The sequence below is a fragment of the Hevea brasiliensis genome, chromosome 13, assembly GCF_030052815.1.
Source record: "Hevea brasiliensis isolate MT/VB/25A 57/8 chromosome 13, ASM3005281v1, whole genome shotgun sequence".
In the NCBI taxonomy this organism is placed as follows: domain Eukaryota; kingdom Viridiplantae; phylum Streptophyta; class Magnoliopsida; order Malpighiales; family Euphorbiaceae; genus Hevea; species Hevea brasiliensis.
The window spans coordinates 71,013,537-71,157,715 of NC_079505.1; the positions used below are offsets into that span (position 1 = coordinate 71,013,537).

The window sequence follows — 144,179 nt, forward strand, 5'->3', positions numbered from 1 at the left end:
AGCCTAAAGGTATTGTGCTTACCTCCTTAGCTGTTGAGTTAGGCTGCCACCTTTTGGGTCCAAGAAAATAAGATGATGATGCAGCACATCCTGCAGCTAGAAGCCTATAACGCCATCAACAAGAGGTGAATATTGAATTAATTTGCATATCAGTATCTTCAGCAAAAATCCTCCAAGACAAGGGCAAGGGCTGTATAACTGATTTGTTTGTTTGAGAAAGATTTAAAACAGTGGGCAAAGAGCGAAATAAAAATCCCCAAATCAGTGGGAAAGGACTGTACGCGAATAGAACCACAAAATTAACCCCTAAACTAAAAATCCCCAAATTCAAATAAAATAAAATTGAAAAACAGACCCGTGTCTGTTAATTCATAATTAATTCAATAGAAAATTTAAATCTCTAGAATGGCTTGAGAAAGAGAAAATTGGACAGAGATAGAAAGTTACTGAAACTATGGTTTTGTTCAAGAGATTGTTTGATATGTGAACGTGCTAAAGGAGATGGAGGCAGCATCAAGAGTGTAACTTGATGGAATGGGTTCTAGAAAAGATTTTATGTCGCATACGACTTTGATTTATGGCTATGTCGAGATAGCTTTGGCTGGCAAATGGCAAAATCTTTGAGCAGATTGTTGACACTTGACAAGGATCTTGTCTAGTGGAACTTGATAATGCATGTCTATGTCAAGGCAAAAAGGTCCAAAACAATGGGTAGTGGGAATGAAACTTTGAGGTTTTTTAAGCGATTGGAAGAACAAGGAATTCAGGCCAAAAACATAAACTAAACATTGAGCACTTTGGCGGTCTAATTTATCATAAGAATCAAACAGATGAAAAGGATTGAAAGCTGGTCCTTTTCTTTCTACAAGTACGAGGGATAAAATTATCTTTCATGCGCACAAAGCATGGAATTGTACCCTCCAAGGAAGAACCCTGGGAATTAAAGATAAAAGGTCAAAAATTATGATGGAATCTGAAAAAATGTTTGAAAGAGAAATCCAGATCCTTGTATAGAAATATGAAATATAGTTGGCTTTGAAAACCCCATGATTGTCGAACAAGGCACAACTAAACATCAAAGGTTTCTAGAAAGGATTTCAGTTCAAGGCTCCCTTATTCAGGTTTTTAGCATATTGGGTTTAATTCCAATGCCAGATGAAGGGGCTTTTTGAGACTACCTGTTCAGACCCTGCCAATGAATCTGCAGTCAAACAGAGAAATTACAGAGACAAAGGTCATGGCTAAAAACAGCTAGAAAGAATAGCCGTGCATTTGATTTGCCTATTAGGGTAGTGCTGCATGTATACTCAAAAACAGAAACTAAATTTGCGGGCTTTCACATGAATACACTGGAATGCAAAGATTGATTCGCTAATTCGAGCGATGAAGTATTTATAATTTGAGTATGTCTATAAATTTACATTTCAGGATTTGGGATGCCAACAAAAAAGGTTGGAATTCCATACAATTGCCACTTGAAGAACACCCCTCCCACAGGCAGAAGCAAACACGACAACATCACTCGAAAAAAGAACAAAGAAATATCCTCTCTGAACAAACACCAGCCAAGATCTGATACAGGGGAAACATTTGCAAGCTCATTTTTCGTATTTCCTTCGTCTCCAGACCAATTTTAGCATGGAGCACGACCCAACTGTAATCACAAGGGCTAGCATTCGACCACCGACAAGTCCAGCAAGAACAATTAGAAAGAGGACCAGATAACCTGAACTGCCTCCTCTTTCAGTATCCACCCTTTCCTCGACTACAATCATTTCTGGCTTAGTCTGCAATGCCTGACTAGAAATAGAACTTGTGTGCTCAAATTCTTCTTTTCCACCAGTCCTAAATCTTTCTTTTTCTTTTTCTTCTTCCATCAATTGCAGTAGTGTTAGTTTGCCTTTGCAACTTAAATCTTGTCGATCAAGATCGGATTGCTCTCCTGTGTCTTCACCCCTGCATAATTTATCCTCTCTCCAGCTGCAACTAGACACTTCACTGCTGAAATCTGCTTCCTTCTTTCCCTTTTTCCCTTTCTTTACAGAAAGCAATTTCTTAGGCACCAATTTCTTGATGAATTTTCTTCTGATTTTACAACTCTGGCTACGCTCTTTTCCACAAATCAAAGCTCCCCTTTCATCGTTCTTTGCCTCCAGAGCTTCATCCACGTTATCCCAGCTCTTATCATAATTCAATAAATCATAAATTGTTGGATTTTCTATTCTCCCATTTGCTTCATCTCGTCCAACCATATTAGGCGTTGGCTCCACTACATGAATTTCCTTGACGGGAGGGTTTGGTTCAAGGTTCTCAGCCAAATCACAATAATCAGACGCACTACCATCTTTCTCTGCATTGATCGATGCTTTCTTGGAAACCCATAAATCCTTCTTAAGTCGAAATAAAGAAACAACCCTTCGATTTAAGAGTAGCAAGACCAATAAGCATGTTTTCAACAAACACAAAAGATGTTTCCCATAATATTCAAGAAAGATGAGAAGAGAAGTGGACATTGTTATCCCAATAGCAAGTCTTGTCGTGCTCAAAGCCAAGATCACCACAACAAACATCTTCAAAACTAAAAATAAGAAGCGTTTATCTTTTCCATTCGAGCCAAGATTAGCATCGTCAACATCACCACACTCCTTAACACCCTGATTATAATCAAGATTTCGATCTTCACCCACCAAAACTTCACATCTATTGACATTTTTACCCTGACCCTCCAAATTCTCCGGGCTTTGACGCTTTTTATTGATATTAACAGGCTCCACCGACAACTCTCTAGTGTTCGCCAAGGGTATGGTATCGGAGATGACAAGCTCCTCAACCTCGCGCGGCTGATTATGCTGCTGCTGACGTTGCTGTTGCTGTTGCTGCTGCTGCTTTTTCTTCTTCTTGATGGGTTTCTTGAATCGGTCACGGTTCTTGACGAAAAGATCAACAAGCGAAGTAGGGAAGCCAGTTTCCACAACAAGGGAATTGGGTTTGGGTGGCTGGAGATCCGCAACAATACGAGAAATTCTTGAAACTTTGGCCTTCTTCCATGGCAAAGGCATGATTGGTTATTGATTGAACAAAAAAACAAAAAGGGTATATGACAAAGAATCAGAGATGGGTAAATTTTCTTGGAAGTTAAGTGGAAGAGAAAGGAGAGATGAAGGTTGATAGATAGGTGATGCTGTTTGAAAGAGAAGAACCCTAGGAGAAGAGGGACATAATGAAAGGGAGAAAGAAAAGGAAAAGGGAGAGAAATTTACAGGCAATTGTGGGAGACGGAGAGCGCAAGAAATTTGAAGAAATAACGGTGAAGCGCGTGCGTGAGCTGTTGGGGTTGGTTGAAGCCCCTGAAACAGAGGGAAATTAGTAATGGAGAAATTGCGGCAACTTTTATTTTTGTTTTGGGTAAATTTCCATCAAATTTTTGTAATTCGTCAAAATTAAATATTTAATATTTATTATTAAAATTTCCATTAAAATGTCATGTATTTTACACCATTATTTTTATTAAATTATTTTATAATTTTAATTATTTATATTATTTAATATTAGGTTAAAATAAATTAATTAATATTTTTATATAAAATTAATAGATCGAGAAGAATTTAATTTTACAAAACACATAAATATTTTGATTTAAAATAATATGAATTAAATATTTAATTTTAATAAAATATAAAAATTTAATAATAATTTATTTTTTTTAAGGGATGGATATTTATGGGTAAATGTGTTTTGACTGTTTGTTTTTCTGTTTTTTTTAACCCTAATGGAGGTTCTAGAATATGAATTCAAGGTAAAATTTACAGTTGGAGAGTAGAAATTGACCTGAAAATTGGTTATCTTTTTAATTAACTTGCAATTTTTAACCTCTGAATTTTACATTCATAGTCCCCAAGTATGATTTTCTTTTTATTATTTATGATTAAAAATATTTTCAAATTAATTTATTTGTATTAATAATAAATTTTCTTTTTAAATGATCTTAAAAGCATTTTTTTGCATTAATTTAATATATTTAAAATTTTAAAATAATCTCAATAAAAATTTAGGTTAATTTTAAATATGACCAATATTGCCTAATAATGTAACTAATTTGCAACCTAATTTTCAGGTGAGTATTTTATAATCTCCTTTCAGGTTTATTTAGTATTATTATTTAAATTATTGTTGAGAAAAATATTTTTTAAAATATTTTAATTAGAGAATATTATAAAATAATTTAAAATTAAAATTAATAAATTAAAATTATTTTTTAACTCATTAAATTTGATAATTACCATATATTAAATTATTTTTGTTTAATTGACATTCTGTGACCATAAAAGTATAAAAATTGAATTTTTTGAATTTTTTAGAAAAAGGAAAATGACATTTCCATAATTCCACGGAATGTGTGAGTGAGCGAAGCGAGTTAAGAGAGGGACCCAACCCAAGTGAGTTTAAAAAAAGTGAAAGAAAATAGTGGTTTTAGTGGGGCCTTTTCGTAAATAATTGAAAGACAAAGGAGGTAATGTGCAGAATAAGTTATTGAAATGAGAACCACGTGGTACTCATGATGCTTCTCGCTTTCTTCTTGGTCTCCTACTCTTTTTGTTTGCTTTGAAGAAAGCGTGCTTTTCAACTTTTTTTTCACAATTTTGATTGGTTTTATCCTTTTATTTGGAAATTAAATTATTAATAGTTAATTTTTTATTAAATAAATAAAATTATATTTACCTTTTCTAAAAAATATAAATTTATTAATAATATGAAAACTTTAAATGTTACAAATACCTATGAGAAGGATAATACTCTATTCTCGTAGATCAGACATAGAATATATAAATCTTTGAATTAATCATTTAGTTGATTTGGATAATAAAATAATATTTTTAAATTTTTTTATATTTAAATTATTTTTTTAGTAAATTAATGTATATGACATATATAAATAAATTTAAGTGATTATATATAAATGGAGGAATTGATCGTATTATCAAATTTCAGTAATAAAAAATTACATTTACAAATTAAAATTTAAAATTTTTAACTAAATAATTCTAATAATTGTATTTTTATTTATAATTATTAAAAACTAAACCCTCACAATAGAAGGGATAGATATAAAAAAATATTAATAAATTTAAGATCTATCAAAAAGAATAAGTTTAATAATAAATTTTTAATATCTATTCAAAAATACATAAACTTGAGAGTTATAAAAAGAAAACATGCATAAATAAAAATATAAAAATAAAAAAAGAAATAAAAATATAAAAATAAAAAAAGAAATAGAAAGAATATATTTAAAGAGGATAATGAAAATATAATGGATTAGATAATAATTAACAAACTAAGTTGAAAGCAAACATTTCTCATTCATCATAAAAATATATTATAAAGGTTAATAATAATAAGCAAATACAGATATTTAAATTTGAAATTTTTTTATTTTTTATTTTAAAAGTGAACAAAATTAATTAAATTACTCTGATTGACTTATGTTTATAAAGTAAATAAAATTAAAAAAATATATATCTTATTAAATTTATATGGAGATCAATTTTAAAATGTCTAATTATGAAGGGGCCCATGATAGAGTTTCAACTCTTAGTTAATCAAAGTTGTCAAAATTTAACTAAATTTTAGTGGTTTGCAAAGTAGAAGAGTTATTTTTTTTTATTAATTTTTGAAATCAAGTTAACTTTTAGAAAGGATTAAAAAAGAATATAAACTTATAATGATGAATCCTTGGTGGTAATAATAATAATATCTAAGCCTAGTAAGCCATTTGATTTGACTATATGTTGAATAAAGATGCCCTACTAGGTTTAAATATCTTCATCACCATTCTCCCAAGTATTGTTCTACTAATACTTGAGTTATAAATTCACCTTTGTTTCTCATATTAACTCTACTCATACATCATCGGATCTTCCTTCCTTTTTTTTTATAATTTTTTGTATTTCATATTATATTTTTTAATATTCAAATTTATATATTTTTGAAAAGAATTTATACTTATATTAAAATATATTCTTATTGATAAATATTAAATTTTTATTTACTCTTTTATGTAGATGTGGATTTGTTATTTTCTCTCTTATATTAAAAAATTTATACTTATATTAAAAAAAAAAAAAACTGTTCTCAAACATCATAGTTGAAAATGGAATATTGATTTTCTATTCAAATACAATTATGAATTATGGATTTTCTTTTGAGTCTTGAAGACTGAAAAAATTTCCCATGCGGCAATCATTATATTGGCAGGACGAGTGCAAAGTGCCAGGAGAGAGTCAGTGCTCCACTTAAAAAAAAAAAAAAGAGGAGTGCGTCCACTGATTTTAGGTTATATTTACATCAGCGTAATGTTATATAATTTAATTAATTATATAATATGATTAAAATTATAATATAATAAATCATTATTATATTTTTATATTTCATTATAAAATATAATTATGGTGATAAGATGTGTTAGTACTAATGATTAGGTGATGGAAAGGTGACAGTAATTAAATAGTAATAATAATGATCAAGTGATGATAATTATAGTAGTAATAGTGATAGTGACAGTAGTATTAATAATTAGATGATAATATTGATAATAAATAAATAATAAATAATTATGATTATATTTATTTTTGTGTGTAACAATATTATATTATTTTAAATATAATTAATTATATTATATAATTATTATTTTATTATATTAAATTTTTTTATGTGATCAAATAACGTAATTAAAAATTTAATATAATTATAATTTAATTACATTTTTTATTATATCATATCAAATATGATTTTAATTTTTATGAATTAAAGCCTGTTTAATAGTATTGTTGAAACTTTTAATGAGAAAATTATATTTTAAAATACATTAGTTAAAGAGTATTAAAAAATAATTTAAAATTAAATTTAATAAATTTTAATAATAAAAATATTAAAATAATAAAATAATATTCTTTTTTAAATAATTTATTTTAATAACATTTAAAATGATACTTCTATTAAAAAAATTAATTTTACCTTTTCGGTCTCACTTATAAATATTATGAATCTAGAAAAAAAATTATTAAATTAAATTTATTAATTAAAATTAATTATATTTATATCGAAACAATTTAAGATTTTTAATTTATTTACATCAACAATATCCTCTTCAATAGAAGAGCTCCCCACTTGAATCTAATTAATTATTGTTCTTGATAATTAACCATTATTGAAGAAATATCACTTTCAATTCAACTAATAATTTAATACTTGGGTGTCTGTAATAATAACAACGAATTTAGTATAAATAATTTTGTAAATTAGATTTATTTTAACTCTTATCACACATGCACGCACGTTAAATTTTAATTTCAATTGAATAATTAAATATTTATCTTTTAATCAACAAAAATAAATATCTTTTAATCTAGTTTCTCATTATAATTTTATTAATCAAAATTTTTTAAAATTAAATTTTAATGCCGATTAATTATATAAAATTACAATAAATATAATAAAATTAGCTAAAACAGTTTAAATTAATTGTAATTTCACAAAAAAAATGATTACTTTTTTTTTTAATCATTAGTCCTTCTTTAAATGTTTATTCTATTGACCAACTGTGAATTACATCTGTTTTTAGTAGAAGAGATAAGATGCTTCAGCTTTAGTCAAATTTCTTAACATTTTTTTAAAGAGCAAAAAAATGGCTAATGAATGACCATTGGATCTTTTGTGTTGGACCCTTCATTGGTGCAGCCTTCTATCACCAATTCATCTTGAAGGCATGAGCTATGAAGGCTCTTGGGTCATTCAAGAGCAGCCCTACTTTTTAAGGGAAGTCATATTTCTTAAAAATGAACTAACAATGAAGTAAAAGTATGTGCTGGTTGGTTTCATTATTAGCTGGTGTGGTCATTGTTGTGGGGTGAAAATGTGATAGAGAGTTGAAAGGATTATGGAATTTGTAGATCTAAAAGTCTCTTTAAGAAAGGGAGGCTTTTGGTCATCTCTTTTTTATTTTTTTTTTCTTTTTAAATTCATCTAGACTCTATGGAATTTGAAGACTATTTTTGCCTTTAACATGCTCAAATTGAGTAAAATTATTGTAGCGCATAAATAAAATGGATGAATTAATGAAATAATAGAAAGTGATAAATGTAGAATAGATTCGAGCGATGTAAGAAATAAAATAGTCTAACTCTCACATGCATCTCCTCACACCCCAAGTTAGGGTATAATAAAAATTAAAATTTTAGGTTAAAACCTTACACTCTATTAATTCATCTCTTTCCAAACAAAGTTTTAGCAATGTTATGGTGTTTTCTTAGTTGGTTCTTAAAAAAAAAAAAAAGTGTTTGTCATTAACTTTCCATTTAACCTACCAAGTCAAGCATCATTATCGCAAACTACACTACTTTCATAAAGACTTAGACTCCTTTATTTTACAAAAAAAAATTTGCATTTTCTAGAATTTTAATCACTCAAAAAATAAGTTGATAGAAAATATTTTTCTCATTAAAAGAAAAAGTAAGCTATTTTTAATAAGAATAACAATGAGGCGGGTCGTCCCTACCCCATAGGGGTTATAGGTCAAGGCAAGGACTTCCTCGCTAGGCTCTTGATATGAGGAAAGGAGACCGCTGACAATTCGCATGGGAGGCTAGGATGGTGGGAAAACCATTGAGGATTCCAAAAATGAGAGAATTAGAGAGATCTTCTCAACAATGATGGCAAGAGAAATGGAAAGAAAAGAGATGAAAATAAATATGGATATGAATTTGTGTTTTATTAGTATGGGTCTGTGTAGCATGGATAGAGAGAAGATGAAGCATAAAAGAAAGCCCAAAGGAGCCTCTAAACGAAGTAGCATATATATATATATATATATATATATATATATATATATATATATATATATAATATTTTCTTGTAGATCACAATAATTTTCAATCATTATTGTTTTAGCCTAGTGGATGATAGGAATGTATTCAATCTTAATTACCATGGACACCTATAAAGCTTTATGTTTTAGCCCACACAAATTAAAGTGGTACCAGCCTCTTTAGTAGATTTGGAAGTAAATCATAAAGACTGTACTTCAATTTAGTGGTACATGATGAGATATTTCAATTTAAATTTGTAATATAAAATTTTTTAATATTTAATTTAAATAATATAAAATTTTTGTGACTTTCAATAGTTAATTTTTAAATTATATATATTGATGTGATATTTATTAAATTAAAAAAATTCATTATTGAAAGTTTTAGGTAAATAGGTTTTAGATTACTAAAGTATTGATCTGCACAATTTAGATTAATGAAATTATAGAAAGAGAAAAAAGAAATTAGAATTATAATATATTATTTTTAATTAATTAAAATTTCTTTAGTAAGTGTGAGATTAACAGAGAAAAAATAAATTAAAAACTAGTTATTGAAAATCACAAAAAATTTTATATTACTTAAATTAAATATAAAGAAATTTAGTGTTATAAATTTAATTTTATATATTTTACTGTTATATATCTTTAAATTAAGATACTGTCTGTATAATTTACTCATATAGATTTAGGATAAAGACAGACATAGTAGAAGGTTAGGCAAACCTAGATGGAGTCGGGGGAAGGAGAACGTGAAGAAGTTTTAGGCAATATTCATTGTAGTAGACATTCCCTTGTAAAGTGCAATTAAAGAAAGGCCCATCTTACTTAGATGTGGTGACAAAGGTGTCTCAAGGCCTTCTTGTGAACTCAATGGATATCCCAAAATTTGTTCATACATTGAACTCATCACTTTATCACTTTCCTATCGCCAAATTAATCAAATCCACCAGTATTTAAAGAAATTCACCAACTGATGGAGTTCATGCATTTTATATAATTTCTTTTTTTTATATTATTATAGATATTTTAACTCTAATTAAAATTAAATTAAAAAATATTTTGAATTTAAATTTTAATAAGAATTAAATTAAACAAAAAAAAAAAGAGTTTGGATATTCATGAAGCACATCCATAATTGGAAAGGGCTGGTGGTGTTGCAGATGCTGTGATAGAGATTGTTGCAGGTGCACTATATGGAGGGAGGATGTTGATGGTAAAGGTGATGGTGGTGTGGTAGGTGGCTAAAGACTTTTAAGTCTATCTAATTATAATGTTAAAGAAAGTTGCAAATTTGTCTCTTTTCTAAAAATTTTTTACTTTTTAAGTGTTTTCTAAGTAAAAGAGCTAAATTACCATATAAGAATATTTATAATAAAATATATTTTTAATTTTAAATTATTATTATTATAATAAAATTATTTTATGTATTACTAATAATCACAATTTAAATTAGCATTGGAATTATAAAATTATTGTCATTATGAAGCTGTATTTTTTTTTATTTGATAAAGATTGTACTAAAATTAGTAATATAATATTTTAAATGTTTAAATCTGTCTAATATATTAAGTTTAACTTAAAATTTTATATTAGATTACTAAATTTGAATAAACACTATAATCAATTCCTTAAGAATCAAAAATTAAACTATTATATAAAGATAATAAAACTCATTATAAGAGAGGTAAAATAAATAAAAAAGATAGAAATTTTAAAATATTTTATTTTACTAAAAAAATAAAAAAAGAGGTTTATTTTCGAGAGAATAGCGGGTGACAATTCCTAACCATTTTTACTTAAATGGAAGGAGAAGGCAAAAGAAAAAACTTTCTTAAGGCATATTTGGTATTATTTTAATTTTGATGGTTTATTTTGTACAACTGAACTCTTAATTTTCTAGTTTCAGATATCTCTATTTTTGTAGAGAGAGATACTCTCTTTCTTTGGAGTTTTTTTTTTTTTTTTCGAAAGCTCCAGGCCTTTTATGTTGTTGCCTTGTCGATCACATTTACTCTTTTATCTCTACCCAATTAGTGGGTTTCCCTCTTCATAGCTAGGTTGGATTGTACATAATTTATAATATAGTTTGGGTTTCCCTCTTCAGGAATGCTCTGTTATCCTATATGTTTTTCCTATTGTGTTATGTGTTCTTTTTGTAGGTGCTACCAAGAAACCATCTTAGTTGGCTTGATCTTAGTTTGCATGGTCGAGGATGAAGTCACGGTTTCCTTATGTTTGGGTGTGAGCATTTGAATCATAAGGAGATCAAGCTTCATTAGGTGGTTTAGAGTATGAGAGAAGTGTTAGCAATCCGTTCTATACCATTATCTCTCCCTCCGTCTAAAAGAGAATGAAATGCCAAAAGGGTTCTCTCTTTTCCTTTTCGTTTTTTACTTCCTTGTGTTTTGTGATTCTTAGAGACATGGTGGTGTGCTGACTCTATTTGGGTTGAAGCCTACGGATTCATTATTATCGTGTAGGTTTATTGTACTAGGTCCTCTTCTCTTAGATGATGTGCCATGCAATGGCATTTTTCTGTACTTCATGTTATTTCCTCTCTTTATTGGTGGTGGATGTTTGGTGCAATAGGGGTTTTAAGGGTGTGCCTTGGATTGTAGCGACAATGCTGCATTTGCTTATTCAACGAGCGAATTTGGATCCACAACTCACCTCTGTTAGGTTTTCACTCTTGGGGTTTTGGCTCTTAGTGCCTATTTGGTATTGCGTTTGAAAGGTCAAAAATGTTTTTTTTGAATAAAAGTATCATTTTAGATGCTGTTAAAAAAAATACAGTTTAGAAAAAACTGTTTTGTTATTTTAGTATTTTCATGACTAAAACTTTTTGAATTTAATTTTTAATTATTTTTTAATACTCTCTAACTAATATATTTAAAAAAGTAATTTTCTCAATGGCAATTCCAATAATAATGTCAAACATACCCTTAGTTATTGGGTTAGGATGAATGAATTTGGTTGAGATGATATTTAGTTTAAGGCTTGATTGTAACATTTTGTTTTGGGTGGAATACCTTTTTATAATGGGCTTTAAACCTTTTTTTATCAATAAAATTTTATTGTCTTCAATAAAAAAAAGTTTTTACAATAAGAAAGTGGTTTTTATTGTCTTCAATAAAAAAAAGTTTTTACAATAAGAAAGTGGTTTTCTTTCCTTTATCAATTTATTTTTTTAAAAAAATATTTTTTAAAATTAAATAGAAAAATAATTAATACAAATAACATGTTAAGTATTTATTGATTTTATCAGGGTTGAAGATAAAAAAAAAAAAAACATTTTTTGTGGGCCCTTCAGCTTTAATTTGTTGCGTATTTATTTTACTGAATGGGCATAAATTGCAATTCTCATTTGCAGATTAAAAAAAAAAAACATAACATTTTAATGCGCGCTGAGAGAAATTTACACCTTAAATCAATTATATTTATTATATGGAGTTTGTTTTAATGATAATTTTATTTTTTTATAAACTAAAATTTATTATATTAATAATCAGCATTAAATGAATTGATAAAATTTAATTTAATGGTAAAAAAATAAAATATAAACAAAATAATCATAAAAATTGATTTGAATTATATTTCTCATATGCACAATTGAGGGTGCAAATACAATTGTGGGTTAAGAAGAGTGGATAAAAATATAAATAATTGATTTTGTTTTGTCTAGTGGGTGGCACCAAATGCACCAAATACAATTATGGGATCTTAACGTCTCTGGCACACCCACAATCTAATACACACGTAAGAAAAGAACATGTCTGCTTTTAATACGCTCAAATTGAGTAAAATATTATCGCAAACTAAACTACTTTCTTAAAGACTTAAACTCTTTTATTTTGAAAAAAGTTATATATATATATATAAAATATTATTATTAAAAAAAATAAAAGTCTTTATACTTAAACTTTATTTTGAATAATATATATATATATATATATATATATATATATATATATATATATATTCTTTAGAATTGGAGGCACTTGAAAAATGAGTTAACAGTAAATATTTTTCTAATTAAAAAGAAAACTAAGCCATTTTTAATAAAAATGGCAATGGGACAGGTCATTCCTGTCCCACAGGGGTTTGGAGTCAAGGCAAGGACTTCCTCGCTGGGCTTGTGATATGAGGAAGGGAGACCGCTGACAATTTGCATGGGAGGCTAGGATGGTGGAAAAACTTTGAGGATTCCAAAAATAAGAGAATCAGAGAGATCTTCTCAGCAATGATGGCAAGAGAGGAAGGAAATGAGAGAGATGGAGAGAAAAGAGATGAATAAGGACATGGATATGAATTTGTGTTTTATGAGTATGGGTCTATCTAGTGTGGATAAAGAGAAGATGAAGCATAAAAGAAAGCCCTGAAAGTCAAAAGAGCCTATAAACGGTGTAGCATGCACACACACACACACATATATATATATCATTATTGTTTTAGCCTAGTGGATGATGGGAACGCATTCAATCTTAATTACCATGGTCACCTATAAAGCGTTATGTTTTAGCCCACACAAATTAAAGTGGTACATGCCTCTTTAGTAGATTTAGAAGAAAATCATAAAGAAGGTACTTCAATTTAGTGGTACGTAATAAGGTATTTCAACTTAAATTTGTAATACACAACTTTTTAATATTTAATTTAAATAACATAAAATTTATTTGTGATTTTCAATAGCTGATTTTTAGATTATATATATATTGATGTGACATTTATTAAATTTTAAAAAAAATTATTATTGATAATTTATGGTAAATAGATTTCAAGTTACTAAAGTGTTGAACTGTACAATTTAGATTATCGGGATTATGGGTAGAGAGAGAGAAAAGAATTTATATTAGACTACTAAATTTGAATAAACACTGTACTCAATTCTTTAAGAATCAAAAATTAAAAAAATAATGAAAAATTATTATACAAAGATAATAAAACTCATTATAAGAGAGGTAAAATAAATAAAAAAGATAAAAAATTAAAAATATTTTATTTTACTAAAAAAAAAAAGAGGTTTATTTTCGAGAGAATAGTGGGTGACAATTCCTAACCATTTTTAACAATTCCTAACCATTTTTACTTAAATGGAAGAAGAAGACAAAAGGAAAAACTTTCTGAAGGCATGTTTGGTATTATTGTATTTTTGGTGGTTTATATTGTACAATTAAACTCTTCATTTTCTAATAACATATCTTTCTATTTTTGTAGAGAGAGAAACTCTCTTTTTCTTCATTTTTTTCCCTAAAACTTTAGACTTTTTATGCTGTCACCTTGTCGGTCACATCTATTCCTTTATCCCTATCCGATTAGTGGGTTTCCCTCTTCACAACTATATTGAATCGTACATAATTTATAATATAATTTGGTTGAGCAGTCGACACTACACGTGTGAGGGACTCTTTAGGAATGCTCTGTTATCTTATATGTTTTCCCTATTGTATGATGTGTTCTTTTTGCAGGTGCTATTGAGAAACGATCTCAGTTGGCTTTATCTTGGTTTGCATGGTTGAGGATGAAGTCACGATTTCCTGATGTTTGGGTGTGAGCATTTGAATCATAAGAAGATCAAGCTTCATTAGGCGGTTTAGAGAATGAGAGAAGTGTTGGCAATCCCTTCTAGACCATTGTCTCTTTCTCTATATAAAAGAGAATGAGATGCCAAAAGGGCTCTTTCTTTTCCTTTTCTTTTTCTACTTCATTGTGTTTTGCGATTCTTAGAGACATGGTGGTGTGCTGGCTTTGTTTGGGTTGGAGCCTGCCGATTTATTATTATCGTGTAGGTTTGTTGCACTAGGTCCTCTTCTCTCAGATAATGTGCCATGCAATGGCATATTTACTGGAGGTGAATGTTTTGTGCCTTGGATTTTAGTGACAATGCTACATTTGCTTCTTTAATGAGCGAATTTGGATCCGCAACTCATTTCTACTAGGTTTTCTCTCTTGGGTTCTTGACTATTAGTGTCTATTTGGCATTGTGTTTGGAGGGCCAAAAATACTTTTCTAAATAAAAGCACCATTTTAAATGGTATTAAAAAAATAGTTTGAAAAAAAATCATTTTAATATTTTTATGATTAAAATTTATCAAATTTAATTTTTAATTATTTTTTAATACTATCTAATTAATATATTTAAAAGAATAATTTTTTTAATAGTAATTTCAACAATAATATCAAACAGACCTTTAGTTATTAGGCTAGGATGAATGAATTTGGCTGAGATGATATTGAGTTTCTTTGAGTTTAGGTTAGGGCTTCATTGTAACATTTTGTTTTGGGTGGAATAACTTTTTATAATGGGCTTTAAACCTTTTTTTTATCAATAAAATTTTATTATCTTCAATAAAAAGAGTTTTTACAATAAGAAAGTGGTTTTCTTTCCTTTATCAATTTATTTAAAAAAAAAATAAAATTAAATAGAAAAATAATTGATACAAATAACGTGTCAAGTACTTGTTGATTTTACCAGGGTTGAAGATTAAAAAAGCCATTTACGCATTTTTTGTGGGCCCTTCAGCTTTAATTTGTTGCGCATTTGTTTCACTGAATGGGTATAAAATGCAATTCTCATCACCTTAAATCAATTATATTTATTTTATGGAGTTTTTTATGATAATTTTATTTTTTATAAACTAAAATTTATTATATTAATAATCAGCATTAAATGAATTGATAAAATTTAATTTAATGGTAAAAAAAATAAAATATAAACAAAATAATCATAAAAATTGATTTGAATTATATTTCTCATGTGCACAATTGAGGGTGCAAATACAATTATGGGTTAAGAAGAGTGGATAAAAATATAAATAATTGATTTTGTTTTTTGTGGTTGGTGGCATCAAATGCACCCAATATGATGTATCAATTGAGAGCAGAGCACCAACTCATCATGCAAATTGCAAACCCTAAAAATAACTCAATTCCTTGCAATCACAAAATCCCCATCCACAAAACAATAAAAAATTGTTGGGACTAACTTTAGACAATTTTGGTCCAGTGAAAGCCTCAAGCCTTTTTTACAACTCACTCCATCAAAATTTTTTAATTTTACAGTTCGATACCCCAAAAAATCCCACCTTTTTATATACCACTCATTCCCCCTTCTTCCGTATTTTCTACTCCAACCCCATCAATTTCTCCTTTTCCGCACTTTCCCTCTGTTTCCCAAGAAAAACTAGAGAAAACCCAATTCAAGAACAAGAAGAAAACTCGATTTCCAGGTAGAAATGAGAGAAATCCTCCACATCCAAGGTGGCCAATGCGGTAACCAGATCGGAGCTAAGTTCTGGGAGGTGATTTGCGACGAGCATGGCATTGACAACATTGGAAAGTACAGCGGCGACTCTGAACTTCAGCTTGAGCGTATCAATGTTTATTATAACGAGGCCAGTGGTGGCAGATACGTGCCTCGTGCCGTTCTCATGGATCTGGAGCCTGGTACCATGGATTCCGTTAGATCTGGTCCTTTTGGGCAGATCTTCAGGCCTGATAACTTCGTTTTTGGACAGTCTGGGGCAGGGAATAACTGGGCTAAAGGACATTACACTGAAGGGGCTGAATTGATCGATTCTGTGCTTGATGTTGTCAGGAAAGAGGCTGAGAATTGTGATTGCTTACAGGGTAATGAGAGACTTTACTATTTCGTTTTATTTGTTTGGTTGGATCCTAATGTTTTCGTGTGGGTTAAATTTGTTTGGTTTTGTTATTGATTTGATCTATTGCTGGGGGTTTAAGGTCTTTTCTTATATGGTTCTCGTTGTTTTCTGAAAATGTTCAAGGGTTTGATTAGATTCCTTTATATTCAGGATTAGATTTCTTGTTTATATGGGGATGGAAATTGCTGTTTGTTTTGATCTTATCCTGCATTGTGTGACTAATTAATGTAGGATTTGTTCATTCACATATATAAGGTGAAGCTAAATGCTGTTTCTTCTTTGTGTATAATTCCTTTTCCCTCCAGATTGGTTCGAGTTTTAGCTGTGCTCCTTCTTTACATCTCTGTCATTTTCTAATGGCTTTTTTGGTAGTTTCAGATAGAATCCAATTTCCAATGTTATTTGTTAGTCTGTGATGTATGCTTATGAATTCAAGGCCTTTGGGGCTGAATCAGTTTGTTTTGAGCTGAATTATTTTAGTTTGTCTTTTTATGTAAAGAATTTGTGTTTTTTATATTCATTTTGATAATATTACAAATTGTTTTTAAATTTTGGTTCATTATGGCCCCTGCATTCACTCTTTTTGTATCTTCCACAAACTTTGTTCATGGCATTACAACTTGAGACACCGTGAGATCCAGATATTTGTGGATTCTACAAGGAAATCTACATATTTACTTATGCCAGGTTTACTAATAATCTTTTTTGACTTGAAACTTGTGTCTTTGTATTTTCATTGGCGATAGTATGAAGTAAAATATATTCTGATACTTTTTTGATATCTAGAATAATTTGCTGAGGCTGAAACCATAATATAACGTTTGCTGTTAAAATTAGGGTTTCTGTCTTTTCTTGATCCTGGTTTTTCCCTTGGTATTTGGTTGCACATCTCTGAGTTCATTATTTTTGGTCATTTAATTAGACTATCGTATTTTACTTGGTGCTTCCAAAGGAGGCTTCACCTCAAGCAATCTTGTAGAGTATAATTTCAGTTTCTACCTCTGAAATTCTATGTTTATTGGTGCTATAATTTTAGTTTTCTTATCCGCTTCAGTTATTATTATGATATTTTTTTAAACAGGATTTCAAGTTTGTCATTCATTGGGTGGAGGCACTGGTTCTGGCATGGGAACTCTTCTTATTTCCAAGATCAGGGAGGAGTATCCTGATCGGATGATGTTGACATTTTCGGTCTTTCCTTCTCCTAAGGTATCTGACACAGTTGTTGAGCCATACAATGCAACTCTTTCTGTTCATCAGCTTGTGGAGAATGCTGATGAATGTATGGTCTTGGACAATGAGGCTTTGTATGACATCTGCTTCCGTACTCTGAAGCTTGCTACTCCAACTTGTAAGTTGACACAAAATGCATACTTCACATTGGAATATCTCTCCAGTTAATTGTAAATTTGCTTGATCTTGGAGGATTTAAGATAATTCAAAGAAAAATGAAAACATGTTCCTCCCTTGAAGGTTGTAAATGAAAATTGATAAAAAAATAAAATAAAATAAAATGATCTACCTACATGGTTGATATCTTGCATGCAAAGATTGATTAGATGTTGGTCCTCACTTTGGTAGGTCATTAGTCTTTCTCATTGTTGGTTAGTGGTTATGTTCCTTGTTATACTCATTCCTTATTGATGGTACTCACATGCACATGCATGCGTATGGTTGCAAATGCGCACACTCACAATTTTACACATCTAGATAAATGGCCAATTTGCTTCATGCCCCTAGAATAAAGATGACAATTACATGTATTGTGAAGTGTACTCTTCAATAAATATGTATTGATCTTTTTAATGAATATATAATCTCTCTCTCTCTCTCTCTCTCTCTCTCTCTCTCTTCTTGATTTAGATTACACATATTTCAAAACATTTACGTGGATATTCACATTATATCAATATGACAACTTACGTGTACACGTGCCCATGCATATACATATGATGTGGAATGTTTGTTGACGGACATTATCTGACCATCATCTTGTATGCTTTTTTGTTTTGTCATGTCCCAGTTGGTGATCTTAACCACCTGATATCTGCTACAATGAGTGGTGTTACTTGCTGCCTTCGTTTCCCTGGACAGCTTAACTCTGATCTTCGGAAGCTTGCAGTTAATCTTATCCCATTTCCTCGCCTTCATTTCTTCATGGTTGGGTTTGCTCCCTTGACTTCAAGAGGATCACAGCAGTACCGGGCTCTGACCGTGCCTGAACTAACCCAGCAGATGTGGGATGCTAAGAACATGATGTGTGCTGCTGACCCACGTCATGGTCGCTATCTAACTGCTTCAGCTATGTTTCGTGGTAAAATGAGCACTAAAGAGGTTGATGAGCAAATGATAAACGTCCAGAACAAGAACTCTTCATACTTTGTTGAGTGGATACCCCACAATGTTAAATCCAGTGTATGTGACATCCCACCTAAGGGTCTCAAGATGGCATCAACTTTTATAGGAAATTCAACTTCAATCCAAGAGATGTTCAGGCGTGTCAGCGAGCAATTCACAGCCATGTTCAGGCGCAAGGCTTTCTTGCACTGGTATACTGGTGAGGGTATGGATGAAATGGAATTTACGGAGGCTGAGAGTAACATGAATGATCTGGTGGCTGAGTACCAGCAGTATCAAGATGCAACGGCTGATGAGGAGGAGTATGAGGAGGAAGAAGAGGAGATTCATAGTTGAGGTGGGTTGAATGTATATATGTTTTTTTTTTTTTCAGTTAGTCTGAAGTTATGTGTGATTGTGCTTCTTTTGTTAAGTGGTCAAAATCAAATTGACTTGATGTGTATGATTATGGGTCCTTGTAGCCGCAATGGATTTTTCCTTTTTTAGTCTGCTTTTGTTTTAAATTTTAATGAAGTTTGTTTTTGTAACTAGTAGATGGTGTTATGAATTGACTGGTGAGACAGGCTATTGACATATTGTGGCGTTAACAATTCTCTTGATAGTAGCTGCCTAGAAAAACAATACTCTTTTATTATTATTATTTTTTAATTACCATTACCACGAGGAATGGAATAATGAGCAAAAGAGCAAAGAGATTTAGCTTGGATTCCTTTCAGTTTAGTACTACCCTCACCAAAAACTGTAAACAAATAAAGTTCCTTCCTGGTAGTTTCCTCCTCCCCGACTCTGGGATGGCAAACTTTACTTCTCAATGAAGGGATTTATTTCTATTTTTAAAAAATCACTTAAATAATTTTAGAAAATGTAAATTTAGATTTAATTCACACAATAAAATTTTTATTTTTTTATAATGATTAATTTTACCGTACAATCATACGACTAGGCATATTATATAGTAGTAAATATTGGGTAATGAACGAACCATATGTGTCTAAGATGAGAGTTGCGGAGATGAGAATGTTAAGGTGGATAAGTGGTCATATTAGACTAGATAAAGTTCGTAATGAGAGTATTACAATAAAGGTAGGAATGGTTCTAATTGAGCATAAGTTGAGAGAATAGAGATTGAGGTGGTTTGGTCATGTGAAACGTAGATATACGGAGACTCCAGCTAGACAAGAAGAACGCATTGGGTTAGACGATAGAAAGAAAAGAAGGAATAGACCTAAATTGAATTCGAGGAGAGTAGTACAACATGACCTAGAAACATTATACATTTAGGATTTAATCCAAAATCGTTTAGAGTGAAGAAAAAGAATCCATATAGCCGACCCCAATAAATTTTTTGGATAAAAGTTTAGTTAAGTAGAGTTAAGTTATAATGATTAATTAATTAATTTTATTAAAATAAAAAAATTAAATAATAATATTTTTTAAAAATATAAAGATTAATTAATTAATTTTATCAAAATAAATGGGCTACTTAATAATTTGATTGAAATTAAAATTTTTGAATTAATACAAAAATTAATAGATGGTTAAAGTGTACTTTTTAAAATAAAAAATTGAAATTAATTTTATTAAAATATAGGTGTTAAATAATAATTTAGCATTTTAATAATTTGTGAAAGTCAAAACAATCTCAGAATATAATATTTTGAAGCTAAATAATAGTATTTTTTAAAATATAAAAATTAATTAATTAATTTTATTAAAATAAAAAAAATTAAATAATAATTTAATTGACATTAAAATTTATTAATTTTAATTGACATTAAAATTTATTAATTAATAAAAATTAATGAAAAGATTGCAACATATTTTATAAAATTATAAAATAATTAATTTTATTAAAATATAAACATTATAAGCCTGTCGTTTGATCATCAGTTCAGTTATATCAATGGCTGCAAATACAGTTGATGCAGTAGCCTTCGAATACGTGTAAAATTCGCAGTGGCAAACAATAAATTGTGCGGTACCTATGTTTTTTCTGTTTGGGATTCACATAAAACTGAAATTGAACTAAAATACCAGTATTTTAATTTTTTAATATTTTAATTTTAATTCAATGTGGCTTTCAATACTTTAGTTTCAACTGCTCAGTACCATTTTAATTCGATTTTTTATTCTTAAAATAATTATATACAATTATTTTATAAAAAATTATATTTAAATTATCATTTAAATTTTATAATTAATTATTAATATACTTTATATATCATATATATTATTTAATTATATTTTAATTATATAATCTTTAATTGTAAATTATATATATAATTAAAAATTAAAAATATTATATAATATAGCAGTAATAAGTATTTCCTATAATATATACCATTTAGTTATTTTTTAATTGTTTGAAAGTATTTTTTTACCCCTAAATTTTTACTTGAAAATTCATTTAATATCCCACTTCTAATCATACCTCATTTTAACACCTAAACTTTATGTAAGTGTAATTATTTAACTTCGCATAAATTTCAAGAGGTAAAGATGTTTCCAACTTTTTTTAATTAATTATATAATTTATTTTAATAGCTGTGACGACATTATCGGTGGATATTTGAATGGACATGTAAGTGATAAGCAAGGCTATGAGAATGTTCATGGAGGTTTTGATTTTGACAGCTGAAATGAGGAGGGAAAAAACATCCTGGATTTTGCTATAGCATACGACCTAATACTAGTAAATACCTACTTTATAAAAAGAGAGTCACATTTAGTGACTTTCAAAAGTGGGCAACATAGAAGCCAAATCGACTTTCTCTTAACCAGGAAGACAAATAGAGCTCTATGCAAAGATTGTAAGGTCATTCCGAGAGAGGCTTTAACAAGCCAACATCGGTTAGTGGTCTTCGATGTCAAGTTTAAGAATAATTCAAGTAAGGTTAGAAGAAATAGTATAGCTCGAACAAAGTGGTGGGAGTTGAAAGGAGTAAAGCAAGTGAAGTTTAAAAATGAGCTTCTCAAGTCCGAAACATAGAAGCTGGATGTAAAGGCCAATGGTATATGGATACAGATGGCATCAAAGATTAGAGAAGTAGTTAGAAAAGTACTTGGAGAGTCTAGAGGACATGGACCACTCTCAAAAGAGAGATGGTTGTGGAATGAGGAAGTACAAAAGACAGTGAAGAGAAAGAGGGAATGGTATAAGAAATTATCTAAGTGTGATAATAATGAGGCATATGAACAGTACAAGATAGTAAAGGAAGAGGCAAAAAAGGCAGTCAGTCAAGCAAGTACGCAGGCCTTTGAAAAGTTATATGAGAAACTTGGAACTAAAGAAGGGGAGAAAGATATTTATAGATTAGCAAGGAGGAGAGAAAAGAAATGTCAAGATCTCAATCAAGTTAGGTGCATTAAGGATAAAGAAGGAAAATGTTGGTGAAAGATGAGGACATTGAAGAAAGATGGAGAAATTATTTTGATGATCTTTTTAATAATAGTCAAAATGGTAATAGCATGAATATAGACTACAGAGCAATAGAAAAGAATGTGAATTATACTAGAAGGATTAGATCTTTAGAAGTAAAAAAAGCACTTAAGAGAATGAAAGTAGGTAATGACTGTGAACCCGATGGAATACCAATTGAAGTGTGAGAGTGTTTGGGAGATATGGGAGTGGCATGATTAACTAAATTGTTTAATAAAATTTTAAACTCAAAGAAAATGCATGATGAATGGAGGAGGAGTATTAATGCCTATTTTTAAAAATAAGGGAGACATACAGAGTTGTTCAAACTATAGGGGAATTAATTTCATGAGCCATACTATAAAGCTATGGGAGAGAGTTGTGGAATATTGATTACGTCATGACACTTCTATCTCTCCCAATCAATTTGGCTTCATACCCGGTCGTTCAACTATGGAAGCAATATTTCTCATTAGAAGCTTGATGGAGAAATATAGAGATGTGAAGAAAGATCTACACGTGGTTTTTATCAATTTGGAGAAGGCTTATGATAGTGTTCCAAGAGATGTCTTATGGAGAGTGTTAGAACAAAAGAGGGTATCTATTAGGTACATACAAGTATTGAAAGATATATATGAAGGAGCAACTACTATTGTGCGCACAGTAGGAGGGGACACAAGAGATTTTCCTATCTCAGTTGGATTACACCAAGGTTCAGCTGTAAGCCCTTACCTTTTTACATTAGTTTTAGATGAATTGACGAAACATATACAAGAGAGTATCCCTTAGTGCATGATGTTGATATAGTTTTGATAAATGAGACGCGAGAAGGAGTAAATAGAAAGCTAGAGCTTTTGAGAAGTACTCTAGAGTCAAAGGGCTTTAAGTTAAGTAGAACGAAAATAGAATACATGCATTGCAAGTTTAGTGAAGGCCGAACTGGTGATAGGAAAGGAGTTAGTTTGGATGGAGTGGTATTGTCCCAAAGTAATCACTTCAAATATCTCGGCTCAGTCCTTCAAGTAGATGGGGGATGTAAAGAAGATGTTAGTTAAAGGATTAAAGCCGGATGGTTGAAGTGGAGACGTGTCACGGGAGTTTTATGTGATCGCAAGATTTCCAGTAAGTTGAAAGAAAAATTTTACCGTACAACCATACGACTGGCCATGTTATATGGTAGTGAGTGTTAGGCACTAGAGGAGTCGTATGTATCTAAGATAAGTGTAACACCTCTATATTCATTGGTTCTGTACAGTCTACTGTTCCACCAATTGATGTCTGTCCGGACAGTTGGGATGTTCATAACCATAATTAAGTCACCTAGAAAAGCCATAAATAAAAATAAATAGCAATTACATGAAGGTAAAAAGAAAAGAAAAGAAAAGAAAAAGAAAAGAATTATGACATCATCAAGGTGAGGTAAGCATGACATAATAAAACAAATAAATCAAATCATTTTATTGGATACGCATAAAAGGAAATTTTAATTTAGTGAATTATGACATCATGCAAGCATCATAAAAAAAAAGCAAATAAATAAATAAATAAAATACTACCCAATTAAAATTTGACAAAAACACTTAAGGGAGATACAAGAAATTAATTAGAATTTGTGTCTTCTTTTTCATTTCTTCCTAAACATGGCTGAACCACTCCCATCATTCTCTCCCTCCATTTTCATTCACACAAGCTCTTGAAACCTTGTTTTCCCTTCATATTCCCCATAGTTCTTTGAGAGAAAATTTTAAACTACACCTTGGTAGGAAGATTAGAAGCAAGAGGAAGGAGAGAACTTGAAGAAATTAAAGTTGTGGAATTGGTCAATTGAGGTAATTCTCTCTCTTCTTATTTAAATTGGTTTATGCTTATGAAAATTGTGGTATGCAAGGGAAAAATACTTGGAAAAGTGAAAAATCTTGCATGAACCATGTTGTAGGACATTCGGTCAACTTAATGGAATTACGGTTTGATGAGTTAAATTGAATTAAAATTGTTTTATGGTGGTGTATGAGGTGGAAGACTTGATTATTGAAGTGAATTTGGTGTGAATTGTGCTAATAGAGAAATTAGGGTTTATGGCAATTAAAAATTTGGGAGAAAAATTAGGGATTTTGGGAATTGATGCAATTTGACCTAATTGAGACTTAAAATGGTCAATTGGTGTGAAATAGAGTGTGTTTGAATGGCTAGAATTGGAATGGAATGGTGAATGTGTAAGGGGTCAATGCTGGCAGCTTGACCCTTGCCCATTCAAATGAGTATAACTGGAAATTGGTTGCTCCAATTGGTGTGAAGTTAATTGGAGATGAAAATTAAGACTTAACGCTACAATTTTCATGTAGAAACTCTGCTCTAAAGCTGAACACAAGTTGGTCTAAAAATTGATTCAATCCGGATTAGGTACTCTGTCCATGTATAAAATTGACTATATGAACAGTACTTGTTCAAATGGTCATAACTTGCTGTAGAAAGGTCCAAATGACCTGATTTTTATACCATTGGAAAGCTATGATATAGTAGAACAACTTTCATGAAGAACACAATCTCAAATTCTGATCATAACAAAATCAAATTGCCAACCAAAGTTGAGTCACCAAAACTGCTAGAACCCTAAATTTGCCCAGAATTTTGGAATTTGACCAATCTAGCCAGTTATGGTTAAATGGCCATAACTTGACCTAAAAAACTCCAAATGGAGTGATTCAAAAAGTGAATTAAAGTTAAAACAATAAGGAACAACTTTGATGAAGTAAAGTTGACCAAATTTTCATTGTAGAAGGTCCAATGGAACAGTAGAATTAAGTGACCTAAAACTGAAATTTTGGAATTCCACTTAGGTAATTTTGAATTTCAATTGACAATCAATGCCAACACATTTGTAACCCAAAATGTGGTATGTTGGTATAATTAGAACTAATATATATCTTAAGTATGAAAAAGTCAATATTTTGACTTGAATAGTGAAGTGAATGGTAACCACAAATACAATTGCAAAGAACCCAAAAGTTATAAATCTTAATGGATAAATTAAGTATACAAAATTTAATTGTTAAATTTATTAATTAGAAATAAATTGAATAAGATATTGAAACACTCTAGTTATGTGTTTCAGTAGGAAAGGAGCCCTCTAAGGAAGGAGGAGGAATTGAACCAAGTCAAGCATAAATAAGAGGTTTGTCCACAACTAGCTTATTTTCTATGTTTTAAATTTATAATGGATTTTGAATGAATTTGATAATTATATTTTCTCTTGTGGCCAAGAGCTTTAAATTATTGAATGACTTTATATGATTTAATTATGTTTTCTCCTATGCATTTAAGGATTTATTGCAGGGTTTGAGAATTATAAATTGTGAATGGTACATTTGAGGTATTGTCAATATCGTGCATGAATTTACAATGATTAAATATGTTTAGTGATTTGTGAATACTTTTTTTGTGAATAGAAATTATTTTGAATATGATTTGAAATCATAGTTGGTATGGCAATGTGATTGAATTCCTCATTAGTTTGTCTAATGGGATGAATTGAATTCTCTCTCTGGCTGAAATGTTGAGGTGTGTGCCAGTTGAGGAAGAATTGAATGAGTAATCATCTTTACTAGCTAGCCCGTGTATACCCCTTTAGCCTTTGGTTATTGGGAGAATTGGCTTTGTCGTGGTGTACAAACCGACATTGTTTTAGTGTCATGCTCTAAACTGTATGAATGTTTTCAACATCTTTTAAATTATGATAATTTGATAAATTGTGATTGAAATAAATATTTATCAGTGATTGAAAAAATTATATTTTTTTATGATTTAAAAGAAATATGGATAAATTGATACTATTTGATCAAAATGTTATTCAAATGAATAATTTGTATGATTGAAAATATTAGTTTTTGGGTGTCATGAATTTTGAAGAATTTAGAAATGTTCAAATTTTTATTTGTTATGGTTTGGCAAAGCATAACTTGTATTAAGTTTTAAATTATTAGTTTGCGCACCACTGAGTTCACCGCTCAGCGATAGCTTTGTATGCTGTCACAGGTGAAAGAAAATATAAAGTAGCTGAGTGAGACCACTTGAAGACGAATTGGGACTATTTTCGGATATAACATAGATATATCCGTGTACATTAGGTTTTAATGTAATCACGTAATTATATGTGTATAATTGCATTCGAGCAGTTGTATAAACTCTTTTATAATATTATTTTGGAATGTAATCAAATGCAAATTATTGTAATATTAATCTGTAATTTTATTTACCCGTATATTTTTGAAACTTAATTTTATTACCCACTGAATGTAATATTTAAATTTCTTTCCAAGGTTTGTGAAGGATGAATTAATTTCTTTATAATTGAATTTACGGGAATGAAATGAGATATTTCAGTGTTTGATTTAATTCAACTTGAGTTTGATGATATTGACTTGTGGGATGATATTGAAATTACTGAATTTGTGGTTAAATCAAATATTGGGAATGTTTTTCACAGGTTTTGAAGAACTGTTTTGACCTAGTTTTAGCCGTAACCATGCGAATTTTCCTCAAAATTTTAAAAATGCCTAACTATTGCTGAATAAATTTTATGACACATCCTTAAGTGGAAAACACTCAAGATAAGATTTTTTTAAAAATCTCTTATAGTATATTTAATGGGTTGCCGGTAGGCGAAGTTCGGTAATTTATTAGGTGTATGACGGGATCATGTTATGCCTTACGGAGGGGTAAGGTGTGACAATAAGAGTTGCGGAGATGAGAATATTAAGGTAGATGAGTGGCCATACTAAACTAGATAAAGTCTGTAACGATAGTATTAGAGAAAAGGTAGGAGTGGTGCCAATTGAGTATAAGTTGAAAGAAGGGAGATTGAGATAGTTTGGTCATGTGAAGTATAGACATACGGAGACTCCAGTTAGACAAGTATAGCATATTAGGTTAGATGATAGAAAGAAAAGAAAGGGTAAACCTAAACTGACCTGGAGGAGAGTAGTACAACATGACCTAGAAGCATTACACATTTCAGAGGATTTAACCCAAAATCGCTTAGAGTGGAGAAAGAGAATCCATATAGTCGATCCAAATTTTTGAAATAAATGCTTAATTGAATTGAGTTGAGTTGAGTTTAGCTGTGACGACATTCCATGTGTGATGGTCCTAGGAGAAGTTTGAATGCTGAAGAAATAAAAAATTAAGGGGGGTATGTAAATCAAGCTGTGTTTGGACAAGCAAATTAAGATGATGAATCTTTCAACACAAGGGACGGCTCCATATATTTTTCACTATAAAAAGGATTATCACAAATTTGCAATTATGATCCGAACATTTAGCTCTCTCTCTCTCTCTCTCTTAACTTTGAATTGTGGGAATAGGTTGATCTTCTCTTTTCTCCATTATTTTGTTTCAAATGATGTCTTTCAAAAGCTATCTTTCCTGGTAGTTTCCTCCTCCCCTACTCTGGGACGGCAAATTTTACTTCTCAATGAAGGGATTTATTTCTATTTAAAAAAAATTACTTAAATAATTTTAGAAAATGTAAATTTAGACTTATTTCACACAATAATTTTTTTTTATTTTTTTATAATGATTAATTAATTATTTTTACTAAAATAGAAAGAATAAATAATAGTATTTTTTAAATATAAAAATTAATTAATTAATTTTATTAAAATAAGTAAACTACATAATAATTTGATTGAAATTAAAATTCTTTAATTAATAAAAAAATTAACAGAGAAATTAAAATATACTTTTTAAAATAAAAAATAAAATTATTAATTTTATTAAAATATAAGTTGTAAATAATAATTTAGCATTTTAATAATTTGTAAAAGCCGAATTAGTCCCAGGATATAACGTTTGGAGATTAAATTATAGTATTTTTTGAAATATAAAAATCAGTTAATGAATTTTATTAAAATAAAAAAATTAAATAAAAATTTAATTGATAATAAATTCATTAATTTTAACTGTAAAAAATTAATAAAAAATTATAACATAGTTTTTAAAATAAAATAATAACATAAATAATTTTATTAAAATATAAGCAGTATCATCAGTTCAGCTAAGTCAATGGCTGAAAATAAAGTTGATTCAGTAGGCTTTGAATAAGTGTGAAATTCGCAGTGGCAAATAATATGTTGTGGGGTTCCGATTTTTATTTTGGTTTGGAATTTACATAGACACTGAAATTGAGCTAAAATACTATTTTGATTTTTTAATATTTTAATTTTAATTTAATATAACATTCAATACTTTATTTGGTATAAATAAATTTTATAAAATTAATTAATAAATTTAAAATTTTAATATTTAGTTTAAATTAATATTCATTTGAAATTCTTAAAAATCAATTTCATATAATTTATTATAATTAAATTAAATTTTATTAAAATTAATAGAATTTATAAATAAATTTTAAACTTAAAATTATATATATTTCAAGTGATAAAATTATTCTCTTATTATATATTATTTTATTTATTTTAAATATAAAATTAATTTCATTTAAAATTAATTTTATATTTAATATAAAATATATCAAATAAAAAAATTCATTTATAAATGGATACTGTTATGAAATTCATTTATAAATGAAATAAATTTTATTATAGGATTAAATCAATCAGATGTTACTTTCAATTAGCACAGTACGATTTTAATTTGATTTTTTATTTTTTAAATAATTATATACAATTATTTTATAAAAAAATTATATTTAAATTATCATTTAAATTTTGTAATTAATTATTAATATAATTTATATCTTATATAGTATTTAATTATTTTTTAAGTATATAATCTTTAATTGTAAATTACATATATAATTAAAAATTAAAAATATTATATAATATAGAAGTAATAAGTATTTCCTATAATATATACCATTTAGTTATTTTTTAATTGTTTGAAAGTATTTTTTTACCCCTAAATTTTTACTTGAAAATTCATTTAATATCCCACTTCTAATCATACCTCATTTTAACACCTAAACTTTATGTAAGTGTAATTATTTAACTTAGTGAAAATTTCAAGAGGTAAAGATGTTTTCAACTTTTTTTAATTAATTATATAATTTATTTCAATAGCTGTGACGACATTCCATGAGTGATGGTCCTGGAAGAAGTTTGAATGCTAAAGAAATAAAAAATTAAAGGAGGTACGTAAATCAAGCTGTGTTTGGACAAGCAAATTAAGATGATGAATCTTTCAACACAAGGGACGGCTCCATATATTTTTCACTATAAAAAGGATTATCACAAATTTGCAATTATAATCCGAACATTTAGCTCTCTCTCTCTCTTAACTTTGAATTGTGGGAATAAGTTGATCTTCTCTTTTCTCCATTATTTTTGTTTCAAATGATGTCTTTCAAAAGCTTTCGTTTGTTAGGATTCTTTGCCCTAACTTTTTCTCTTGCTTTAGCTTCTGATGGTAGTCCTCTTCAAGATTTCTGTGTGGCAAACCCCAATAATCAAGGTAATTAATCTGTTTGTATATGCAATGATCGTTAATTATAATTGTAATTTGTAACATTTAGAGCCCATATGATTTCTGGGTTTATATATATTTCTGTGATTGAAAATCTCTAATCATATATATATATATATCATCTGATTTTGCAGTGCTAGTGAATGGCGCATCGTGCAAGGACCCAAAGCAGGTACAAGCAGGTGATTTCTTATTCACTGGGCTTCACTTGCCAGGCAACACATCGAACCCTGCAGGTTCGAAGGCAACACTAGTTACAGCAGCCCAATTACCGGGACTAAACACTCTTGGCGTTTCCATGGTTCGTATAGACTATGCACCATGGGGTATCAACCCTCCACACACGCATCCAAGAGCTTCAGAAATCTTGACAGTTTTGGAGGGTACCCTTGAAGTAGGGTTTGTGACTTCTAACCCAGACAACCGTCTCATTACCAAAGTGCTTAACAAGGGTGATGTGTTTGTGTTCCCTGTGGGTCTCATTCACTTCCAGAGAAACACGGGAAATGGATATGCTGTTGCCATTGCTGCATTCAATAGCCAAAATCCTGGAGTCATCACCATTGCTAATGCTGTGTTTGGTTCAAAACCTGACATCTCCATAGATATTCTTACAAAAGCTTTCCAAGCTGACAAGAATGTGATTTCTCAATTCCAAGCCAAATTTTAGAGCTATTTTCCGAGGAATTATTTGTTCAATAAAGTATTTCTCTCATTCGCTGAGTTTAATTCCTTTTGTTTGTGTTTCTTGGTGTCAAATATTTTAGTTTTAATGTTCTGGAATGGATAAGATCTTCCAGAAGCTGTTGCTATTGTAATATGTCTTGTAATGCATATCTTTGTTGATTTTCCAATACTTTGAATTCTTACCTTAACAACATGCGGACGTTTAGCCTGATGTTAAAAAGCTTGTCTTACTGTTAGAACCTAGAGAATTTATTCAATACAACTGTTATATATATATAACGGGTGTATTATGTTATACTAATAATTTCACCTAAAAAATTTATTCAATGCAACCATTCTGTTATACTAATAATTTCTCCTTTAAAATTCTTTTTTTTTTGTATATTTGACTATTGAATTTCAAACTCGAGACCTCATAATCGTAGAAGCTGTTTCAAATGCACTGAATTATAACTCTTCTTTAAAGGGTTTAATTAATTCCATACACCATTGCTCAACTTAGGAGTTTGTAATACTATAATCTCTACATGTGGTGGTTTCTAGGAAGGTCGGCTAGAACTCAACTTCACATCACCACCTCCAATTAAGCCATTTTACACTTGCGATTGGGACCCATGCGTTGGCAATAGCTGAAACTCAACTACTTCATGTCCTCTAACTTCCATTTTCCTGCTTGTTGCTATGAAGCTTTGATGGTGGTATTTGTTTGGCTTTTCAATGGATTGAAGGATTGTATTGTTTATTTTGGGCAACAGATGAGCGAAGAAGGGGGAGAAATCAAGGAAGGGAGTGAGGGAGGGAGAGAGAAAAGGAGAGATAAAATGAGGAGAAAATTTTTATCTGTATCTAATTCATTATGGACGCAATATAAAAATATGAGAATTATATATTTAATCGGTAAATCCTATCATATATTTTGTGATTTACGTTTATAATAGATATCGAGTCTAAACGAGAAAAATCTAAAATGAGTTAAAGATTAATGAAGACAAAGTGGGAGAGATAACATATAAATATACGAGATTATGAATAACAGATTTAATATTAAAAAAAAAGGTAATTCAATTTTAATTAATGAACTAAAATTTTAAATTTAATTCAATGACATTCTGATATGATATTCTCTGTAAATTTAATATAATATTTTTATTCCTTTCGTCATGCCTTATGAGAAAATTTTCGCCTAATGTGGATAATATACCAGGAAAATTATATCATATATTCGATGAATTAAAAAATAACATATTAAATACTTATGAAAAAGTAATTAGATTTTAAATAAATTAAAAAAATAAGATTTACATTTTTATAAGTAAAGATGACAACACTTGATATCTGATATATTAAAAAATAATACATTGAGTATTTATAAAAAATTAATTAAATTAAATTTAAAAAAATTAAATATAATGTTATTCATATATAAATAAATAATTTTTTTATCTAAATTTAATTTATTATGAATTAAAAATATAATATATATAATATATATATATAATGAAATTTACTTATTAAATATATAACACTTATATATTTATGTCGCGAATACTTAATACACAGTCGAACTAAAAATAAAAATATTGTCAAATGTCGAGGAAGATTGGAGTGGTGATCAACTTAATATACTATGCAAAATAAGGGGTGATAACTTTTTACCTAATTAATTAATTTGACTAAAATTTATTTGATTTAAAATTATTTATTATTTATTTAAATTCATTCAAAATATCTAAATTTGAAATCTTGGTAAAATTAATAATCAATTTAATTATTAATTAATACAATTTAATATAAAATTGATAGTACTTTTTTATGAAGAATGAAAGATATTTTATTAATTAAAAATAAAATACAAAATTCATATTATTTAGACATGAAAATAATTTGTATATGAAAAAAAATTTTTATAGAAATTATTTTTTAAAAAATATTTTTATGAAAATATTTTTTATTATTTAGTTACAATATTAAATTAATATATATGCGGTTATATTATGTATATAGTGTCGAAGTTAAAAAAAGATTTTAGTTTTTTAAAAAAAAATCATTTTTCTTAACAATAATTTAATTTTTTTAATAAAAAAATATTCTTTCATTAATTCATTTTCTAAAATCCTAAATTAAAAAATAAAAAATATTTTTTTCACAAAACAATCATGGAATCTAAAACGAGCTGCAACATTATATTAATGCGAATTTAAAATTCTTTATGTATAATAATCCTATTGATTACAACTTGAATAAAATTATAATTTAAAATAATATAATCTCATCCAATTTAATACGTTTGTATATTTGAAGTTTGACCATATGAATTGCTTGGTAACCATTGGGATAAGAAGCTTCTTATGACTAAAAGCCATCCACATATATAAGAATTCAATTAAAAAAAATTAGGGGGAAATAACAACAATTACCCATTCAACATCACATCCACATATTTTGAGCGTGAAAGTTATAATTAATAATGGTAGCATTGCCCAATTTAATTAAGTGACTGAAGGCTTATAGAATTAAATTTGAGTTCTAACTACTCTAAAATTATAAAATATATTTATACTAAATAATAATATATTGAATATTTATATAAAATTACTGAGTGTAGTAGTCTGATAATTAACTTGATGAAATAGCCTTGTTCAATCCCAGTTCGACTTCCCACACCAACATAATGACTAAATATTGTTTTTGCTTAGGAGTGCAATGGGAGAAGGCTGCAGGTTATCCAGTGGTTCATTTAATTGAGTGTCATCTTAAGTTCCGTGGTAAGTCCCTTCCTATGAAGCTGGGTTAAACCGTGGATAATCAGTGGGCTTAAGAAGGTTATGATTGTCATACACGAAGAGCTCTCATTTTTTATAAGTAAAAAAAAAAATACTTAAATGAAAACAATTGAACCTTTAATCCAAAAATACATGTACTGAGTATATTCAATAATTTACCATTAATAATTAAAGAAATGATTACATATTAAACAGAGAAAATTTTATATTATTAGAATAACAGATTAATCCATGAACACAACTATGAAAAGAATGAAAAATGAAAAACTAGCAACGGACAGAAAAACAAACTAATGGGTTGAGTGGCAATTTATTGTTCCAAGGTTTATTTCCTTAATTGAATATCATCTAGAACTTTTTCTGCAGATAATTGATAACATTCTTGTCCACTTGGAAAGCCTTCACAAGAACATCACTAGAAATCTCTGGAGTAGACCCAAACACAGCATTTGCAATGGTTACAATACCTGGGTTTTGGCTGCTTAGACCTGAAATGGCAAATGCATGACCAGTTCCCAAATTTCTCTGAAAGTGGATGAGACCAGCTGGGAACACAAACACATCGCCTTGGTGAAGAATTTTAGTAATGAAACGATTTTCAGGGTTAGATGTGACAAATCCAACTTCGAGACTGCCTTTTATAACTGTGAAGATTTCAGAGGCACGAGGGTGATAATGTGGAGGGTTGATACCCCAGGGTGCATAGTCGATGCGGGCAAGAGACACGCCAAGAGTGTTGAGTCCTGGAATTTTGGCTACATTAATCAAGGTGACCTTAGACCCCACAGGATTTGATGTATTGCCTGGCAAATGAAGTCCACTGAAGGAGAAATCATCGGCTTGAACCATCTTGGGATCTTTGCAAGCAAAACCATTCACAAGAGCTGTCATGATGAAATACAAATATGTCAGAAAGGATATACCAGTAGTTCAGTATTGTGGTAAACTGCCATTCAACTAAAGCTCATTGGTATTACTTGTTATAATTTGATGAAACTTTAATTATACTAAAATCTTAATAAACAATACAAGGAGCACAGTCACTTGCCAAACAAGTAAATTAAAACAATCCATTTGGGAATTGGGAAAAGTTTTTGAGCTTTAAAGAGTTAGATACAGGGGATCAGTATATCTGGTTTGACATAATATTATCTGGACAAGAAGAAAAAAAAAATATGAAGTTTGCTATAACACTGAAGAATCACCAACTAACTAGAGGGGAAACAGGTCATGGGGGTGCATATATACGTACCAGTGTTATTAGCATCTGCCACACAGAAATCTTGAAGTGAGCTTGGATCAGATGCAAGTACAGAAGAGAAGGAAAATACCACAAATGATAAGAAAACAACGCGAGAAGCCATTTCTTCAAAATCCCAAGTCTATATAGACGCTCCAACAAGTTTTTTAGAAGTTCACTGAATTGTGGAGGAAATATGCACATGCCTTCTGTATAAATACAGAGGAAGAGAGAGAAAGGTGACAGGCAGCAAGCCATAGCTGTAGAGCACAAGCATAAATTAATGCCGTTGTTCAATTGAAATGGTCAATCCCTTAGGATAAGAGATAGTGACAAGTGCGATTTATTTGCTTGTAAACTTTTTGCAGGGGAGGGAAGGAAAGGAGAGTATATAGCACGTATTCTCATGTACGCCGGCAGTAATCTAATAGAGATGGAGAATGACACATAGAACCAGTCATATTTTGCGAGAAAAAGAGTATATATAAACACTGAGAACCAATAATTCCTCTTGAAGATTTTAAAATACACAATGAACAATAAAGATTAATCGGATTCATCATTAATTTATCATTATCAAAATCGGAAAACTATAATTAACAGAGTCATCTCATATACAAAAAGAAATTCTATCCGGTGACCAATTCAAATGAAAATGGAATATATGTATGCATGCATGAACAATTCAACCGTACGCGGATACGATATTGAATAAATAAAATATAATAGATCACTTCAATTTTACAACCAAACTAACTTTTAATCATATGTATCAGAATCATTTAAAAAAAAAGTTAAACATTTTCCTTTTTTTTTTTAATTTTATCCAAAATTTTAATGATAATTTTATTCAAATTATCAAATGTTATTGTAATTCTATCTAATTTTTGACAATATAATCTTCAATATATATATTTTTTTAATTTACTACCATTCATTGAAAATTCAATTTTACCATCGCCACTAATACCTTCAAAATTTCATTTTGAAACTCTAATGAAATTTAATGGTGATGGTGAGGGCCGAGAAGAGAGAATGCTGGACGAACATTCCAATAACATTATCTAATTTGATTAAATAATTAAAAATTTTAAAAATTAAGTATTAATGTAAATAATTATACGTGATTGTAGATTAGTTAGAAAATGATATTGAAGAATCAAATTGGAAAAAATTAGGTAGAATTATAACAATTTTTGTATATTAAAACAAAATTATGAAAATTAAAAGTTTTAATTTAAATAAATTAAAAAAACCACACACACAAAATAATTTAGCCCTTTTCTTTTTTTATCATTAAGCCAATTTTTTTTTTGGAAATCATTAAGCCAATTTCTGAAGTATCTTACCCATTATTGCACCGTTACTTCTGGGCCTAGCTCCCTTTTCCAAACCAAAAAAATAATAATAATAATAAATTGACACATTTTTAGAAGGATCTTATTGCACCAATATTATTGTGACCAATTTTTAGGGGTATGTAGATGAAAATGAGGCTCTATTGCTGCTAGTAATTTAATTGTGGTGCCACATCTTAATGCACTTAATTAAGCTTCTTCTGGTTTAAATCTAGGACACATGTTAAATAATTATAGTGCCGGCACGGCATGATATTTCATAAGACATATTTTACATGTTAAAGCAAGCAAATTGCAGCTAGCAGCTGCAGCAACCTAGTCTTAACGCGGTTTTGATGAGCAATTATCATGTAGGACGGCATATTATATGCTTATCAGATCTCTCTCTAATTACATTAACCTTTACATCCAATATATATACAGGAACCAACCTCTGCATGTTTGCCCCACAGCTCAAACTTCAATCAAGTCCTCAAATTCTAGTCTTGAGACACAGAAAAGACTTTGAAATGGCTTTTAATTTCTTTCTTTTCTTGGGGCTATTTCTAACTCTTTCCTCCTTTGCTCTGGCTTCTGATCCAATGCCACTTCAAGATTTCTGTGTGGCTGATGCAAATGCTGCAGGTACTTCAAGCTAGCTAGTTAATTTTTTACCATGTTTTTTTTTTGTCTCAATTAATTTTCTTGCTGTAAAGCGCCCACAAGCTTAAATACTCTCTATCTGTGTGATGTTTTCCGTGGCAGTTCTAGTGAACGGTGTTGCATGCAAGGATCCCAAGATGGTGCAAGCCAAGGATTTCTCCTTCAGTGGACTTCACTTGCTAGGCAATACATCAAATGCAGTAGGGTCTAAGGTTACCCCCGTCAATGTAGCCCAAATACCAGGACTTAACACTCTTGGCATTTCACTTGCTCGTATCGACTATGCTCCATGGGGTATTAACCCTCCCCACACACACCCCCGTGCCTCTGAAATCTTGACAGTAGTTAAAGGCAGTCTCGAAGTTGGATTCATCACATCTAACCCTGAAAACCGTCTCATCAAAAAGGTTTTAAAGAAGGGTGACGTATTCGTCTTCCCTGTCAATCTCATTCACTTCCAGAGAAATGTAGGGACTGGTAATGCTGTTGCTATTGCAGCTCTAAGCAGCCAAAATCCTGGGGTCATTACCACTGCCAATGCAGTGTTTGGTTCTACACCTTCTATCCCCAGTGATATTCTTGCAAAGGCTTTCAAGTTGGATACTAAGGTCATTGATTACCTGCAAACAAAGTTCTAAGCAAGAAATATGGGAAGTTGTGGTAGTGATCTTTTATGTGTGTGTATCTGGCAGGTCAAATTATAAGTTCATTTGTATTGTTTTGAATTTTTCTTTTTCTGGGTTGAATATTTCTTTGTTTTCTTTATAGAAATATTAAATTGATTTTTATAAATTCTTGTTTGGAATCTAAATTTTATAAAAATTTAATTTAATTATTTTTTGTTTTCAATTCTCATATATTCACCACCTTTTGAAATTGAAGAATGATTAATAATAAAATTTTTAATGCGCAATTTAAATTCAATAATATCATACATAATGTGAGAACTAAAGTGGAGAAGGCTAGGCTATCCACTAAAAGGAAAAGTACAGTTTACTGATAGATAATAATTTTAATCTGAATAACGAAGAAATTTTAAATCATAATCATTTTATGTACAAATTTTGTTATAGTCATGTGGTCTCATATGAATTTATTTAATAATTAAAATCTATTCATTTTATATATGATGATTGTTTATCATAATTTTTCTGAATATTGATGCTCTAATGGAAGTACAAATGCAAAATTAATGTAAAAAAAAAAAACAATTGAATTAATGGAATTATTTCTCTCTGAAAACAATTTTTATCACTAAATAGTTGTAAAATTTGAAACTAATTCAGCGTCAATAATTAACCTTTTTTTAATGATAGAAAAATCATTGTTTTATTTGTAGAGTAATAGGGCAATATTTTTTCTCTAGTTAGTCAAGAGAGAAATTTTCTCTCCTTTTCTTCTTTGTTGTTGAGAGCTAGTATTTTTTTCGTATGTCAAAGTATATAACTGTCCTTTGCCCTATTCGAGTAGGGCACGGCTCTCCTTTTCTTTGCTTGGAAGTGTGTTATCCCTTCCTCACTTCCGAGTAAGGTTTGTGGATAGATAAAGTTTGTTTTTTGTTTGCAAATCTTACACGATTATGAGAGAGACTTTATTTTTATGAATCTTTTTCTTAGTTTTGTTGATATGTTTTCTTTGTGATGAGTTTGTGCTTTGTCTCTGAAGTATGGTCTTCTTTTGTTGGGTATGAAGGAAGAGACAACTCGAGGCTTCCCTTTCCAACTAAAAGAGTTTGAGAACACAAAAAAAAAAAAAAAACAGGGCATGAATGATGGGGTTGATGGATCTGTCATTGATATGAAGAAGAAACCTATTAGTGACGAGATTTTCAGCGACGACTATAATCCGTCGCCAATTCAAAAAATTAACATTTAAAGATGGATAATAGTCCACTACTAGAACTCTTGTTGCTAAAGTATTAACGATGAATTAGGGATAGATTCGTCACTAATCAATATTATTTACAATGGAATTTTAATCCATCACTAAATTCATGTCTAATGCTTGTGGTTTCTTGTAGTGAGAAGCTACTAGGCTCTATCTCTTCCTCTACTGTTCTTTCTCCATAGGCATCTAGGTTCTTGTTTCCCATGGCCTGCATTTTTGCTGTCCTGTTTGGAGCATAGTTTGGCTGCTCGAATCTTGGGTGCTATATAGCCTGAGGTGTTTTGGATTAGGTGACCTAGCCGTGCTTTTCTCCCTCCCGATGAAACTTTTTGAATGAAGCTGCGACGAAGTCTTTGATTGCAGTGATAGTCCTAGGTTTGTTATTTTTTTTAATTAATTATTGTTTTGCAGAGCAATAGTTAACTCTTCGCTAAATAAGGAGGGATTCATGATTGCTAAGTATCTTTTTTGTTTGTTTTTTATAGGAAAAGAAATTATTTTATTAATAATATTCAAGAAAAACTTAGTATGACTTAATATGGAAATATTTAATTATAACTAGGTTATCAAACCAACATAATTACAATCAATCTTGGACATATCATGTTAAATGAAAAAATCAAGTCTTAGGCCCTCTTCGATAATATTAGCTATTCTAGTAGCTGTTAGTTATTTTAGTATTTGTCGATTGTTATTTGCCAGTGATTAGCTATTTATATAGTAATTTAAAATAGAAGTATTTGGTAAAAATAGTTGTTAAATTAGCTATAAATATAAAAATAGCTGTTAACTCTAGTCAAAACATTCTCTCAATCTCTAAAAGCTAGGAGAGGTAACTTTTCATAAATCGCTCTCTTAATCTTTAAACATTAATATAAATATTGTGCTATCCAATCATAAGTAAAAAAATTAAATATTACTTTAAAAGTTGCTACCGAACAAGCTTAAAAGTTACGATTTCAACCAAAACAGTTTGTGAACTACACAAAATCAGCAAGTAAATGAGCAACACAAAGCTAAAAAATACCAAAACAGAATAAGGAAAACAAGTAAGCCGAGAGAAAGGGTGTATTTTATTGTTAATTGGTTTAAAATAAAGTAAAATTATTTTGTTATAAAAAATAAAGTAATTTAACGAAATTTATAATTCATCTCATTAAATTTTAAAAAAATAATTTTTTTTCATAAAATAATTAATTATAGAAAATTTATCAATTTAATGAAAAAATAAAATTTTTTCACATAAAAGAACATATATATTATAAATAAAATTAAAAAAGGTATACCTATTTAGCATTTTACATTTAACATCTAATGATTAAAATTTAATATATTTCGAAAAATATGATAATTTAAGATGTTAAAAAAATTTTATTAAATTAATAAATTTTTTATAATTAACTACTTAAAAAAAAGTATTATTTTACAAAAATTTAATGAAAGGACTTGTAAAATTTTATTAAATCACCTTTTAATTTTTCATAACAAAGTAAGGGGTATGCTGATCAGCTAGGAACTGTAACCATACTGTATTCCACAAACCTCTGCTTTACTACGCTCAAGCAACTAGAGCATAAGAGTAGCAACAACAAAAATTTAACATGTGTCAGAAAATGGGGTCAAATGGAAAAAATTAGACAGAATTGCAATAATTTTTGGCAATTTGTACAAAATTATCAAAATTAAAAGTTTTAATATTAAATAAATAAATAAAATATTTTAGTTTTTATTATTTTATTATTATAGCCTATTACCAAGAGCGGAGGCGGGGATAAGGGGTATCCTTCACCTCCCTCCAAGCCTTTTTAAATCATTGTAAATATATATGAAGAGATAGCATTTAGGAAGAAAATTTTCATGTTATTTTAATTGTTAGTCCCTTTAAAAATAATTTATATTTTTAATGTAAAATATTAAAATACAAATTTTTCTTTATATATATAATAAATTTTTTATAGAATTCGCTCTTGAAAAGAATTTATAACTTAAATGTACTTTATTATAACAATTTTTAGACAAACTATATTTTAAATTAATTTTCATATATAACATTGACCCACTCAAAAAAAATTTCTGATCCCACTCGTCCTATTATCCAAAGTTTATTGCCCAGTGTTGTATGGTTAGTTCTGGGGTAGCTCTCAATTAAAAAAAAAAAGCTAAATAATTAAATTGGCGGATATTTAGAAAGATCATATTGCACTAATATTGTGACCAGAGTTTAGAGATATGTATATGAAAATGAGGCTATATTGCTGATAGTAATTTAAATTGTGGTGCCACATCTTCATGCACTTGAGCTTCTTCTAGGCTAAAAATAGCTAGGACACAAATGTTAAACAATTATAGTGCCGGCATGGCATGATATTTCATGGGACATATTTTACATGCTAAAGTAAGCAAATTGCAGCTAGCAGCTGCAGCAACCCAGTCCTAACTTGCTTTTGAAGAGCAATTATCTTATAGAACGGCATATTATATCCTTATCATATTTCTCTTTAAGTATATTAACCTTTACATCCTATATATATAGAAGCCAACATCCGAATGTTTTCTCCCCACAGCTCAAACTTCAATCAAGTTCTCAAATTTTAGTCTTGAGATGCATAAAAGATTTTGAAATGGCTTGTAATTTCTTTCTTTTCTTAGGGCTATTTCTAGCTCTTTCCTCCTTTGCTCTGGCTTCTGATCCAATGGCACTTCAAGATTTCTGTGTGGCTGATGCAAATGCTACAGGTACTTCAAGCTAGCTAGTTAATTTTTTTACCATTTTTTTGCTGTAAAGCACCCACAAGCTTAATACTCTCTAGCTGTGTGATGTTTCCATGGCAGTTCTAGTGAATGGTGTTGCTTGCAAGGATCCCAAGATGGTTGAAGCCAATGATTTCTTTTTCAGTGGACTTCACTTGCCAGGAGATACCTCAAATGCAGTAGGGTCTAAGGTTACACCAGTCAATGTAGCCCAAATACCAGGACTTAACACTCTTGGCATCTCTCTTGCTCGTATCGACTATGCACCATGCGGTATTAACCCTCCCCACACACACCCTCGTGCCTCTGAAATCTTGACAGTAGTGGAAGGCAGTCTTGAAGTTGGATTCATCACATCTAACCCTGAAAACCGTCTCATCCAAAAGGTTTTACATAAGGGTGAAGTATTCGTCTTCCCTGTCAATCTCATTCACTTCCAGAGAAATGTAGGGACTGACAATGCTGTTGCTATTGTAGCTCTGAGCAGCCAAAATCCTGGGGTCATTACCATTGCCAATGCAGTGTTTGGTTCTACACCGTCTATCCCCAGTGACATTCTTGCAAAGGCTTTCCAGATGGATACTAAGGTCGTTAATCACCTGCAAACAAAGTTCTAAGCGAGAAAATGAAAAGTTGTGATAGTCTTTTATGTAAGTGTGAATCTGGCAGATCAAATTGTAATTTAATTTGCATTGTTTTGAATTTTTCTTGTTCTGGGTTGAATATTTATTTTTTCTCTCGTTATTTGTTTTCTTTATGGAAATATTAAATTGGTTTTTCTTTATTGAATTTGAATTTCAATCTAAAAATTTAAACTGAACAATGGGATTTAATTATTTATGGAATCGCCACCTTTTAAAATTTAATAATGATTAATAATAAATTTTAACTGGATAATTTAAATTCAATAAATAAGGATGATTTCTCATGGATAGTTTGTGATTTTTCACCGATTACTTCATGCTCTGGTTAATAAGCTTTGGATAATATATGAGAAATTCAAAATTTTTGTGTGGGATGAATAGAAAAGCTGTATACAGCAGACTGTCTAAGTAGTGATGAATACCATATTATAAAATCACTATGATATAAAAGAAAAGCTTTTTATATAATAATATCAGTTAAATTACAATGGAATTGGAGTACACACTTGCAAAAGTTGGACCCAAAAAAAAAAAAGGACATTAAACCTCCACGAATTTCCACTATTCTAACTGAAATCTGCATTAACCCAGAGTAAATGGAATACAAAATACAAACACCTCACAGCATCAAAAATCCAACTAAATTCTAAGGGTATATATGACCCTCCAGGAGTTCCATCTATGGCCAGACACAGGAATAAACATTACATTGCAGCCCTAAATCAGTGATTTGAAAATCGTTCCAATTCTGGTAAAAAGTCTGGTAGGCAGAACTCTGTTCTTGAATTTATTTTTTTATTTTTATTATTTTTTTACTATTATAATTGCGTGCAGGCTTAATTAGTTACCTCACATTCTGAAGTTGTCTGGCTTCTATATCCTCAAGTCTGAGAGTTACTGCTCTCTTGTGGGCTTCCAGCCCTTCAACTTCAGCCATGGTTGCCACGTATGGACCTAGCTTTCTCAGACCTTCCTCTGTCAAAGACTGCACAGTCATGTATTTAAGGAAAGAATCTAAGGACACTCCACCATACATCCTTGCATAACCGTATGTTGGGAGGACATGGTTTGTCCCGCTTGCATAGTCTCCAACACTTTCTGGCGTCCATTGACCCAAGAAAACAGAGCCTGCATTGGCAATCATCAGAGTTTAAACTCTACATTTTGTTTACTTACAGTGGTTGATGCTTAGTTGTTCTTTAATGCCTTGATTTTATTTTCCCTCTTTTCTCTTAGGAATTCAGTGTGTTGGAGCATAGCTTTTAGAATTGAAAGTAATATATATATATATATATATATATATATATATATATATATATATATATATATATTCCATTGGTTGAACAGTTGATGTTCCTAATAACTTCAATAGAAACATAACGACATGTCCACATTTATATTTATAAATTCTATGTATAATGTGTAAATAGAATTTTGTTTCATGTTTCAAGAAACAATCTAAAAATTCAAGTGTCCAGTTTAATTAAATATTGTGCAGTTCTACCAAATTTAATGCAATTTTATATGTGAACTGTGAATTGAACTATTTTTAGTCACAAGTCAATTCAACAGTTGAGATTGCAGTGGAAGTTCAATTTTGAATAATATGGTTCCGAGAATAAGAAGTAAGATTTGAGAAGAAAATTTTGCTAACAGAATCCTATTATGATAAGGGTAACCACTATTTGGTTCATACAAAAAACTAAACTGTACTCCCTCAATTCAGTTTTCTGGGCCAGCTTTTCATTTCGAGTAATATCAAGCAAAAAAGAATTTGCGCTAATAGAAACTAGAAAAGCCAGAGGGCATAAATGCAACCAAATAATAATTAGCAGCAATATGCAACCAATCTTGTCCAACTCATATCTAGGGCTTGTTAAAAAAGGTCTCTTGTGGAATCAAAAATGTCCAGTAGAAAGTAATATAAAGCAGAAAATGAAAGAAATTTAGGCCAATCCTAGTAGCCATATTACTTGGTAATTAATGGAAAGGATGATGATAAATACAGGTGTCACTCTGTGCACTAAAGGCATGAAGGATAACTATAAATTCTCTGTGGAGCAACCTAAAACTCAACTGGGTTACCAGAAAAAAATAAAAAATTACACTGAAAAGGAAAACGAAGTTTTAGAAGAGGGTGCGGAATATTAGCAACAATTACAAGAAGAGAACTAAAAGTGCCACTACTGAGGTAGGAATTGAAGGTCATGGTAGAATCAAACATAATAATAACATGATGAAAGTACAAGAAAGTAACAGAATTCAATATATAAACAGCAATGTAGGACCATACCTGCATTTTCAATAAAACTCTCCCACTTTTCTGCATCTTTTACATTAACAATCAGATGCTCAGGTGCATATAAGTTTGAAAAGGAGATGGCCTGCAGAATCCAACACAGAAGATTTCACAGTTAAACCACTATGAAAGCAGAAGCAATCAAAGCTTCAAAGTTATACATCCAAAAGTTTAATTTTAGGGTAACAAATATGGTTTTGTGAAAGACATTTTTCATTTTTAACTCAATCAGCATAGTCTGCCAACATCCCCGAAGGCATGTTATTATGGCTGCAGTAACTACCATCAAATCTTATTCTACAAAAATTTGGTTTCTGATAATGCATATAAGGTACTATAGATAGGATTGAAGCTATGAACACCAAGGGAGAAGCAAAGGACTAACCTCAACCATATCACGAGCAAAGACAGTAAAACTATGGCTCAGTGCTTTTGAAGCATATTCTCCCCTTGGTAGGCTTAGACATTGCTTACTGATTTCCTCTTCAATAGATTTCAGATCCACACCATCCCCAACAATTACAAGAACAACCTGGCTATCAGGGCCATGTTCAGCCTGAAAATACAAAATATGTTTTTTTATCATAACATCAGGTAGGCTTGAGCCACGAATAAATCATGAAAGCCATGAGCAACTTTTGTACAGTTCAACTCGTGCTGTAGAAAAGGCTAATCAAAGCTTTAAGAATGATCTAAAAGGCAAGATTTTCATTTAACAATATCAATTCAACAACAAAGAAAAAAAGAAGCAATATCGGTGTTTCGTGTTGAATGAACTGATGAAGCATGCCGGCCACATCTTTTTAATTGTTGACCATGAGGTTTCTGTCCTGCAACCCATAAATAACTCAATCCACATGTTAACAAGTGATAACTCAATCCACATGTTAACATATATAGCACACGCATCACCTCATAAAGTAAGTGCATCATTTGAGACAGGTACAAAAAAAATGCTCAATATAATCACTTCTTGTTTCTTCTCATGACTATGAATTGACTTGATTCTGACAGGCTTTTACTTACAACCAAGTCTACAACAACATATAATTTCACAACAGTTCACAAAGAAGGAATCAGGTGCAAAGCAGGATAACAGGGGCCTATGCATGTGGTTCACCAGAAATAAGCAATTCTTTTGTAATACTAGTAAAGAGAAGGTTAAGCACCTGGGATAGTAAATCTGCAGCTATATGAACAGGACTGGCATGTCTGTCAGCAATGACTAAAACTTCTGAAGGTCCAGCTGGCATATCAATTGAGATCATTGCTTCACTATTCTGTTGAGGAAATAAGAGCAACAAGGAACCAAGTCAAATCAAGAAATAAGAATTTTCCAGCTACAAATACCTAAGGTAAAACATTTACATACTATGAACAAACTTTATATATATATATATATATATTCTCGAAAGCAGCACAACTACATGTAAAAAACTCTGGAGGGTGGTATTGTCACCAACCTCTCTATCCCAACACTGCTATACTTCAGAGGGATCATAACTCGCTAAAGGCATTTTTGGCCTTTTCCGTTACATTACAACCAATATAAAATAGTTCTACAAGTGAGAAAAATATCCATACTTGGAGAATCATTTTGGCAGCTGTGACATACTGATTTCCTGGTCCAAAAATCTTCTCAACCTGCGAGCTACAATAATCAATTAGATTGCCCTTTTTTATATTTAAAATTTCAAAATTTTCTATTACACTTTTTTCAGATAGTTTGTAAAGAAGGTTGAAATTTGACAAGAAACTCATTGAGTTATTAAAGAGTTTTTAGGTAATATGATATTTTTCATAATCCAAAATTTATGTTAAAGATTATTTTCATCATAAAAATTATTAACATACTTTGACCAAAGTATGATGATCTTCCCCTCCTATATGGCATATCACCAATTCACCATCCCACATCCAAAGAAGAAGAAGATTATCAATTAATAGATAAAACTTCAATAAATAGGTTTATAATTATATATTTAACTGTTTTCGCAAATTTTTCATAAAATTTTTAAATTTACAATAACTTACACATAAATGCAACTAATGAAAAACAATACCAAAGGGAGAGATTTTCTGATTCATCAATTCTAATAACCAGCAAAATATTTCTTGCATTAGTTTAGGATGAATAAATCAAATTTGCGTCATGTTTATTATATTTGAGCTACTTTTGCATTTTTTCATAATATTTCAACTGGAATATTAAATTTATAATTTATACGCAAATATGGCATACATCAACAATTAGACAGAGATTACCACACTTTTTTTATCCATCAATTTTAATAGCAAGAAAAAACTGCTTAGATTAGTCTAGTATAAAAAGAATAAACAATCACACACGCCACAAAGGAGTAATAAAAGCATTGACATGTTAATCATCAGTTTCAGACATCAATAGTTGAGAAATAAGTTTGATGCAAAAGCATTACCTTATGGCATGATTCTGTCCCCCAAGCCATGGCTGATATAGCCTGTAAATTAACAAATTCATGATAATATAAAGTTCATAAACACATAGAATGTCCAAATGCACCACCACATATGGTCATAAGTTTAATGTTTTGAAACCTGAGCTCCACCAGCTTTAAGGATGTGAGTAACACCAGCCTTCTTGGCACAGTACAGTACCTCCTACAGGACGTAAAATAAAATCAGCGAGTAAATTTGCCCTTTTTTTTTTAATCCCCATGCCCTCTTCCCTGTTTTCCAAATTGTCAACAACATTAGGGGGAAAATACTCTAAATAAGCAAAACCTTTACAAGACATTTTCATGTGGAAAAAGTACCTTGCATATGCTGCCATCCTGACTTGGAGGAGTAGCAAGAACAATGGTTTTACACCCAGCAATCTGTGCAGGCTGGTTTATGGAATAAACAAAATTTTCAATCAAATGTCCTCTCCTAGATATTGAATATTAATAATAAGTCTACAGTATAGACCCTTGAACCAGCCATAGTAATTAATACAACACATCCAATTAACTTACAACTGAAAGCATCAGAGCTGTTGAAGGTAAAACTGCAGTTCCCCCTGGAACATAAAGACCTACAGAAGAAATGCTCCTTGCCACCCGTTTGCATCTAACACCCTGAAATATTTTGTAATACAATAAGCTCCATGTCTATAAAAATTAAGGCAAAACCAAGAACCAAGCAATAGAATTTACTTACTTTCATGTTTTCAACATTTTTTTCAGCTGCTTTTTGAGCAAGATGAAATGCATATATATTGTCATATGCCACATCAAATGCTTCCCTAACAGCTGCATCAAGCTGTAATGCGAAAAATTAACCAAAGAATCACAACAAATGACTCACCATGACAAACTAGAAGCTCAAGAATTGCTTGCCTTCAAGGACATGTTTACAAAATTACCTCTGGGTCAGGAAGCTCAGATACATTCTCAACAAGCTTCTCCAACTTGACTTTGTCAAATCTTTCAGTATAACTAGAAAAGAAACATATAAACAATCAAAACACTGATAACTAACATAATTGTGCTGATGAAATAAAATAATTCTCACTGCATAAAATTACGCTACAAAGATCAGGCTTGAAGTGGAAAGGAAAAAAAAAAGGCTTATAACAACAACGACAACAATAATAACAGTAATAACAAGGAGCACCAACTCTTTAACAGCAGCATCACCTCTGCTGCGTACATCATCAACAATGGGGTTGACCTGAAAACATTAAAAAAAAAAAAAGAAAGAAAGAAAAAAAAAATCATCTATCAAGCAATGATGTATGAAAATTATGGAAGATGTTTATTAAAAAAAAAAAAAAGACTTTCCTCAAGAAGAGTAAACAAAGGCTCACCACGTTGAAAATTGAAGAGAAATCAATTCGAGGGCGGGCTTTCAGGCTATCAACTTCAGTACGAGTAAGTTCAGATAACTGATAAGACTTCATGGCACACCTTACTCTTTTCAAAGTTAATCCTATGAAAAGAAAAAATAGAAAATTTAAAATAATAACACGACAAAAAAAATATAGAAAGAAGCATTGACATGTATGTTACAGTGTTTGAACGAAAGAGAAAATTCGATAATCACATTCCTCCACAACAACAAGCAACACCACATAAAATTCAAAAGCTTTTGCTATGATCAAAACTAACAACCCAAAATACAATTTTTTATACAGCTATGTTCATACCCATAAGCAACAAATTATTACGAATATCATAAAAAAAAAAAAAGATTTTTACAAACAGTCCATTACCATGAACTTCTACAGAATTAGTATCAATCTCTTGAACAAATCTACTAATTTTTACAGTATAATTTCTTGTTTTCTTTTCCCACAAAATGCAAATGTAGAAATACTCCATGAGATGCCAGAGACAGAATAAAAAGGAGGAAAACAACCAAACAACCATACCTCCAGGAAAATGAAGATAAGAAGGTGGACAGTTGAGCAGTGGCGCACCAAAAAGTCGAAATTGAAGAGGCCTAATTAAGGAGTTGGTCCGGTTAAAGCACAGAAGCTGGGAATCCATTACCACACCTTCAATCGGATTAATCAGATATAATAAATGTGAAAATGCAATTTAGAAACTTTTATTCCTAATTAACAAATGCAATTGATTTCGAGGACGTCTACCTGATCGGTGAGAGATGGCGGCGTTTAGGGCTAATGGTCTGTTTCTTTGAGCTTCCGCGATGACAGCCAGATACTGAACTTCATTTTACTATTAATTTTCTTTTTGAAAAAAAAAAAACACACAAAATTCTAAGTGCGTGCCATGGTTAGACTTCAATAGTTTTGTCACAAAATAATATTATTTTATTTTTATTTTATTCTAAAAAATAAGATAATTTAATATAATTTTATAATTTATTTTATGAAATTTTTTTAATTAATAATTTTTTATAAAATAATTTATTATATAAATTTTATTAAACTTAACGTAAACATATAAAAAATATATATATAATATTTAATGTGTATTTTTCATGAGTATTTTATTTAGTGTTATCTGTAATTAAATTTTTTATACTATTGAAAATATTATATATATTTTTTAGTTAAAAAAAACTGTCTTTTTCACTAAATTAATAATTTTTTCATAATTAAATACTTAAAAAATAAAATGAGATAAGTTATAAATTTATATTATTACTTCCACTTTTGGCGATGATAATACTTCTACTTTATATGAAACTAAGTAATCATGAAAGACACCTTTCTAATTATATTTTGAGAAATTATTGGATTGAAGGGAAACACTAAATCTTATTGTTTTTTATACTTACATAAATATAGATTTTTTTTATAAATTAAGACCATATAAATTAAAAAAGAATTATATAGATTTGATCAACTTAGAACACAAATATATAAATTTTACTTATTTTATATATAGGTCCTACTATATATATTATGTTTTGATCTTAAATGAACCGATCTAGGTAATTTTCCTTAATTAAATGTATTATATAATTTTCTCTTATATTTTAATAGTTATACATTTAAAATAATAGTAAAATTAATATTATAAATTGAATTTTTAAAATAATACCAAAAGGAAATATTATGTTCGAGGGATTCAAATAAAGATTTTAGCACTATTTATTTCGTAAAAAATAATTTGTATATGAAAAATATTTTCTAAAAAAGCATTTTTCAGGAAAATATTTTTTGTTATTTTGTAATTTTTTTTCTCACATTATTTTGTAATATTAAATTAATAATATGTACTTATTTCATATATGTATAAATATGCTCATAATAGAATATTTCTTTTAAACAAATATTAATATATATATATATATATATATATATATATATATATATATATATATATATTATTTTTCAATTATAAAGATTTTAATATTATTATTTAAAATATTAAAATTTTAAAATTTTAGCAATAAATTTTAATCAAATAAGTTAACAATTGTTCTCAAATCAATGAACTTAATAGCCATAAGTTTTTTTTTAATGGCAAAAAATTATTCTTCATGTATAATAATAATAATAATAATAATAATAATAATAATAATAAAATCATTTTAAAATAATAAAAATAAAATAAAATTAAAGTAAATTAAAATTTATTAAATACATAAAAGGAAGAGAAAAAACTTTTAAATATTAATTTTTCTTCAAAATAAATATGAGTCTTGATTTTACTATAATTGACTTTTTAAATTAAAAATTAGAAATATAATAACATGTGATAATTATATTTAGTAATTATATTACATCTGTTTATAAAATACAGAAAATACTTAATGTTGACTTTTTTCTTTTAAAAAATTAAAAATTAATGGATAGGCATTATCTTTAATAATTCGAAATGTTTAAAAAAAATTAATTATTAATTTCTCATAAAAATTTAAATATGCTTGATTGTAATTTATAGCAGATATTTTAAAAGAAATTAAACTTTTAGTTATAATAATAATTGGATAATCATTATAATATTAGTTGAATTTTTAAATTAAATATTTTGAGTTGTCAAATTATTAGCAATTAAATACTAAATTTAATTATAGTAAATATGTTCAAAAATATTTCACTTTCCTTTAAATTAACTGTCATTGACTTTTTAAATTAAAAAGTAGAAAACTTGTAATGAATGACAATTATATTTAGTAATTAATACTTTTTTTATGTAACGCTCTCATATTGGACACTCCTGTACAATATACTGTTTCGACGCCTGATGTCTGCCCGAATAGTCAAAACGTCTGGAGCTATATCTGTGACATCCGAAAAAGTCATAGATAAAAATAAATAACAATTATAAGAAGGAAAAAAATAAATAAAGAAAACAAGCATAAAAAGTTAAATGAGCTGAGGGTCACAGTGATGAGTGACCTTCCTGGGAAGTGACTACGAGGTTAGTCCTAACCCTAATTTTGAAAGGAAAATTGTGACGCCGCGGTCCTAATGACCATTGCGAACCTAGTGAAAAAAAGAAAATCATGGAAAAGAGCTAATAAGTAAGTCAAATAATTAGGTCAGAGCTCAGGAAAAAAAATATCAAATTACTTGCAAACTGGATCAAACCGGCGAGGGGCAAATTGGTCAATTCACCCCTAAATGTGACTCATTACCTAACTGTTCAATAAAATATGAGAAATGAAAATTGTAAAATATAGAATTAAATTAAGAAGTTATAGAAAAACAAAAGAAAATAAATGAAAATTTAAAACAATTTATGACATCATCCTAATGACCTAAGCATGATGTCATAATTAATTTCAATTTAATTAATTATTTGACCAAGTCAATTTATGAGATAAATACACATAAAAATAACAAATTAAAAAAAAATCATTTTTGGTATTCTTCTCCAATGTATGTCGCCACTCTCCTCTCCCATTTCTCTCTCTCTCAACCTCCATGAAAGCTTAAATTCAAGCTTTCAAAACCCTAAAAAGTTCCATAAATTCTCCAATTTTCTCACTTAAATATTTGTCTTGCATCTTGGAAAGAAGATTGGGAGAAAGAAATTGAAGAAATGTGAGAGATTTAAGAAGTTTGAAATTCTTCTAGTGAGGTAAGTAATTTAATCTTCTTCTTTAGTGAAAATTTGTTGAAATTAAGTTAGTTTTGATGGAATTACATGAAGAATTTTGAAAATTTTGCATGATTGGGGGGAGGGAGAAATTTCGGTTGGCTTGGCACTTGAGGGGAATTGAAGTGTTCTAATATAATTAAATGTGTAATTATGCTTAAGGGACTAAGGATAAGTGATTGGTATGTTTAGATTTCATGAAATGTGGCAAATATAAAATTAGGATTCTTGACCCTTAGGGTTTGGCGGGAAAAATTTGAGAAATTAGTAAATTGATGTACTTTGACCTAAATGAGGTTTAAAATGATCAATTGGGATCAATTGAGATGTGTTGGAGTGATTAAAATTGCAATGAAATTCGGATTGGTGAGGGGTCATTACTAGACAGCTTGACCTAGGTCTCTTTTAGGGACCAAAACTATAATTATGTCAACCCAATTGGTATGAGGCCAATTGAAGATGAAAATAGACACATAATGACATATTTTTTATGTAGAAACCATGCCCAGAAAGTGACTCTAAGTTAGTGAACAATTAGGTCAAACCCGGAATTGGCATACTACCACTATACAGAAATGATCAAATGAACACCATAACTTGGTGTAGGAAGGTCCAAATGACCTGATTTTTGAACCATTAGAAAGTTATGACATAGCACTACAACTTTCATGAAGAACACCAATTCAAATTCTGGTCAGCCTTAGGAAAATGGTCATAACTTGAGCTACAAAACTCCAAATAGAGTGATTCAAAAAGGAAATTAAAGATAAGACATTAATGAACAACTTTGATGAAGGAAAGTTGACCAAATTTTCACTGTAGCAGACCAATTGAACAGTATAAACAAATAACCCAAAACTGAAATTTTGAGATTTAACCCTAATAGACTTTGAATTAAATTTGGCAATCAATGCCAACAAAAACATGACTCAAAATGTGGTATGTGAGTGTAATTAGAATTAATAAACCTATTTAGTAGGAAAAAGTCAACATTTTGACTTGAATAGTGCAATGAATAGTAACCTCAAAATACAAAATTCAAAGGATACCAATTTAAGCAAAATTAAGGCTACAACTAGGTAGGCATGAAATAAATTAATAGATTTACTATGAGATATGGTACTGAAACACTGTAAACTATGTGTTTCAGTTGAAAAAGAGACTGAAAAGGGATCTTCAAGGAAAAACCAAAAGGTAGAGTAAATTAGTCAACAAAGAGGTTTGTGCACAACTAGTATTTTTATTGGTTATGTTTTTTTATATGTCTTTTGACTAAATGATTTTATTTCTTATTGTATTATGTTTATCAAATATTGAATTTATTTCAACAATTATTGAAATGTGTTATGGTATGAATGAGTTTAGTTTTGGAAAATGAAATTAGTTATGATTTTATTTTGTCATGAACTGAATAAAGTTAGCTTTAGAAAAATTTTGATTGAAATATACTTGATATGGGAAATGAATAAAATTTGTTTTGAATTGTGATGAGCATAAAAAAAATTATTGGATATTAGAATTAACATTGAATTGAATTGTGTTATGATTTATGCTCACAAAAAGGACAAAGAGATTTATGATATTGTTTTATATCTCATTATAGATGCTTGACTAGGTTATTACCTGTCTCTCTCATTTGTTGAGGAGACAATGGAGTTAGCTTTGTTTTGTTTTGAATACCATGGTATGTGCACAGGTTTAGATTCTCCTCTTATTAGAGATTAGATCTAAGTTTTTCGTTGGCCCTTTCGGAAGTTTCATTATTGTGTTGTGTACTGTGCACGATGATTCGACCTCCCCGACCATAGGGAGTTAGAATCCCGATTCGATCTGCCCGACCATAGGGAGTTAGAATCGCCCCGAAGATGGCCCTTACGGGTTAGTCTTGCATGGTTAGTGAGATAAAGAATGGGTTTTGAATAGTAAGAATTGTGATTTTAAATGGGATTTATGCATAATTGATTTTATTGGAATTAAGATTTGTTTTCATAAATTACTGGAATTACTTTAAATGTTCAGTTATGATTTGATAAATTGAAATTCTTGAGCAGAGCCATTTTAACAAATGATTTATTTTATTGGCAACAAATATTTTGATTTTTGAAATTTTGATTGAATTTCAAGATTTCCAAATTCTTTGCTAAAATTTTGGTAAGGTATTGTATATTATGTTTTAAATTATGGTTGTGCACCACTGAGTTCACCACTCAGCGATAGTTTTGTATGCTGTCACAGGTGAAAGTAAAGATAGAGTAGCCGAGTGAGATTTCCGGTAGCTGCGCCTTGAAAAAACATTGGGATTAGCTTCAGGTATATTAGAGGTATACCCTTGTATATTAGATTTTGATGTATGTATATAATTATATGTATGTAAATTGTTTGAGTAGTTGTACAAGAACTTTTATAATATTATTTTGGGTATGTAAATAAAAATGCAAATTATTGTAATATTCAAATTTATTTCTGAGTTTTGTAATCAATGTAAATAATTAAATTTTTGTATTTTGTAAATGAGAAATTATTCTCTTTTTTTTTTAAATGAGATACTTCGAATTACGGTGGAATTTGAGTTGAGCATCTTGTATGAGATTGTGAGATGAAATGGATTTGTATTGGAGTTATGATTGAGTAAAATTATTGGAAGTGTGTTTCTTTTCAGGTTTTGAATAATTGCTTTCTCAAAATACAGCCTACTATGCCAGAATTTTTGTAAAAATTGCGGTAATTTTAAATATCCAAAAATTTGATTTGTGACTTAATGTCAATTAAAAGTTTTTAATATTTGTGAAAAAAAATTTACCCACCAGCTTAAAAATGAATATAAATTGTTTTAAAATTTCTTTTAGTATATTTAATGGGTTACCGGTAGGCGAAGTATAGTAATTCGTTAGGTGCACTACGGGATCATGTTATGCCTTATGGAGGAGTAGGGTGTGACATTCTATTATTTAAATTTGGAAGATCAAAATAATTGAGAATTGTATTTAAAAATAAAATTATATAATAATTATATATTACAACTGTTTAAGAAATATAGAAAAATTATTATCAATAAATTTAATTAAAAGTTGCTACTTACTATAAATGTGACAAATTTAAAATCATTTCTCTTCTTGAATTTATTTTATAAAATCTGAACAACCTCTTCATTGGAAAGTGAATATGGAATATACATAAATTAGCATATGTGTATTCATTGAATATAATTAATAAATTAATATGATTAACTCTTAGTTTTTCCTATCTCTAATTAAATTAAAATTTTCTAGACATTTGTAATAATAATAATAATAATAATAATAATAATAATAATAATAATAATAATAATAATAATAACTGCTTATTATAATATTAAAATGTAATAATTATATAATTTGTAACTTACATATATATAATTAGGGAATTAAGAATTTAATTATAATTTATAAAAATTATATCATTAATTAATTTTTCTAAATAATAATAAAATAATATAACATAATATGATTAATTTTAACTAAATTAATAATATTAGTTATTTATTAATATACTATAAAAAATATCAAAAAAATAATGAAAATTGAATATTAATATAAATTATTGTTTACCATAACTATAAAAATAAATTTTTATTTCATTTCATTCTTCCACGATTCATTTTATATAGCATTCAATATATAATTAAAAATATATATTTATTAAATGAATATTGAAATAAGATAAATAAAAATAAAATAATATTAAAGTAAATTAAAAATTATTAAATATATAAAAGAGAGAGAAAAAAGAAAGCAAAGTATTTAACTCCATGTGACTACTTTTATAGTATAATTTTAAATAATTTTATTAATTTTAAGATATATATATAATTCTTAAATTTTTATAATTAAATGAAATAATTAAAAATTTAAAAATCATTAAATTAGAAATTTATAAAATTATTAAAATAAGTCTAGTATTTTTAATTAATTAACCATAAAAATTGTGATAATAATGGTAATAATAAAAATAATTAATAGTAACAGTAATGGTAATAATTAATTATATTAATTAATATAATTATTAAAAATAACCTCTATATATATAAAAAATAAAGAGTTTTTCCTATAACGAATAAAATTGAGGTTTCTACATAATTGTAATAATAATAATAATAATAATAATAATAATAATAATAATAATAATAATAATAATAGCTACTTATTACAATATTAAAGTAATAACTAAGTAAATAGTTTGTAAATTATATATACATAATTAGAAAATTAATAACTTAATCATCATTTAAAAAAATTGTATCATTAATTAATTTTTGTAAATGATAATAAAATAATATAACATAATTAATATTAACCAAAGTAATAATATTAATTATTTATTAATATACTCTAAAAAATATTAAAAAAAAAGAAAATTGAATATTGGTATAAATTTCCTATTTGCCATAACTGTGAAAATAAATTTTTATTTCATTTAATTTTTTCATAATTCATTTTATAAATATATATATATATATATATCCTATAATTAGGTTTAATTTCCTTTAATTATATATTAAATGATATATATATATATATATATAATCACCAATAATTTTGGCCCTAATTTCGAGTAGATATTTTAAAGGAAATTAAATTTAATTAAAACTATTTAGGAAATATAAATAAAATTTAATGTTGACATTTCATTTTCTTTTTTAAATTAAATATTAATTATCTTTAAAATTTCAATCATTAATTTCTCACAAGATTTCAAATATCTTATGATTCGTGATTTTAATTTAAAGTATATATTTTAAAGGAAATTAAACTTTATGAAATTTTTTATTATTAATTTCTAAAAATAATTTAAATATCTCATGATTTTTAGTTCTAATTTTAAACAGATATTTTAAAAGAAATTAAATCTAATTATAGTAATTATTAATTTTTCATTATTTAAATTTGGAAGATCATATTAATTAAAAATTGTATTTAAAAAATTAGATTATATAATAATTATATATTACAACTATTTAGGAAATATAGATAAAATTTAATTTTAATCTTTTTTTTAAATAACCTTTAATAATTACATGTCTTTTAAAAAATATTCAATCATTAATTTCTCACAAATATTCAAATATCATTGATTCTTGGTTCTAATTTAGAACAGATATTTTAAAGAAATTTAAATTTAATTAAAACTATTTAGGAAATATAAATAAAATTTGATGTTGACCTTTAATTTTTTTAAAAAAATTAAAGATATTTAAATTTATAAGTTGTATAACAATTATATATTTCAGCTTTTTAGAAAAACACTGAAAAGATTAAGTTTTCAAGATAGAGTTTTTTTTTATAGTTACTATTTTTTTCTTCTTTTTCATTTTATTAATGTTTTGCTTTAAAATGACAACTCTCCTTGTGATTCTTTCTGGATTACCACTTCTTCTGCCATTTTTTATGGTAATTTTGCTATTTTTTTTTTATTTGACTTGGTTACACTCGGTTCTGTGCTCTGTTTCTTGTTAGGATTGTTGATTTTCTATTTAATTTCTCTAAAAAGAAAAATATTTCAACTTTATTTTCAAAGAATATGGGAAACCTTCCTTGTTAAGAAAATTATTTTTGGGGGCTTTTTTTTTTATTTGTTCTTTTGTAAGAACATGATCATTCTATTCTAATGACAGTTAAACAAAAATTGTTTTCATTTATTTATTTGTTTTTTTTAATACTATGGGAGGCATATTTAACTTAAGATATTTAATTTTAAAATTTAACAAATATTATCATGACTATCTAATTATTATTACAACTAAAAGTTTAATTTCCTTTAAAATATCTGCTCCAAATTAAAATTAAGCATATTTAAATTTTTGTGAAAAATTAATAATTGAGTTTTTTTTCTAAATATGTCTAATTATTAAAGATAATGCTTATCCATTAATTTTTTTTTTTAAAGAAAGAAAAATTAATATTAAGTTTTTTCTGTATTTTTTAAACAGCTGTAGTATATAATTACTGAATATATTTATCACGCGTTATTATATTCTCTAATTTTTAATTTAAAAACGTTAATTACAGTAAAATCAAGACTCATATTTACTTTGAAGGAAATTCAATGTTTAAAAATTTTCTCTTTCCATTTTATACATTTAATAAATTTTAATTTACTTTAATATTATTTTAAAATGATTTAATAATAATAATAATATTATTATTATTATTATTATTATAAAAAAATAATAAATAGCAATTATATATTACAATTATATAGGATACTAAATTAACATTAAAGGTTAAAATTATGAAAAATTAATATTCCATAAATACTATATGAAATTTAATAAATATTAATAAATTCAATTCGGCTTGCTTTTTTTAAAAAATTGCTATTAATGAAATCAGCATATGTGGCAAGGAAAAAAATTACTAGTAATAAATTCAATTTAATATTGTACTTGTGGCATAAATATAACAGTTTTAGAATCCTATATAGCAACACTGGAGTACAAATCGTCTAGATACGATCCTCATTATGCATCTTGATCAATTTGATCGTTTCTTTGTGGATTCCTAAATAAACTTTTTTGTAGTATGTGTTTCTATATTCCTTTATCATTTTAAAAAGCGAAAGCGAGTCTCCTCTAATTGTTTTTGTATTTTTTTTTTTTTTTTTTTTTAAAAAAAAATAAAATATTTATATTATTTTATTTAATAAATAAAAAAAGATTATTTTAAATATTGACACATGGCATAAATATAATTAGGGGTGTGCAAACGGTTGGTTGATTTCGTTTTAAAATCAAAAAAAAAAATTTATAAAATTTTATATTTTAACATTAAATCTAAATAATAAAAACATAAAAACAAAAAAATAGAAATCAAAACTCAAAATCTTAAGGTTTTTTTTTTTTTTTCTTTTTTTTGATTTCGATTCAATTTTTTTTTTTTTTTTTTTTTTTATAAATATATATAAATAATTTTTTTTTTTTTTTTTTTTTTTTTTTTTTTTTTTATAAAAACCGAACCGATTTTTTAAAATTAATAAAAAAAATTAAAAACGAAAATTAAATTTTTAAAAAAAAAAAACGATTATTGAAATTCGATTTTTTTTTTTTTTTATTTTTTTTTTTTAAAAAAACTCCTAAATATAATAGCTTTAGAATCCTAGATGGTAACACCAGGGTAAAACCTGTCTGCATAAATATATATATATGTCACCCCCCTTTTCTTGCCAGGTCCTCTTCTTGTAAAACACTTACCCTAATCTGAACCATCTCAAATAGCAGATCTGAATCAATGGCACAAATCATATTATGTATTTTACAATGTACTGAATGATGAACAATGAATATACACAAAGCTTGATGCTACATGGACTCTCTCACCAAGCAAAGTAGGAGACCTTCTACGCTAAAACTCACACCAGTTCAAACAACTGATATTACAAACACATTTGTTCTATTCAAGCTCATGGGCTATCTGGAGATGGAGTAATGTCCTGGAAAACCTGCAACCTGTTTTTCTTCCTCATATTCAAGTCATTCTTGGCATCAAAACATAAAGAACGCCGAACTGTTGGATTTCTTGGTGAAACAGCATTGATGAATGTATCATAGCCATCCCTTAGATCAAATGCTTCAAATTTCTGGTTTATAGCTTCTACTGGACTCTTTGGGCAAGTACTTCCATGAATTGTGTTGGAATCTTGATTTTCATCATTAGATTCTTCTTCATAGTTCCAAGCATCATCAAAACAACGGCTCAGATCTTTTCCCCTTAATATTTTTTGTTCTTCTTCTCCAACCTTATCTGCCCAGCTCTTATTACTTGAGCTGTTCTTTCCAAGACATCTATCTCCAACATTATCAGTTGATACCATTAACTTGCCAGAAACATTGATACCAAAACTCTGACCCCATTTGCCATCGATGGAAGCTTCTGATTGTCTTGGATCATCAACAACTATAGTTTGTTCCAAGTGATATTTAGGACAGATATTACTGTCTTCTTTTGTACATCTCGTCCAATCACCACTTTCCCTCGCATTCCTCCTGCAGCTTGCCTGCTGAGAGTCAGACTTGATTCTGGGTTGTGAAAACTGAAGTAGAACTGCTGCTCCTGTGCTCTTCCCTTGAGCAACCTCTGTCCATGATCTCTCTCTCCAATTTCTCTCAGTAGGTGAAAGAAAACTGGATTGAGATTTTGATAGTTCAGCTTCTGAATTTTCATCTGTTGAATCTAGTAGTCCTCCATCAAGTTTCCTGACACTATGAGATACTTGTTTGTATGGTTTCTCTACTGAATCCTCTTCCCATCCAACCCTTCTCTGGCCTCCTTCACCAAACCTCCATGAAACTCTTTTTGGTTGTGTATATAGAACAGCAGCAGGGGAATCAAGCATTAACTTGTTTGCTGAAGCTAGTCCTTTTCCGGTGGAACCAATCCAATTTTCTTTCATTTTGCTGGAAAAGGTAGATCTTTCACCTGGGTTTTCAAAACAAAGACCTTTCCTCCAGTAATTGTCAACTCCATTTTGTTGAGAAGACAATGAACATGCGAAGTTGCCCTGGTTCTCAGAGTGGCTTCCACAGTCAGATCCTCTAATATGCTTATCTGATAGCACAGGTTCTTTATTCTGTCCATCTGCCCACCTTCTGGAGTCCATGGACCCAGAAACGTCCCCGCGACCTCCTTCAGTAGAGGTAACAACTTCTTTCAGCTTGTCCTCTCCAATTGGCGTTAACACTGATTTTGACTCTAATTCAGTCAGCATCTCAACAGCTCGCTCAAAAGATTTAGCATAGGAATCGTCCATCTGTTTGTGTCCACATGAATCACTTACAGCCTGAAGCAGAGATTTTGCTTCAGGAATTCTGTTCATATGCAGCAAGCAGATTGCCAAGTTGCACCGCTTGTTCTTATCTGGCTCCAAGGACAGAGCTTTCCTGCAAAATATATTTTTTTAATGAAAATTAGCCTATTACATTTAGATTAAACTTAATAGTTTCTGTCAAGTTATATTTGAGTGAAGAACAAAACTTACCTGTAATGCTGTTCAGCCAAACCATAATCATGATGCTGCAAGTAAGCCCAGGCCAAGTTCCCTAATATCCTGTATCAGTTAAGTTACAAAGTGGAATAACGTCCAGAGATGTATGGTTAAAAGAAGACATAAAAAGAACAATCTAATAGAGATTGTATTCCACCTTGATCTTTCTTGTTCAATGGTTATTTGAATCTTCTTCCCTTGAGATCTTGCAATCTTTGTCCTCTTTCCACCAAAAGCTATACCTTCTTCTATGTTCTTCAGTTTGCGATGCAGCATTTCAATCTCCTCATCAATTCTTCCAGACCTCTGAAATATTCAGACCAATGTGAAGATGAAATACATTACAACTCCATATAGCAACATTAATAGACATCATAAAACCCTCAGTTGCACACAAAAGACGGAACAAGTTTCCTCTTAAACAGGAAATCAGTCACACAGACAAAAAGAATACATGTTTCTTTGACATTTCCTTCTGATTATAATTATATGCCTACAATGTCAAACAAATTGCTCAGTTTCTAGTGTGCATTAGTTGAATGCATTTATATGGTTCCTTACTTAAACTGCTTGTTTCTTATGTGACTTCTAACCAAGTTTGAGTTCCATTCTCTTTAGAAGTCCCATCACAAAACTTGAGCTCACCAGTAGCATAGTAAGACATTAAAACTCTGCAAACACTTGAAGAAGTAAAATTCATAATCTTTGATTCCTTGTAAATTCTATGCACAGCTTTTTAATACAAGCTCTTCTCATGAAATGTCACTTTCCCAAAACATCACAATAGACAATTGATTATGGCTGAAAGTCTAAAGGGAGACATAGGGACATCCATCAGATAAAAGTTTCCACTTCTTTATTTCACATAGTAAAATCTTCTTTGGAAAGTTGCTTTAGAAACATGGCACCAATTTTCTGTGTTTGTTAATTGTTACTTACACTCATTTAAAATGATCAATCTTTAGGAGACTAGTCGAAATTACCAATTTTCTGTGTTTGTTAATTGTCACTTACACTCATTTAAAATGATCAATCTTTAGGAGACTAGTGGAAATTCGAACATGATCACAGGATAATCTTATCAAGACAATGAAACCAAAACTGCAAAGGATTGTGCTTTACCTTATAGAGTTCAACTAGCACATTGTCTAAAGATTCCTGAGAATCATAAGGGCAGAGATGACGGAAAGATTTGATTGCCTCAATTGCCTCATCAGATCGATTCAACTGTTTCATTACCACTGCCATGTCTTTCAAGGCACTATCAATCCGATCCCCATCATTTATAGCAGCCCAGAACAAGGAAATAGCCCTGCTTGGATCCTTCTCTACCAACTGTGATAAAGGAATCAAACATAAAAAAAAAACTGATAAGCAAAATCCAAACTAGAAAGAAAAATGATAAATTCTATTAAGTTTCAAGAAAATGCTATTAACAAGAAGTCTTCTAAGCATTGAAAAATCCAGAAGCTTAAAATGAAAATATCAGAAAATTGTAACATGAATATGCTAATCCAGAAGTCTTCTAACATGAAATCCCAAAGAAACAGAACAAAAGAGAGAGAAAAATATCCCTTATCAAAGAATTTGGCATCTCAATTTAATTGCTTGTTTATTTTTCTCACAATTTTCCTAAAAACCAACAGATTATTATTGGGGAGATAGATAACCAATAAAAGAAACAGTAAAAAAAGAAGCAACTTCACTACAATGGATTACAACTATTATAAAAATATCCAAACTGAAAATTTAACAGCGTTCAAAAACTGAAACTCTCAATGATAAGGAAAAATATATATCATGCCATAATAAATATTGATGAATTAATTATCATGAACGGGAAATCAGATGAAAACCAGCAAAAACAAGAAGAACCCATTAAACTATAGCACGTAATCCACACCTATAACAACAGTGACTGGTGTATCTATTATCAAAAGTATTAAAAAATTATACAAGGAAAACCACATTGTACTATTGAACAACCAGATACCATTGGGAAGATGGGGAAAAGAATCCCTAAAACAAGAACCCACATTAATCAACAATCAATAGTAATCAAGAACCATAGCTTTATACAACAAAAATAAAATAAAATAAAAATAAGCTTAACAAACACCAAGAAGAATCTAAGAAATCTATGAATAACTACTGTTCAAGAGCATATTTCTTTGCCTATTAATACTCCTCAAGAACCAAAAATTCTGGAAAAATAAGCAACAACCGGAACAACATAAACAAGGAATAAAACTCAAAACCATCAAAAAAAAAAAAAAAGAAACTACACCACAAAAAGAAACCACTAACCTGAACGTGTTTGGCCCTGACGTAGGGAGAATCACCAGCAGGCACTTTATGAATGACATGGAAAAGGTCACGCCTGCACCCAGATGACACACTCTTCCTCTCGGACAACTGCATCACCACCGGGCAATGTGGCAACTTCCACGACGCCGGTGGCGTCGAGAAGCCCCTCGCCGGGAAATTATTCTCGCGGTTGGACCACATTGTCGATATTCTTCAAAACTATTCCTCGAATTCTCAAGGTTGTGTGACTCCAGCGATAAAAAGAATCTGATTTCAATGAAGGGGAATGATCATTCAGTGAGGATTTTTTGTGGGAAAGTGAGAGAAAATTAAGAAAGTAGAGAAAGAGGTGTGATGATTGAGAACAAGGTCCAAGGAAGGGGAGAAAAGGTTTGAAAAAGAAGTAGCCGTTTTATAATTACTAGCCGTTGGCGTCCCTCGCCCGTGTGCTCTTGGCACGTGCCGTGTTACCGCCATTTTTTTGGAGTTTTTATTTTATATATATATATATATAATTAGATAATAAAAGAAATTATCATACTAAAAATTAAAAAAAAATTAAAGTAATTATAAAACACACCAGATAACAATTTTCTACTTCTATTTAAGAAATAGTAATAATATCCCACTTTTGTTTAAAAAACTGTTACAAACCTTCACAAATTTACATTATTTATAAAAAAATATTATTTAATATAAATTAAATATTAATAAAATTAAATCTAATCAAACTGGGTTTTTTATGTTCAAGACAATTTATAGAATTTTTTTTACATTATATTATTTTTTTAGCATGCATTATACATTGTTATATTTATTATATATATTTATGATTTAATATTTTATATATAATTTTTTATTATCATAATTTATTTATTTTCAATAACTAATTAAACTTATTCCTTTATGTTATATATATATATATATATATATATATATATATATATATATATAGTGAAATCTTTTGAAATCACTTCTAGTTTTAGATCTTTCATCGTTAAGCTGCTGCGGTGACTTAGGTGCTTACACTGGAATACACCATCATATCCTAACATCCCTCGTCTCCTTCAAATTGACAAACATATATTTAGCATTACCGTTAAAACTGCCGCTAAGAAAATCACTTTTTTAAATGTATTACTTAGAAAGTATTAAAAAATAATTAAAAATTAAATATGATCAATTTTAATTATAAGAACACTAAAATAATAAAACAGCTTTTTTCAAACTGATTTTCTCAATAACATCTAAAATTGTGCTTTTATTCAGAAAAGTAATTTCAGCTTCCAAAACTCAATGTCAAACGAAGCTGAAATCAAATACATTAACTTAGTATGGTCAAAAGTTTGAATATTGAAAATGCCTCAAAGGGCTCATTTGGTTCCATATCGTCTGCAAAATCCATTTGTCTCTACATGGACATGGATGGTATGTTCATTCTTCATTCTTTTGCTCCCTCTATTTCAAAATTTTTTGACATATAATTACAGCCTATTGCTGCAATAAACTCAATTATAACTCCGGCTAAAGTTAGATATGTGTCAAAGAGAAGAATCTGATCTATCTACACTGTTCCACTCCCATACAACTTTGCAATTTTGTGCAGAATTTTCGTTCTCTGAAACATCATCTTCCTGAGGTAGGATCTTCCTCATAAAGACAGCAATCTGAGAAGCAAACCCTGGTTCTGCATCAGCAGAACCACCGACCCCACTGAACTCAACACTATAATTGTGCCTATTGGCTAATTCAGTTGCCCATTTATTGAACTGCTCTCTAGTCCACTCAAACTTGTGGTCATGATTGCGAAATCTGCAAGACTGTGATTCAGTTTTCTCATCTGGATCTTCTTCTGGGTTTGTGAGACTTGATCTTTGGAGAATCACATTATATTCATAGTTTGGAGTGGAAACAATAAGAATCTTTGGACGAAAATAATTTAATGCAATATCACCAAACATACAGGCCTGGTCCTCCTCCATATGCTCAATTACCTAAAATTTCTCAAAAACATCAGGTGCAGAAACATGCAATCAAAGGGAGAATGAGAACAAGATTGTTAATTTAATTGTAACTTGTTCATTGACAGAAACATGAATGCTGGAGTAAATTGCATTTGCTGTCTGTCAGCAGCCAGAGCTGACGTAATTTGTTCACATTATTCCAAAAAAGTTACTCTGTTTATATATACAAAGACGTGTAAAGTATAACTTTCTCATGCATGCATTTATTCTTTACCCAAAAGAGATCCCTGCACACATATCTATAATGATTGTTCATCAGTGCAGAATCATGGCTCTAAAACTATGTGCATGAATGTCAAAAAAATATGCTGAATTCAAGTTTCATGTTTACTTAAGGATTAGAGAAGTGGAAAGCACTCAGTGAAATCAACATTGATCAAAACACTGACTGAATGTAAGCATACCACAAGAGAGAAAAATACAATACCTCTAAGCAAGTGCCTATATCAAATCCACATAATCGAAAGTCAAAATCTGTGATTGAACCATCATAAAGAACAGCAGATTTGATGCTTGTATCTGATTTTGTGCTTAGTTTTGAATGAAGTATCTGTAAAAAAAACAATATTCATGGCTCAAAGCTAACTCCACTGTGAAGCAAACAAACATAAGAAAAATAAATTCAGTAAAGATTCAGACCTTTGCTGCACGGCTAAGACTCTTTTGTGATATGTCAACACCAACAATTTTTTCCAAAGAAGTCGGGTAATCTAATAAAGAATCCAATAAACTTCCAGAGCCACAGCCAAAGTCAACCTGGAGAGACAGGCAGACAGAGATGAGAGTGAAAGGAGAATGATGATGAAGCAGAATATGTAAGATGAACAGGAATCAAAAAACTCAACAGTAAGAAGATGAGAAATTCTAGATATATACCAAAGTAGTAGCACAAGATTGTTTGATGTGTTGCACAGCATATTCCACCCTTTGTTTTGAAAGTGGAGGGCTAAAAAGAGCTTGCTCCATTCTTTCTTCTGGGGGTTCAGTCACACACAACAAGGTTACAGTATAGTCCAAGCAGCAAGTTTCTGCCAGAACAAAAAGCTCAGTTAGACATGTGAAAAATTAAAGCAATAAACTCCATAATTAATCAAGAATTTTCATTTTAAAAAGTTCACCTTAAAGTAGATCCAAAACAAAAAGTTTCATTAAAAATTTTCTGAAACATGTTCCATTGTTCATTTTGGGTAGACCCTTTCCATAAAAATCAGGACTAAGTTGTTCAATCACTTTTTGGCTTCATGAGACGATAAGAATTGTACCAGGCATTGATACACTACCTCTTTTATCTGGACCCTTGGACTTGGGATCCCCAAGTTGAACCCCAAACCTTAACCATTGGGAATCCACTTCGTAATGACCATATTATTTAACTCAATCAGTGAACCAGACAGATAGTTTACCATTTCCTTAAAACAACCAATTCAATAGAATTGACTGGTATGTGACTAATTCAAATGCAGATTAAGTCCAATTAAAATACCGGACCAGCAAAAAAGACTACACTGGTAAATCCTCCAAAGATGTTTAACGCTCTTACTTTATTAAAAAAAGGGGAGTGATTTCTAGTTCTGTTTCTGGAAAGGACTTTGTAATTTGTAGAGGTACCCAAAAGGTTGATTTAAGCATCAGAAGGTTCGGATCAGGTCTAGTCAATTTATAAAAACTAAAAATAAAATCAGAAATGTGTTGTTCGTGGGATTTGAGCTTATATCCATGGAAATACTTCAAAAACCCTTTAAAAAAAAAACTATGCTTGAGCTACTAGCTGAATGTGTATAATACAATGGAAACTGTTATGATCATTTATTAATAACCATTATGATTGTTATATCCGTGATCCAAAAAAACTCGTAATGTAAAGCAGTACAATGAAAATGGCGCTCCAATATACCATTACATAACCCTTTTTGATTCCAAGAGTTGGCTAATGTTCTAACAACTATGGAGATATTAATCGTGCACATTGCAATTCCTAATTAAACCTTGGTTATTAAGGAGGTATGGGAAAATACTAGGAAATTACCCAGAAAACAGCAAGGAGTTTTCAACCAACAAAAAAAAAAGGGCAACAATTCAAATATCCAAACTGGAAATTAAATAAGAAAATGTAAGTGAGCAACTTCTTTATTAGATGATCCACATATTTTGCAATGTAAATCAACAAATTAATTTCCAAACAAAAACGTCCATGCTGATAATTCCTTTTAGGTCATTGTCCCAATATAACATTTAATTATCTTTCAATTTTAGCACATAAAGGAAAGAACCCATTTAATTGAAATCCAGATTAATGAAGAAATTCATCAATTACATTCAAGAAGCACAATCCATTTTTCATAGACATAGAACAGACATGATGGTGGGACAACTTACCTGACGTTAACAACGAAATAATCCCCTCAGAATCATCAGTTGATGCTAAAATATACTCACAAGGAGGCAAGTTCATACTGAAAAAAGCAGACTGACCGACTGACATCTGTGTGAGAACTGATTCAAGAGGGGAAATCACTGCCCCTGACCCCATCTCAAACTCAAACTCATCATTGCTCTCGAGAAGCTGTTTCACATGTTTACCTTCTGTCACCAGAGATACAGAATAACTTATGCATAATAATGATTCAGTTGATGGACAGACACCAGAATCTAAACCCTCTATGTTCAAAGAGCAAACATCTGGTGAAGTATGTGGCACATTCACACTTCTAATTTCTGGTAATTTTCTCCCTTTCCCCCTGTGCTGAAGACTATGAACAGAAGAACACAACAAAAACGCTTTAAAGAAGTTTTCAGGATAAAATTGGATGTGAAGGACATCAGCCAAATAATTTAGCTTTTCCACAGGCATGCTAAGGTCCTTAAAATATTCATTCAACCATGAAAGAACTTTCAGAGAAGCATTATGGATCGCATCATTTGACTTCTTATAAATCTGCTCAGGTGAACACTCTATGATCAAATCCTGACACTTGGAAAATATTTTCACCTTGCATCTAAACATGCTTGCAGATTCCACTGACTCTTGATCACCAGTAGCAATACCTCTTCCATTAGCATATTCTGTCTCCTGTTCAACTCCCTCTGTGACACTCATCTCCTTGTGTGATCTTGACGAGGACTGATCTTTTAAAGGTAGATTTATAGTGGAGAAAACAGGTTCAGATAGCCGATGCTGCCGGCAGAATGAGCATAGGATTTCCCTTGGGAAGGAACCCCTCCAATTTGATTTTGTGGTGAATACTGAAGGCAATTCCGCTGCAAGTATTGCTTCTCTGGACAACTTGTAATTTCCACTTGGCATCTTGCTTATAAGCATCCTATAGAAGCCCATCTAAATATGATTAAATTACAGAAGGTTGAAAGTTCATTGTGATGAATAGATCACACAGCTATAAGTGCATCATACAAGAGATGCATTCTAAAGAAAGAAATTAAGAAAATTCAAACCAAATAAATGTTGCAAAGGAGCTAAACAATTGAACAATTCCAGACCCCAAAATTTGCAAGTCATCACAGTGAGTCAACTACAGATGAGCCAGAAATAGGAGAATTGGTAACGGAAATTAGAGCATTCTCCAATGATTTCTTTAAAAAGGTGAAAACAAGCACACACGTACTCCAAACTTAAAGACGTCTCAAAATGAATAGAACTCTAAGATTTTGTACTGCATTCGTCACTACGACTGATAAAATGGACAATATCTTAAACAACAGACCACATCATAACCAATTAAATAACAAAACAAGGTATTAAACTTACTGTGAGAAAAAAAAAATCTAATAAGGAAAAGAAACCCAAACAAAAAATATCATTTGCTGCGTAAAACGCATGACCATAAATTTATATGACACTAGAAAAGAATCATAGTTATCCTTCAATAACAATATCAAAACATGAATCAAGCATTATCACATTGACAGCAAATATATCAGATGTTAATCATAAGGTTTGAGCAGCATTGTAGAGAGAAGACCATATATGAGTAAAGATGAAAAATTGAAGACATCAAAAGAGACCTGTAATATGATTGCAGGGATATATCTTCATGGAAAAGATCTTTAGACCTCCATGTGTAACCAATCGACGCCATAATTGCATCACCATATATACTTTGACCACAGAAGTAACTTGCCCTTACATTCAAAGGTCCTTCCAAATTTACAAGATCTGCTGACACATCTAACATAGCTGATTCAGGAGCAGCAAAGTGTAACCTTGTCTCAGACGAAGCTTTACCAATAGCCCTGGAAATAAATTCCAAGAACAGCAAAGACTTTTGTAACAAGTTCACTTTGTGCAAAAGATGTATCTTCTTAAAAATCTCCAAATTATAAATCACACCTACCTTGAGAGCAGAACCTTGTTGGCATCCGTCACACCAAGTTTTTGTGCAATAGCATCCAGGTAATATCCATCTGACAAAATATTAAGACGGACAGGTTGAACAGTCTTATCCAGAGAAAATGGAATATGTACAGCTTCAACCATTGTGTTTTGTAGGGAATCAGACTTTTGGATGTCTATTAACTCTATGATCTCTGAAGGGTATGGATTTTTTTTCTGGATTGAAAGGTTCCCCTTGGTGGTAACAACAGACCCAGACAATTGTGCAGCTGTCCTCATGACAAATGACAAAGCCAAGAAAGGATTTGCTTCCACCTTAGGATTAAGTATTTTACATAAATTACTTAATTTTGCATCACAGACAGCAACAACAGAAGCTGGTACTGAACCACAGAGGTCACCTTCTCTCTGCAAAGTGGCCCTAAGGTGACCACTGAATGGGTGAACAGATTGAAGAAACTGTACAAATTATAGAAAATAAAGCACAATAGTCAGAATGACATAAACTTATTCAAGTATAAAAGCAAAGATAATGCTGTCATGTAAAAAGCGGATGTCACAATAAACTTGTAGCACATTACACTTAATTTGAACAGTTTACAAGACAAGAAAAAATATCAGCAAACATCTCAGTGTCACTACACTTAAGTGAGAATTCAGTGGTTTTAAAAAAATCAAATTAACTTTCTGAATCGGCCAAAATAATGCAGAAGAGGGGAGAAAAATCAAAAAGTCACAAAGTTTCCAATTATACATACACATATCAAAAAGTTCAATACACAAGCATAGTTCTTATGAAAATTATATTGAATAAACTATATAAAAAACAAGGGATACATTTTTGCATAATTTATTAGCGAGCTCCATATAGCCGACCCCAAATTTTTGGGATAAAGGCTTAGTTGAGTTAAGTTGAGTTGAGTTATTAGCGAGCTCCATTTTCCAACAGAAAATTCTGCAATAAAATGTTAACTAGAGGGCTAAAGCTACGGTTCAACTAAATGTATGCTTAATGCCAACAGTAACAAAGCCTAAATGTACTTTGGGAGTCCATGTTTTATGATGACAACAGCCATATTCTGAAAGTAGTAGTGATTACAATCTTGAGCAACTGAAAACAAATGAAATTAGTCAAGTGTCTTCATTAATTCCACAAGAAACTGAAACACTAGGACGCAGAAAAATGAGATAAGCAGTAAACAGAGAACTGGAGATACAATGATACGGACAGAATGTTAGGTCATTGACACAATACTGATTTGTTATGATAACCATGTTGTCTATTTATAATGGTTAGACATACTCTTTCTGTTAATGAATAAATTATAAGAATGCCTTTCTTTTCTTTCTAGAAATGCAATCCATTGCAAGCTTTTTGGGGTTGCTTATAGTTGCCATTTACTTTTTAACTAAAATATGCATTTTTTCTTAACAAAAAAAAAAATTTAAGGGATTATTTTGTAGTGTAGAAGAAAGCAAGCTGTTCAGACTTCATTTCTATACAAACACCAACCTCATCAGAGAATAGATATGTCATTCGTTCAATTAAAGCATCCCATGGTTCCTGCTCAGTCGGATAATCAGCTGCAGGATTGATGCCTAACTGCACCAGAAATAAATAAATGACATAATTAGAGAATAATAAGAGGGAAAAAAAGAAAGAAAAAGCTCACAGCTTTCTTTTGGTGAATAAATTAAACTTAGCACAAACAAGAGAAAGACAACAAAACATATTAATATTAAAAAAAAAATGAACAGGTTCAGTTAACAACCACTATGTCAAATGTATAAAATCAACAACACAAAAGCAAGTGCATTCTCCAAATAACTACTTAATGTCATCATGCAAAACCTGAAATTATTTTTCTTAATTAGAAGCAATATACATCTGAGGAGTCAGTACAATGGAACTTTCTCCAATGACAACATTACAAGAAAGTCCAGTGTATAGGGGACAATTAAAGTGAAAACGAAAAGAGACAATTAACAATTCATAAACTACATAGCACAGGTCTTTCATGCATATTAATTATAACAGACAAGAGAGTTGCATAAATCCTGTAATTATGCATCAGTTTCTGATTTCCTTAATATGTACCAGTCTTTTATGTCTTTTGAGGCTAGAAATTAAAATTTTTCTTTTGTTGATGATAAATACAATTATAACAACACATAGCATACATAAACAATTCCACATATTGTATTTTACTACTAAATCAAAATTAAACAACTATATCTAGCAATTACCAAGCATCCAACTTGAAAGAAAAATAACCAACCAAGCAAAAGCTTGCGAGCCTATAATAGACAACATTTTCTACTCTATTCCCTGTTTTTGTTATAAGCACAAGCATAAAAAAATAATAAATAAAAAAAAAAACCAAAAAAAAAAATCTTCAGCCTGAATTGACAAAAAAAATTGATTTGTATATCCATCTGATGTATGGTATCAAGATTGCTCTCTACATTATTAACATTACAGCTCAAACATAAGGTGGCAGCAGCAGCTGGCATGGCAATAATAAGGAAGATGACGCCTACCTCTTTCAAAGCCTTCTCTGCAGCACATTGCTCAGCATCCTTCTTCTTTTTAAAGACGTCTGACACAACAAAAAGTTCAGGAAGTTCTAAGCTGCAACGATAAAGTGAGGGACCCTTCTGTGGGATTGCCAAGCCTGGGCATCCATTCTGAGTAGACTCCTGCACTTCCTCCACTTTATAGCATGCTTTGCTACCGAACTTTTGGTATATAATAGCTTTGGGTGTAAGATTTGTTTTTCTTACTGTGACTTCTGTGCTTTCTCTAGTTTCCATCAGCAATCTCAGAGTTTTAATGAGTTTATGAATTTGCAAAAATGCTAACTTATCTGCTGCACATACTGAAATTCAAACCAAAGACGACTACATTCATAAGTTGTTACGAGCAAAGGGCGACAAAAAGTTTTAAGAACTTCATTACGATACTAATACAATGCAATAACCTTTCCCTGAGTAAAACATCATGTACCCTAAAATTGATATGGATGACCTAGGACCTACACTGCTACACCGGCCTTGCTCCACCAGCATTAAGGTCAAAGACCAAGGTCGCCAGCACAAACTCATTAATAATAATATTTGTCTAAATGCTGTTCATCAACGAAGTGAAACATCTGTGATGTGAAACGTAAATCCACTGTTTGATAAATTACAAAACCCATAAATAACAGTTTAATTTGTCCTAAAAGTTAATTCTATTTATTATCCCCGTAGCAATTTTCTTTAGCATATTTTCCATTTGTTTTTAAGTTCAGCAAAATGATCTAATTCTTATTTATTAAGAATATTTAATTCCAGCAATAAGCATATAAAATTAAAAAAAAAAATTATCAAACCAAATTCAATCACGTTGAGCCATACCAGATATGTAAAATTTTATGATGAAATTAAAAATTCTAAAACTCCTAATATGATATATTCCTTTTCCTCCAAGTTCTCATGAATACAGATGCGGGCAGAGAGTACCACCAAAATACAACACACACAAACTCACACAGAGAAAAAATACATATTGTACACATGTATATATATCCACTACCATAACCTCTCTCTCTATATATATGTGTATTTATATAATTTCCATGAAAAAAAAAAAAAAATCAGTTCATCAATGTAAAAATAAAACAATGAATTAACCAAATGAACCCAAGATATTTATATAATTAAAACAATGGGAAAAGAGAACACCTTTTTTAAAACAAACAAAAAGCCAGGGTCTCCAATTAACATTACAATAAGCAAACTTCACATCTCCAGAACATTTCCTCAGTGTACAAATACTTATGCATGCGTAAATGCGTGTGTTTCGCAACAATAACAAAAAGTTGCAAGCAAAATAGAAGCAACGAAGGAAGCAAATTAAAATGGATAAAGATAAGAAATTGAGAAGAAAAAAAGTGAATAGAGTTGAAAACCCAAAAAGGAAAAATAAAATTTTGAAAGGTATTTTCAATAATTGCGAAGAACCCACATGGAAATTTCCAAAGATTTTGAACAAAAAGCAAAAGATAAGCATTGAGATAGAAGAAAAGAGAGAGGTGAAGGTAAAGAGAAATAATCTAACCTCTGTAAATTGAGTACAGTGTAGGTTTTGGTTTTGGCTTTTGGAGTTACCAGTCCATTCTTCTTGTGAACTGTTGTGACTCCTTTGGTGTGAGTGTGTATGTGCGTGTGTGAGAAAGAGAGAAAGAGAGAGAGAGAGAGAGAGAGAAGGGGGGGAAAAGGGAGGGAGCAAGGGAGGGAAAGGTGTTATTTATATTATTAATTTATTAAAAATATTGAGAAATTAATAAACCAAAAATCAGCCAAATATATTTTTTAAGCGGTGAATATCATATATTGATTTTTATTTTTAAATTTATCATTTTTTTCAATTAATCAATTTTTTATCTTTATCTTTTAAAAAAATAAAAACAAATTCACCACAAAATTAGCAATTCTATTTTTTGTGATATTTTTAGAGCAATTTTATAAAATAAATATTAATATTATTTAATCTAATAATTAAAGACAAATTACTTATTTAATAGACTCCAGTAAATCTTATTTTCCAATACCTTATTAAAAAAAAATAGCAGCTTGCGGAGGAAGACCTTCTCAGTTAAGCTAAGGCAATTTGATTCCCAATATTTTATTAAAAGAAAAAAATAATCCAACTCTTAAGCCCCAAGTTGGTTAATGCCAAGGGCGAAGCTATACCCATTTCAGAGGGTCAATTAATCACTCAATTGAAAGGAAAAAAATATATATATTAAAAAAAAATATATATATATATATATATATAATATTAAATTATTCATATGACAACTCATTAATTATAAAATAATATTTTATTTTACAAAAATCTTTAAAATATTATTATATTAATAAATTTATATTTATTGAATACTTCACTTTAAATACTTATTATTTTAATATTTAAAAATAAGTACTAAAAACCTAAACTTTTATTACTTTAGTTTCTTATTTTATATTTAATAGATTAATAATTATTATACTTATTATTTTGATAATTAACATGCAATATATGAAAATTTTAATATATCTATTAATTTACTTATTCATAAAATTAGTATTGATATTACTTGTTATAATTATAAGTATTAAAAGTATATTTCCTATAATGATTTTAGAAAATAAAAACTCATTAAGGAAAATTATAAATTTAATATTATAGTGATAATTTGCTATTTTATAAAATTATTTTTTTTACTCAATTATTATTATATAATGAAAAAATATATTATTTTTAGATATTTATTTTTATTAGTAAATAATTTATTATTATATAATATTTTCTTTTCATTTTAATTAAGCTAAATAAAATTTTTTGATCCACTGATTCAATGTTTTGACTCTGCACCTGCTTGCTATCTATTGCCTAACACTGCAAATTACTTATTTTTTTCCTTTATTCGTCTCTTGTACTTTTTAGTATGGTATGTTTATATAACTAATTATAAATTTAATTTAATAATAAATCTATCCCTTAAATTCTTTTTTTTTCTTTTTATTTTGAAAAAAAAAATTAATAATGTTTAATGTTCTTAGAATTGAAGTGTGTGAGTTAAAAGAACTATAAAGAATGATTCATAAAGCAATTGGCAACAGCTTAAGATGTACTTTTTTTTTTTAAGTAATTTCAAGAAATTGAATTGCTATATAAAAATCCTAGCAAGAAAGTAATAATTTGAAACTCTTTTTCACCATGTTTGGTATGACATAATTAAAATTATAATATAATTACAATTAAATTACATATTTAATTAATTATTTGATAATAAAAAAATTGATAGAATGATAATTAAGTAACATAATTAATTATATTTAAAATACATAATGATTTATTTTAATTTTTTTATTTATTATTAATACTATCATCCCTATCACTACTTAGCCATCATTACTATTATCATCATTTTTTCTACTCGTCACTATCACTATTCTGTTATTACTATTATTCACTATCACTATCACTATCACTTGATTACCGTTATCACTGTTTATCTATTTTTACTTCTATCATCACCCTACCATCACTCGTCTTATCGCTACCACCATCATTTGATTATTATTGTCGTCATTACCACTATTATTTAACAATAATTACCATTCAATTACTAATTACTGTAATCATTATTACTTATTATTAACATTATATGTTTAATGTTCTTAGAATTGAAGTGTGTGGGTTAAAAAGAATTATAAAGAATGATTCATAAAGCAGTTGGCAACAACTTAAGATGTACTTTTTTTTCCAAAGTAATATCAAGAAATTGAATGGCTATATAAAAATCCTAGCAAGAAGGTAATAATCTAGTTTTAGTCATGTTTGGCACGGCGTAATTAAAATTATAATGTAATATTTATTATATTATATATTTAATTATATTATTTGATAGTAAAAAAATAATAAAATAATAATTAACATAATTAATTATATTTAAAATATATAATTATTTATTTTATTTTATTTTTATTTAGTATCAATACTATCACTACTATTGCTATTCAGTCACCATTGCTATCACTACCATTTTGTCATCACCGCTATCATTGTTATCATCGCCACTATCACCATCACTTTGACCACCATTATTACTATTTAGCTATTTTTACTTCTATCACCACCTATCATTACTCACTTTGCCACCACCACCATCACTTTGCCACAATATTTACTCAACTATTAATCACTACAACCATTATCACTTATTATTAATATTATAAATATATTAAATAAAAATTATCATTATACTATACTATTATATTTTTATTTTATAATAAAATTAAAAAATATAATAATAATTATATTATATTATATTATAATTTTAATTATATTAAATTGATTAATTTTATTTCATTATCCTCTGTCAAATGTAGCCTAAGTAATTATATAGTGACACAATGATTACATGTAAATAATTTATATAGAGTTACAAGTCAAATCGATATGGATAAATCTTAAAACTATTGAGTAGTTATTTTTTTTAATATTATTAGGCGGTTATTATTTATAGGTAAATTTCACCCATTATCACCAAATTTTACTAATTATTTCATTTTAATTATTATATTTTAATTTATTTTAATAAACTCACTAATTATTTATTTTTCATTTATGATAAATATTTAGACTAAAATCGAATAAAATTTTAAATAAAACTTATATTTACCGTGTCTTACGATAATTTTAAATTATAAAAAAAATAATTTACCTTTCCACAATTTTAAATGAAAATGATGAAAAGTAGGTTTTTCCATGTGCACAACATTCTCATGCAAATTCTTAAAAAAAAAAAAATCTCATGCAAATTAATTTAAAAATTATATAAATTTATAAAGAATAAACGCTGCTAAATGCGGCAGCCCCAGAGGGCAATATGGTCGTGTTATGTGCCGACTAATTACACGTGTCCATCCATCATTTGAAATAACTGCCTGCGGCTTTGAGAAGCAATCACGACGATCAAATAGCAACGGAGAGAAAAAGAGAGCGAGAGGGCGCCAAAATCTGCCCCGTCAGGTACTGATTTCTTCATTATTTATATTTATATCTTTGCAATTTCTAATATGATTTCTTCTGTTTCGATTTCTTGAATTTTTATGTTCCCCGTTTATTTATTTGGTGATAATTTTGTTGATCAATTAATTTTGTTGATCAATTACCTTAAATTATAGGTGTATGAATTTAGTTGATTGAATTTGTAAATTTGCATTAACGAGCTCGATTTAAAATTTTGATTCTTATTCTTCGAAATGGATGTGTGGAATTGGTTAATTGATTTTTGATGACGTTGACATGCAGATACTGATTTTTTCATGACCAAAATTCTGCCGACATTGTTAATCTTTTGGAGCTTTGAGGTCTTCTTTCATATAATCTCAGAAAGGTTATTTTGTTTTTCAATTGATTCCTTTTTTTTTTCACTTAAAAGAAAAAATTGAAGCAATATAATATAAGTTTATGGCTTAGACAATTCTGGGGTAAATAAGGAATTGAACAAACTTAGATAGGGATTGCAATACATTTGGTTGCTGAGAATACCAGAAGATAAAAGAGAAACACACACACACACACACACAGTCTTATTTTATTTTTATTTTGCTTTTTTTGGCTTGATGAGGAACAATTGGACTCAGCACCTTTTTGGGTAATCTACTTCACTCATAGTTCTGGTGTCTAGGGTCCCAATTGCTGAAATGTGAACAACCAGGAAACTGTGTTAGCAAAGGTCCTTTGTTTATTTATGAGTATGCTGTTAGAGGAATTTGTTCAAAATTTTCATTTTTCTCTTGTCCTTTGACAGTAAGGATACTTGTGCTATTCTCCCTTTATAAGAGTTCAAAATTGGAGATATATTTGACTTTTTGTCTATATATTTTCCAGTTTTCTTTCAAGAATTGTAAGGAAAGAAGGGGGCTGCTGGTCCAGTTAGGGCTGGCTACGTTTGTTCAATCACGGCTCTAAAAATAGAAACACGTATTAAGATTAGACGGGGAAGATCATGTGTACGAGCATTCCCTAAGTTTTTGATTGCATCCCCTTCATTTCACGGTGGTCGTGGTGCTCTACCTTCGGCTGGTGGGCATCCAGCAGATCTTACCTTCCTTGCCGGTGGTGGGTACTGATACAAGCGTCGGAGTAATTTGGCCTTCCTTCACTTGGAGGGTGCTGGAACAGCAATTTTAATATAGTATTTAAATTGATTTTCAATTTGAAAAATACTCTCTATTTAAGCATGGTTACAGTCAAACCACTTGCTGATAACAATTTACTGTTGAGGTGTGCAACTGAACAGTTGGGTTGTCCTCAATTCTGTTCCCAAGGTTAGTGTCGATTATCTCTTTATTTATTGCAGTTAACTGAAAGGTCATTTATTGGAGTTGAGATGTTATTCTTAGTCATATTACGTGTCCATCAGAAATATGCCTTTTGATGCTTGATTCTTACAGGCAGCCCTAATGAGCAATGCTTCTTTTGTTATTGTTCCTTCCTTTTATTAAAAAATTTTTTCGATTGTCACTGTGCAAGTTCATGTGTTTATATGTGTATTTTACCTATTCACATTCTGAACTTGACCATTAAATGGAACCCTATGACAGTTTTCAGCATGAAAATATAGCACTGAACTGAAGTCCTGTCAGCAATATTATTGTCAAAAAATATTTGCTTAAGATTTGTGAAACTGGTAAAGCATCTTATTTATAAGGTATTTAGTTTGGTTTCTCACTTTTTTTAATTTATTTATCATAGAAGGAGGTGCGCATAGGAAAATAATAAGAATAGAGAGTTTGGAGTTCAGAAAAAAGACAAAATGCATAATGCTAAAGAGCATAGTGGTCAAAAGGATGATTGTTAACAAATTTACTTTTCCTTGGTTTGAACCTGGAAACCTTTGAGGCAAAAAATGTTTGTTTAATGCCTTAGGATTTATCAATGCAAATCAATATATTTAGTGGACAGAATGTGTGACTTATAATCTACTAAGGAATTCTGTAACATGGTCAAAATTTCCATTTCTGCTACAAATTTCTTAGATAGGAATTGTTACCATGTAAAAGCTTAACATAAATAAGTCTTTGTGTGTGTGTGTGTGTGTGTGTGTGTGTATTTTAATGTTTAACACTTAAGAAGCCAATGGAACAGATCAAAGCATTATAATCATCATTGAAACATTTGTGAGTAATTTTTAACTGTAGTTGACGTTTGTTCTGGAGGGAGAGAAATTTGATGCAGTGAGGGGGAATTGTAAATTTTACATGATCTTTGGGTGCCAACCCTATTGCTATTGGCACCTTTTGTTGCAAGATTTATTTACTTTTGCATGAGAGAGAGGGAGAGAGAGAGGGAGGGAGAGAGAGAGAGAGAGTTCTTCATTGTTGAGAGGAAGACATGTGATAATAGAGCTAGAAAAACTTACAGTGCATGCTCGGATAGGAATATAGAATATCAAAAAATTAGTTAGATAGTGATGGTGATGAAACATGTGTTAATGGCAGTGGCTTTCATGGGATGAAGATGGGCCAATGGACATGGTAGTATTGTTGTGTGGTGAATGGTGTGGAACCGGTGCAATTGTGGTGACGGAATTTGTGAACTGATATTACTCTCTTGGTTCCAGCTAGAAGCATGATTCCTTCTGTTTTTACCAAATTCATGGTGGCTTTATATGTCTCAGTTAAAAATTTGTTTCGAAGAAATTTGTTTTGCATAGTGGCAGGTAACAATGATATGTGAACAGTTAACAATGTTATTGATTTATATGGCTGCTGCCACTTTTATTGACACCATATATTATCTGCAGTATATATTATTTCAACTCTTTTGGATAATTGGTTATGCGTGCTTTGTGTGGCTGATGTCTTACTGAGGATTGTTTAGCACGTAATGGAGAACCTTTTTCTTTCTCTAAACATGATTTGAATTTCTATGATCTTGCTTAGGTATCAAGATCCCTATTTATTGCTTTGGTACCCAATATCTCATTAACAATGGCCTGTTTGGGGGAATTTCAAACACGTCTGAAGAAGAACACTCTTTTTTGGATTCTCTTCTACTTGCACAGGTAAAGAAGAAGGTGTTTTAGGTCCTCTTCTTCTTGCACCTGTAGAACAAAAATGTTACCTGATTTCATAATGAGATGTAGCCATAATGTTTTCTTGTTGCTTTGCAGTGGGAAGAAAGAATGTTGAAAGGTCATTTCAAATATGACATAACTGCCTCTGAGATTAAGGTTTTTATATTTCTTTAGTAGTCTTCTTTTGCTGAGGCATAAGGTTGACTATAATGGAAAACTCAGTTAAATTTAAATTTATACAGATCATTAGGGGTAGAAGAAAGTTTCTTGCTCAGTTAAACAATGACTGGGGTATGGAGTGTTTCAAAGATCCTGAGAAGCTTAAGATGTGCCATGAAGAGGATACACTTGTGTTTGACCGGACAAAGCACTGTGAGGAATTACTCTTTTGCATTACAAACAGTGATAAGGCAGACTCTGAGCTTATTCCTTCAGCTGCCGTGCCTAATGATGCTATCTTGATTGTTATCAATGTAAGTCCGAGCATTGGGAGTTGGTCCTTTAAGTCAGCTTAAAATATCATAGAGGCTATATTTCATCATTACAAGAAAAATAAAAAAAAATGGTGCTTTTCATTCTCTTTACTTGTCCCGAAATCCTGATCATTCATGATATAAATATTTTCAATTCTAGTTTTAATCTCTGTTTTTTATTGTTTTGAATTTTTTAGTTCTCAATTCTGGTTTTTATGTCTTTTCTTTGATAAAAGATTTTTAGGGGGTATGCTAAGCAGGCTAACAATATATCTTCGAAATTTATTCTATTTACTTATCCATTTTAGGTTCTCTTATAAAGCCAAACTTGCAGTAGTCTACCATTTCACCATTCCTTGTCCTTACAAAGCTTCTTGGGAAGTTTATTGTGCATGTTGATTTCAATATATTTTACAATGTTAAAGATAATTGTTCTTTATTTGTTCTTATGTGTTGTTCTTTATTTGTTCTTATGTGTGACTTTAGATTGTTTGTTGTTTAAGGTAAACCCAGTTGAATATGGCCATGTCTTCCTAGTACCTCATGGCTTTGACAGTCTTTACCGGTTCCTGGATGCAAGATTCTTGGAAATGGTTGCAAGGGTTGCTGTTGAGATGAATAATTGTTCTTTTCGTTTGTTCTACAATTGTCCTGGTCATTCACGTCTATATTTCCAGGTACCATATTGCTTCTTGTCATGATAAAATGGCTTCCGTATGAAAGTTTCTTCATGCCATTTTTGAATCATGACAAGTAATGAGTTTTTGGATGCTGCTCATGTTTGTTCTTTATCACCAAATTTTCATTCTGTTCAATTCTTGGGAGGAATTGTGGGAAAATTTTGTTTGTTTTCTTTGGTGGTGCAGGCCTGCTATTTTCCAGATCTTTTACCAGTGGAGCACATGCCTGTTGATATCTTATTTGATGCCGGACAGGGTGGAATTCATATCTTTACTGTCATTGATTACCCCATCAAAACCCTCCTCTTTGAGAGTAACTGCAATTTTAAGATAATGGTGGAGGTTCTTGCTGAGACATGTTCTTGTTTGCTGAATAAGGACATCCAATATAACCTGATGATATCAGATTGTGGCAAAAAGTTTTTCTTGTTTCTTCAGGTAAGATGGCCACATTATTGTTCTATCTTGTATTTTATGCACTGTGGAGATTTGTTTGAGATCTATGTTTCCCTTGAATTAATCTCCCTTGTGGGTTAAAGGAGGTAACACCGCAGAGGTTTTTCTCCCCTGACATTTTACGTTGATATATATTGGTGGGGCTCTGCCAATTTAACTTGGTTTGCTTTGATTTACATGGCTATGACATCTGACTAGGTGCGAACATTTCTGGCATGCTCTAATCTGAAGGGGACTGACACACATGCACACATGTTGTGCACACACTCATAAAAAGAGAAAGAAAGAGATCTCCTTGGCCTTCTAAAGTTGATTTTTGAATTTCAAAATTATTTTGTGTTAGAATGGCGTTCCATATGTTTTATTTTATAATAAAGGAGTAGATTTTCTAAAGACATTTTATGGACCAGCACAGCAAGGGAAAACAAATACCAGGATTGTTTGATATATATATATATATATAAAACAAACTGTGGGGATAGAATTTAGAGCTTTAACTCAAATTTGGTATATACCAGCCTGTTATGGTGTGGAATTTTCAACCGTGTATATAATGTCCCATAGTAGTCTGTGTTCTGATTTACCTTATTTTTTTCAACAAATTATGAAATTGCCTACAATATTCACTTAATCTGTGCTGAAACTCAAATTTCTTTCTCTATCGTTGATTGTGGACTCATTACTCCCCCAGGCCCAAACATTGTCAACCTCCTGCAACCTTTCAGCATGGGAGTGTGGAGGCTATTTCTTGTTCAGGTCTAGGCAGGAATTCGACGAAGTTACAGAGGCTGCCCTACTTAAACGTCTAAGCACAGTCTCTCTTGATGATGAAGGCTTTGCAGCAGTTAAACGGCTCTGTTGCAGGATTGCAACTAAGATTGCAACTTGAACTTATTATCTGATGCACGTATGGGCAACAGATCTCCCAATATACAATTCGAAGTTGTCTGATGCTTATTTTCCCACTACCAAATTTCTTGTGCTTGGAACAAAGACTAGAACATTGATGGTCGGTTCTTGGAAGCTGGAGACATCAAGTTATCGCCAACATGTGCTATTACCAGGCTGTTCTTTCTCTGGTACTATAGTCTTTTGTGTGTCTATTGTGTAGTGCATTTTATCCAATTAGTTGGACTACCTTGCGTTTCAAGATTGTTCTGTAGCTGGAACTTAAAATGTATTCCAAATCTTAATAGTAAATTATTTTTGATTTCCAAATAATTAATTTCACAGGTAACGTCTTAACCCTCTTGCTATGAAATACTTGAAATTTTAATTTCTGATAAATTTTTTAGTATATAGAAAAGAGAAGAAATTTGAGCATCATATACATTAGGTGGTCAATGCCACTTGACAGTAATTCTTAAATATTAGTGGAATTACTATCATTTTCATCGACTCAAAATCCAATATGATTACTACTGGATTTTGGCTCATTAACTTCAAAAGTTCTTTGCTATTGATATTTTTATTCACGATTTGTTTTTATATACATACATTAATGGCTTCAAAATAAAAATAAAAAATAAATTAATTAATTAAATAAGCTATTGTACTTTTCGAGAAAGGCCAAACAAACTAACATCAAATTTTTTATCAAATAAGTCTATATTTTTTAGTTAAGGTTAAATAAGTTCATATTTAATAAAATGTTATTTTTTTTAATTTTTTAAATAATAAAATATTAAAAATTATAATTTTAATATTAAACAATTTTTTTTTTACTTTAATAGACAGCAGAGGAAAAATCTACACATTTATAAGCTAAACCAATATAAAGGAGAAAACTTAATACAGGAAAAAAAAAATGCCAATATACAGTTTCCTATAGGCAAAGGTGCATCTCTTTGCTTCTCCTTATCTACATAAGCAACTCAAGCGTAGCCCAAAAAAACAAAAGAAAAACTAATAATTGTGGTTCATTGATGCTAGGTACTCCAAAACTAAGAAAGTGTAGGACATCCTATACAAAAAAACTAAATAAAAAGGCTCTTCATATCGCCTTCAGTGCTGTTGTAACACACCAATCCTTTTACATATTGGACCATTGACTGGCAAATGATAATATCTTCTCTGCCAAAATTTGTAGCAACATTGTTTTATAAGGCATCGACTTACTTGGAATAAGCCCCTCCAGAAAAGCTGTAGCAATAGAAGATTCTGCAGCAGAACCAAAAAGTATTGGGCAGTTCTATCCGTTTAACAAAAAGGATCTGCAGAGAGGTTATAAATTTCCAGTAAAATTATTAAGTATTAAAAAAAATATCAGTTTGCTCAAATGTATAGAACGTCAAGTTAGATGACGGTTCAAGATAGAAGCATGACACCAATAAGCCACTAATTTTGAAAATATTACCTTGCATAAGTAGATCAAATTGGTTTAACAGATTCTCCACTTAATTCTCTTCTAACCAACTTTAGAATTTCCATAATCTGCAATTATCAAAATGAAAGACTCAATGAGTAAACGGATTTTATTTTATTTTCTAAGGAAAAATGAAAATTAATATTAATTTTAAGAATATACTGGGCATCACACCACTAGTGATGCATAACCATAAAGAAGATGAGTTCTAGTAAAAAAGCCACCAAAGAAAAACCTACTTATTAAGTTTTCCAGGGTTGAGATGTACAGAGATTTTTATTGGTAGCAATTTTATATCCCTCTTTTCCCCTTCTCAAGTCACTGGATGAACACAGTTTAACACATGTGGAAAGGTGAATTTTCTTTTTCTTTTGAATTGTCATAGCGCATATACAAAGTCTGTCCCTGGATAAAGGTAAGTAGGTAACCACAAAAAAAGCTTTCTCTTCATACCTATCTTATCATTAACAACTTCAAGGAAGCAATGAACTCAACCACATAAACAGACACAAGTGCGTGCACACAAAATAGTATTACATAACATCATTAGTGTAACCAACAGAAGAGAAGTATCTTACTCCAGGATAGTGTTGCAATATCGGAGAATAATGATCTAGTGCTATGTATATTTTTTCGAGAAGGCTTAGAAGAGTATCCACCTCGTCACCTAAAAGATCAACCTGAGATTCAAGACAAATCCATTAAACTAATTGAAAAGATGTGCTGCACACACAACTAACAATCATAAATTATTTGTAATTAAAAATGACGTATCAATAGATACTTTAAAAAAATTATTTTTTTTAATTAAAAAAATGCAGAGACAGCACTATATTGGTAAAGTATACATTAGATAGCTCATTAGACACAAACAAGAAAGTCGCATCATAAATTTTCTATTAAATAAGACAAACTAGAAATTTGCTGTAGCACCATTTCATAACAGGGGACAATGACCATATTTTTATTTGAAACCGTGCCGCTATGTCAAACACAAAAGATGTAACCAAGCATCACCTTCAATTCCTTATATATGCATTTTAGGCGATGGAATTCTTTTTGAGACCATCACGTCAAGATGAAACACATAAATAAGCATGACATTTAATATGTAATTTTAGCATACCTCAGCTTCAGCCTTTTGAAGGTCTGAACACCTCTTTTCAAGCCTCTGCTTGTACAGCAACCCTGTCTTTTTAAGTTTGATAGCTTTCTGAATGAGAGAACTCAATTGAGAGCTCAAAGTTTCCAACCTGGAAAAGAAGCCATGGAAATGTTGTGGCTTTTGTATTAATAAACTTTAAGTTACATGTTCCCTCAACAAACTTATAAGTGGTTGTGTAGTTAAAACTGAAGATGGAGGCTCACAAACTGACAATTAAACAAAGATGGATTCAAAACAGCAACAATAAATTGAGGCGGTCAATATGGAAAGTATAAATACATCAAATCAAGACAGTAAATCCATAATTTTTAGACATCATTAGCATTAATCAATTTAAAACTAAAATAATTAGGATCCTGAATAGACATATGCAGTGTGGCTAATTATAGTAGGATCCTGAATTGGTTGGGAGAAAATGGATATGGAAGTGTAGATTAATTACTCTCCCTCACTTCAGTTAAAACTTCACTATTTGATGATTTTAGCTCAAGAAATGAACATGTTTGAAGATGGAAAATTTGAGATGGGAAATTTCAGAGAAGCATATGAAGAAGTGTAGAAACTAGAAACAGAATAAGCTCCCTGCCTCTCTGCACCAAAAATAAAAAAAAAACTTTTTATCTGCCCATGTGGGTAACACCGTTACCCGTTAAGTAATGGTCGTTGCTAATTACAAATTATTTCCACCATTATTTAAAGAGGATATCAGTAACAGTACCCTCAAAAACCTGTAAATAACGTAATGGCTATTATTTAAAACTATTGAGTGAATAGAGTGGATGCTAAAAAGATAAAATCTTCAATGGTAGGTCATAATTGTCGACTTGCATGCTTAATTATGAAATATGGAAAATAGAAAGTAAACATGCAACTGGCCAAAAAAAAAACATAGGCATTCTCAAGTAAATAAAAGTGGAAAATATAGATATGGAAACCAAGCGCAAAAAAAGTAAGTGATTTACTCAAGGGATCATCACTTGAGAGCTTTCTCAATCAGTTTTCGGTAATGCATTAAATCTTGCAAGTCAGGACAAATTAGCATTATTTACATTATGCAAATATCAAGAACCTCGCTAACTACATAAACGTTAAGCATTTTTTTGGCAAGTTTGCTTTCAGGAAAATTCGAGGTAACAATCATGATAGCAAATATACCATAATTCAATTTCAATATATCTTAGATTTAAACCAAAATCCAGCCCCAAGCCATTCTACCTTTGCCACCACCCAAACAGTGAATTCAAGACAGCATGATCATATTTTGCTACACAACAAAACTCAAGTATATAAGAACTCCAACATTAACAAAATAAATATAGCAAAAATCAAAAGAAAGCTATCTCTCACACAGCTTATTGAGCTAGATATCATTGAGATCACAAATCAAGATTGCAGGAGATTCTCAGATACTTTATTAAATTTGTTTAAGTTCTAGAAATTAATGGATGTTGAATTTCACGTAACAATTACATGGATTAAATGTACACATACCATTTCCATCTCCCATAACAAAGGGCCAAAGTCAGTCATGATGGCAATTCACATGTATGCATGCATAGGGCTTTTAAGTCAGAAAACACAGACATCCTATAAAACTTAATTTTCTAGAGTCTCTAACATCTGGTTCCATGTTAGAAAACAGAACCTAAAGCTTGCATGTACTTATATCTCAATACAGAACACCTCAAGAAAAAACTTAAAAGTTCATATAAAATGGCAATAACTAAGTACCTCAAGCTATTCATTTTAATATCTTCAGTTGCCCGGTATTCAAAATCATTAACTGCTTTTTCCAATCCTTGGATAAGAACAATAGTTGAATTCATTTGCTTCCTATATTCTCTTTCTCTTGCCTCAGCTGATGATATAGTATTCTGATACTGTTGGGAAGTAGAAAGAAGCAAACTTTTCTCCTCATCTGCTTCTCTTAACTTCTTCGTTACTATCTCAAGCTGCTGAGTTGTCTGAAGCCTTAACTCATCAAGCTCTTGAGAAACTAACTCAACTTTCTCCTTCTCTTTCGTCAACACCACCGCTGTTTCTTGAATCAAATTGCCTTTTTCTTCAATCGCTGCCCTTAGTAAGAGCATCTTTTGCTCCAATTTTTCTCTCTCAGCAATATTCAATCTCAATTCCTTTTCTTTTTCCAAAGCTTGCATCTCAAGGGATACTCGGACTTTACTTTCATTCATATATTTCAGGTTCAAGGTACCAACTTTCTCCTCAGCTTCCTTGAAGGATTCTCTAAAAATAACTTCGCATATCCCTTGCATGATAATGGACTCTATAACTGAATCTTCAATCTCTAAATTACCAGTAGGCTCAGCATTGCGAGTAGCTTCTTTGAATATGATTTCATAAATTCCATCCATGATGTCATGCTCGATATCTAACTCTTCTATGAAGCTTTTCATTTGGTTGACCATCTCCTTGAGAAGGAATTTATAAAGATCATCACTGATTGAAGCTTCAATGTTTGCATCTTCGATAACGCATTTAAGATCTTCAAACATTCTTGATAACTTCTCCTCTGCCAAAGAGTGTTCTTGTATTTTCTCTGCAGCATCAGAAACTTGTGAGGAAAGACATTTAATTTCCTTTTTCTTATCCAAGAGCAAGTCTCTTAGTTGGCGATTTTCTAAACAAAGTGATTCCAGTCTATCCTTCAAATTGTTTAGACAATCTCCATTGTTACTAAATGAAGGCAGTTTCTCATTTTCCATTAGAATGCCATCCAATTTTAGAATGACCTCTGGTATCTTTTTCCTCAACGAATCAAACTCCTTATCCTTCCTCACTGGCACAGAAGAACCCCTTTCCTTCAAGTACTCCCTCTTCAAACTGAAAAATTCTTCTGTCATTTGTTGCACTTTTAACTCATGGTCTCTCCTTATTTTAGTCATCTCAGACTTAAAATAATTAAATAATTCTTCCTTTGAGAAGTGCTTTAGTTGTGCATAATCCATATTTTCTGGAACAACAGTTATTGAATCATCATGTTTGCCATTTCCTTCCCAAAGTGAAGTGGACGAAATATGATTAACTGAAGCCTTTCGGTGCTCCAAGGAACCATGTGAAATTAAATGTCCACTTTCAGGAACAGACAATGATTTAGAGATGGCATCTAACTCCTGACGGAAACTTGTAATCTCTTTGATCTTTTCAAGCCAATTTGCACTCTCATTACCATAAGATTTAGCATTTTGGTCCCACAGTCTCTGTTCAAACTCTTCTTGAAAACTCTGAATACAATTCTTGATCGCTATTCCTTCAATTTCTGCTTGAAATTCTCTCTCCTGCCGCCAGTCAAAGTGCAATGACTTGGACAAGCAAACCATATCTTCTGCATGCACGAAGGCAGATTCCAGAGTAGTTCTAAGACCATCAAGTGCCCTATCCACATCAATCCATTTTTCGGGCATGTTTTCCTCTAGAATACCACTCAATCCCAAAGAACCAGAACCCTTCCTAATCCTGTCAATTTCTTTCTTGAGCTTTTTAAATTGATCTTTCGCTGCAATTTTAAGGTTGCCCAAAAAATCTTGTAATCTCTCATGATCTACTGTGCCATTTGAATGGGAAGAATAAAGCCCATATTTTCTGCTCTTTTGTTCATGGCACATCATTGAATACCTCATGGATTCATTTCCATCTACACCCACATGGTAAAGATGTAACGTCTCTTTTAATTTAGCCAACTCTGATTCTTTCTGAGCAATCTTTTCTGCTGCCTCCTGTTCAACAGCACATATCATACCCTTGACAACTGAATCACTCACCATTCTTGACACAACCAACCGCTCCTTTATATCTTCCCAATATGTCTCCAGATCATTAAGGATGTCCACACCCAGATTCTCATTCTCCTCATCAGTGTCACGATGCTGCACTGTACCACTGTTGCATGAACTGAGACCAGCATCCATATTGATTGACGTCTCCAAAAACTCTGGACTCTCCATCCACTTTCAATGAAACACAAACACCACCAAAACTCAAAGTTACAATGCAGAAGAACAAGCTAAATTACCCATAAAAGCTTCAACTCATAAGAATCCATGCCAAGAATAAGAAAATCTGCCAAATTTTAAAGTAACAAAAAAAGAAATTTGTTAATAGGCAACACAGAAAATCGACAATCAGACAACCAGCAAGCCAATGATGATAATTTTATTAGCTCAATCTATGACAGATAAAACAGAGAAAAAATAAAAAGATATAATCTTTGGAGGGTTGAGCTTTCATCTGACTTGACAACCAGGAAATAACCCCAACAGAGACCGAGCTTAATTCAGCTCATTAGCTATGTTAGGGGGGGTGTTTACTCAAAATAAATTAAAAAAAAAAAAAAATCTCCTTCAGTCCCAGCAACAAAGAAAGTATCAATACAAACTGAGTTAACATCAAATTCCATGCTAAAACTGATTTTCTTAGGCTTAAATTAACACTTCAAGTGACAAAAAAATTCACTCTATAACTAACCAAAACAGGAAAACAGAAAATTGAGATATAATTTTTGTTCGCTTTTTCCTCCATTTTCTCAGGTCAACACATAACTTCAAGTGAACTAAAAAGAATTAAGCTCAAAATAAACTTGCTTAAGCTTAATCAACACTTCAAATGAGAAAAAAAAACAAACAGAAATGAAAATTAAACAACAAAAAAAATTACAAAAAAAAAAAGAGGCTAAAGAGCAAACTCACAGGTTCTGGCGACCAATCTGAGAAAATAAAAACTCAAAATTCAGGAAAGAAAAAATCAAGAAGCGCTTGAAAATCCCAATACAGCCACTGAATTTAGTTAAAAAAAGCTGCTTCAAAGGAAAGGTTCTACCTTTCCCCTCGTCTGTGGTGTTTTTTTTTTTTTTTTCTTTTTTTGGGGAGTTTTTAGGGTTTATTTTTGAGATGACACAGAAAATTTATGAAGACTGAAGAAGGAGGGATTTGGTGAGCGGGAGTAGAAAAGAAAACACGTTAACCCTCAGGAAACGTTTTATTTACGGCGTCTGCCATTTTGACTTATCCTTCAATCAATATATAACAATTTTGTTCATATGGGATAAATATCTTGGTTTTGTTACGCTAGCATTTATTTATATTTTTTGTTTTGCCAGCTGGCATTTATTTATATTTTTTTTATTTCTTTATATTGATAGTCATACATACCAACCTCACTTTCTTTATTTATTTTTTTATTTTCATCTTAAATTAATTATTATTTTTATGCACACAATCACTTTCTTATAATATTATGCACACAATCACTTTCTTATGGTATTTTAATTTAGCTTAAATTAACTTATAATTTACTGATATGTTTTATATATTTTTCATGATGTACTAAGAAATCATATAATATATAGTTTTTGAAGGATTAAAAAAAGGAAGGTTTGGTCCCACATATGAAAAAGATAATTAAGGATCCTATGCAATTATATAGTAGTAATATGAATATTTTAATTATGTGATTAATATTCTTAATAAGGAGAGAGGAATGAGAATCAACCCATTAATCCATTTTATTTAAATTAGAATCAAAATCAATATGTTATTGGCATGCAAGCAATGCATAGCTTAGAAAATAATTAAAGAATCTTTAAGAAATACCAAATTCAATTAGAATACGGCTATAAAAAGTTTGAGTTCATATAAAAGATAGCTCATCAATCATTAAATTAAATAATTATATATAAATTTATGCACTTTATATATAAATTTTAATTAATTTTACATGTATTTTAATATAATATTTAATTTAACGAACGTATTGTTAAACTCATTTTATATGAGTTCGAACTTATATTATTTGTATATTTAATTAATCATACTAATTAATTATTTTTTTTTTTTTTTTTTTTGCAACCATGTGCATCATAGTAACTAGCTTTATTTTCTTTATGGTCAATCTTGTCTTTTTAGTAGATGGGATCCAAGGAGCAAGTTTGAATAATTTTTAACAAGCAATCAATTAAGGACTTCCTCTATGAAATAATAATCACAAAGTGAACTAGCTTAAAAAAAAAAAATCCAATAAAGCAATTCCATTGTGAAGTCCCACTCATAAAGTGAAGTGGACAAGAATGCTTTGGAGGATTACTTAGCTCTTACTTAATTTCTTGTATTTTTTTTTTCATTGAAATATTTCATATAATTAAACTCCCTAATCTTAGTTGACAAAGTTATTAAATTCTTCAAAATACAAATTTGAATTTTTTTTTATTTTTTATTTTTATAATTTATCTAAATAAGCTCTCTAATATTGCACATTTGATTATGTATATAGAAATGATAAAAAGGGTTGAATTAAATAAAGGAGATGTATATGATTTCTTTTTTATTATTATTATTTTTCAATTTGTTGATTATAATTAATACTCAAAAATATTGTTAATTGTAATTGATTTTCTTTCTTATTACCTTAAACAAGATTATTTTTGTGATTTTTTTTAATTAAAAGTTTTTTAAAAAGGAAAGTAGGTTTTAATCAGAGATGGGAGTTAATAAATAAATTTTATAAAAATTTAATCCAATCACATAAAAAATAAAATAAAATAAAAATTTAATATAAATAAATCAAATCACATTAAATAAAAATATATAATTACTTACATAGGATATTTATACAAAATATATATAATTTTGATCCGCTTGATTAATTTATTATTTTTATTATAAAAATCTTAAAAATTCAAATTAAAATAAAAATAAAAATAAACATATTGTATCAATTATTTCATCAAATTTTTTAATTTTATATTGAATAATACTCACCTAAAATTAAGCTATTAAAAATAAAAACTCAAATTATATCTGTCAGATAAGTTATATGTTTTTAACTACTAAACAAAATTAAACTAGCTAATTATTTCCCATTATCAATATTAAAGATTAATATGAAGATGTCAAACATTACATAGAGTCCTACTTTATCACCTATTAATTTAAAGGGTATTATATAAGTAAGTCTTGTGATATAGTAAAATTCAAAAATTAGTTTTTAATATGTTTTCAATAGTAATTTGATTTTCAAGATTTAATTATGTTAATAATTTTAAACTTAAAATAATTTAATACATAAAGTTTTATTTTATCAGTAAAATAGTTTTTATACTTAAATTTTATATTTAAATAATTATTTATTTAATATTTAAAAAATTATATGAAATTAATTAATATTTTATTTTTTTGGCAATCATGTACATCACAGTAACTAGCTTTCCTTTATTTTTGGTCAATCTTGTCTTTTTAGTAGATGGGATCCAAGGAACAAGTTTTCATATTTTTTAACAACCAATTAATTGAGGACTTCCTTCATAAAATAACAACCACAAAGTCAACTAGCTAAACAAGAAAAAATCTAATAAAGTAATTCCATTGTGAAATCCCACTCATAAAGTGAAGTGGACAAAAATGCTTTGGAGGATTACTTAGCTCTTACTTAATTTCTTGAATTTTTTTATTTAAATAATTCATATAAACTCCCTAATTTTAGTGGACAAAGTTTTTAATTTCTTAAACATACAACTTTGAATTTATTTATTTATTTATTTATATAAGTAAGCTCTTTAATATTGAGCTTATAAGTGTATGAAAATGATAAGAAGGGTTGAATCATATGTTGAGAGATGAGGGTTGGTGAAGAAAAGGAGATGTAGATATTAAAGAAATTTTTTTATATTTATTTACAGCATTAAAAATTAATAACTCAAAATAAAGTTCAAGAATTTTATATTTTTTAAGTTAAATTTGAAGGATTTATATATTGATTTATGGCATTGTGATCCGTCTAATTTTATCTAAAAAAATATCTTAATTAATAATCTACATAAAAAAATTATTTTAATTTGAAATTTATATATTAAAATTTTAATAATTTTATAAAACATTTAAATTATATTTTATATAAAATAAAATATATTAAAATTTACTAAAACACAATTATATACTATTAAAACCTATATTATTAGGAATTGAATAAATGGGGTATCCGTAAAAATGTGATTCTGCCGCCATCTCTAATTATGTGTAAAAATGATAAAAGGAGTTGAATTATATGTTGAAATATGAGATTTGTATATGATTTATTATTATTATTATTATTATTATTTTAATTTGTTGATTGTAATTAATACTCAAAAAATTGTTAATTATAATTATTTTTTTTTACCTTAAATAATATTATTTTGTGCATTTTTTTGGTACGTTATAAGTTTTTAAAAAGGAAGGTAGGCTTTAGGTAGAGATGGGAGTTAAAAAAAATAAATTTTATAAAAATTTAATTCAATGAAACAAAAAAATAAAATATAATCTAATTAAATCAAATTAAATTGAATAAAAATATATACTAATTTCTATAAGATGTTATTTATATAAAATATATATAATTTTGATCCGTTGGATTAATTTATTGTTTTTATTATAAAAATCTTAAAAACTCAAATTAAATTAAAAAATTAATTTAAAGTGTAATATACAACTTAGGTCATGAGATATGATAAAATCTAAAAATTAGTTTTTAGTATTTTTTTAATAATAATTTAATTTTTTAAATTTAATTATGTTGATAAATTAATCTATATTACTATCTATTTTTTTAATTTAAAATAATTTAGTATTTAAAGTTTCATTTTATCAGTAAAATAGTTTTTAAATTTAAATTTTACATTTAAATATCTATTTATCTTGTATTTAAATAATTATAAAAAAATAATTAATATTTTATTTTATTTTGTTTGGCAATCATGCCCATCACAGTAACTGACTTTCCTTTTTTTTTGGTCAATCTTGTCTTTTTAGTAGATGGGATCCAAGGAACAAGTTTGTATATTTTTTAACAACCAATTAATTGAGGACTTCCTTCATAAAATAACAATCACAAAGTGAACTAGCTAAACAAAAAAAATCCAATAAAGTAATTCCATTGTGAAATCCCACTCATAAAGTGAAGTAGACAAAAATGCTTTGAAGGATTATTTTTTTTTTTATATTCATTTTCAATATTAAAAATGAATAACTCAAAATAAATTTCCAAGGGTTTTATATTTTTTAAGTTAAATTTGAATGACTTATATTTTGATTTATGGCATTATGATTTCATTTGAAATAAATTATTTGTAAGAAAAGAATTTAATTGAATTTTTATATAATCAAGCTTGATTTTTATTTTTGTAAAAATATTTTTTTTAATTAAAAATAATTGAATTATTTTAATTCCTAAATTTTGGAGAATTAATTATTTAGTTCTTAAGTTTTGCATTATGCTATATTTAGTCCATGAGTTTTGAGAAATTAATTATTTAGTTTCTGAATTTTACACTATATTATGTCATAGTTTCTGTAATTTTAATATATAAAACAATTTAATCATACGGTTTGTTTTATATATAGTCCAAAATCGAGAGACTAATGTGTAATATAGTATAATATTAAATAATTATTTTTCTAAAATTTAAAAACTAATATGTAATATAAAGCAAAACTCAAAGACCAAACTATAAATACCCTTTTTTTAATATTTCAATTTGTTAATTATAACTGATACTAAGAAAAATTGTTAACCATAATTAACTAATATGTAATATAGTGTAAAATTGATAGATTAAATAATTATTTTTTTAAAATTCAAAAAATTATGAGTAATATAAAATAAAATTTAGAGACCAAATTGTAAATACTCATCTTTTTTTTTTCAATTTAATGATTATAATTAATACTAAAAAAAATTATTAATTATAATTGACTTTCTTTTTTATTACACTAAACAATAATATTATGCCAATTTTGATTTTTTGGATAAGTTATAAGTTTTTAGAATGGTAGGCAGGTGTTAGGAAGAGATGGGAGTTAATAAATAAATTTTATAAAAATTCAATTGAATCAAATAAGAAAATATGAATTAAATTAAATTTAAGTAAACCTAATTAAATAAAAATTGAATTATTTTAGTTAATTTGATTTAGTGCATTGGTTTTTAGTAAAATATATACTTATTTTTATAATATATATATATATATATATATGATTTTGACCAATTTGATTATTGTAAATTTTATATTGAATAACATACTTGCTTAAAATTAAGCCATTAAAAATCGGTGTGTTAGTTGAGATAATTAGCTGTAGATAAATTAAAAAAAAAAAGTCTCACAACTTATATGATCATATATTGAATTCTTAACTTACAATATAATAAAATAAACAATCAATTATTAGGTTATTAACTTAATGTCATATTGAGTGTACTTTGAATGTAATTTGAGAAATAACCAGTCAATGATGAAAATTCCATATGCTCTACTAAGTTTAGAGGGGAAAAAAAAAAAAAAATATATATATATATATATATATATATATATATATATATATATATATATATATATATAGTTTATAGACTTCGGTGCATTATATAAAATTATCTATATCTAATGCCATGTTATGTAATATTAATTATTTTAATAATTATTAATTTTTTTAATCATTATTAATTATTTTTCTAATTATTAATTATTATATATTAATTGTAGCAATTAGTAATTTATATGGTAATTTAAAATAAAAGTGTTTGATATAAATAATTATTAAATTAATTATTAAATGTAAAAATAGCGGTACAGTCTTATTGATTTTAGTCAAAACGCTCATTCAATTTTTAAAAGTTATGAGAATTAATTTTTTATAAACCATTCTTTTAACATATAAATACTAATATAAATAAAAGAGATGGTGTTTCGGTTAAATTATCTTAAAAGTTATTCTCGATCAGGACCTAAATAATCTCATTCAAAAAATGTCTTAAGCTTTGACTTCGATATAAATACAGTAGTGCTTATATATGTATATATATGGTGAAATATTATCTGTCAAATGAATAGTCAGCATGATCAATTTTCTTCAGAAAAAAAATATATTATTTTTAATTATTAAGATTAAGAATTAGATGAAGATTTCAAACATTGCATAGGAGTCATACTTTGTCACCTGCCCAGCCCTATGAAAGCTAGAAGGAAGTGCAGCTCACTTGGGTTGGGCCACAGGAAAAATTTTCCCTTTCAAGCCCAGCTATTTCATGCATAGGGCAAAATCCTCATTTTTTTTTTTATAAAATAGGAAAAAAAAGGAAAAAAAAAAAAAGTTAACCAAAGATCTTAAATATATCAATTTTACCACTTCATTTTTGTGCCTCACAAAATCATTCATAAAATTGGAAGCTAATTTTACGAATCGTCCCTCAAATTTTGAAATTATTACATTTTTATCCTTCATTTTTAATTTATTTCCGTAACTCAAATATAACTCATATTGAGCATTAACAAATTATATATATATATCTTAAATATAATTTATATAATAAAAAGTATTATTAATTAATTATTTTTATTTTAAATATTATAATATTATTTAAAAAAAATAGATATAATTGCTTATGCATGTATCGTTTTAGCATATGGTTAGTTATACAAATATAGGTGGATATAACATGCTATAATACATTAATATATATGGACACTTTTGAATAATTTACGATATACAGTTGCACTACATATTTAAATAATTATTTTTTTATAAATTAAAAAGAGTAAAATTTTATTATAAGTGAAGGTGCAAACACATTGAATCTATTAAATAATTTCATTATATATATATATAATTTTTTTATTTATTTATTAAAAAAAATGTAAGAAGAGAGAGGATGGTAACGGGTTAAATTTTTGTCATTACTATCTAACCGAATTCTAATAAAATAAGTTTAAATAGTGCATAATTAGATTTGTGATAAATTCAGATTTGAAAAATAATACCCATTAAATATTTGAATCTAGTTTTAGTTTTATATGCTAGGTGTTGGTATCCGTTATCCGAATTCGTTTATATAAATATTTAATTAAATATAAAATATTTTTTTTAATTATAATATTTATAACTTTTATATTTTTGTTTTAAATAAAATAGATTTTGAATATTTATGAAATTATTAAATTTTTAATATTTAAATTATTAATAAAAAATTTTATATAAATTATTAATTAAAATATATAAAATTAAATAAATTTTAATATTTTTTAAATAATTGATAATAAATTTAATTAATTTTAAAATAAATTTAAAATTTAAAAATATTAATAAGATTTAAATTTGAGGAAGGTACACTAATCGTTACTATCCCTAACCTGCAGCCAGGCGCATGGCAGCAAGTATAAAATTTTTGAAGAAGCGAGAATTGATAAGAATTTTTAAAATTATGTGTATAAATAAATAAATAAATATATATATATATATATATATATATATATATATATATATATATATATAAAAGATCGAGTCAACTTAGAATAAATAATTGAAACAATCCACAAATTTCACTTAATTCTATCGTTTAGTTGCTAACAAAAATATCGAAAAATATAGATTATCGACAATCACTTATCTATTATAATTTCTCATATTTCTAGATATAATGGTTGTTAACATATTATTTTATATAATGATTATAAATAAAAATTAACATATTTATAATATTATAAAATATAAAATTAATATAAATAAGTTAAATTCGAACACAATGAGTTAAGTTAATGAACTTAAATAAATGAGCTAGATCCTTTAACCTAATGAAATAAGCTAAGAAACTTGCAAAAGAATTAAATCATATGAGCTTATAAATGAGTCCAATAATTTAATGAGTTCACTCACAAATCTAATAAACATACCAACTCATGAGTTGATTTAATAAACTAACTCATATGTATATGTTGTGAGCTAATTTTTAAGGTAGAGTTAGATAGGTTCATATTAATTGGTATCAAAGCTTCATGACTCTATATGAGTTGATGGGCCATGCACAAAGATTTTCTGACGTTTTTCGGGAGAGGTCAGAATGAATAAGTTATAACCTCGATTGTTTCAAAAGGATGTTTAATTTAAAGGGGTCGGGAATGATGCATCCCTTATCGATTTTGTAGGGATGTCATAGGTATTATATATTCCCTTACAAGTTAGTTTTTGAGGTAGAGTTAGGCAGATTTAACTTAATATAATATTTGAATCTCATCACCATTAGCTTGTAAAAATGAATTGATAGTTTTTTTTTTAATGATATCAGAATCAGCTCTGCATTGTATTCTTCACGTGCCTTGAGTTTTATCATATTTATTGCCACATATTAATAAAGTCCGATACTGTATCTATCTAGTCTAATCTATGCTAATTTTCCACCATATTAATAATTTAAGTTTTTTTTTTTTCAACTGCATGCCATTGCATTACAAGGCCCAGACAAGCAGGAATAAACTAACATTGGTCCAAGAAAATGAAGGCCCATAACCCATCCCCATAAAGATACCCCAAACCAGAAACCACTCTAGACAAAACCAACTCACAGGATTAGATACCAATCATGGAAAACCCATTCAACACCACTGGACCGCCTAAAGCCGAAGATAGAGTAGAAGACCAGGAAGAAAATAGAAGCTTTAGTGCCTGAAAAACTGCAAAAACACAGAAGACAAATCCCCGTCAACCAAGCCAACCGAAAACTAGTTAAACTATAGCATTCCAAGAGGTGGCGGTGGCCATGATAAGTAGAGATAAAAGGCGTTTCAGTCTTTCATAGTTTTGAGTCGGCCTTAAGCATAACTAAAGCAGTGGACTTCTCATTGTTCCACAACCTCCCCCACAATTGAAACAGTCCCAGTAGCCAGCACACAGGCCTCGCCGGTTACCCACTCCACTCTCACCATTCTTCACACTTCCACCGGAAAACAAAACATCTACCGCTTCTGTTATATCAAAGGGGAAGGGAAGCCCACTGAAAAAGCTTGGCTTGTATCGAGAGAAAAGGAAGCAAAACCATATATTTTGAAAGAAATTCCTCTTTCTTATAAATTAATATAGCCTAGTATGTACCAAGAGTGATAATAAAATTAAAGTTCTGACATTAAAAAGAATACACAAGACATCATCTATTAACTTAAACTTTTGAATTGGATTGAGTGTTTTTTACATAAAATTTTTTAAAACAATTTACTCCACTAAATGTAATTAGAAATGACAACAAGATAGAAATCATCTGTTCGCCACATGATCATTCACTCAAAATTAGATTCATAATTAATTGATATATAATATAATTAAAAATATAAAATATTTAGAAAGTATACATCAACCCACTCAAATCATAAGCAAGCATAATCATTATTAACTATCCCTTTAGCTTAAAAGATTAAAAAAGTTCACTAATTGCTTTTTGATTCTGTTTGAATATAATTCTCTGCCTTTTCTAAACAAAAGTTTTCTAGCATCCAAACTCTTCTGAACCTTAAACCAAATCGCCGGTTTGCGGTTTCAGACTGATTTCAATTGGGTTCAACCTACAGGCCACGCTTAGATAAGCAAAATTGATAAAACTTTTAATTTATTTTTTCGAAAATAAGGGAAATAAAAGTGATTATAGTAGTAAAATACCAATAGTTAATAACAATTATTTATCTTTTTTATTTGATTAACTGGATAGAAATTCTTTTCGCTAATTGATAATTATATCTAAACGTTTTAATTTTAGATTACATATTTTAAAATTTAAGACTATAGTAAATTATAGTCTAATTTAGAAATATTTGAATTAAATTTTGAGATTTGATTATAATTGCTCATAATCTTAAAATTTGGAATATATGATCTAAAATTAAAACATTTATATATAATCATAAATTAGCGAAAAATTTAACCATTTTGGTTATAAGTAAAATACAACTAAATTGTTGAGATATAATAAAACTTATAGGTCAGATCTTGATTTATTTTTATTAATAATTTAGTTCTTAAATTCAAATTCTAATAATAGATTAGTTTTTGTCGTTAATTACTTTTCAATCTATAATAATTTAATTTCTGAAATTTTATTTTATTAATAAAATAATTTTATGTTTAAATTTTATATTTAAATAATTATAAATATAAAAAATATTTTCTAAATATATAATTAATTAAATATAAAATAAATAATTACTTAAATAAAAAATTTAGATATAGATATTATTTTATTAATAAATTAAATTTTAAGTAATAAATTATTTCAAATTAAAAAATAGTTAATGACACCATAAAATTAATTTATTAAGAAAATTTAAAATTGACAATTAAATTAATAATAAAAATAAATTAAGGACTATCCTGCAAATTTTTTTTATATCTTATAGATTTTCAATGACAGAGCCAGAAATTTAGTTTAAGGGACCCAATTAAAATATATAATTTATTAATAAATCACTGATTTAAGATATTAATTAACTAATGATAATTATATATGGTGATATAATCGTTTCATAATTATAAAATAAAAATATTTAATAAATATAATGATAAAAATAAATACTTTAATTTCTTTAAAAAAATTTATTTACTAAAAATTAAATGAAATTATTATTAATTTAAAAATATAATGAATTATTAATATAGTAAATTACTAAATTTAAAATATATTAATGGCCTAATACTAAAATTTTTATCAAATTTATCTCATTTTTTTTAAATTTATAAAAAATAAATTCAGTTAAAATTATAAATTTAATAAAATAAATGACATGGTTTAATATCTAATATTATGAAAGAAAATTTTTTTCTTCTAACTCGAGTACAAAGAGATTTTAGCAAGAAAAAAAATTTAAAATAATAATGAAATTACAGAAAAAATTGTGTTAGACTTTTTTTTAATGATATTATTCAATATTTTAAATTTTAAAGAATAGAAATCGTAAATATAGATTTATTGAATGAAAAAAATAATAAAATAAAAATAATGAATAATAAATAGTTAAGAGATAATAACGATTTGAATTATTTTTAGTATAGTGATTTATATTTAACTATTAGTATCATTTTTTTAATAAAAAATTTAAAATATTTTTTTATAAAATTAATATTAAATCCACTTAAAATTTTTAAAACTCAAGGGTCTTTACTTATAAAAACTTAATATAGATATAGAAATTTATTTATTTTTTTAAATTACTATTAAATCCTTCAAAGTTTTCAAAATTTCAGGCCAATGGCCCCTTGACCCCAACATGGCTCTGTCCATATTTGATTGCAATTTACCCCTTTTATTATTGGATATTGAGTTGATTTTATATAGCAGACAAAGAACCAAGCGGCGTGCAGTAGAATTCTTGTGAAGCTCCTTCCCGACAATAAATCACGCGTTTTCTGTTTTCAAACCCCAAAAGGACCACCGTATTCCACCGCCTCTCTTTCTACTCTGTCACTCACCACCAAATAAGCCACTGTTTTCCTCATCAACCCGCGATAAAATTGCAAGCTAGCACCTCGAGACTTGAGAAAGTAACCCACGGACTCCGTTTCGTCACTTCACTTCAACCATGTAATCAATCTCCCTCTGGAAGATCAAGTTCAACACCACCAAGCGCTACATACTACTTAATTACCTGCAGGTGAGGAGAGAGAGCAGCAGAAACGTCATCGTTTGGTGAAATGGCTTCGTACATGCCGCTTATCATCGCGATCGTGATCATGAACGTAGGAGACTCCAGAGCTAGGGAATTACGGCCTTCCTACCACGGGCTGGACTTTCAGCGCACGCAGCCTGTGGGGGAGAATCAGCCGCCGGCAATGAAGGAATTCTTTGGAGCTTCATCGTCTTCGTCGTCGCCAACTTCGAAATCATCCAACGTTGCATTGCCAAAAGCAATGAATTCTAACGACACGACGTGGTGGAACAGTGTCAGCGGTGGGAATGGCGGTGGTAAAGGTGGAGATCGGTTGAGGCACGTGCTTTTGGTGGCGAGCCTCGCATGTGGAGGCGCAGGCGCGGCGCTGCTAGTGGCTTCTGCTTTCATATATTTTGTCAAGTATAAAAGACAAACGACGTCGTCCTCAAATAACGGTAAATCGATCACCATCCGCTAGTGTGTAAAACTAAAGTAGCTGTGCTTCTTTAATCTTTGTTTTGTTTGTTTGTTTTTTGTTAGATTTGTTTTTTTCACTGTTTTTTATTTTTATTTTTTTTCCATTTTAACTTAATCCAATGCAATATTTTTTATGTAGTTTTTTTTTATATATAAATATGTAAATTTATTTATTTATTTTGATATTATGAACCCTTATTAGAATTGGAACTTAATATCTTATAGTTTTCAAAATAACCCTGATATATATATATATATATATCTTATATAATAGAGACATAAAATCATTTTTGAAACATTTATCTATGAGTTTAAATTTTTTGATTGAGTGATTACTTGACATGGTATTACATTTTCTCATATCAAAATATTTAGAGTTTGAATCTTAATTACCTCATTTATCAGTTAAAAATTTTAGCATAATTTCATGTGGGTCTGTGCTTATTTACGGTAACTATTTTTAGAACCCTTGTTTACAAGCTTAAATTTTTAAATTGAGTAATTCATTGACATTATATTCACTATTAATTATATTTAAATAAAAATTTTATTTTTTATTGAATAATTAAATAATATTATTTTTAAAAAAATATTTGTGATATCTAACCTCAATGTAAAACCCAACTTTTCAAATTGCAATTATTTAATATATTAAATAATTGCAATTTGATATGAAATAAGTAAGCTACAATTATTTGTGTAAAAATCATTTTGTTGCTTTATAAAAAGTCAAAAACCATATAATAAAGGGTTTACATATAATAGAATAATGTTATTTAACTTGAAAGAATTCTCAGCCAGAAATAAGATATTTTCCATTATAGTACAGTATTAGTGATGAAAAGTGGTTGTTATAAATGCTACAAAAACCTCAAATGGATTATGATATGATGAAATTGGAAACAACAAGTGCAGGAACAACTTGATTATTTGAAGTTGGAAGGTTCCTCTCATTTAAAACCATATCAAAAAGCAACTTCATTACCTTTGTCTGTTGGTATTTGTTTGATCCAGCCCTTGCTTTGATTTGAGCTAATGACTGCTTGTGCTTGTGGATTAGATTAGTCTAGGTTTTCAAATAATGCACATTCACAAAATTAAAATAATGGTTTCCTTATCTTAATTTGCAAGTGTTTCATGAAAGGCAACCTAGTTTTTCATGTAACTGACCCTACCAGTCCAAGAAATTCAATCCAATTCCATCATCAATTCTTGCCTTTCTATAGATGGATGCATTTACCTAATTAAGGCATCACCACTGTAATGAGTGATGAAGACTGAAGAGGGTCCAGGACTTCTTCAATAGCAGAACCAGTCTCTACTTAAAATTGCATGTTTTGTAGAAAAAAAGGTTATAAATAAAAGTGCATTTTCTTATAATTTTTTTTAATTATAACTATTTTAATTATGCCATTAATGTATAAATATTTTAATTATAATTTTAATTATGCCATATATATAAATATTTTCTATTTTAACTGTAATTTTCTTATAATGATAACAAGTCTAAATACATGGATTAAGCCATATATATTAATATTTTAATTATGCATACTTTTAATTTGAAATTAAAATTAAAATAAAATTATCCTAAATAAAATAAAAATAAACTGGCAAAACTGCATGTGAGGGTATAAAGAGAAACAAAAAATCAATACTTCTCATTCTTTCTTCTCAATTTAGACGAAAAATAACATATCTCACACAAATTCTCATAATTATTTTTAGAGAATCGAATTTTTAATTTTTTTTAATAAATAAAAAATTTACCTTTCCTTTTCCTTTTAATTTTTTTTTTTCCTTTTCTACAAAACAGGCGTTAAGTAAATTATGCTCTACGTTAATTGATTAAGCTTCATATATATGATAGGTGGTTGAGAGGTCTATTTATATATCGAACCATGCATTCTCGTAATTAATTTGGATAATTAATTTGTTGAAATTAAAGAAAACGATTGTGATATATATCATGTGGATGATAGTTAATATCTATTAAAAGCTGTTCTCAACTTTTCATGTCAATTATGTATGATATAACTTGTCATTAATGTATTTAGACTTGATTTATATAAATTTTATAGTCTAATATATACAAAATTAATAATTTAAATAAGGTTATCCAATAATATCTTTGTCCTTGTACTTGAAAATGGAATGGGGGAGTAATATTTTCTATGAGAGCAAATTAAATAAAAACATGTAATAAATTACTCTCTTTGTCTATTCATATTTGTCGCTTAATATTTTTGATAGTGATTGAGAATTAATTAAATAATTTAAATTATAATAAAATATTATTTAATTTGACTAAATTACCCTTTATCTCGTTAACTAAGTGAGAGAAGATAAATAATTAAATTATTTAAATTATAATAAAATATTTTTTAATTTAATTAAATTACCGTGGGTTTTGAGAAATTAGTGACGGCCTCTATTCTATTTCAAATATTTTTAACGGTTTTGCACAAGAATTAAGAAAATTATTGAATAGCCTCATTTTTATTTAAAAAAATATTAATATTTGATTAAATACTTTTATAGTACTTCTAAAATGTAAAAAATGTGATGAGAAGATATAAATGCATTAGTGATGATAATAAAAAATGATAAAATAAAAAAATAATTAATACTTACTTTATTTTTTGAAATGATAAATAAAATGAAATAAAAAAATTAAACATTACTTGAAATGAGATGAAATTGTATTTAATAAAAGTAAAAGAAAATTTTTTAAAAATAATCATTTTTTTTAAATAAATAAATAATTATAAATAAAATAACTTCTAAAAATTACATCGAACTATGCCTACCGACTCTTGTTTAAAGCTTTGAAATTGTGAACAATATAATGAGTCTTTCCAGGTAAACGACATCCTAAAAAAAAAAAAAAAAAAATTCTGCCCATGAATTGGAACTTTCATCCTTCGTTTTTTCAAAGTTATTGGGTTCATTAAAGAAAAATTATATTATATATTATATATTTTTTATTTACTGTTTAATTTATTTTTTATTTACTGTTTAATTTATTTGATTAGTTTAAATTAGGCTTTCTATTAGTTTATGTGTTTAAAGGACCGTGTAATTATATTTTTAAATTATAGAAATTGAATGAAATTTAAATTAATATTTAAAATAATTAGAAAGACTAAAAAATAAAAAAAAAATAAAAATACAAAGATTAGTTAATGTATTTTCAAAATAAAGAAATAAATAATTTTATTACAATAAACAGACTAAATAGTAATTTTTCTCCGCTACATTATGAGTATATGTTAAAAATTAAATGGTAAACATTATTTTTTCAATTTTATTCTAATTATTTATCTTTTTCCACCCATACAAATAAATTTACTTTCATTTTTACGTAAAAAAAATTTAATTAATATAGTTAAAGTAATAAATTTTATTTAATATTTTTTAATATATCCTTTATTCATATTGTAAAAATTAGAAATTAAATAACTTATATTATTCAATTATTTTTAGAAGTGATAAATTTTATTTTAATACATATTAAATGGAAATATTAATAAATAAATTATTATTTAAAAAAGAAAGTGACCTATTATTATATTTTTTTTATAAGAAGAAAATTTTTTTTCGGTTACTTTAATAAAATTTTTACAATTAATTACTTTATGAAAAAAAAATTTAAAAAAAAAACTCATGAAATGAGTTTTGGATTTATGTTAAATTATTTTATTTTTTGTAATAAAATAATTAATAATTCTACTTTTTATAAAATTAAATAACTATAAAATATATATATATATATATATATATATATATATATATATATATATATATATATATATATATATATATATATATAGAAAAAGTAAGAAATTAGTGGGGTGAGGATTGAATTTAAGTTTGTAAGGAGAGTGCTATACCAAATTCGGTCAAGGGTCAATTTAGAATTGGAATCGAACTAGTTTAAATTGGACTGAAATTGATTAAATATATTTTTGACTCAAATCAAAATGAACTAGATCGGAATCGAATAATGTGATTCCAAGTTGAAGCCTTTTTATTTTCATTTAAAAAATTGAAAAAAAATATAATCATTGAATATCAACTAGATCTAACTGAAATAGGAATCGGAACATAACCTTATAATTTACGATTTCGATTTTGATTTACTCTTTTAAGTGAATTAAAATTAATAACTTTAAATTAGTTCAAATCAAAACTAACCTTTAACTAAATAAGCATTATACCTTCAGTTGCTAGATCAAACTTAAGCAGGCCATGCAATAAATATGTTTGTACTAATAATAATACTTAAATTTTCAAATGAATTAGACCTTCAAATGAAATTATTTATTAATCGATTTATTATGTCAATGTATTTAACCGATTCAAATTAATCAATTATCTGATTCTCACTTTATTCTCAATTTAATCAATACACTAATAAATTTAAATTTAACATAATTTTTTAATAAAAATATAAAATAAAATAAATATTTTAAAACATTATTTAAAATTCATTCTGTATAATTTTAGAATTTTTTCATGTTTCTGTAATTTTTCTAGTAAAATTTTTAATTTAATTATTGTAATCTTTTAAAAAAAATCTCATTCACGTAATAAAATAATCAATAATAATTCAAAATCCATAGCTAGTTTTCAGTAGAAAAATGAAAATAATACTTATAAAAAAATTGTTCCCTATAAAAAGGAAACAAGAAAAAATAAAATAAATTTATTATTAAAAAACAAAATTTGAATTTGTTAAAAATAAAAAAATAAATAAAAATATATATAAATAATGAAAAAATATCTAGAAGTGTCTGATTTAATTTGATTTTTAAAACACCGATAATGAAGTTGGCAAAGTCGAATGGGGCTTGTACTGTGAAAAGTCGACAATGATTGATAATAACAGCGTAGCTGTCAATTTTTCGACATCTGTTTATCCTTTAACCAGCTTATCAGTTCATCAGTTTATTAAAATATTATAAATTAAATTATAAGCTTAACAAAATTTTAGAATATGAATTATAGGTTATCTAAATTTATATATTATTTTATTACTATATTACATAATATTATTATATTATTATTGCATCATGATTAAATATATTATATTTTATTATTATTTATTTTAATTTATTTATTTATGGGTGCTTTTTATATTAATATCCCAATTATTATGTCTCATTTGTTGCATGCTATTCATAATAATATTAATTGTGGTATTATTTGATAAAAAAAAAAGTATTATCATGCATGCCATGCATGTTATTCAAATTTGTTCAATCTTTTCAATGATAATTGGATTAAATTTCAAGTTCAAGATTTATAGAATTTAAATCAGCTTAAAAAATTATAAAAAATAGTTAAAGGAAATCAATGTGAAAAAAAAAATCTAAAAATTAAAGAATATCTATTCAATTTATCAATAATATAATTTATACGAAATTATGAATATATAGAGGAACTCATGAATTACTAAAAAAATTATTAAATTTAACATTTATAAACTATAGATTTAATTTTTATTTATAAAATTATCAAAATAAATTATATGTAAATTTATTATAAAATTTTAAATTTAAATACGAGGATTAAATAGTTGAAATTTTAAATTTGCTATGAATTTATATGTTGGAGTATTGAGGTGCATTTTCCACAAGTTCATGGATCGTATCAAGAAATAAAATGATGAGTAGAGTATCATTGCCACAAGAAAATGTATTTAAGTATTAAACTATAGTTATTTCAATTATTTAGATTAACGATAATTTATAAAAGAACTAAATTAACTAAATGCAAATAGAAAATAAAGAAAATAGGCAATAGACAAAATAAATAAAATTTAAACTCAGCAAACTTGACTAAAATAATAACTATATTATATTAGAACAAAGAATAATTAATAATAAAGGAGATTTCAGAGTTTAGGGTTCACATTTTAAACTAATTGAGATTTAGTTTAGTTTATCCAATTTCAAATGAAATACATAGTTTGAAGCTAGTTGATTTCAAAATTTTTTAATTTATTTCTCAAATTAACTAAGAAGTGTTTTAAGAAAAAATAAACTCTACTCTCGTATTGTATTTGATTTACCCAAAACTCATTAAGCTCTTTAATCAACCAATTAATTCTTTTAATTTATATTTTATCTTTAAATCTAGGTGATTAAGTTCAAAACTTTGATTATCTATAAATGATTTTCATCTCTCAATCTTTCAATCAAATATTAAAAACAATACCAATAGCTATCAACATTAGGCATGTCAAAAAAGCAACCTATTATCTTTATGTTGTCCATGGGAATTAACAGAAAATGAATGAGTCCTTCTATTAGAGTTTGAGAATATAACTCAACTCAACTAAATTTTTATCCTAAAAATTTATTGGGGTCGATTATATAGATTCTCTTTCTTTATTCTAAATCATTTTGGGTTAAATTCTCGAAAATACATAATACTTTTAGGTCATGTTGTACTACTCTCCTCCAAGTAAAATTATGCATACTACTTTTCTTTCTATCCTCTAACCCAATATGTTTTACTTGTCTAACTAAAAATGTTGAGAATTAATTAGTATTAGGTTGTAGCGGTCTCAGTCTTGGCATCAACTACAGCCAAACCATCTCATTTGATATTTTTCCACTTTAACTTAACCAACAATTCCCAATTAATCATTCTTAACAATTCCCAATTAATCATTATTCCTATCCATAAAAGATTAGTTGTTACTTTTAAATCACATATAATTACAAATATAAATAATCAATATTGATAATATGAATTACAATTATATTTAATGATACTCCATAACACAATAAAATTTATAACAAACTATTATTGCTTGGTAGAATTTCTGTCTATATATCTCAAGGATGAAATAATAAAAAAAATAATGTCATACAGAGCGAGTCAGTTAGTCAAGAAGCCTAACGTCTCATTCATAGGAGAGTACATTATTCAGTTTAAACTGAATAAATTAAATCAAACCACTTTAATTAGGTTATTTAGTTTGATTTTTAATATAATTCGGTTCAGTTTGATTTTATATTATAAAAATTTCGATTATTTTGATTCGGTTTGGTTTTGTAAAAAAAACTGAATAAGTTTATTGATTTTTGAATTGATTTATTTTTATAGAGAATTTATGAATTATATATAATTATATATATAAATTATTTAATTTCACTGATTAATGGTTATTATGTTTAAATCAATGTCAAAATTAGACTAAATAACTTAAAAATCAAGTCTAACTTAAAAAAATAATTAAAAATCAAAATTGATTGGTTTGAACTAAACCGAACTGAAATAGAGTGGTTCAGTTCAATATTTTTTATGTAGTTTTTTTATATATAAATATGTAAATTTTATTTATTTATTTTGATATTATGAACCCTTATTAGAATTGTAACTTAATATCTTATAGTTTTCAAAATAACCCTGATATTATTGAGTTAAAACTCACTTATACATGTTATTTTATATATATAGATCTCAATGTACTTATGTCTTATATAATAGAGAGATATAAAATCATTTTTGAAGCATTTATCTACAAGTTTAAATTTTTGGATTGAGTGATGACTTGACATGGTATTACATCTTCTTATATCAAAATATTTAGAGTTTGAATATTAATTATCTCATTTATCAGTTAAAAATTTTAGCATAATCTCATGTGGGTCTGTGATTATTTATAGTAACTATTCTTAGAACCCTTGTTTACAAGCTTAAATTTTTAAATTGAATGATTCGTTGATATCATATTCGTCATTAATTATATTTAAATAAAAATTTTATTTTTTATTGAATAATTAAATAATATTATTTTTAAAAAAAATATTTGTGATATCTAACCTCAATGTAAAACCCAACTTTTCAAATTACAATTATTTAATATATAAAATAATTGCAATTTGATATGAAATAAGAAAGCTGCAATTATTTGTGTAAAAATCATTTGTTGCTTTATAAAAAGTCAAAAACCATATAATAAAGGGTTTACATATAATAGAATAATGTTATTTAACTTGAAAGAATTCTCAGCCAGAAATAAGATATTTTCCCTTATAGTATAGTATTAGTGATGAAAAGTGGTTGTTATAAATGCTACAAAAACCTCAAATGGATTATGATATGATGAAATTGGAAACAACAAATGCAGGAACAACTTGATTATTTGAAGTTGGAAGGTTCCTCTCATTTAAAACCATATCAAAAAGCAACTTCATTACCTTTGTCTGTTGGAATTTGTTTGATCCAGCCCTTGCTTTGATTTGAGCTAATGACTGCTTGTGCTTGTGGATTAGATTAGTGTAGGTTTTCCAATAATGCACATTCACAAAATTAAAATAATGGTTTCCTTATCTTAATTTGCAAGTGTTTCATGAAAGGCAACCTAGTTTTTCATGTAACTGACCCTACCAGTCCAAGAAATTCAATCCAATTCCACCATCAATTCTTGCCTTTCTATAGATGGATGCATTTACCTAATTAAGGCATCACCACTGTAATGAGTGATGAAGACTGATGAGGGTCCAGGACTTCTTCAGTAGCAGAACCAGTCTCTACTTAAAATTGCATGTTTTGTAGGAAAAAAAGGTTATAAATAAAAGTGAATTTTCTTATAAATTTTTTTTTATAGAGAATGAAAAGGAAGGGAGAGGGAGTGATTTTTGTATTTTTCATGTTTTGATTAAAAGAAAAAAGAAGAGAGAAATTTATTTTATTTTTATTATTATGCTCATATTAAATAAATAAAATTATATTAAAAAAAGATCATATAATTTTATAGTTAGTATTATGATAGACTATTTATAATATAATTTTACAATTGAATAATTCTTTTATTTGACAGAGTTATTTATAATATAATTTTATTATTTACAATAAAATTATACTAATTGAATAATAATTTATTCTCAATCAAATCTATGTTTTGCCATATATATAAATATTTTAATTATGCATACTTTTAATTTGAAATTAAAATTAAAATAAAATTTATGACACCCCTTATCCGTCTACAGTGTAGCCGAGCAAGATATGCCATACAGTGTGCCGGAGCACCAAATCATATTTTAATTAAATTTACCTTTTTACTTATTTATTTATAATTTTTTATTAATCTAAATTTTTTCACAAATTTTATAGAAAATCCGGCAGAGTGTCATCAGAATTGAAAAAACAGTTCTTCTGAATCTGTTAAAAAACACTTCCAATAACATCATCACATCATTCTCAGTCAACCCCCAATATATTCTCAGCAATTTCTCAATTGACTTCAGTATCTCAAAATTTAATTCAATTCATATTACATTCAACTCAATGAGAAATGCTCACATTTATTACTGAACATAGTTCATAGATAATTACATCAAAAGCCAAATTACATGAATTTATAATATACATTACAGAAGTTTACAAAATATAAAATATCAAAAGTGGCCTAATATCCTACCAAATGCACTGCAATGTGAGGTGACTCTGAACTCTGAGTGCAGATATGAAGGCTCACCCTTTATAAGGCCTACTGGACTCCCCAGCTATGTCTCCAATACCTGCGCGTGACAAAAGCGACGCGTTAAGCAATTCTGCTTAGTGGTGACAATATAAAATAAAATAACTAAAATAAAGTAAATATGCAGAATGTATGTTTATATTTTTGGTAGACTTAATTTCTGATATTTATTACAGTATTATTCGATTAAAATTTGATAAGGTTTATTATCATTACCCGAGTAACCCATACTAGTTGACTGGACTGGATAAACGGGTAAACTGGCACTGGGTACTAAGTACCTCGGACCATCACACCATCAGTCACATTGTGTCTCCCGGTGTGCAACAGAATAGCTAACAAGCTGTAATAATTATCAGGGATGAAACCCAAGCATAATATCTCAATCAACATAGCCAAAGGCTATTTTATTACAAAATGGCACGTAAGGCCATAAAACTCAGAATGGCATGAAGCCATATGCAGTACTGCTAACAGAACCCTATTGGCATGCCAACCTATCCAAACCAATCTTGCTTGGTATACTAGGGCATATTACACTTTTAAGTTTCACAATTCTTGAAATTCAAGTTTTGGTATTACTATTCAATTCATTAGTCAACAAAATGTTGACTTTTATATAGACAATAGGTACATTGATTTTAATACTCCCAACATACAACATTTTACATTTTAAAATTGTTGGTATTGGTTACCAATACCATTTCAAAGCTTAATGTTAATTGTTCAAAATTTTCAGTTTTCAAGCTTTGTGTTTTCTGTTCCATTAATCATTTTTTCAATTAGAATTTAGCAAAATGATCAACATGAAAGTTGTTTCTTATTTTGTCTAGTTATATTTCCTTTTTTGAATCACTCCATTTGGAGTTTTATAGCTCAAGTTATGGCCCAAAAACCACAACTGGCCGGATTATACTTTTTCCAGAATTTATGGACTGACCAAATCTACAGTAATTGGAGCAGTGATTGTAAGTCACTTTTTGAATATGTTGTGGTCATAATTTAGGTTAGGTTTCTTCATGAAAGTTGTAGGTCTATATCTCAGCTTATTGTTGGTAAAATTTTAGGTCAATTGAACCTTTCTACACTGAGTTATGGCCAAATGACTAAACACTGTTCATTTGGTTATTTTGCCCAGGCAGAATGCAGGTCACCCAGATTAGGGCAATCTTTAGGTTAACTTGGTTTAGTTTTCTGGGCATAGTTTCTTTACCAAAGTTGTGCCATTATGTGTCTAGTTTCATGTCCAATTGGCCTTGCACCAATTGAACCTCTACAATTCCAGTTATTACTGCCCAAACCTGCTGGACTCATGCCCAGTCCTGCAGGTCACCAAGGACAGCCACGCCAAACTCAATTCTCACTGCACAAACCACTTTATTTTTTATTCACACACAGCCAAATGGTCAATAATTGACCATTAAAACCTACTTTCATCATCACATGATCAAAGTCTCATTTTCATCCCAAACCCTAACTCAACTCTGTTAACCATGCATTATAACTTACATTTCATTAATCCACTTAAGAGATTCATATTAAGGGCAACCATACTACCATTTTAGCTCCATAAAAATCATCACAATCTTACCCCAACCAAGGCTGTCGAAAATATAGGATGGGCATACACATGGTATTTAATAAATTTCTTTGTAATTTGCACTCAATCATAGTCCTTTAACATAAATTTAAAGAGAAAATCAAGGTTAGGTCACAAATCTCTAATGGAGTGAAATTTCCAACTTGCTAGGGTTCTTCTTTTTCTTTTCTTTTTGCTCCCAAAAGAGTCGCCAAGATGTAAGAATAATTTTTTGTGTTGGGAATATAGGGTTTAGTTGGGTAAAAGCTATGGAAATCAAGCTTTAAAAAGCTTAATAATGGTGGTTATGGAGGGAGAGGGTGACGACAAGAAGAAGGATAAGAGTGTTCTGATTTTTTTTTCTTCATTTTTCTGCCCATTAAGTCTCTTTTAAATAAAATTATGCCATGTGTCAATATTAGATTGGTTGGGAGAATTTTAATGACATCATTATGATGTCATAATTCTAATTTCTTTCATTTTCTATTATTTTCTTGTCTATTTAATTTCAATTAAATTTTGAACAATATTTATTCACATTTTATATCATATAAATTATTTATTTAACTGAAAAAGTTGGCCAAAAATCATCTCTGAAGACGAAATGATCAAAATGCCCTCCGTTTGGCTTAACGAGCCAAAATTGTGTGTACCGATAGAAAAATTTTTCTAAGCATTTTCTTGACATTCTAATGTCATAAGAACCTCAATGACCCTTCTCTGGAGTCCCAAAAATTATTTTATAAATTTTTCCCTGGGTCTAGGGTTGTTAACGGCTTTCATCGTCACTTCCCCTTCGGGTTACTCATCACTGGGGTTTCGGTTCGTTTAACCTTAGTGTATTTCGTTTCTAAAAATTTTCCTTGATTTTTATGAGCATTATTTAGTTTCTTTATAACTCCCCACTTTAGTCTAATTATAATTTCAAACATTCTAGCTGTCTGGACCAACATTAGTTACCGGAACAGTAGACTGTACGGACTAGCTAAAGTGAACATGTTACAAAATTATCCTAAATAAAATAAAAATTAACTGGCAAAAGTGCATGTGAGGGTATAAAAAGAAACAAAAAATCAATACTTCTCATTCTTTCTTCTCAATTTAGACGAAAAATAACATATCTCACACAAATTCTCATAATTTTTTTTAGAGAATCGAATTTTTAATTTTTTTTTTTAATAAATAAAGAATTTACCTTTTCTTTTCCTTTTAAATTTTTTTTCTCCCCTTTTGTACAAAACAGGCGTTAAGTAAATTATGCTACTACGTTAATTGATTAAGCTTCATATATATGATAGGTGGTTGAGAGGTCAATTTATATATCGAACCATGCATTCTCGTAATTATTTTGGATAATTAATTTGTTGAAATTAAACAAAACGATTGTGATATATATCATGTGGATGATAGTTAATATCTATTAAAAGCTGTTCTCAACTTTTCATGTCAATTATGTATGATATAACTTGTCATTAATGTATTTAGACTTGATTTATATAAATTTTATAGTCTATTATATACAAAATTAATAATTTAAATGAGGTTATCCAATAATATCTTTGTCCTTGTACTTGAAAAAGGAATGGGGGAGTAGTATTTTCTATGAGAGCAAATTAAATAAAAACATGTAATAAATTACTCCCTCTGTCTATTCATACTGGTCACTTAAAATTTTTGATAGTGATTGACAAATAATTAAATCACTTAAATTATAATAAAATATTCTTTAATTTAACTAAATTACCCTTTATCTCATTAATTAAGTGAGGAAAGAGAAATAATTAAATCATTTAAATTATAATAAAATACTATTTAATTTGATTAAATTACCATTTATTTCATTAATTAAGTGAGAAAAGAAAATGTGTTAAGATAGGTTTTGAGAAATTAGTGACGGCCTCTATTCCATTTTGTCACGACCCAACCTATGGGCCGGACCGGCACTAGGACCTGGGCCAGCCTAAAGCCCCCGAGGCCCGTAGTAAGCCTAACTATTCACTTAACCCAACTCTAAGGCCCATTTGGGCCCAATTTCAAGAAATCAACCGGACAGAGTCCGGCCATAAAATGGACCTTTCAACGGGGAGTTTTTGACTCACCTGACCTGTAAACACAATAAATACTCAATTGGGGAGCTCAGCTCACCCTCCACATACTCATCAGCATAAAAATAAATGGGAGCTCAGCTCCCTCATCCAATCCATCAAACATGCATAGAATATTAAGATTACAGGTCCAAAATAATAATTTAGTTTACAGACCCATATCAAATAAACATTTCCAACACATGCGGAAATTCTAAGATTTAACAAGTTTATACAAACATTAATAATCGACCTGCGAGGAAGAAAGCAGGTTAACCTCAAAAATATCCTCCTGTGGCCTGGAAAAATATTGAACAGGAGTGAGCGTTCGACTCAGAGAGTAAAATATCAATTTTAACCATAATCTCTATAACTATCTAAAACTAATGCACCCTGTAGAGTGAAATGCAACAACAGCAATAATTTCACATCATAGCAGCAAAAAGGTAATTTAGAGCACTCACGCACCCAGTAATGTCAATCATAATAAATGTGGGAGCTGATCCCCTATACAGCTCTCTTAATTCCAACTGTGCCAGCGAAGAACTCAGCTCGGACTTCCACTTAATAACCAAATTGGGGTCCCAGCGAAGAACTCAAGCCGTGTCTACCCCGAAGGACCGGGTCCCAGCGAAGATCTCAATCCGTGTCTACCCGTCCTATCCATAGTCCACACCACATCACAAGCACGCCAACGCACGCACACTGCCCCAAATTACCACAACAACATACATGGCACTTTCACAGTTATGAATGCAACATAAATCATGCCTAAAGTTTATCTACATAGATATATGCATATAAGTGATGCATGAGCATGCTTGAACATATAATAATAGTGAAATTACAATTAAAATTAATATTTTACTCACAGACTTGACAACGGTCACTGTGGCGGCTGGGCGGAAGAAGAAGGCTGTCCCGGCTCACCTGACAATTACATTACAATTATTTAATACAATAGACTCAATACAAACCAAGAGAAAGACCAAATACATCCTAAGTCGTGCCGAAAATCCGGCAGAGTCTCCCCTATACCTAGGACCTACCCAACCTGCAAAAGGGCTCAAAACACACTTCTATATTCGCAACTCATATATCCAAAATTCAATCACATCACACAGCCCCTCCTGGGCCCATCAAATCAGTCATCCATCACAATATGTAAAATTTCAATTTAGTCCTTATAATTGATCATTTTTGCAAAAACTACCCAAACAAGCTCTAAAAATTCTAAAACTTTGCCCCGCGGTCCTTAGCGATATTACTAGGCTATTACAAAAAGAATCATAATTTTCTGAGCTACCACGAATATTTTATGGATTTTTAATCCTATTTAAGCACTAGAAAATTATGAAAAAGCAAGGTTCGGGTTTACCTTTGCCGATTCTGACCTGTGGACTCGCCGGGACATCTCGACAATAGGGGTAGCCAAAACCTCGGTCCCACCCGAGACTTTTCCAGAACGGTCTGTTCGCCGAAAATTCACGCATCTTGGCCAATCGCCGAATTTCCGCGAATTGAGAATACCTACACGAAGCCCACAATACGGGGGTTAGTACATAAATTTTTCAGAATTTTCTAAGCTCATTTAATGCTTGGAAAAACACTGCGAAGTTCCGTGGGACCCACCGAAAAACGGTGTCAAAAAATTTTGAAATTTATATCCCCGCGAAGCTCTCGACAAGTGGAGTGCTCTGGTACTCTCGGTTTTCTCGTGGGGTTCACGGTTTGTGAGAAATCTAGCCCAAAACTCAAAATGGGCTAAAACTTACCGGGAAAAAATTGGACAAACCGCTGGATGGATTTCGGTGTTCTTGATGTCTATAGAAAGCTCTCGACGAGTAGATGAGTTTAGATACAAGACCCGGTCCGATTGGTGGCTGGATCGGCCGAATTTTGGCTGGGAAGGTGAACGGTCGTGCATGCACTGCGCGTCGCTTCTGGAGCCGTTTTCCGACGTTCCAGGCGGCGGCCGGCCGTGGGGGAGGGCTGAGGCGGCACGCCGGCGAGGTGGGGAGGCAGGGGAGGTGGCGGCGCTGCAAGGGGAGGAGGGAGGAGAGAGAAAAGAGAGAGAGAAGGGGAGGAGGTCGGACGTGCTCGGGGAAGGGAAGAAGAAAAAGAAAAGGCCGGTCCGATTCGACCGGTCCGATCTGGTCCGGTTCGATTCAGGATATAAAATTTTTGAATTTTTACTCTGCCTAGGGATCGAAAACGAGGTCCAAAAATTTCGAAAAAATTCCAAAAAACTCAGAAAAATTCGTAGATTCCAAATATATTTTTAGTTTTGTCACGTGGTCTTTAAATTAATTTTTAAAAATCATCAAAGTTTATATTTTCGGAAAATCGAACTCGATTTTTAAAATCTGAAAAATCTTAAAAAAATTTCAAAAATTTAAATAAAATTAAAATACCAAAAATGCTCATAAAATAATAAAATTTAAAATTTTGGGGTGTTACATTCTTCCCCCCTTACAGAAAATTCGTCCTCGAATTTTACACAAGGCAGAATAAAGCGCATGATTATACATTGAACAAATAAGGGTACTTGCTACGCATGTCTCGTTCTAACTCCTAGGTGCACTCTTCCACCGACTGACTCTTCCACAAAACCTTAACCATAGGGATCTGTTTGGATCTTAGCTGTCTCACTTTGTAGTCTACTATGGCTATAGGTTGCTCCTCAAATGTCAAGTTCTCTTTTAGCTCTATTACATCTGGTTGTAGTACATGAGAAGGATCTGGAATGTATTTCCTGAGCATGGAGATGTGAAATACGGGATGAACGTGAGAAAGTTTGGGTGGTAGCTCCAACCGGTAGGCAACTGCTCCAACTTTATCAGTAACCTCAAAAGGTCCAATATACCAAGGTGTCAACTTGCCCTTCTTTCCAAATCTCATCACTCCCTTCATCGGAGAAACCTTCAGGAATACATAGTCGCCTACTGCAAACTCCACATCCCTCCGTCTGGGGTCTGCATAACTCTTACGCCATCTGAAAGTCAAGTTTTCAATCATTCCCTGATTAAAGGAACTATCTCTGATGTGTACTGCACTAGGTCTGCATCATGCACCTTCGCTTCTCCCATTTTCGTCCAACACAGAGGAGACTTACACTTTCTTCCATATAGTGCCTCATAGGGTGCCATCCCTATGCTAGAATGGTAACTGTTGTTGTAGGCAAACTCCACCAAAGCTAGCTGATCATCCCATTGACCTCCAAAATCCAAAACACTCATGCGAAGCATGTCTTCCAGTGTTTGGATTGTCCTTTCGGACTGTCCGTCTGTCTGAGGGTGGAAAGCCGTACTAAAGTTCAACTGTGTGCCAAGTGCCTCCTGCAACTTCCTCCAAAACCGAGAAGTTAACTGGGGCCCTCTGTCAGATATTATGGAAGCCGGAACTCCATGCAATTTGACTATCTCTCGAATGTAGAGTCGGGCGTACTGTGCTACGGAATACGTAGTCTTCACAGGCAAGAAGTGAGCTGATTTGGTTAGACGATCTACAATTACCCATATTGAATCATATCCTCGCATGGTACGAGGCAACCCAGTCACAAAATCTATAGTGATCATTTCCCACTTCCATTCTGGGATAGGGAGCTCTTGCAGCTTCCCTGACGGTCTCTGGTGTTCAAACTTCACCTTCTGATGAGTCAAGCACTTGGACACAAAGTCTGCTATGTCTCTCTTCATGCCATTCCACCAGTAGCTATCTTTCACATCATGGTACATCTTGGTGGAACCTGGGTGGACATTGTACACGGTATAATGTGCCTCTTGCATGATTTCATTTCTGAGATTGTCCACATCGGGCACACATATCCTAGAACCTTGCATAAGGGCACCATCTTTGGCAAACCCAAACTCACCACCTTCACCTTGCTGTACTCTTTCTATGATCTTCATCAATTGTTGGTCTCTGTGCTGAGAAACTCTAACTCTGTCTCACAAGTCTGGCCTCACTGAAAAATGAGCCAACAATACCCCCTCATCTGAAAGATCTAGGATTAAACCTTGATCCATTAACTCATGTACTTCTCGAATCAACGGTGTCTTCTCCACTGAAATGTGCGCCAAATTGCCAGAAGACTTCCTGCTCAAAGCATCTGCCACTACATTGGCCTTCCCAGGGTGGTACTGGATGGTGCAATCATAGTCTTTCAGAAGCTCCATCCATCTCTTCTGTCTCAAGTTTAAGTCCCTCTGTTGGAAGATGTACTTCAAACTCTTGTGGTCGGTGTATATCTCGCACACTTCACCATACAAGTAGTGTCTCCAGATTTTTAGTCTGAAGACTACAGCCGCCATTTCCAGATCATGGGTGGGGTAGTTCTGCTAATGCCTCTTCAGTTGCCTTGAAGCATAAGCCACTACTTTTCCATTCTGCATCAAAACACACCCTAGGCCAACTCTGGAGGCGTCACAGTACATGGTGTATCCTTCACCACTCATAGGTAGTGTCAACACAGGGGCGGTGGTTAGACACTCCTTAAGCTTCTGGAAGCTCTTCTCACAGTCATCTGTCCAAATGAATGGAACATTCTTCCGAGTTAACTTAGTTAGGGGAGCCACTATCCTGGAAAAATCTTGCACAAAACGCCTATAGTAGCCAGCTAAACCCAGAAAACTTCGCACCTCAGTGACTGTGGTAGGCCTAAGCCAATCAGTTATAGCTTCAATTTTCTTGGGATCCACTTGAATGCCGTCACTAGAAACCACGTGTTCCAAAAATGAGATACTTTCTAGCTAAAATTCACATTTTGAAAATTTGGCATATAGCTGGTGCTCCCTCAAAGTCTGCAACACCATTCTCAAGTGCCACACGTGTTCTTCCTCGGTCCGAGAGTATACCAAAATGTCATCTATGAATACGATGACAAAACGGTCCAAAAATGGCTTGAACACCCGGTTCATCAAGTCCATGAAGGCTGCTGGTGCATTAGTGAGTCCAAAAGACATCACCAAGAACTCATAATGACCATATCTTGTCCTGAATGCCGTTTTGGACACGTCCTCATTGCTGATTCTCAACTGATTGTAGCCTGATCGCAGGTCTATCTTGGAAAAGAATCTAGCCCCTTGGAGCTGATCAAACAGATCGTCGATCCGAGGAAATGGATACTTATTCTTCACAGTCACCTTGTTCAGCTGTCTATAGTCAATGCACAACCTCAATGACCCATCCTTCTTTCTCACGAATAGAACAGGAGCATCCCAGGGTGAAGTGCTCGGACGTATGAGACCTTTGTCCAACAGCTCCTGTAGTTGCTCCTTTAACTCTTTCAATTCTGCTGGGGCCATTCTATAAGGTGGCATTGATATGGGGTTTGTACCCGGAACAACATCAATGCATAACTCTATTCCCCTTTCTGGTGGCAACCCTGGAAGCTCTTTAGGGAAGACATCCATGAATTCTCTGACAACAGGAACATTTTCCATGTTGACACCTTCTACAGATGTATCTCTCACCAATGCCAAATACCCTTGGCATCCATGCCTCAACATTTTTCTAGCACTCATTGCTGACACCAAGTTATATGGAGCCACGCTCCTGTCACCATGAAAGCTAAACTCTTTCACACCAGGTATGTGGAAATGCACCTTTTTGTTCCTGCAGTCTAAAGTGGCATAATGAGTTGCCAACCAGTCCATCCCCAAAATTACATCAAAATCAATCACTGGTAGAGGAACCAAGTCTGCTGGGAGGATCTTTCCATCCACTACTACTGGGCTACCCGGAAAAACCATATCTACATCCATGTTGTCACTAAGTGGGGTAGCTACCGACAAAGGGTATTCTAAAGTGGTAGGGTTTCTACCCAATCTCATGGCAAACACAGGGGAGACAAATGAGTGCGTATTACCCGGATCTATCAAAACACGAGCCTCATAGGAACAGACCAGAAGAATACCTGCCACAACTTCATTTGAAGCTTGAGCATCCTGGTGGGTCAGGGTGAAAACCCGAGCTTGACCCCTACCCTGAGTGGCAGAACCCTGATACTGACTTCTACCTCCTGATCTGCCTCCAAATCCACGTCCCCCTTGTCCTCGGCCTGTTGGCCATCGAATCGATCGCCGCCATGCCGGAAGCATCCGGATACAATCGCGAGGAACATTTGCAACGGAACTCGTGACCCCATCTGTGGCTCATCAACACGGGCATTCTAGCAAAGTGACCTGGTTGGCCACACCTGAAGCATACTCCTGAACCCATCATACAAGGTTCTGAATGTCCTCTTCACACTGTGCACAAGGTGCCATGGAGGATCTGAACTGCACCAATCGCTGCACTTCGAATCGTGACCACTGCTGGATCCGTACCCTGGTATGAACCCTCGGGATTTGTGTCTAAATCCACTCCTCTTATTTCTGCTTCTTCCTCTGTAATTAGTTTGGCCACCACTATCCGTAGTACCCATCTGTGGAACACCTGAAGAACCCTCTACTCTGTTTTTCTTTGCCATTCCGCTGTCATCCACAGCATAGCTAATCTCAATCTGTCTGGCTCGATCAACTACCACGCCAAAAGACGATCGGACATCATGGCCAGTTTGCATACCTCTGTCAAGCCCCTTTAGGAACCTCTTCACCTTCATAGTTTCAGAGATATCGCGTAGGGGCATACCGCTCAACTCCGTAAATTGCAGAGCATATTCATCTACTGCACTTGCCATTCTCGTCTTAAGGCCTCAAAGGCCCACCGCTTTTGATCCTCAAGCTTTCGCACAAACCGATTGATGAACAGTTCCACAACCGAGTCCACGACAAACCCTCCATCCGAGGTAATATGTAGTCATTCATCCATTGTCTAGGCATAGGCCCCGTAACATGCTGCATACACTCTATAAGTCTTCTCACCAATCAGCTGCTCCTCGCCGTCTGCAGGAATCCAAAAACCGATATGCATCATCAGACACATCATAAGTACCAGGCACCAATTTCTTAAAATTTATTATCTGTTTGTAAGGTTCCCCTCTTGGTGCGGTGGACTGCTGCTGCTGTGGAGGGTGGACCATATACTGCGCCATCATGTCGATGGTTCTCTGCAACCCAGCTAGAGTAGCTGCCATGGGGTCCATGGGACCCTGTGCCATGAAAGACTGATCCTGAACTGTTGGCAGCTGCTCTTCTACTTGAGCAGCTCTAGGCCTCCTACCCCGCCTCCTCGGGCGTGTGCTTCATCTGTCCGACACCTCGTCGAGCACATCCGGTTACAGTGCGATGGCAACTCTCCTGCATCTACGCATTTTCCTGAAATTCAGCAGCATTAGCCCACAAAATTCAAAACTGCACATTACACAGCTCTATAGACTCATATTTACACGCAATATATAAAGCAGAAACTAGAAGCAAAGATGACAATGCAAGACGAATGTGGACCCTATTTTCCGCATGTGACTCCTATTAGACTCTCCTCAATACATTAGACAAACATTCCCTAAGAATCTGGAGCCTAAGCTCTGATACCACATTTGTCACGACCCAACCTATGGGCCGGACCGGCACTAGGACCTGGGCCAGCCTAAAGCCCCCGAGGCTCGTAGTAAGCCTAACTATTCACTTAACCCAACTCTAAGGCCCATTTGGGCCTAATTTCAAGAAATCAACCGAACAGAGTCCGGCCATAAAATGGACCTTTCAACGGGGAGTTTTTAACTCACCCGACCTGTAAACACAATAAATACTCAATTGGGGAGCTTAGCTCACCCTCCACATACTCATCAGCATAAAAATAAATGGGAGCTCAGCTCCCTCATCCAATCCATCAAACATGCATAGAATATTAAGATTACAGGTCCAAAATAATAATTTAGTTTACAGACCCATATCAAATAAACATTTCTAACACATGCGGAAATTCTAAGATTTAACAAGTTTATACAAACATTAATAATCGACCTGCGAGGAAGAAAGCAGGTTAACCTCAAAAATATCCTCCTGTGGCCTGGAAAAATATTGAACAGGAGTGAGCGTTCGACTCAAAGAGTAAAATATCAATTTTAACCATAATCTCTATAACTATCTAAAACTAATACACCCTGTAGAGTGAAATGCAACAACAGCAATAATTTCACATCATAGCAGCAAAAGGTAATTTGGAGCACTCACGCACCCAGTAATGTCAATCATAATATATATGGGAGCTGATCCCCTATACAGCTCTCTTAATTCCAACTGTGCCAGCGAAGAACTCAGCTCGGACTTCCACTTAATAACCAAATCGGGGTCCCAGCGAAGAACTCAAGCCGTGTCTACCCCGAAGGACCGGGTCCCAGTGAAGATCTCAAGCCGTGTCTACCCGTCCTATCCATAGTCCACACCACATCACACGCACGCCAACGCATGCACACTGCTCCAAATTACCACAACAACATACATGGCACTTTCACAGTTATGAATGCAACATAAATCGTGCCTAAAGTTTATCTACATAGATATATATGCTTGAACATATAATAATAGTGAAATTACAATTAAAATTAATATTTTACTCACAGACTTGACAACGGTCACTGTGGCGGCTAGGCGGAGGAAGAAGGCTGTCCTGGCTCACCTGACAATTACATTACAATTATTTAATACAATAGACTCAATACAAACCAAGAGAAAGACCAAATACGTCATAAGTCGTATTTTTGAATTTTTACTCTGCCTCGGGACCGAAAACGAGGTCCAAAAATTTCGAAAAAATTTCAGAAAACTCAGAAAAATTCGTAGATTCCAAATATATTTTTAGTTTTGCCACGTGGCCTTTAAATTAATTTTTAAAAATCATCAAAGTTTATATTTTCGAAAAATCGAACCCGATTTTTAAAATCCGAAAAATCTCAAAAAAATTTCAAAAATTTAAATAAAATTAAAATACCAAAAATGCTCATAAAATAATAAAATTTAAAATTTTGGGGTGTTACACATTTCAAATATTTTTAAGGGTTTTTACACAATAATTAAAAATAATAATTAAATAACCTCATTTTTACTTAAAAAATATTAATATTTGATTAAAATACTTTTATAGCACTTCTAAAATGTAAAAAATGTGATGAAAAGATATAAATGCATTAGTAATGATAATAAAAAATTATAAAATAAAAATAAATTAATTCTTACTTAATTTTTTGAAATGACAAATAAAATGAAAAAAAAATTAAAACATTACTTGAAATGAGATGAAATTGTATTTAATAAAAATAAAAGTAAAATTTTTAAAAATAATCAATATTTTTATTTTTTTAAAATAAATAAATAAATATAAATAAAATAACTTCTAAAAATTAGATCGAAGTATGCCTACCGACTCTTGTTTAAAGCTTTGAAATTGTGAACAATATAATGAGTCTTTCCAGGTAAACGACATCCTAAAAAAAATTCTGCCCATGAATTGGAACTTTCATCCTTCGTTTTTTCAAAGTTATAGGGTTCATTAAAGAAAAATTATTATTTAGTCATAAAATTAATTATTTAATTTTTATATTTTAAAAAATACACTAAATATTTTTTTTATTTAGTGTTTAATTCATTTGATTAGTTTAAATTAAACTTTCTATTAGTTCATGTGTTTAAAAGACCGTATAATTATATTTTTAAATTAGAAAAACTGAATAAAATTTAAATTAATATTTGAAATGATTTGAGAGATTAAAAAATAAATAAAATAAAAATACAGGAATTAGGTAATGTATTTTTAAAATGATGAACTAAATAATTTTGTTACAATAAAAAGATTAAATAGTAATTTTTCTCTACTACATCATGAGCATATGTTAAAAATTAAATGGTAAACATTATTTTTTCAATTTTATTCTAATTATTTATCTTTTTCCATCCATACAAATAAAATTACTTTCATTTTTATATATAAAAAAAAAGTTAATATTGTTAAAGTAATAAATTTTATTTAATTTTTTTTAATATACCCTTCATTCATATTGCTTTATTAGAAATTAAATAACTTATATTATTCAATTATTTTTAGAAGTGATAAATTTTATTTTAATACATATTAAATGGAATATTAATAAATAAATTATTATTTAAAAAAGAAAGTGACCTATTATTATATTTTTTTATAAGAAGAAAATTTTTTTTTCGGTTACGTTAATAAAATTTTTACAATTAATTACTTTACGAAAAAAAAAAAATTTTTAAAAACTCATGAAATGAGTTTTGGATTTATGTTAAATTATTTTATTTTTCATAATAAAATAATTAATAATTTTACTTTTTATAAAAGTAAATAACTATAAAATATATATATATATATAGAAAGTAAGAAATTAGTGGGGTGAGGATTGAATTTAAGTGTGTAAGGAGAGTGCTATACCAAATTCGGTCAAGGGTCAATTTAGAATTGGAATCGAACTAGTTTAAATTGGACTGAAACTGATTAAATCTATTTTTGACTCAAATCAAAATGAACTAGATCGGAATCGAATCATGTGATTCCAAGTTAAAGCCTTTTCCTTTTCATTTAAAAAATTGAAAAAAAAAATCTAATCATTGAATAACAATTAGATCGAACTAAAATAGGAATCCGGACAGAACCTTATAATTTACGATTTCGATTTTGATTTACTCTTTTAAGTGAATTAAAACTGATAACTTTAAATTAGTTCAAATCAAAATAAACAACATGTTTGTACTAATAATAATACTTAAATTTTCAAATAAATTAGACCTTCAAATGAAATTATTAATTAATCGATTTAATGTATTTAACTGATTCAAATTAATCAATTATCTGATTCTCACTTTATTCTCAATTTAATCAATACACTAATAAATTTAAATTTAACATAATTTTTTAATAAAAATATAAAATAAGATAAATATTTTAAAACATTATTTAAAATTCATTCTGTATAATTTTAGAATTTTTTAATGTTTCTGCATTTTTTTTAGTAAAATTTTTAATTTAATTATATTAATCTTTTAAAAAAATCTCATTTACTTAATAAAATAATCAATAATAATTCAAAATCAATAGCTAGTTTTCAGTAGAAAAATGAAAATAATACTTATAAAAAAATTGTTCCCTACAAAAAGGAAACGAGAAAAAATAAAATAAATTTATTATTAAAAAACAAAATTTGAATTTGTTAAAAATAAATATATATATATATATATATATATATATATATATATATATATATATATATATATATATATATATATATATATATAATGAAAAAATCTCTAGAAGTGTCTGATTTAATTTGATTTTTAAAACACCGATAATGAAGTTGGCAAAGTCGAATGGGGCTTGTACTGTGAAAAGTCGACAATGATTGATAATAACAGCGTAGCTGTCAATTTTTCGACATCTGTTTATCCTTTAACCAGCTTATCAGTTCATCAGTTTATTAAAATATTATAAATTAAATTATAAGCTTAACAAAATTTTAGAATTTAAATTATAGGTTATCTAAATTTATATATTATTTTATTACTATTTTACATAATATTATTATATTATTATTGTATTATGATTATATATATTATATTTTATTATTATTTATTTTAATTTATTTATTTATGGGTGCTTTTTATATTAATATCTCAATTAGTATGTCTCATTTATTGCATGCTATTCATAATAATAATTAATTGTGATATTATTTGATAAAAAAAAAGTATTATTATGCATGCCATGCATGTTCTTCAAATTTGTTCAATCTTTTCAATGATAGTTGGATTAAATTTCAAGTTCAAGATTTATAGAATCTAAATCAGCTTAAAAAATTAGAAAAAAGAATTAAAGGAAATCAATGTGAAAAAAAAATCTAAAAATTAAAGAATATCTATTCAATTTATCAATAATATAATTTATACGAAATTATGAATATATAGAGGAACTCATGAATTACTAAAAAAATTATTATATTTAACATTTATAAACTATAGATTTAATTTTTATTTATAAAATTATCAAAATAAATTATATGTAAATTTATTATAAAATTTTAAATTTAAATACGAGGATTAAATAGTTAAAATTTTAAATTTGCTATGAATTTATATGTTGGAGTATTGAGGTGCATTTTCCACAAGTTCATGGATCGTATCAAGGAATAAAATGATGAGTAGAGTATCATTGTCACAAGAAAATGTATTTAAGTATTAAACTATAGTTATTTCGATTATTTAGATTAACGATAATTTATAAAAGAACTAAATTAACTAAATGCAAATAGAAAATAAAAAAAAATAGGCAATAGACAAAATAAATAAAATTTAAACTCAGCAAACTTGACTAAAATAATAACTATATTATATTAGAACAAAGAATAATTAATAATAAAGGAGATTTCAGAGTTTAGGGTTCACATTTTAAACTAATTGAGATTTAGTTTAGTTTATCCAATTTCAAATGAAATACATAGTTTGAAGCTAGTTGATTTCAAAATTTTTTAATTTCTTTCTCAAATTAACTAAGAAGTGTTTTAAGAAAAAATAAACTCTACTCTCGTATTGTATTTGATTTACCCAAAACTCATTAAGCTCTTTAATCAACCAATTAATTCTTTTAATTTATATTTTATCTTTAAATCTAGGTGATTAAGTTCAAAACTTTGATTATCTATAAATGATTTTCATCTCTCAGTCTTTCAATCAAATATTAAAAACAATACCAATAGCTATCAACATTAGGCATGTCAAAAAAGCAACCTATTATCTTTATGTTGTCCATGGGAATTAACAGAAAATGAATGAGTCCTTCTATTAGAGTTTGAGAATATAACTCAACTTAACTAAATTTTTATCTTAAAAATTTATTGGGGTCGATTATATAGATTCTCTTTCTTTATTCTAAATCATTTTGGGTTAAATTCTCGAAAATACATAATACTTTTAGGTCATGTTGTACTACTCTCCTCCAAGTAAAATTATGCATACTACATTTCTTTCTATCCTCTAACCCAATATATTTTACTTGTCTAACTAAAAATTTTGAGAATTAATTTGTATTAGGTTGTAGCGGTCTCAGTCTTGGCATCAACTACAGCCAAACCATCTCATTTGATATTTTTCCACTTTAACTTAACCAACAATTCCCAATTAATCATTCTTAACAATTCCCAATTAATCATTATTCTTATCCATAAAAGATTAGTTGTTACTTTTAAATCACATATAATTACAAATATAAATAATCAATATTGATAATATGAATTACAATTATATTTAATGATACACCATAACACAATAAAATTTATAACAAACTATTATTGCTTGGTAGAATTTCTGTCTATATATCTCAAGGATGAAATAATAAAAAAAATAATGTCATACAGAGCGAGTCAGTTAGTCATGAAGCCTAACATCTCATTTATAGGGGTGTGCATTATTCGATTTAAACTAAATAAATTGAACCAAACTACCTTAATTAGGTAATTTAGTCTGATTTTTAATATAATTTGGTTCAGTTTGATTTTACATTATAAAAATTCTATTATTTCGGTTCGATTATGTTTTATAAAAAAAACTAAATAGATTTATTGATTTTTGAATTGATTTATTTTTATAGAGAATTTATGAATTATAAATAATTATATATATAAATTATTTAATTTCACTGATTAATGATTATTATGTTTAAACTAATGTCAAAATTAGATCAAATAACTTAAAAATTAAATTTAACTTTAAAAAATAATTAAAAATTAAAATTAATTGATTTAAACTAAACCGAACTGAAATAAAATGATTCAGTTCAATATTTTTTATGTAGTTTTTTTATATATAAATATGTAAATTTTATTTATTTATTTTGATATTATGAACCCTTATTAGAATTGTAACTTAATATCTTATAGTTTTCAAAATAACCCTGATATTATTGAGTTAAAACTCACTTATACATGTTATTTTATATATATAGATCTCAATGTACTTATGTCTTATATAATAGAGAGATATAAAATCATTTTTGAAGCATTTATCTACAAGTTTAAATTTTTGGATTGAGTGATGACTTGACATGGTATTACATCTTCTTATATCAAAATATTTAGAGTTTGAATATTAATTATCTCATTTATCAGTTAAAAATTTTAGCATAATCTCATGTGGGTCTGTGATTATTTATAGTAACTATTCTTAGAACCCTTGTTTACAAGCTTAAATTTTTAAATTGAGTGATTCGTTGACATCATATTCGTCATTAATTATATTTAAATAAAAATTTTATTTTTTATTGAGTAATTAAATAATATTATTTTAAAAAAAAATATTTGTGATATCTAACCTCAATGTAAAACCCAACTTTTCAAATTGCAATTATTTAATATATAAAATAATTGCAATTTGATATGAAATAAGAAAGCTGCAATTATTTGTGTAAAAATCATTTGTTGCTTTATAAAAAGTCAAAAACCATATAATAAAGGGTTTACATATAATAGAATAATGTTATTTAACTTGAAAGAATTCTCAGCCAGAAATAAGATATTTTCCCTTATAGTATAGTATTAGTGATGAAAAGTGGTTGTTATAAATGCTACAAAAACCTCAAATGGATTATGATATGATGAAATTGGAAACAACAAATGCAGGAACAACTTGATTATTTGAAGTTGGAAGGTTCCTCTCATTTAAAACCATATCAAAAAGCAACTTCATTACCTTTGTCTGTTGGAATTTGTTTGATCCAGCCCTTGCTTTGATTTGAGCTAATGACTGCTTGTGCTTGTGGATTAGATTAGTGTAGGTTTTCCAATAATGCACATTCACAAAATTAAAATAATGGTTTCCTTATCTTAATTTGCAAGTGTTTCATGAAAGGCAACCTAGTTTTTCATGTAACTGACCCTACCAGTCCAAGAAATTCAATCCAATTCCACCATCAATTCTTGCCTTTCTATAGATGGATGCATTTACCTAATTAAGGCATCACCACTGTAATGAGTGATGAAGACTGATGAGGGTCCAGGACTTCTTCAGTAGCAGAACCAGTCTCTACTTAAAATTGCATGTTTTGTAGGAAAAAAAGGTTATAAATAAAAGTGAATTTTCTTATAAATTTTTTTTTATAGAGAATGAAAAGGAAGGGAGAGGGAGTGATTTTTGTATTTTTCATGTTTTGATTAAAAGAAAAAAGAAGAGAGAAATTTATTTTATTTTTATTATTATGCTCATATTAAATAAATAAAATTATATTAAAAAAAGATCATATAATTTTATAGTTAGTATTATGATAGACTATTTATAATATAATTTTACAATTGAATAATTCTTTTATTTGACAGAGTTATTTATAATATAATTTTATTATTTACAATAAAATTATACTAATTGAATAATAATTTATTCTCAATCAAATCTATGTTTTGCCATATATATAAATATTTTAATTATGCATACTTTTAATTTGAAATTAAAATTAAAATAAAATTTATGACACCCCTTATCCGTCTACAGTGTAGCCGAGCAAGATATGCCATACAGTGTGCCGGAGCACCAAATCATATTTTAATTAAATTTACCTTTTTACTTATTTATTTATAATTTTTTATTAATCTAAATTTTTTCACAAATTTTATAGAAAATCCGGCAGAGTGCCGGCTGTAAATTGGAAAAACAGTTCTTCTGAATCTGTTAAAAAACACTTCCAATAACATCATCACATCATTCTCAGTCAACCCCCAATATATTCTCAGCAATTTCTCAATTGACTTCAGTATCTCAAAATTTAATTCAATTCATATTACATTCAACTCAATGAGAAATGCTCACATTTATTACTGAACATAGTTCATAGATAATTACATCAAAAGCCAAATTACATGAATTTATAATATACATTACAGAAGTTTACAAAATATAAAATATCAAAAGTGGCCTAATGTCCTACCAAATGCACTGCAATGTGAGGTGACTCTGAACTCTGAGTGCAGATATGAAGGCTCACCCTTTATAAGGCCTACTGGACTCCCCAGCTATGTCTCCAATACCTGCGCGTGACAAAAGCGACGCGCTAAGCAATTCTGCTTAGTGGTGACAATATAAAATAAAATAACTAAAATAAAGTAAATATGCAGAATGTATGTTTATATTTTTGGTAGACTTAATTTCTGATATTTATTACAGTATTATTCGATTAAAATTTGATAAGGTTTATTATCATTACCCGAGTAACCCATACTAGTTGACTGGACTGGATAAACGGGTAACCGCACCGGGTACTAAGTACTCGGACCATCACACCATCAGTCACATTGTGTCTCCTGTGCAAATGTAATAGCTAACAAGTCGTAATAATTATCAGGGATGAAACCCAAGCATAATATCTCAATCAACATAGCCAAAGGCTATTTTATTACAAAATGGCACGTAAGGCCATAAAACTCAGAATGGCATGAAGCCATATGCAGTACTGCTAACAGAACCCTATTGGCATGCCAACCTATCCAAACCAATCTTGCTTGGCATACTAGGGGATATTACACTTTTAAGTTTCACAATTCTTGAAATTCAAGTTTTGGTATTACTATTCAATTCATTAGTCAACAAAATGTTGACTTTTATATAGACAATAGGTACATTGATTTTAATACTCCCAACATACAACATTTTACATTTTAAAATTGTTGGTATTGGTTACCAATACCATTTCAAAGCTTAATGTTAATTGTTCAAAATTTTCAGTTTTCAAGCTTTGTGTTTTCTGTTCCATTAATCATTTTTTCAATTAGAATTTAGCAAAATGATCAACATGAAAGTTGTTTCTTATTTTGTCTAATTATATTTCCTTTTTTGAATCACTTCATTTGGAGTTTTATAGCTCAAGTTATGGCCCAAAAACCACAACTGGCCGGATTATACTTTTTCCAGAATTTATGGACTGACCAAATCTACAGTAATTGGAGCAGTGATTGTAAGTCACTTTTTGAATATGTTGTGGTCATAATTTAGGTTACGTTTCTTCATGAAAGTTGTAGGTCTATATCTCAGCTTATTGTTGGTAAAATTTTAGGTCAATTGAACCTTTCTACACTGAGTTATGGCCAAATGACTAAACACTGTTCATTTAGTTATTTTGCCCAGGCAGAATGCAGGTCACCCAGATTAGGGCAATCTTTAGGTTAACTTGGTTTGGTTTTCTGGGCATAGTTTCTTTACCAAAGTTGTGCCATTATGTGTCTAGTTTCATGTCCAATTGGCCTTGCACCAATTGAACCTCTACAATTCCAGTTATTACTGCCCAAACCTGCTGGACTCATGCCCACCCCGCAGTCACCAAGGACATCCACGCCAAACTCAATTCTCACTGCACAAACCACTTTATTTTTTATTCACACACAGCCAAATGGTCAATAATTGACCATTAAAACCTACTTTCATCATCACATGATCAAAGTCTTATTTTCATCCCAAACCCTAACTCAACTCTGTTAACCATGCATTATAACTTACATTTCATTAATCCACTTAAGAGATTCATATTAAGGGCAACCATACTACCATTTTAGCTCCATAAAAATCATCACAATCTTACCCCAACCAAGGCTGTCGAAAATATAGGATGGGCATACACATGGTATTTAATAAATTTCTTTGTAATTTGCACTCAATCATAGTCCTTTAACATAAATTTAAAGAGAAAATCAAGGTTAGGTCACAAATCTCTAATGGAGTGAAATTTCCAACTTGCTAGGGTTCTTCTTTTTCTTTTCTTTTTGCTCCCAAAAGAGTCGCCAAGATGTAAGAATAATTTTTTGTGTTGGGAATATAGGGTTTAGTTGGGTAAAAGCTATGGAAATCAAGCTTTAAAAAGCTTGATAATGGTGGTTATGGAAGGAGAGGGTGACGACAAGAAGAAGGATAAGAGTGTTCTGATTTTTTTTTCTTCATTTTTCTGCCCATTAAGTCTCTTTTAAATAAAATTATGCCATGTGTCAATATTAGATTGGTTGGGAGAATTTTAATGACATCATTATGATGTCATAATTCTAATTTCTTTCATTTTCTATTATTTTCTTGTCTATTTAATTTCAATTAAATTTTGAACAATATTTATTCACATTTTATATCATATAAATTATTTATTTAACTGAAAAAGTTGGCCAAAAATCATCTCTGAAGACGAAATGATCAAAATGCCCTCCGTTTGGCTTAACGAGCCAAAATTATGTGTACCGATAGAAAAATTTTTCTAAGCATTTTCTTGACATTCTAATGTCATAAGAACCTCAATGACCCTTCTCTGAGTCCCAAAATTATTTTATAAATTTTCCCCTGGGTCTAGGGTTGTTAACGGCTTTCATCGTCACTTCCCTTTCGGGTTACTCATCACTGGGGTTTCGGCTCGTTTAACCTTAGTGTATTTCGTTTCTAAAAATTTTCCTTGATTTTTATGAGCATTATTTAGTTTCTTTATAACTCCCCACTTTAGTCTAATTATAATTTCAAACATTCTAGCTGCTGACTAACATTAGTTACCTAATAGAGACTGCATTTTGACTAGCTAAAGTGAATATGTTACAAAATTATCCTAAATAAAATAAAAATTAACTGGCAAAAGTGCATGTGAGGGTATAAAAAGAAACAAAAAATCAATACTTCTCATTCTTTCTTCTCAATTTAGACGAAAAATAACATATCTCACACAAATTCTCATAATTTTTTTTAGAGAATCGAATTTTTAATTTTTTTTTTTAATAAATAAAGAATTTACCTTTTCTTTTCCTTTTAAATTTTTTTTCTCCCCTTTTGTACAAAACAGGCGTTAAGTAAATTATGCTACTACGTTAATTGATTAAGCTTCATATATATGATAGGTGGTTGAGAGGTCAATTTATATATCGAACCATGCATTCTCGTAATTATTTTGGATAATTAATTTGTTGAAATTAAACAAAACGATTGTGATATATATCATGTGGATGATAGTTAATATCTATTAAAAGCTGTTCTCAACTTTTCATGTCAATTATGTATGATATAACTTGTCATTAATGTATTTAGACTTGATTTATATAAATTTTATAGTCTATTATATACAAAATTAATAATTTAAATGAGGTTATCCAATAATATCTTTGTCCTTGTACTTGAAAAAGGAATGGGGGAGTAGTATTTTCTATGAGAGAAAATTAAATGGAAGCGTGTAATAAATTACTCTCTCTGTCTATTCATATTTATCACTTAAGATTTTTGATAGTGATTGAAAAATAATTAAATCACTTAAATTATAATAAAATATTCTTTAATTTAACTAAATTACCCTTTATCTCATTAATTAAGTGAGGAAAGAGAAATAATTAAATCATTTAAATTATAATAAAATACTATTTAATTTGATTAAATTACCATTTATTTCATTAATTAAGTGAGAAAAGAAAATGTGTTAAGATAGGTTTTGAGAAATGAGTGACCTCTATTCCATTTTGTCACGACCAACCTATGGGCGGACCAAGACTAGGACTCGCCACCCTAAAGCCCCGAGGCCCGTAGTAAGCCTAACTATTCACTTAACCCAACTCTAAGGCCCATTTGGGCCCAATTTCAAGAAATCAACTGACAGAGTCCGGCCATAAATGGACCTTTCAACGGGAGTTTTGACTCACGACTGTAAACACAATAAATACTCAATTGGGGAGCTCAGCTCACTCTCCACATACTCATCAGCATAAAAATAAATGGGAGCTCGGCTCCCTCATCCAATCCATCAAACATGCATAGAATATTAAGATTACAGGTCCAAAATAATAATTTAGTTTACAAACCCATATCAAATAAACATTTCCAACACATGCGGAAATTCTAAGATTTAACAAGTTTATACAAACATTAATAATCAACCTGCGAGGAAGAAAGCAGGTTAACCTCAAAAATATCCTCCTGTGGCCTGGAAAAATATTGAACAGGAGTGAGCGTTCGACTCAGAGAGTAAAATATCAATTTTAACCATAATCTCTATAACTATCTAAAACTAATGCACCCTGTAGAGTGAAATGCAACAACAGCAATAATTTCACATCATAGCAGCAAAAAGGTAATTTAGAGCACTCACGCACCCAGTAATGTCAATCATAATAAATGTGGGAGCTGATCCCCTATACAGCTCTCTTAATTCCAACTGTGCCAGCGAAGAACTCAGCTCGGACTTCCACTTAATAACCAAATCGGGTCCCAAATAAGAACTCAAGCCGTGTCTACCCTCAAGGACCTGGTCCCAAATAAGATCTCAATCCGTGTCTACCCGTCCTATCCATAGTCCACACCACATCACACGCACGCCAACGCACGCACACTGCCCCAAATTACCACAACAACATACATGGCACTTTCACAGTTATGAATGCAACATAAATCATGCCTAAAGTTTATCTACATAGATATATGCATATAAGTGATGCATGAGCATGCTTGAACATATAATAATAGTGAAATTACAATTAAAATTAATATTTTACTCACAGACTTGACAACGGTCACTGTGGCGGCTGGGCGGAGGAAGAAGGCTGTCCCGGCTCACCTGACAATTACATTACAATTATTTAATACAATAGACTCAATACAAACCAAGAGAAAGACCAAATACGTCCTAAGTCGTGCCGAAAATCCGGCAGAGTCTCCCCTATACCTAGGACCTACCCAACCTGCAAAAGGGCTCAAAACACACTTCTATATTCGCAACTCATATATCCAAAATTCAATCACATCACACAGCCCCTCCTGGGCCCATCAAATCAGTCATCCATCACAATATGTAAAATTTCAATTTAGTCCTTATAATTGATCATTTTTGCAAAAACTACCCAAACAAGCTCTAAAAATTCTAAAACTTTGCCCCGCGGTCCTTAGCGATATTACTAGGCTATTACAAAAAGAATCATAATTTTCTGAGCTACCACGAATATTTTATGGATTTTTAATCCTATTTAAGCACTAGAAAATTATGAAAAAGCAAGGTTCGGGTTTACCTTTGCCGATTCTGACTCCAGGGACTCGCTCGGGACATCTGACAATAGGGGGGTAGCCAAAACCTCGGTCCAATTCGGAGACTTTTCCTAGAACAGTCTGGTCTGGCCGAAATTCACGCACCCTTGGCCAATCGTCGAATTTCCGCGAATTTAGGATACCTACACGAAGCCCACAATACGGGGGTTAGTACATAAATTTTTCAGAATTTTCTAAGCTCATTTAATGCTTGGAAAAACACTGCGAAGTTCCGTGGGACCCACCGAAAAACGGTGTCAAAAAATTTTGAAATTTATATCCCCGCGAAGCTCTCGACAAGTGGAGTGCTCTGGTACTCTCGGTTTTCTCGTGGGGTTCACGGTTTGTGAGAAATCTAGCCCGAAACTCAAAATGGGCTAAAACTTACCGGGAAAAAATTGGACAAACCGCTGGATGGATTTCGGTGTTCTTGATGTCTATAGAAAGCTCTCGACGAGTAGATGAGTTTAGATACAAGACCCGGTCCGATTGGTGGCTGGATCGGCCGAATTTTGGCTGGGAAGGTGAACGGTCGTGCATGCATCACGCGCCGCTTCGAGCCGCTTCGACGCTCCAGCGCGCACGCCATGGGGAGGGGCCGAGGCACGCCGGCGTGGTGGGGAGGCAGGGGAGGTGGCGGCGCTGCAAGGGGAGGAGGGAGGAGAGAGAAAAGAGAGAGAGAAGGGGAGGAGGTCGGACGCGCTCGGGGAAGGGAAGAAGAAAAAGAAAAAGAAAAGGCCGGTCCGATTCGACTGGTGCGATCTGGTCTGGTTCGATTCAGGATACAAAATTTTTGAATTTTTACTCTGCCTAGGGACCGAAAACGAGGTCCAAAAATTTCGAAAAAATTCCAAAAAACTCAGAAAAATTCGTAGATTCCAAATATATTTTTAGTTTTGTCACGTGGTCTTTAAATTAATTTTTAAAAATCATCAAAGTTTATATTTTCGGAAAATCGAACTCGATTTTTAAAATCTGAAAAATCTTTAAAAAATTTCAAAAATTTAAATAAAATTAAAATATCAAAAATGCTCATAAAATAATAAAATTTAAAATTTTGGGGTGTTACATTCTTCCCCCCTTACAGAAAATTCGTCCTCGAATTTTACACAAGGCAGAATAAAGCGCATGATTATACATTGAACAAATAAGGGTACTTGCTACGCATGTCTCGTTCTGACTCCTAGGTGCACTCTTCCACCGACTGACTCTTCCACAAAACCTTAACCATAGGGATCTGTTTGGATCTTAGCTGTCTCACTTTGTAGTCTACTATGGCTATAGGTTGCTCCTCAAATGTCAAGTTCTCTTTTAGCTCTATTACATCTGGTTGTAGTACATGAGAAGGATCTGGAATGTATTTCCTGAGCATGGAGATGTGAAATACGGGATGAACGTGAGAAAGGTTGGGTGGTAGCTCCAACCGGTAGGCAACTGCTCCAACTTTATCAGTAACCTCAAAAGGTCCAATATACCAAGGTGTCAACTTGCCCTTCTTTCCAAATCTCATCACTCCCTTCATCGGAGAAACCTTCAGGAATACATAGTCGCCATCGCAAACTCCACATCCTCCGTCTGGGTCCGCATAACTCTTCCGCCATCTTAAAGTCAAGTTTCAATCATTCCCTGATTAAAGGAACTATCTCTGATGTGTACTGCACTAGGTCTACATCATGCACCTTCGCTTCTCCCATTTCCGTCCAACACAGAGGAGACTTACACTTTCTTCCATATAGTGCCTCATAGGGTGCCATCCCTATGCTAGAATGGTAACTGTTGTTGTAGGCAAACTCCACCAAAGCTAGCTGATCATCCCATTGACCTCCAAAATCCAAAACACTCATGCGAAGCATGTCTTCCAGTGTTTGGATTGTCCTTTCGGACTGTCCGTCTGTCTGAGGGTGGAAAGCCGTACTAAAGTTCAACTGTGTGCCAAGTGCCTCCTGCAACTTCCTCCAAAACCGAGAAGTGAATCAGCCCTCTGTCGATATTATGGAAGCTTGAACTCCATGCAACTGACTATCTCTCGAATGTAGAGTCGCGCATCGTGCTACGAATACGTAGTCTTCACAGGCAAGAAGTGAGCTGATTTGGTTAGACGATCTACAATTACCCATATTGAATCATATCCTCGCATGGTACGAGGCAACCCAGTCACAAAATCCATAGTGATCATTTCCCACTTCCATTCTGGGATAGGGAGCTCTTGCAGCTTCCCCGACGGCCTCTCGGTGTTCAAACTTCACCTTCTGACAAGTCAAGCACTTGGACACAAAGTCTGCTATGTCTCTCTTCATGCCATTCCACCAGTAGCTATCTTTCACATCATGGTACATCTTGGTGGAACCTGGGTGGACATTGTACACGGTATAATGTGCCTCTTGCATGATTTCATTTCTGAGATTGTCAACATCGGGCACAAATATCCGAGAACCTTTCATTAGGGCGCCATCATTGGCAAACCCGATCTCACCTCCTTCACCTTGTCAGACTCTTTCTATGATCTTCATCAATTGTTGGTCTCGTCCGAGAAACTCTAACTCTGTCTCACAAGTCTGGCCTCACTGAAAAATGAGCCAACAATACCCCCTCATCTGAAAGATCTAGGATTAAACCTTGATCCATTAACTCATGTACTTCTCGAATCAATGGTGTCTTCTCCACTGAAATGTGCGCCAAATTGCCAGAAGACTTCCTGCTCAAAGCATCTGCCACTACATTGGCCTTCCTAGGGTGGTACTGGATGGTGCAATCATAGTCTTTCAGAAGCTCCATCCATCTCTTCTGTCTCAAGTTTAAGTCCCTCTGTTGGAAGATGTACTTCAAACTCTTGTGGTCGGTGTATATCTCGCACACTTCACCATACAAGTAGTGTCTCCAGATTTTTAGTCCGAAGACTACAGCCACCATTTCCAGATCATGGGTGGGGTAGTTCTGCTAATGCCTCTTCAGTTGCCTTGAAGCATAAGCCACTACTTTTCCATTCTGCATCAAAACACACCCTAGGCCAACTCTGGAGGCGTCACAGTACATGGTGTATCCTTCACCACTCATAGGTAGTGTCAACATAGGGGCGGTGGTTAGACACTCCTTAAGCTTCTGGAAGCTCTTCTCACAGTCATCTGTCCAAATGAATGGAACATTCTTCCGAGTAAACTTAGTTAGGGGAGCCACTATCCTGGAAAAATCTTGCACAAAACGCCTATAGTAGCTACTAAACCTAAAACTTCGCACCTCGATCGTGGTAGGCCTAAGCCAATCGCCATTTCAATTTTCTTGGGATCCACTTGAATGCCGTCACTAGAAACTACGTGTTCCAAGAATGAGATACTTTCTAGCTAAAATTCATATTTTGAAAATTTGGCATATAGCTGGTGCTCCCTCAAAGTCTGCAACACCATTCTCAAGTGCCACACGTGTTCTTCCTCGGTCCGAGAGTATACCAAAATGTCATCTATGAATACGATGACAAACGGTCCAAAATGGCTTGAACACCCGTTCATCAAGTCCATGAAGGTCGGTGCATTAGTGAGTCCAAAAGACATCACCAAGAACTCATAATGACCATATCTTGTCCCGATGCCGCTTTTGGACACGCCTCATTGCACGATTCTCAATCGATGGTAGCCTCGATCGCAGTCTATCTTGGAAAAGAATCTAGCCCCTTGGAGCTGATCAAACAGATCGTCGATCCGAGGAAATGGATACTTATTCTTCACAGTCACCTTGTTCAGCTGTCTATAGTCAATGCACAACCTCAATGACCCATCCTTCTTTCTCACGAATAGAACAGGAGCATCCCAGGGTGAAGTGCTCGGACGTATGAGACCTTTGTCCAACAGCTCCTGTAGTTGCTCCTTTAACTCTTTCAATTCTGCTGGGGCCATTCTATAAGGTGGCATTGATATGGGGTTTGTACCCGGAACAACATCAATGCATAACTCTATTCCCCTTTCTGGTGGCAACCCTGGAAGCTCTTTAGGGAAGACATCCATGAATTCTCTGACAACAGGAACATTTTCCATGTTGACACCTTCTACAGATGTATCTCTCACCAATGCCAAATACCCTTGTGTAGACCCTTATTTTGTGATGAGTATGTGCATTGAGGCCGTGGGAAACCCGATGATGAAAAATTATATGACTGTAAGATGTAATTGGAGGCATGGAGCTGAATTATTAATTCTGTGGCATGATCTTGAAAAAAATAAAAATGATAATAAAGTTTTGGGAAAATTAATTTAATTAAATTTAAATAAAATTTTATTTTGTTTAAATTTAATATGGGTAGTTCTTAAATGGATCTAATTAAGTTTAATTGGGCTCTATGGGCCTAAGAAAGCCTAGTTAGGAATTTTAAATGGGATCCATTTAATTATTTTCTAAAAATTAAAATAACAAAATATCTCTCTCCTCCTTGACCCCACACCTTTTTCTCACTCCCTATTGGTGCCTTCCATTTTTTCCTGTCTTCCTATTGGTTGAAACACCTCACCCATATCCCAGTCTTATTCAAATTCTGCAATTGCAGTTGTTTAAGTCGTCTAAACTTTATCACCCTAAGACTCCAAATCCTACCACACCTCTTCCTCATTCCCTATTGGTGTCTTCCATTTTTTCCTGTCTTCCTATTGGTTGAAACACCTCACCCATATCCCAGTCTTATTCGAATTCTGCATCGCAGTTGTTTAAGTCGTCTAAACTTTATCACCCTAAGACTCCAAACCCTACCACACCTCTCTCCCAAAACCTTATAAATACCCTACTAGAGAAGAGAAGAAGGGGATGATGGGAGGAAAGAGGAAGAGAAAATTCAGAGCTATAAGAAATTTAGAGATATTCAAGACTCTTTGAGTTCTTCCTTATTTTTTCTTTTCTTCAAGAAGATTTTCATACAAGATTTCTGAAAGTTTCTTTATTTTTTATTACAAACAAAATTGGTAAGTAGCCCTAAGGTAAGTACCAAAGAGGGCATTTGCGTGGAGCTTATATGGAGCTAAACGGGAGTAAGCCAGGGATATCATTGCCATACTAGAAGAGAAGACCCTTTTTTAAGGGTAGCTTGTCCCAATGGCAACTGCATTTACCAACAGGTAAGTAGCTCTAAACTTCTCGAATAACCATTGGCATGAAATTGTAGTAATAATAGAACTTTTATTTGGTAAATTAAAATTAACTTTATTTTTAATTTAACTGACTTTTGCATGTAATTAATTTAAATAAATACTTTGTAAATTAAAATTAATCTTGTTTGTAAATTAAACTAACATTGGCATGTAAATAAATTTAATTTAATACTTGGTAATTATAAAATAAATTTGTATGTTAGAAATCTTTATTAGGTTGTGATTGTTTGGGCCTTATGTGATATTAGAATAAATTGCACATGTACATAATTAACTTAGTTTAATTATCCTTAGGGTAACTTGGTGAAAATTAATTAATTATGTTAAATAGAAACGTAGGGTTATTTGAAATTGAATTTGTTTGTAAATTAAATTCTCAATTATAAATTAATTTTAGTCATCTGGTAAATATCATTTAAATAATTAGCAACCCCATAGATAGGAATTACTTGTGCATGAAAATTGTGTGTAAACAACAATCCTTTTGTGAATTACTTGCGTGTGTAGGATTAGAATTGCATTTTTAGGATAAATTTTAATAAAGGAATAATAAACAAGACTTCTAGAAACATTAGTAGAGACTGGCACTCGAATTAACGAGGTTAGACCAGGCGTAAGGGGTGCCTAACACCTTCCCCTTACTTACCTACTAATCCGAGCATAGACATTGGGCTATGGAAATGACGGATGTGGAAACTCGCAAGGAGTAAGTTGCTATCCATGACCCTCGGAAGAAACATCAATATGTCCGGTTATTACCCGGTGGCGACTCTGTCTATCTATGCCTTCGTGGCATAAATCCTTAGTACCGTGGTAGTGTTATGGGAAGACTAGTACTTACGGTGGTTTGATTCTATTAGGATTGTATGAAGTGCATGTCTAGGAAATGTCGTCTAAGGAGGTGGTACTTAAGTGAGACCATTGTGACTCCACCATCTTTCCCGGCATTACGGTGCATTTTATATAATTTTAATGGATGATATTTCGCCTCACGCCCCCTCCCCACAGTTTGGCGACTCCACTGGGGACTAAATGGATAGTTACTCCAACATGTTTCTATTAGTCTAATATTATTCATCTGTTAAACTTCTTGCATTGCACTACACTATCACACGGATCACCCTTACCCTTTTTAGCCCTGTTAGTACTAGCCAAGGAGACCATAGTTTTACTCGAGCTATGATAAATTGGTGAATGCTAGCACCCCATGCCCGTACCTTCGAGTATATAAAAGAGCCACAGCTCCGGCCGTTGTGCTTAATGGACAAGCTCTCGCATGGGTGACCCTTTTCCTACCCAATAAAGCCCATGAGCCATAGATTTCAACCCTAGGTACCTCGTAGATTTTTGTTGTGCTGGATTCGTATCCATACTGTTCAAACCATAAGTTCTAGTGGTAGTTGAGATGAACCTAGGCCTATGCATAAACCCAATGTGTGTATAGGCCCAAGTCCATTTTAAAACCCATGTTAAGCAAGAGGATGCTTACTTATGGTTAAACTTTAAGGATATAAATCCTTTGTTTGTGAGGGAAGGATCGTCCTGGACCACCCCCTGTTGGTGTGTCCAGTGTACCATAGCCTAGGATAGAATTTTTTTCTTACCCTGCACGTGAGAGTTGAAGGTATAAGGGGGCGAAGATTCAGTTCTGGAGATTTTTTTTTGGTTTTGAGTCAATCTTTGGTCCGATTTTAGTTCAGTTTATATGGTCTGGTTTTGGTTTAGTTTTCGTTCTATTGGTATGGTTCAGTTTTCATTTTGTAAAAGTAAAGGAAAAAAAAAAGAAAAAAAAAAGAAGAAAATGGTCCATTCATGCATTGCATTCATGTATATAGCATACTTAGGTTAACCCTTAAATCCTATTTTTTTGAGCAAACATAGCCTCAAAACACATCAAAGAGACTTCCAATCAGGTCACTTGGGTTAGGGAAGGGAAGAGACTAGTAAGGATTTCACCTGCACTACTTAAGATGGAAGAAATTATGGCCGTGCTTGATGAAATATTGAATGCCAAGATGTTTGAGCTAGAAGAGACAATTGTGGTCAACTTTAGAAAGAGGCCCCAAGGTAGGCCAATTAAGTGGCATTAAAGTTATTGAGGTTCAAATTGTGTCTCACACCCCAAGGAGATTTTTCCAATTTAGCCAACCCTTATCCGAAGTTTTGGAGCATCTCAAAGCTCAAGACCTCCTATAGCTCTTAGCACCTAGACCACTACCAAATTCACTTCCACCTAGCTATGATATCAACCAATGTTACCGGTCCTGCCAAGCCCACAGTCATGACACCGACTGATGCTTTCAACTTAAACATGATATCTAAGACCCAATTGATGCCAAAAGGATAATTGACCCAAAAAATCAACCCAAAAGCCCTATGCCTAGCCAAAATTTCTACCTACACCAAGTCTCTACATGATCTCCATTACCCCAATTTAACCCTAACAGAATTATTGACTTTATCCAACCCATCCAAAAGCCCAATGAACTTATCAAACCCATCCAAAAGCCCAGTGAACCTATCCAACCCATCCAAAAGCCCAATAAACCTCAGTCTATAATGGTTGTTGACATTTGTGATAATTCTAGCTATGATGAGGGTCCTTTGAATGTCTGGACTGATTCTGATGAGGAGACAGTTGCATTACAACTAGATGGTTCAGTTCCACTAGTGTCTGATTTTCAAGTTGTTGGGATCTATAAAAACTAGATGGATATAAAAGTGGCTACTATGAAGAAAGGGCTGAAGTTGTTTCTTAGCATAGGCCTAGGAGAAAGTATAGATGGTCTGGTGACTTTTCTTGAGATGAAGGGGCAGATCACGAGTCATGGTTTAGGCTATGAGCTAACAGAAGAGGAAGAAGAGCTAAAGCCTCCTAAGTTCTTGAAAGAGGGGGCAATTACCTTGACATATGATTAGGGGTTACCACATGTGAAATAGCTAAAGCAGAAAA

General features: G+C 30.1%; 10 protein-coding genes and 1 pseudogene across 16 annotated transcripts; 6 read left to right on the plus strand and 5 right to left on the minus strand.

Moving 5' to 3' along the window:
* Positions 1–15,770: 15,770 nt before the first annotated feature.
* Positions 15,771–19,458, plus strand: LOC110648026 (tubulin beta chain). The gene is made up of 3 exons (XM_021802108.2): positions 15,771–16,492; positions 17,609–17,878; positions 18,551–19,458. Exons 1-3 carry the CDS (start codon positions 16,099–16,101, stop codon positions 19,219–19,221), a joined length of 1,335 nt encoding a protein of 444 aa, XP_021657800.2. The 5' UTR covers positions 15,771–16,098; the 3' UTR covers positions 19,222–19,458.
* Positions 19,459–29,583: 10,125 nt separating this feature from the next.
* On the plus strand, positions 29,584–30,661 carry LOC110648029 (putative germin-like protein 2-1). The gene is made up of 2 exons (XM_021802115.2): positions 29,584–29,770; positions 29,917–30,661. The coding sequence occupies exons 1-2, from the start codon at positions 29,653–29,655 to the stop codon at positions 30,450–30,452; spliced, it is 654 nt and encodes a 217-aa protein (XP_021657807.1). The 5' UTR covers positions 29,584–29,652; the 3' UTR covers positions 30,453–30,661.
* Positions 30,662–33,550: 2,889 nt separating this feature from the next.
* Positions 33,551–34,714, minus strand: LOC110652837 (putative germin-like protein 2-1; annotated as a pseudogene).
* A 1,534-nt stretch (positions 34,715–36,248) lies between these two features.
* On the plus strand, positions 36,249–37,284 carry LOC110648022 (putative germin-like protein 2-1). The gene is made up of 2 exons (XM_021802099.2): positions 36,249–36,474; positions 36,595–37,284. The coding sequence occupies exons 1-2, from the start codon at positions 36,288–36,290 to the stop codon at positions 37,128–37,130; spliced, it is 723 nt and encodes a 240-aa protein (XP_021657791.2). The 5' UTR covers positions 36,249–36,287; the 3' UTR covers positions 37,131–37,284.
* Positions 37,285–40,887: 3,603 nt separating this feature from the next.
* LOC110648024 (putative germin-like protein 2-1) lies at positions 40,888–41,914 on the plus strand. Its single transcript, XM_021802103.2, has 2 exons — positions 40,888–41,115; positions 41,212–41,914. The coding sequence occupies exons 1-2, from the start codon at positions 41,001–41,003 to the stop codon at positions 41,745–41,747; spliced, it is 651 nt and encodes a 216-aa protein (XP_021657795.2). The 5' UTR covers positions 40,888–41,000; the 3' UTR covers positions 41,748–41,914.
* A 300-nt stretch (positions 41,915–42,214) lies between these two features.
* LOC110648025 (histidinol dehydrogenase, chloroplastic) lies at positions 42,215–48,839 on the minus strand. Of its 2 annotated transcripts, none has more exons than XM_021802107.2 (15): positions 48,689–48,839; positions 48,467–48,572; positions 47,903–48,024; positions 47,714–47,766; positions 47,459–47,531; positions 47,254–47,355; positions 47,070–47,171; positions 46,869–46,940; positions 46,651–46,713; positions 46,512–46,553; positions 45,658–45,717; positions 45,243–45,353; positions 44,459–44,629; positions 44,068–44,158; positions 42,215–42,902 (listed from the first exon to the last, which is right to left on the minus strand). In XM_021802107.2, exons 3-15 carry the CDS (start codon positions 47,993–47,995, stop codon positions 42,619–42,621), a joined length of 1,317 nt encoding a protein of 438 aa, XP_021657799.1. In that variant the 5' UTR covers positions 47,996–48,024; positions 48,467–48,572; positions 48,689–48,839; the 3' UTR covers positions 42,215–42,618. The 2 variants fall into 2 exon arrangements, with proteins under 2 accessions (XP_021657799.1, XP_021657798.1); XM_021802106.2 differs by having other exon boundaries at positions 48,467–48,592.
* Positions 48,840–58,860: 10,021 nt separating this feature from the next.
* Positions 58,861–63,320, minus strand: LOC110648021 (uncharacterized). The gene is made up of 5 exons (XM_021802098.2): positions 62,937–63,320; positions 61,752–61,964; positions 60,787–60,935; positions 60,624–60,692; positions 58,861–60,525 (listed from the first exon to the last, which is right to left on the minus strand). Exons 1-5 carry the CDS (start codon positions 63,135–63,137, stop codon positions 59,049–59,051), a joined length of 2,109 nt encoding a protein of 702 aa, XP_021657790.1. The 5' UTR covers positions 63,138–63,320; the 3' UTR covers positions 58,861–59,048.
* A 951-nt stretch (positions 63,321–64,271) lies between these two features.
* Positions 64,272–73,575, minus strand: LOC110648028 (small RNA 2'-O-methyltransferase). Of its 3 annotated transcripts, none has more exons than XM_021802114.2 (10): positions 73,411–73,575; positions 71,850–72,187; positions 70,822–70,911; positions 69,310–69,767; positions 68,981–69,208; positions 67,337–68,280; positions 65,837–65,988; positions 65,600–65,716; positions 65,388–65,510; positions 64,272–64,930 (listed from the first exon to the last, which is right to left on the minus strand). In XM_021802114.2, the coding sequence occupies exons 2-10, from the start codon at positions 72,120–72,122 to the stop codon at positions 64,478–64,480; spliced, it is 2,838 nt and encodes a 945-aa protein (XP_021657806.1). In that variant the 5' UTR covers positions 72,123–72,187; positions 73,411–73,575; the 3' UTR covers positions 64,272–64,477. The 3 variants fall into 3 exon arrangements, with proteins under 3 accessions (XP_021657806.1, XP_021657805.1, XP_057988172.1); XM_021802113.2 differs by lacking the exon at positions 73,411–73,575 and adding an exon at positions 73,035–73,239; XM_058132189.1 differs by lacking the exon at positions 73,411–73,575 and having other exon boundaries at positions 70,822–70,907; positions 71,850–72,019.
* A 3,185-nt stretch (positions 73,576–76,760) lies between these two features.
* Positions 76,761–82,781, plus strand: LOC110648027 (GDP-L-galactose phosphorylase 1). Of its 3 annotated transcripts, none has more exons than XM_021802109.2 (9): positions 76,761–76,872; positions 77,155–77,239; positions 77,737–78,176; positions 79,794–79,915; positions 80,024–80,083; positions 80,170–80,400; positions 80,904–81,077; positions 81,267–81,518; positions 82,228–82,781. In XM_021802109.2, the coding sequence occupies exons 3-9, from the start codon at positions 78,089–78,091 to the stop codon at positions 82,423–82,425; spliced, it is 1,125 nt and encodes a 374-aa protein (XP_021657801.2). In that variant the 5' UTR covers positions 76,761–76,872; positions 77,155–77,239; positions 77,737–78,088; the 3' UTR covers positions 82,426–82,781. The 3 variants fall into 3 exon arrangements, with proteins under 3 accessions (XP_021657801.2, XP_021657804.2, XP_021657803.2); XM_021802111.2 differs by having other exon boundaries at positions 76,776–76,872; positions 77,155–77,213; XM_021802112.2 differs by lacking the exon at positions 77,155–77,239 and having other exon boundaries at positions 76,769–76,872.
* A 496-nt stretch (positions 82,782–83,277) lies between these two features.
* Positions 83,278–90,013, minus strand: LOC110648023 (WPP domain-associated protein). 2 transcript variants are annotated; one of them, XM_021802100.2, is made up of 6 exons: positions 89,770–90,013; positions 86,798–89,143; positions 85,028–85,154; positions 84,480–84,581; positions 83,893–83,969; positions 83,278–83,749 (listed from the first exon to the last, which is right to left on the minus strand). In XM_021802100.2, the coding sequence occupies exons 2-5, from the start codon at positions 89,026–89,028 to the stop codon at positions 83,907–83,909; spliced, it is 2,523 nt and encodes an 840-aa protein (XP_021657792.2). In that variant the 5' UTR covers positions 89,029–89,143; positions 89,770–90,013; the 3' UTR covers positions 83,278–83,749; positions 83,893–83,906. The 2 variants fall into 2 exon arrangements, with proteins under 2 accessions (XP_021657792.2, XP_021657794.2); XM_021802102.2 differs by having other exon boundaries at positions 86,798–89,031; positions 89,770–89,996.
* Positions 90,014–101,562: 11,549 nt separating this feature from the next.
* Positions 101,563–101,985, plus strand: LOC110648031 (uncharacterized). The gene has a single exon (XM_058133139.1). It carries the CDS (start codon positions 101,563–101,565, stop codon positions 101,983–101,985), a length of 423 nt encoding a protein of 140 aa, XP_057989122.1.
* The last annotated feature ends 42,194 nt before the right edge of the window (positions 101,986–144,179 follow it).

What these genes read in the sequence shown, in the direction of transcription:
- LOC110648026 (XM_021802108.2), top strand. Translation starts at nt 16,099, where the DNA reads ATGAGAGAAATCCTCCACATCCAAGGTGGCCAATGCGGTAACCAGATC. An exon ending in GAATTGTGATTGCTTACAGG is followed by an intron (nt 16,493 to 17,608) that starts GTAATGAGAGAC and finishes TTTTTTAAACAG; the next exon opens with GATTTCAAGTTTGTCATTCA. An exon ending in GAAGCTTGCTACTCCAACTT is followed by an intron (nt 17,879 to 18,550) that starts GTAAGTTGACAC and finishes GTCATGTCCCAG; the next exon opens with TTGGTGATCTTAACCACCTG.
- LOC110648029 (XM_021802115.2), top strand. Translation starts at nt 29,653, where the DNA reads ATGATGTCTTTCAAAAGCTTTCGTTTGTTAGGATTCTTTGCCCTAACT. An exon ending in GGCAAACCCCAATAATCAAG is followed by an intron (nt 29,771 to 29,916) that starts GTAATTAATCTG and finishes CTGATTTTGCAG; the next exon opens with TGCTAGTGAATGGCGCATCG.
- LOC110648022 (XM_021802099.2), top strand. Translation starts at nt 36,288, where the DNA reads ATGTTTGCCCCACAGCTCAAACTTCAATCAAGTCCTCAAATTCTAGTC. An exon ending in GGCTGATGCAAATGCTGCAG is followed by an intron (nt 36,475 to 36,594) that starts GTACTTCAAGCT and finishes TTTCCGTGGCAG; the next exon opens with TTCTAGTGAACGGTGTTGCA.
- LOC110648024 (XM_021802103.2), top strand. Translation starts at nt 41,001, where the DNA reads ATGGCTTGTAATTTCTTTCTTTTCTTAGGGCTATTTCTAGCTCTTTCC. An exon ending in GGCTGATGCAAATGCTACAG is followed by an intron (nt 41,116 to 41,211) that starts GTACTTCAAGCT and finishes TTTCCATGGCAG; the next exon opens with TTCTAGTGAATGGTGTTGCT.
- LOC110648025 (XM_021802106.2), bottom strand. Translation starts at nt 48,584, where the DNA reads ATGGATTCCCAGCTTCTGTGCTTTAACCGGACCAACTCCTTAATTAGG. An exon ending in CTGAGCTTCCTGACCCAGAG is followed by an intron (nt 47,356 to 47,458) that starts GTAATTTTGTAA and finishes TTCGCATTACAG; the next exon opens with CTTGATGCAGCTGTTAGGGA. An exon ending in CTGCCAAAATGATTCTCCAA is followed by an intron (nt 45,354 to 45,657) that starts GTATGGATATTT and finishes TTTCCTCAACAG; the next exon opens with AATAGTGAAGCAATGATCTC.
- LOC110648021 (XM_021802098.2), bottom strand. Translation starts at nt 63,137, where the DNA reads ATGTGGTCCAACCGCGAGAATAATTTCCCGGCGAGGGGCTTCTCGACG. An exon ending in ATTGAACAAGAAAGATCAAG is followed by an intron (nt 60,693 to 60,786) that starts GTGGAATACAAT and finishes TAACTGATACAG; the next exon opens with GATATTAGGGAACTTGGCCT. An exon ending in TTGGCTGAACAGCATTACAG is followed by an intron (nt 60,526 to 60,623) that starts GTAAGTTTTGTT and finishes TATATTTTGCAG; the next exon opens with GAAAGCTCTGTCCTTGGAGC.
- LOC110648028 (XM_021802114.2), bottom strand. Translation starts at nt 72,122, where the DNA reads ATGGAAACTAGAGAAAGCACAGAAGTCACAGTAAGAAAAACAAATCTT. An exon ending in TATTTCGTTGTTAACGTCAG is followed by an intron (nt 65,989 to 67,336) that starts GTAAGTTGTCCC and finishes TTGTTCTGGCAG; the next exon opens with AAACTTGCTGCTTGGACTAT. An exon ending in GTCTTAGCCGTGCAGCAAAG is followed by an intron (nt 65,511 to 65,599) that starts GTCTGAATCTTT and finishes TTTTTTTTACAG; the next exon opens with ATACTTCATTCAAAACTAAG.
- LOC110648027 (XM_021802109.2), top strand. Translation starts at nt 78,089, where the DNA reads ATGGTTACAGTCAAACCACTTGCTGATAACAATTTACTGTTGAGGTGT. An exon ending in ATTCTCTTCTACTTGCACAG is followed by an intron (nt 79,916 to 80,023) that starts GTAAAGAAGAAG and finishes GTTGCTTTGCAG; the next exon opens with TGGGAAGAAAGAATGTTGAA. An exon ending in AGTTTTTCTTGTTTCTTCAG is followed by an intron (nt 81,519 to 82,227) that starts GTAAGATGGCCA and finishes TTACTCCCCCAG; the next exon opens with GCCCAAACATTGTCAACCTC.
- LOC110648023 (XM_021802100.2), bottom strand. Translation starts at nt 89,028, where the DNA reads ATGGAGAGTCCAGAGTTTTTGGAGACGTCAATCAATATGGATGCTGGT. An exon ending in TTCAAAAGGCTGAAGCTGAG is followed by an intron (nt 84,582 to 85,027) that starts GTATGCTAAAAT and finishes CTTGAATCTCAG; the next exon opens with GTTGATCTTTTAGGTGACGA. An exon ending in TATTGCAACACTATCCTGGA is followed by an intron (nt 83,970 to 84,479) that starts GTAAGATACTTC and finishes TGATAATTGCAG; the next exon opens with ATTATGGAAATTCTAAAGTT.
- LOC110648031 (XM_058133139.1), top strand. Translation starts at nt 101,563, where the DNA reads ATGCCGCTTATCATCGCGATCGTGATCATGAACGTAGGAGACTCCAGA.